Source organism: Mesoplodon densirostris, chromosome 16, assembly GCF_025265405.1.
Source record: "Mesoplodon densirostris isolate mMesDen1 chromosome 16, mMesDen1 primary haplotype, whole genome shotgun sequence".
Taxonomy (NCBI): Eukaryota; Metazoa; Chordata; class Mammalia; order Artiodactyla; family Ziphiidae; genus Mesoplodon; species Mesoplodon densirostris.
This window is the reverse complement of record NC_082676.1, coordinates 32,879,025-33,023,203: the sequence shown is the minus strand read 5'-3', so window position 1 is coordinate 33,023,203 and position 144,179 is coordinate 32,879,025. Positions and strand designations below refer to the sequence as shown.

At 43.6% G+C, this 144,179-nt stretch overlaps 3 protein-coding genes across 3 annotated transcripts; 2 read left to right on the top strand and 1 right to left on the bottom strand.

The window, feature by feature from the left end:
* Positions 1 to 30,978: 30,978 nt before the first annotated feature.
* Positions 30,979 to 85,438, bottom strand: CDS2 (CDP-diacylglycerol synthase 2). Its single transcript, XM_060077923.1, has 13 exons — positions 85,142 to 85,438; positions 46,831 to 46,967; positions 45,453 to 45,549; positions 44,599 to 44,696; positions 42,394 to 42,533; positions 40,629 to 40,687; positions 39,904 to 39,986; positions 37,842 to 37,929; positions 37,263 to 37,331; positions 36,222 to 36,374; positions 34,410 to 34,529; positions 33,865 to 33,968; positions 30,979 to 33,606 (listed from the first exon to the last, which is right to left on the bottom strand). The coding sequence occupies exons 1-13, from the start codon at positions 85,196 to 85,198 to the stop codon at positions 33,474 to 33,476; spliced, it is 1,338 nt and encodes a 445-aa protein (XP_059933906.1). The 5' UTR covers positions 85,199 to 85,438; the 3' UTR covers positions 30,979 to 33,473.
* An 8,276-nt stretch (positions 85,439 to 93,714) lies between these two features.
* Positions 93,715 to 100,046, top strand: PCNA (proliferating cell nuclear antigen). The gene is made up of 6 exons (XM_060078414.1): positions 93,715 to 94,143; positions 95,288 to 95,385; positions 95,551 to 95,618; positions 96,744 to 96,938; positions 98,528 to 98,651; positions 98,739 to 100,046. The coding sequence occupies exons 1-6, from the start codon at positions 93,923 to 93,925 to the stop codon at positions 98,816 to 98,818; spliced, it is 786 nt and encodes a 261-aa protein (XP_059934397.1). The 5' UTR covers positions 93,715 to 93,922; the 3' UTR covers positions 98,819 to 100,046.
* Positions 100,047 to 100,563: 517 nt separating this feature from the next.
* Positions 100,564 to 115,758, top strand: TMEM230 (transmembrane protein 230). The gene is made up of 4 exons (XM_060077814.1): positions 100,564 to 100,679; positions 102,841 to 102,961; positions 104,513 to 104,635; positions 114,675 to 115,758. Exons 2-4 carry the CDS (start codon positions 102,863 to 102,865, stop codon positions 114,813 to 114,815), a joined length of 363 nt encoding a protein of 120 aa, XP_059933797.1. The 5' UTR covers positions 100,564 to 100,679; positions 102,841 to 102,862; the 3' UTR covers positions 114,816 to 115,758.
* Positions 115,759 to 144,179: the final 28,421 nt, after the last annotated feature.

Genomic DNA, 144,179 nt, shown 5'->3' with positions numbered 1-144,179 from the left:
TGGACATTTAGGTTGCTTCCATGTCCTGGTTATTGTAAATAGTGCTGCAATGAACATTGTGGTACATGTACATTTTTGAATTATAATTTTCTCAGGGTGTATACCCAGTAGTGGGATTGCTGGGTCATATGGTAGTTCTACTTTTAGTTTTTAAAGGAGCCTCCATACTGTTCTCCATACTGGCTGTATCAATTTACGTTCTCACCAGCAGTGCAGGAGGGTTCCCGGAAAATACATTTTTAAACTGCTTGCAGTTTGAGCAACAGCTCAAACTCAGAAAAGTGAGCAAAATGTGCAGGGTGAGATCTATTGTTTTGTTTAGCCAAGTGTCTTGATAGGTGGGGTTCATAGAGAGGGTAAATATCCCTGAGGGCATAATTTAGGTGAGAGGGGTGAGAATAATAAGGAACAGCTAAATCATGCTGCATAATAATTTGAGAGTTGACTGCTGGGGCCTGGGGACTGTGGGAGGATGAAGATTGTGGGAGGATGCAATCAATCCCGGAGAAAGGGGGGCCATGGAGGAAATTCATATGCTACTCAGTTCCCTGGAGGTGGCATGCATAATGGGTGACTGAGCAGAAGTCAAAGAGCAGCACCTCAGGTGGGTCTTCCAGAAGCTGACCCTGAGGTAAGAATCTGAGTGCAAGCAAATAGTAAATAGAATTATCATGGTGATAATTTTGTAATGTAAAAAATAGCAAATAACTATGTTGTACACCTAAAATTAATATGTCAATTACAATTCAATTTTTTTTTTTTTTTTTTTTTTTTTTTTTGCCGTACGCGGGCCTCTCACTGTTGTGGACTCTCCCGTTGCGGAGCACAGGCTCTGGACGCGCAGGCTCAGCGGCCATGGCTCACGGGCCCAGCCGCTCCACGGCATGTGGGATCTCCCCAGACCGGGGCACGAACCCGCATCCCCTGCATCGGCAGGCGGACTCTCAACCACTGCGCCACCAGGGAAGCCCCACAATTCAATTTTTTAAAAATCGAAAGCAGATTATTAAGGAGGTGATCCTAGGAAACATTGTTAAGGGGAGTAGGGTGAGTGATGTAAGGATGGCAGAGAGTGCTAATGAGCAGAATGCCACTCTGGGCAACTGGGGCTCAATCTTGCTGGGAGACAGCACTGAACACACCTCAGAGCTACCCCACCAGAGGGGCAAAGGGGTTTGGTTATTTATCCACCAACTCTTTTTTTTTTTTTTTTTTTTTTGCGGTATGCGGGCCTCTCACTGTTGTGGCCTCCCCCGTTGCGGAGCACAGGCTCCGGACGCGCAGGCTCCGGACGCGCAGGCTCAGCGGCCATGGCTCACGGGCCCAGCCGCTCCGCGGCATATGGGATCCTCCCAGACCGGGGCATGAACCCGTATCCCCTGCATCGGCAGGCGGACTCTCAACCACTTGCACCACCAGGGAGGCCCTATCCACCAACTCTTACACATCATCAGCTGAAGGTGACTCCCAGGAACACTTACTCCCCAGAACTTCCAGTCTCCACCAATGTGGAAAGAAATCCTTCAGGCATACATATGATCCAGCAGTCCCACTCCTGGGCACATATCCAGACAAAACTATAATTCAAAAAGATACATGCACCCTTATGTTCATAGCAGCACTATTCACAATTGCCAAGATGTCCACCAACAGATGAATGGATAAACAAGATGTGGCACATACACACAATGGAATACTACTCAGCCATAAAAAGGAACAGAATAATGTCATTTGCAGCAACATGGATGGAACTAGAGATCAACATACTAAGTGAACTAAGTCAGAAAGAAAAACGAATACCACATGATATCACTTAGATGTGAAATTTAAAATATAACCCAAATGAACTTATCTACAAAACAGACCCAGACTCACAGACATAGAGAACAGATGTGTGGTTGCCAAGGGGGAGGGAGGGTGGGGGAGGAATGGAGTTGGAGTTGGGGGTTAGCAGGTGCAAACTATTACATATAGAATGGATAACAAGGTCCTACTGTATAGCACAGGAAACTATATTCAATAGCTTATAATGGAAAAGAATAATATTTAAAAAGAACAGGTATATATGTATAACTGAATCACTTTGCTGTACAGCAGGAATTAACACTACATTGTAAACCAACTATACTTAATAAATAAATAAACAAATTCTTCCAATCCATGAAAAAAGAAAGAAAGGAAGGAAGGAAGGAAGGAAGGGAAAGAAGAAAGAATGAAAGAAAGAAAGAAAGAAAGAGAAAGAAAGAAAGAAAGAAAGAAAGAAGAAGGAAAGAAAGAAGAAAGAAAGAAAGAGAAAGAAAGAAAGGAAGGAAGAAAGAAAGGAAGGAAGGAAGGAAAGAAGGAAAGAAAGAAAGAAAGAGAGAAAGAAAGAAAGAAAGAAAGAAAGAAAGAAAGAAAACCTTCAGGCATAAAGGCACAAGAACTTGCAGTAGAATACAGTCAGCATGTCCTAGAATGGTGAGTGCCAACTTGGGCTGGCCACTGATGGTGTCTGCTGCAAGCAGCTGAGCCTGGGACTCACCAAAGGAACCCAGTCATTAATTGTCTTGATAATATAGTCTCGTTGAAGATTGGCCACACAAAAGCAAAAATAGAAAAAAAAACCAAAAAATCTAAGATTTACGAGATTAAATTCAGGATTTAGGAGCCCCAGGTCATCCAGTTCAAAACCATTATTTTACAGGAAACCATAGCCCAGAGGATTTCATGACATCTTTTGTCCATACGGTCAGATTATACATACAGCAAGAGATTAGGAGGTGAGGCCAAAACATCTAACCTTCCACGCACCTGGAAATCCATGAGGGAAGTGATTTCAGTGGCCAGGAGAGATGGTTGCTGATAAATTCATAGAATGAGCCCTTCTAGGTTCCCATTCTTCACATTTAATCTGTATTTGCAGGGCTCTTACTATGGCCCAGGCACTGCTCTAATGATGAGGACACAACAGTGAGCAAAGCAGGCAAAATCCTTGCTCTCAGGAATCTTAGCCTCCAGAGGGAGAGATAGACAATAAACAAAGACATAAGTAAAATTTGTAGTGTGTTGGATAGTGACAAGAACTAAGGAAAATTTTAATGAAAAAAGGGGTGTAGGTGTGCACACAGTTGAGTGGGAAGCCTGATGAAGTCCAGTAAAAAGACATTTGAATAAAGACCTGAAGGAGGTGAGGGAGTAAGCCATGTGGACATCTGGGGTAAGGGCAATACAGGCAGAGGGAAGAGCAAACGCAGACCCTGAGGTGGGATGTGCCTGGAATAGCATGCTGTCCCAGGGGACAGCGTGGTTGTTACAGAGTGAATGAAGGGGACGTGAAAAGGAAATGGAGCCAGGTCACACAGGCATTGTGAGGACTCTGGCATTTACTGAGTGAGAAGAGAGCCTCTGTAGGGCTCTGGGCAGAAGAGAGACAGGATCTGAGTGAGCTGGGTCACTCTGGCAGCAATGTTGGTAATAGAGTGAAGATAGGGACAGAGAAGGGAGACAGGAGGGTGGCTAATCTAGATGTGAGATGAGAGTGGCATGTTCCAAAGTGATAGCAAGGGCTAAGAAGAGATCACATGAAAAGCGCATCATTTTTAAGAGAAAGTGTAAGTAAACTGTGCATTTGTGCCAGAAGTGATATTCTAGATATTCATACCATAAAAGCTTAAATGGCAATAAGAGAGCTAGCCATGGACATGGACTGTGTGAAGTGTGAGCTTGGAGAGAGGAGGCGTAGTGTCAATTCCTTCCTCCTAATTCCTTTTCTCATGACAAAGACCCTCACGCACTTTCACTGTTTTCTCCATGGAGGGTCCATTCCTATAAAGTGACCAAAGTTGGAGTTCAGATTGCAACTTTCCTATTACATTAATTCAGGCCACCAAATCACTCTTGTCACAGGATATTGAATTTCAGGGGGCTCTGAAGTCAGCATGGTCTTATTACTTCCACATACCTTCAGATGCTTCTGCTCTTATTGGTAGAATGGGGTGGCTGGTTAATTGGTACTTGCTATTACTATTGTTTTGAAGTAGAAGGTATTCTTTTTTTTTTTTTTTTTTTTTTTTTTTTTTTTTTGCTGTACGCGGGCCTCTCACTGCTGTGGCCTCTCCTGTTGCGGAGCACAGGCTCCGGACACACAGCCTCCGCGGCCATGGCTCGCGGGCCCAGCCGCTCCGCGGCATGTGGGATCTTCCGGGATCGGGGCACGAACCCGTGTCCCCTGCATCAGCAGGTGGACTCTCAACCACTGCGCCACCAGGGAAGCCCAGAAGGTATTCTTAAAGACATCTGACATGACTTTCCATTTAGTCCTTCTCAAGTTAACAGTTAAGTATCCTCAAAAGGGTCAGTGTGTATTTGGACTGATGTGGGAAGAAATATTAGCTCCCAGAACTAATTATGATTCATCTTTATGTCCACACTGAACGCCAATGCAGTGCCTTTATTATAAGTAGCCATTGCCCTAAAGACACACCATGGCTATAAGTCATTGTTTTCTAAACTCACTTTTCCAATTTGGTATTTTCCTTAACTCATATGGCAACTTTGTGTAAATTAGAAAAAGATACATCCTTCAGACTGGATGTAGACTCCTTGTGTCCAGATGTAACCAGATTGGATACAACTCCTTGCTGGATGTAGGACTAGGTGAATGTAGCTGTTCTGTGTATTGGACCCCATCGCCCTGCACAGTCGATGTGATGTTGACTGAAAACACACACACACACATACACACACACAACCTAAAAGCTGAGAATTAGGTTTTATTCGGCAGACAAAACTGAGGACTTAAGCCCAGGTCACAGCCTCTCAGATAGCTCTGAGGGACTGCTCCAGAGAGGTAAAGGGGGAGCAAGGATATATAGGTGTTTTTGCAACCAAAACCAGGTAGTCAGAACATCAAAAGATTACTGTTAATTAAAGAAAACCAGACATCTCAAGTTAAGGAATTTAACACTTTTCTATATATGGGAAGATACAAGAGTCTGGGCTCACTGAAATCACCCCTTTGATAGGCACCTTGACTATCTGGGGCCAGTATCCTGCTTTTCTCCATCCTGAATTCCCTCAGGGTGCACAGCTGGGAGTAACTGTTATAGCTGAGGGCTTGGCAGTGGGCAGCCTGTTTGTCTCCATACTGAGCTCCCTCGGGGCTCACCGTCCAGGATGGCTGCAGTGACCTGATGACTGCAACATCCTTTGTTTACTGATAACATTTTTGATTTCACAGTAATTTGAATCTGCCCCCATACCCAGCAAGTTGAGCCCAAATGAGCCAGATATTGAAACCATGCCCCATAGGATTAACAGAAGCTGGTGACTAACAGAAATCCTTGAGCTTGTCTTACAGAATAGCAGATAAGGGAACAGCTTGTTTTTAAAAAAAAAAAACAACCAAAAAACCATGCTTGTAACCTGCCTTTACTGATTAAACTCACTTTAGTTTTTTGTGTTGTGTTGTTTTGTTTTTTCCTTTAACTGCATACCCTCCAAGCTTCACGTAGTTTAAGTAATATGTCACAAGACCCCTTAGCCACCCCTATAGATAACACCTTTGATGTATGAGTCACTATAGTAACAAAGGGTTTAAGTTGTTTTCCAGGAACTTGGAATCAGTCCCTGTTCAGTTCAAGCCAGCTAAAACTGATTGGGACCACTGACCCTAAAACTGGCCCTGCACAGGTGTCCAATGAATGACCTTTTGATGTCAGAAGCCAAAACCTCCACCCTCAGATCATGCTAAGTGCCTCAATTTTTGAATACACATCCCACGAAGAAGCATGTAACTCAGATAAGCTTGTGTAGAACACAGATTACCTCACCTTTTCCCTACCTTCAACCACACTTTCCCACCCTAAGACCATATTGCTTGTCCCATAAATGCCCAACCCTCTCACTGTCAGAGAGGTGAATCTGAGACTTCTTCTCCTGGCTTGGCTGCCTTGATCTGCTGCAAAACTTGGCATCTAAGGATTTGCCTAGCTGTGCATCTGGCAAAACAACCTGGCTCAGTAACAGTATCAATAAATTAAAGTCAGCCAATTATCCTGATACCTTATGCATTGAATTCCTGGAAAATACTTGCCACCCCCAGCCCATACCTTCTGCAGGTCTTGCATGGGCTGGGTACAAGCCGACCATTTAAAAGGACAGAATAGTTGGATGAAATATTGATATCAGGAATTATTGGCCTATTTTAGAGATGGAACTATCATGGAAATTATTTTGCTACTGTTTATAAGCTGTTGTGAGAATCTCAAACCATGAAACCCCCACAGGTGACAATGGCATCTGTTGTGTCACACATGGACAAATCATCTGCATGCCCTCCCATGCCTTGGGTCCAGCAACCCACATCTTCCCTAAAAGCTATTGTAGCAGGTGATGTCAGTGCCCTACCCATCTCTCCCTGGCCCTCGCCATTCCTGTGCATACAATGGCCTCCTAGAGCAAGCACTTGTGACTCTGCCTGAGACATACCTCTGGCTGCAGGAATGTTCTCAGCCCACTGGCACAGCTGGTAGGACGTGCTGGAAGATTTGATGCCCCCAGAGGCTCTCCTCAGCCAGCGACAAAGCAGGTTGGAGGAACTTCCTCACCTCTTAGCAGTGACAGCTCTAAGGAATGTGCTCTCCATAGTCTCCCAAGTTTCTGCAGGGACATTAAACCCCAGTAGCCCCTAGCAGCAACCTGCTCATTAATACACACTTTTCTGTCTCACCTCACTGTGCCAATGCAGGTTTGTCCTTGTCTCAGGGTCTGCTTCTGGAGAAGCCCAACCTAAAGCAGCAGCTTAGTGGATTAGTTAAGTTGATTCTTCCTTTAAGTCTTCAAGTCTAGTTCTTCAGACTCTAGTGTAGACAGGAATTATTGATAATTTTCACAGAGGAATTTAACATATGCAAATGACATTCAAATCAAGCCCACACAGTTGGCAGAATAACAAGTACTATTATTTCTGCAAACCTAATAATGCTGATGCTCACCAAATGCCAGAGAAAGAGACACTGTCAAAACAAAGATAACAGAAACAAACCTGCAAAGCAATCAGCCCTGGCCAGTGTAATCACCTCCCAGGTGAATAAGAGGAGTTCTGATTTCCAAAATGGGTAGAGGGAAAGTGAGAGATGTTTCAGATGTCTCCCCTCTGAAAAACCCTCTGCCATCTTCACCAGGTTATATTCCCACTCCCTCAAATCCCTCTCCATCTCCATAACAACCTCTGTCCTATAAGTAGTGAGATTCTTACAAAGAAACAATGACACCCTGTCCACCTATTGTTGGGCAAGGCTCACATCTAAGACTCATTCCTGATTCCTCTCCCCCCCCCACCGTGCATCCAACTCACCAGCAAGCCCCACTAGTCCTACCTCTAAAATATATCCCAAGGGCCCCTTGCCTCTCACTTTCCAGCCCTACCACCCAAGTCCAAGTCGCCATCAGCACCCCCACCTAGATTACTGTACTAGCCTCTTACCTGGCCATGTCTGCTCCAGGAGTCAGTTTTGGTAGTTTGTGTCTTTCTAGGAACTTGTCTATTTCATTTATTTAATTTGCTAGCATACAGTTTTTTATAATTTTCTCTTATAGTCCTTTTTATTTCTATAAATTGGTAGTGATGCCCCCTCTTCATTCCTGATTTTAGTAATTTGGGTCTTCTTTTTCTTGGTCAGTCTAGCTAAAATTTTGTCAATTTTGTTGATTTGGGTTTGTTGATTTTCTCCATTGTTCTCCTGTTCTCTATTTCATTAATTTCCTCTCTAATCTTTGTTATTTCCTTCCTTCTATTTGTTTTAGTTTTAGTTTGCTCTCCTTTTTCTAGTATCTTAAGGTGGAATTCTATTTTAATGTAGGCATTTGCAGCTTAAAATTTCCTCCAAGCACTGCTTTAGCTTCCCTCCATACATTTTGGTGTGTTATGTTTTCATTTTCATTCATCTCAAAGTATTTTCTAATTTCCTTTGTGATTTCTTCTCTAAATAACACACTGGTTATTTAGGAGTGGTTGTTTAATTTCCACATATTTGCAAACTTCCCAAATTTCCTTCTGTTATACTGTAGTTGTGAAACTGAGCAGGACCCTATGGGGCTCCTGGGCACAAAAGCCTTTCTGTGTCCCCCCATTTCTTGTTTGCAGGAAATAGGCTTCGTTCAGCCTCCATGACCTTCCCTGAGTTCCAAGGGACAGGTTCAAACATTTGCTAATAAGGGAAGGGAGGGGATGTGAAGACAACAGAGGGGCAGTCAAGAAACAATAGTGCAGCCTTGGGGCAGGGTCCTGGTTCCCCCTCAAGGGATATACATAACAATATCTTTGAGCTGTTTTGCAGATACTGAAGCCCCTACCAGGTGGGAGAAGTTAACTGTATGCTGTCTACAAGCACTAGACCCCAGACCTGTTAGAACCAGATGGTTGATGTTGCTGACTCCCAATTACCTCACCATCAACCAATCAGAAGAATGTCCATGAGCTGATCATGCCCTCCTCTTTGAACCATTAGTATAAAACTCATCACTACCCCCTCCAGGTCAGGACACACAGTTTTGAGGGCATTAGCCCACTGAGGGCCCCTTTGCCTGGCAAAGCAATAAAGCTATTCTTTTCTACTTCACCCAAAACTGTCTCCAAGATTCAGTTCAGTACTGGTGTACAGAGGCCAAATTTCAGCTACAGTTTGAGACATACTTTATATGATTTCAATTGTTTTACTTCTACTGAGGCTTGTTTTACCCCGAGTATATGGTCTGTCCTGGAGCATGTTCCATGTGTGCTTGAAAAGAGTGTGTATTCTACTATTGCTGGGTAGATTACAGGTGTCTGTTAGGTCTAGTTGGTTTATAATGTTGCCCAAGTCTTCTATTTCTTTGTTGATCTTCTGCCTAGTTGTTATATCCATTACTGAAAGTGAAGTATTAAAGTCTCCAACTATTATTGTTCAATTGTCTATTTCTCCCTTCATTTCTGAAGGTTTTGCTTCATGTATTTTTGGGCTCTCTTGTTAGGTGAATATATATTATAATTGTTATACCTTCCTGATGCATTGACTCTTTTATCAATATAAAATGGTCCCCTTTATCTAACATTTTTTACTTTAAACTCTATTTTGAGTGGTATTAGTATCACCAATCCAACTTTCTTAGGATTGCTGTTTGCATGATATATCTTTCCCCTCCTTTTATTTTTTTATTTTTTATTTTTTTTGCAGTATGCAGGCTCCTCACTGTTGTGGCCTCTCCTGTTGCGAAGCACAGGCTCCGGACGCGCAGGCTCAGTGTCCCTGGCTCACGGGCCTAGCTGCTCCGCGGCACGTGGGATCTTCCCGGACCAGGGCATGAACCCACATCCCCTGCATCGGCAGACGGACTCTCAACCACTGCGCCACCAGAGGAGCCCCCCTCCTTTTATTTTTAACCTATTTGTATCTTTGAATCTAAAGTTTGTCTCCTATAGACAGCATATAGTAGGATCATGTTTTTTTTTAAGCCAGTCTGACAATCACTGCTTTTTTCACTCCATTTGCTATTGTATCCACATTTAGTATTATTGATATAGGTAGATTTACATTTGCCATTTTACTTTTCATTTCTGTGTCTTATATCTTTTTTGTCCTCTGTTCCTCCTTTCCTGCTTTCTTTTATATTTTGTAAATATTTTCTAATGTAACATCATAATTCCTTTATTGATTTTGTTCACTATATTTTGAGTTATTTTCTTAGCTGTTGCTCTAGGGCTTACAATATACATCTTAACTTGTCAGAGGTACTGATTCTTCTGCACACCATGCATTGGGTTTCTTTCCTTCTCTGTTGCAAATTTCCTCATCCCCTTCTAGTTTTCAAAGACCACCTCCCAAATAAACTTCAGGCACTCAAATCCCCCTAGAACCTAGGGGAAACTCAACCTAAGATGAAAGGTTCAGCTTGAACAGGGTTAATGCTCTCAACCTCCTGAGAACTAATGGGAATGAAGGAGAAAGTAAAAAAAGAAAAGAGTTTCTAATTTTCCCCCACTCCAGGCAGGACACAACACATGCTGAACACTGAGAAAGGAGGCAGAATTGTTCTGACATCCTGAACATACCCAAAGAAACTGGGTCCTTTTGAAACAGGAGGGAACGGGGCAGGGCACAACCTTTAAAAGAATGACATAGGCATAGGACATGACAAAAATTGTTTAGAACCAACTAGGCCCAAGATGGAGGAATATTCTACTTCCAGTAGACCTTGAGCTTCATTATATGCTCAATGTAATACATTAGCTGAATGACACACCCACCAGTGCCATGACAGTTCAGAGCTAACCATATAAGGCCAAAAAGTGGGCAGTGGTCCAATTCCTGGAAATCCCCACCCTTTCCCTCAAAATAGTTGGAATAATCCTCCCACTCATTAGCCTATGAGATTACCCAGCCCATAAAAACTAACCAAGCCATATTTCACAGCCTCTCACCTTCTGAGATGGCCCACACTCTTCCTGTGAGTGTATTTCTACCAAGGCCTCTCACCTTCTGAAATAGCCCACACTCTGTGGGTAGAGTGTGTTTCTCTCTAAATAAATCTACTTCTCACCTATAACTTTGTCTCTTACTGAATTCTTTCTGTGATGAGACATCATGAACCAGAGCTTCATTAAGTCCTGAGACCAGGTATGTGAGCTCAATTAAAAGACTGTGGGTTCAAGTCCCAATCTGGTTTTGGCCAGATTCGAGTCCCAGTCTGAGATGCACAGTTTCACTTCCATCATTTATCATGGGAAGACAGAACTTCAACCTGGTGTGTCTCAGCAGGTGCAACAGCTGTGGCTTAGACAGGTTTGTACACTGTGCCTTGGGCCGCTGCAAAAAGATAACCATTATGTTTTCTTTATTTGGGGTCAGCCAATTATAGCCCTAAACCCTTCTTGGAGTGGCTGGGCACCAAAGGGGTGCTGCTCTGAGGCATAGGTAGCCACCACCAATCCTTTTTAAATCTATAGCTAAAAAATGAAGCATACTCTGACTTTCAAACATGGCATCAGCACTCTGCCACCTTATAGTCAAGTGCCATTAGCCAGATTTTTCATTAAGACCTCAGGCTTCAAATAACTTGGGAGACAGTTTGATAACAAAGAAAGAGTAATTGCCAAGCAGCATCTGATTGAGGGGCCAGGAACTGTAAAGAGGATTGTCTTGAGATCCTTCACAATACACTTGACCAAGTTACTAAACCTTTATGAACCTCAACTTCATAATCTATGAAATAGGTAGAATATTACTTAGCTCATAGGGATATCATAAGGATTAAATGAAATGGTGCAAATAAAGGGTCAGCCACAATACTTGGCCTATGGAAAACTTTCATAAATGTCATTGATGATAAGCTACTGATAATCCTCCCCACAGTGTTGTAATGGTCCATTTTAAATGTCTGTCTCTCATGAATTGGGAGATTGAGATTGACGTTATATACACTACTGATATTATGCATAAAACAGATAACTAATGAGAACCTACTGTATAGCACAGGGAAATCTACTCAGTGCTCTGTGGTGACCTAAATGAGAAGGAAATCAAGAAAGAGGGGATATGTGTATACGTATAGCTGATTCACTCCAATTGAAAAAACAAAACAAAACCATGAAGTGTAATAACAATGTTGAGTAGATTAGGCACATTCATCAATACACCTCATGCTTATTAAAGATTTGTTTTCATACTAACAAGGGTAGGGAATGATTTACTTGCCCTTGCATATGTTTTTGGTGAATAAATGAAAAGATAATTCCAAGCAACTGAATTTTTTCTGACTCCTTTAAGTACTTGAGGCCCAAAGCCCACAGGATAAGGAAAGGGAAGGGAGAGGAGGGGGAAAAAAGAGAAGGAACTACCTCTGAGCCCTCTGTACAGCAACTTTTCTATTTCCCTAAATGCCTTCTGGTTATGTTCTCAGGGACTACCACACCTCCCCCCACAGTGTCTCATCAGAATCTTAATCATCACCAATTGCCAATTTCACAATCTTAACACTTTGACAACAGAAACCAGCTGTCAGTGATGCAGAGGAGACCTGTTTTCCTCTCCCACCCCATTCCTGTTCTGTAACCACCACACCACCTCTCCTAATTCAGGTGATATGGACAAGGCAAAGGAGAAATATCAGTTACTCAATGAAGAGACAGGCTTTCTGGGGACACTCAGCAAGATAACAGCAGGGTAAATGAGGGAGTTAGCCCACCACCCAGGAAGAGCCTGACAGGAAAGAAAGAGAGAGAGAGAGAGAGAGAGAGAGAGAGAAAGAAAGAAAGGAAGGAAGGAAGGAAGGAAAGGAAGAAAGAATAATAAAACCATAGATGGGCTTAATCATAAACCTCACTAGGACTAGAACCAGGTCTTGCTGTCACTGCATCCCTCAATATACCTAACACAATAGTCTTTTAGTCTAATTTTCCTTTTTTTTTCTTTTATAGTTAGCTCTTTTGTATTCTGTTCAAGAAATGTTTTCGCACTCAAAGTCATGAGGTGGTCTCCTATGTTTTCTTCAAAAGCTTTATTGTTTTACCTTTCTCATTTAGACCTAAAATCCATCTGGAACTGATTTTTTTAGTATAATGTGAGGTAATTTTTTCACATGGATGTCCAATTGATGCAGCCTATTTATTGAAAAACCACCCATTTTCCACTGTACTACCTTTGTCACAAATAAAGTGACCATATACGTGCAAGTCTGTCTCCCAGTTTTTAATTCTTTCACTTTATTTACCAATTTAAAAATTACTACCTATGTTGCTAGTTGCTTCATCTTTATGCAGCAGGTGCTTGATACCAACGGTATGCTTTATTTTTAAAAGGCAGGATAAATGCTTGATTCTTCCTCTTTGTTTACTAGTCTTAGAAATAGATTTGGCTTACTAGCATCCTCCAGTGATGATCAACTGCATTTTTTAAAGTATTGTTATGAATTCATGTATTTAAAATGTAATTGATATGTTTCAGTACACTGCAGTTATCCTCACTGATGTTCAAAATGTCCCATCTTTGGGAGCATCTTCTTGCTAGCTCTGAGGCATTTTGATATGACCCTGTTGTGGGGTTTTTTTGTTTGTTTTGTTTCCTGTTTTTTGTTTGTTTGGGCCATGCCATGCAGCTTGCAGGGATCTCAGTTCCCTGACCAGGGACTGAACCTGGGCCATGGCAGCAAAACCCCAGAATCCTAACCACTAGGCCATAAGGGAACTCCTAGCCCCGTTGTTTTTTAATAGCACCCTCGCTCTCTGGTATGTTTGCAGCAATAGATAATGGACAGGTAGAGAGCCGCTGATTGGGTGAAAAGTCCACAAGGTTGACTGGTGGCTATGGAGAGTTCAGTGTGAGCAGCAGGGAGGTCCAGACCCAAGAGTAACTCCCCCACCCACAATGGGACCATCTCCGGGGTGATATGAAAGGACCAAGCACACAGACCAGGAAGAAAAGAGGGAGAGATCACTGAAATAACAGAGAATATTTATGAATATTTACTATGTGCCAGAAGCTTATCTAAGCTCTTTACAAGTGCTAACTCATTTTATCCTCACAATACCATGGGGTGGGCACTATTATTATCCCCACTTCACAGATGAGGAAACTGAAGCACAGAAAGGTTAAATAACTTGCCCAGAGCCACCAGGTCACACAACCAGTAAATGATAAGAGTCAGGAGCTGATCTCGGTTGCTCTCCCAACCAAATTAGCAAAGAAGACAAACCACTTCTCCTTAATGGGTTTGGTAAGGATGGCTGTGGAGGGGGATTCCAGCACAGGTTGTGAGTCAGGACAATGCCACGAAATGTTCAACCAGCATTCCAGGGTGAATTTTCATTCCAACTGGCCTTGGGGTACCTGAGGTCAGTAGACTCAGATTCCCACCCCTTCCTTCCCAAGGGTGCTCCCTTCCCTGTGTCCCTGACTTCACTGGAGTGTTGGTGCCAGTTCCTTCCCCTGCATCCCCCAGAAATTCACTTCTCAGGCCGAGGTGGCAATATTACAAATAAAAGTTGCTGATGAGTGATTAGTAGGTGCTTGGTGCTGGATAAGTACTTTGCATATTTTCTCAATTACTTCCATTTTATAGAGGAGAAGGCTGAGTGGTTGAGTGTTTCGTTCAAGGTCACAAAGTCAGTGACTGCTGGGCCAGGATTCCACCCAGATATGTCTCACTCCAAAGCCTTGCACCTCGTGACCCACTGCTGCCCTCTGCTTGGTGTGGTACAGCACTGCCCTGCTGTACTGGCTACCAAGTTTTAACTACAGCACACAGGGTGCTGAGTGGTTCCATCTGATGAAGGACAGGCTGGGGGTGGGGAGCGGGGAAGCAGGTAGGGTAGTTCTGGTTCTCAGAGCCACTGCAGAGCCCATCAAATTGCATCAGCCATAACTATATGTATTATTTTGCTATGAAGAACACTATTCGGATAATTGGTGAAATCTGAATAAGGTAACATAACAGTAGAGGGGCATGATGTCTACAAATTTCAGTTTTTAAAAGCGCATGTGTGTGTGCATGGAGAGAGAGAAAGAGAGATTAATTAAATAAATGTCGTAAAATGTTAACATATGGGGAATTTGGGTGAAGTATGTAGGGAATTCCTTATACTGTCATAACTTCTCTGTAAGTCTGAAATTACTTCAAATAAAAAGGTTAATCATTGTACCTTCAGGAAGCCAACCACCATAGCTCCCCAGGTTGCTGGGACTTTCTCTGGTAACTGATAGGGTCCGTGGGAGATTGCAAATTTATTATCCACAGGGGTACCTCCCTGGCTCCTCTTCAGGTTGACGATCATGACAATCTTGGTAGGCAGGGAGTATAGGGACCCTCGAGATGACAGGAGGAAAGAAGCTACCTTTGAGCAGTAGCTCTCGGGGTCTTCAGTTCCCACAGGACCCCATGTGCACCCCCTCCAAGGCACAAACATATTCATATTCACAACTACAGGCAATGGAGAACTCCCAAAAAAGATAAGCTTGTGTGTGTCCAGACACTGGTTAGCATAGCGAAGGGGCTGGAAGGCATTTCTTGTGAGGAAGAGTGAAGAGAATAAGATGAGGAGCTTGGAAAGAGAAGGCTAGGTGGTGAGGGGAGGAGCTGGCTGGGGGGCACATGAGAAACATTCTAGACATTTGTCAAACAAACGGAAAGCAGACTCAGTCTGTGAGATGCAAGACAGAATGAACACTGTGGGGAGGTACTGGGAGGCACACACCTTTCTAAACCGTGGCTTGTGGTGTGGATCATTCCAGTGATTACACCAGAAGGCTCACCTCAGGATACCCTGAGGCTCTCCCCTGGGGACAATCGGGCACAGGGTGCCAACCATTGTGTGTACGTGGAGAGGGGTTTTCTGAGAGGGGATGGACTCACTGAAGGGAGTTTCAGCCACTGGTTCTCAAACTTGGCTGCCTGTTGGAATCTCCCCGGGAATGTATTTAAAATACCGATCCCAAAGATCCTGATACAGGCTTCCCTGGTGGCGCAGTGGTTGAGAATTTGCCTGCCAATGAAGGGGACATGGGTTCGTGCCCTGGTCTGGGAAGATCCCGCATACCGTGGGGCAACTAAGCCCGTGAGCCACAACTACTGAGCCTGCACGTCTGGAGCCTGTGCTCCGCAACGGAAGAGGCCGCGACAGTGAGAGGTCCGCACACCGCGATGAAGAGTGGCCCCCGCTCGCCGCAACTGGAGAAAGCCCTCGCACAGCAACGAAGACCCAACACAGCCAAAAATTAATGAATTAATTAATTTTTTAAAAAAGATTCTGACGTAATTGGCCTGGGGTGCTGCCTAGCCATCAACATTTCTTAAAGTTCCTCAGGTGAGTCTAATGTACACCTAAGTTTGAGAATCATTGGCTTGGGATGCTCTAAGGTTCTGTGAATCTCAGAGAAATCAGACCACGTGGACAAGACCAGAGCGCCAGTATTTGCTACAGGTGTGAGCAACTTCAATTACCCTGGTCAAACGGAGATCAGAATTTACCCTGCACATAGTCTCAGACTGATGGACGAATGTTTGACCCCAAAAGTGTGCTGAGATTTCTTGTTAAAATTGAAAAGAGACATAAAGGGAAGTGGCAGCACAGTTTTACTTCATTTTTTTTTAACATCTTTATTGGAGTATCATTGCTTAACAATGATGTGTTAGTTTCTGCTGTATAACAAAGTGAATCAGCTATATGTACACATATATCCCCATATACCCTCCCTCTTGCATCTCCCTCCCACCCTCTCTATCCCACCCCTCTAGGTGGTCACAAAACAGTGAGCTGATCTCCCTGTGCTATGCAGCTGCTTCCCACTAGCTCTCTGTTTTACATTTGGCAGTGTATATATGTCCATGCCACTCTCTCACTTCGTCCCAGGTTACCCTTCCCCCTCCCCATATCCTCAAGTCCATTCTCTACATCTGCGTCTTTATTCCTGTCCTGCACCTAGATGCATCAGAATCATGATTTGTTTTAGATTCCATATACATGTGTTAGCATATGGTATTTGTTTTTCTTTTTCTGACTCACTTCACTGTGTATGACAGATTCTAGGTCCATCCACCTCACTACAAATAGCTCAATTTCATTTCTTTTTATAGCTGAGTAATATTCTATTGTATATATGTGCCACATCTTCTTTATCTGTTCATCTCTCAATGGACACTTAGGTTGCTTCCTTGTCCTGGCTATTGTAAATAGAGGGGCAATGAACATTGTGGTACATGACTCTTTTTGAATTAAGGTTTTCTCAAGGTTTATGCCCACCAGTGGGATTTCTGGGTCGTATGGTAGTTCTATTTCTGGTTTTTTAAGGAACCTCCATACTATTCTCCATAGTGGCTGTATTAATTTACATCCCCACCAAAAGTGCAAGAGGGTTCCCTTTTCTCCACACCCTCTCCAGCATTTATTGTTTGTAGATATTTTGATGACGGTCATTCTGACCGGTGTGAGGTGTTACCTCATTGTAGTTTTGATTTGCATTTCTCTAATGATTAGTGATGTTGAGCATCCTTTCATGTGTTTGTTGGCAATCTGTATGTCTTCTTTGGAGAAATGTCTATGTAGATCTTCTGCCCATTTTTGGATTGGGTTGTTTGTTTTCTTTGATATTGAGCTGCATGAGCTGCCTGTATATATTGGAGATTAATCCTTTGTCAGTTGCTTCATTTGCAAATATTTTCTCCCATTCTGAGAGTTGTCTTTTTGTCTTCTTTATGGTTTCCTTTGCTGTGCAAAAGCTTTTAAGTGTCATTAGGTCCCATGTGTTTATTTTTGTTTTTATTTCCATTTCTCTAGGAGGTAGGTCAAGAAGGACCTTGCTGTATTTTATGTCATAGAGTGTTCTGCCTATATTTTCCTCTAAGAGTTTTATAGTGTCTGGCCTTACATTTAGGTCATTAATCCATTTTGATTTTATTTTTGTATACGGTGTTAGGGAGTATTCTAATTTCATTCTTTTACATGTAGCTGTCCAGGTTTCCCAGCATCATTTATTGAAGAGGCTGTCTTTTCTCTATTGTATATTCTTGCCTCGTTTATCAAAGATAAGGTGATCATATGTGCGTGGGTTTATCTCTGGCCTTTCTATCCTGTTCCATTGATCTATCTTTCTGTTTTTGTGCCAGTACCATATTGTCTTGATTACTGTAGTTTTGTAGTGTAGTCTGAAGTCAGGGAGCCTGATTCCTCTACCTCCATTTTTCTTTCTCAAGATTGCTTTGGCTATTCGGGGTCTTTTGTGCTTCCATACAAATTGTGAAAACATTTGTTCTAGTTCTGTGAAAAATGCCAGTGGTAGTTTGATAGGGATTGCATTGAATCAGTTGACTGCTTTGGGTAGTATAGTCATTTTCACAATGTTCATTCTTCCAATCCAAGAACATGGTATATCTCTCCATCTGTTTGTATTGTCTTTAATTTCTTTCATCACTGTCTTATAGTTTTCTGCATACAGGTCTTTTGTCTCCTTAGGTAGGTTTATTCCTAGGTATTTTATTCTTTATGTTGCAGTGGTAAATGGGAGTGTTTCCTAAATTTCTCTTCAGAATTTTCATCGTTAGTGTATAGGAATGCAAGAGATTCTGTGCATTAATTTTATATCCTGCTAATTTACCAAATTCATTGATTAGCTGTAGTAGTTTTCTGGTAGCATCCTTAGGATTCTCTATGTATAGTATCATGTCATCTGCAAACAGTGACAGTTTTACTTCTTCTTTTTTTTTTTTTAAGGGAACACAATTTATTTATTTATTTTTTTGGTTGCGTTGGGTCTTCGTTTTTGTGCGAGGGCTTTCTTTAGTTGCGGCGAGCGGGGGCCACCCTTTGTTGTGGTGCATGGGCCTCTCACTATTGCGGCCTCTCCTGTTGCAGAACACAGGCTCCAGACGCACAGGCTCAGTAGTTGTGGCTCACAGACCCAGTTGCTCCGCGGCATGTGGTATCTTCCCAGACTGGGGCTCGAACCCGTGTCCCCTGCATTGGCAGGCAGATTCTCAACCACTGTGCCACGAGGGAAGCCCAATTCTTCTTTTCTGATTTGGATTCCTTTTATTTGTTTTTCTTCTCTGATTGCAGTGGCTAAAACTTCCAAAACTATGTTGAATAATAGTGGTGAGAGTGAGGAACCTTCTCTTGTTCCTATTCTTAGATGAAATGGTTTTAGTTTTTCACCATTAAGAATGATGTTGGCTGTGGGTTTGTCATATATGGCCTTTATTATGTTGAGGTAGGTTCCCTTTATGCCTACTTTCTGGACAGTTTTTATCATAAATCAGTGTTAAATTTTGTAGAAAGCTTGTTCTGCATCTACTGAGATTATCATATGGTTTTTATCCTTCAATTTGTTAATATGGTGTATCACATTGATTGATTTGTGTATATTGAAGAATTCTTGCATTCCTGGGATAAGCCCCACTTGATCATGGTGTATGATCCTTTTAATGTGCTGTTGGATTCTGTTTGCTAGTATTCTGTTGAGGATTTTTGCATCTATGTTCATCAGTGATATAGGCCTGTAGGGTTTTTTTGTGACATCTTTGTCTCATTTTGTCTGGTTTTGGTATCAGGATAATGTTGGCCTTGTAGAATGAGTTTGGGAGTGTTTCTCCCTCTGTTATATTTTGGAAGAGTTTGAGAAGGATAGGTGTTAACTCTTCTCTAAATGTTTAATAGAATTTGCCTGTGAAGCCATCTGCTCTGGGCTTTTGTTTGTTGGAAGATTTTTAATCACAGTTTCAATTTCAGTGCTTGTGATTGTTCATATTTTCTATTTCTTCCTGTTTCAGTCTCAGAAGGTTGTGCTTTTCTAAGAATTTGTCTATTTCTTCCAGGTTGTCCATTTTATTGGCATAGAGTTGCTTGTAGTAATGTTTCATGATCCTTTGTATTTCTGCAGTGTCAGTTGTTACTTCTCCTTGATTTGAGTCTTCTCCCTTTTTTTCCAGATGAGTCTGGGTAATGGTTTATCAATTTTGTTTTTCTTCTCAAAGAACTGGCTTTTAGTTTTATTGATCTTTGCTATCATTTCCTTCATTTCTTTTTCACTGATTTCTGACCTGATCTTTATGATTTCTTTCCTTCTGCTTACTTTGGGGGGTTTTCTGTTCTTCTTTCTCTCATTGCTTTAGGTGTAAGGTTAGGTTGTTTATTTGAGATTTTTCTTGTTTTTTGAGGTAGGATTGTATTGTGATAAACTTCCCTCTTAGAAATTCTTTTGCTGCATCTCATAGGTTTTGGGTCGTCATTTTTTCATTGTCATATTTTTTCTACATATTTTTTTATTTCCTCAGTGATCTCTTGGTTATTTAGTAGTGTATTGTTTAGCCTCCATGTGTTTGTAATTTTTACAGGTTTTTCCTGTAACTGATATCTAGTCTCATAGCGTTATTGTCAGAAAAGATACTTGATATGATTTCAATTTTCTTAAATTTACCAAGGCTTGATTTGTGACCCAAGACATGATCTATCCTGGAGAATGTTCCATGAGCACTTGAGAAGAAAGTCTAATCTGTTGGCTTTGGATGGAATGTCCTATAGATATCAATTAAGTCTATCTTGTTTAATGTGTCTTTTAAAGCTTTTGTTTCCTTATTTATTTTCATTTTGGATGATCTGTCCACTCGTGAAAGTGGGGTGGTAAATTCGCCTACTATAATTATGTTACTGTCGATTTCCCCTTTTATGGCTGTTATCAGTTGCCTTATGTATTAAGGTGCTCCTGTTGGGTGAATATATATATTTATAATTGTTATATCTTCTTCTTGGATTTATCCCTTGATCTTTATGTAGTGTCCTTCTTTATCTCTTGTAATAGTCTTTATTTTAAAGTCTATTTTGTCTGATATGAGAATTGCTACTCCAGCTTTCTCTTGATTTCCATTTGCATGGAATATCTTTTTCCATCCCCTCACTTTCAGTCTATTTGTGTCCCTAGGTCTGAAGTGCATCTCTTTTAGACAGCATATATACAGATCTTGTTTTTGTATCCATTCAGTCAGTCTATGTCTTTTGATTGGAGCATTTAATCCATTTATATTAAAGGTAATTATCGATATGTATGTTCCTATTACCATTTTTTAAATTGTTTTGGGTTTGTTTTTTGTATGACTTTTCTTTCTCTTGTGTTTCCTGCCTAGAGAAGTTCCTTTAGCATTTGTTCTAAAGCTGGTTTGGTGGTGCTGAATTCTCTTAAACTTTTGCTTGTTTGTAAAGATTTTAGTTTCTCCATCGAATCTGAATGAGATCCTTGCTGGGTAATCTTGGTTGTAGGTTTTTCCCTTTCATGACTTTAAACATGTCCTGCCACTCTCTTCTGGCTTGCAGAGTTTCTGCTGAAAGATCAGCTGTTAATCTTATGGGGATTCACTTGTATGTTATTTGTTGTTTTTCCCTTGCTGCTTTTAATATTTTCTCTTGTATTTAATGTTTGATAGTTTGATTACTTTGTGTCTTGGCATGTTTCTCCTAGCTTTATCCTGTATGGGGCTCTCTGTGCTTCCTGGACTTGACTATTTCCTTTCCCATGTTAGGGACCTTTTCAACTATAATATCTTCAAATATTTTCTCAGACCCTTTCTTTTCCTCTTCTTCTTCTGGAACCCCTATAATTCAAATGTTGTTGTGTCTACTGTTGTCCCAGACATCTCTGAGGTGGTCCTCAATTCTTTTCATTCTTTTTTCTTTATTCTGCTCTGCAGTAGGTATTTCCCCTATTTTATCTTCCAGGTCACTTATCTGTTCTTCTGCCTCAGTTATTCTGCTATTGATTCCTTCTAGAGAATTTTAAATTTCATTTATTGTGTTGTTCATCATTGTTTGTTTGCTCTTTAGGTCTTCTAAGTCCTTGTTAAACATTTCTTCTGTTTTCTCTATTCTATTTCCAAGATTTTGGATCATCTTAACTATCATTACTCTGAATTCTTTTTCAGGTAGACTGCCTATTTCCTCTTCATTTGTTTGGTCTGGTTGGTTTTTACCTGATTCCTTCATCAGCTGCATATTTCTCTGTCTTCTCATTTTGTTTAACTTACTCTGTTTGGGGTCTCCTTTGTGCAGGCTGCAGGGTTATAGTTCCCATTGTTTTTGGTGGAGTTCCCTCACCCAGTGGGAGAGGTTGGTTCAATGGGCTGTGTAGGCTTCCTGGTGGAGGGGACTGGTGCCTGTGTTCTGGTGGGTGGGGCTGGATCTTGTCTTTCTGGTGGGCAGGACCATGTCTGGTGGTGTGTTTTGTGGTGTCAGTTAACTTAGTATGATTTTAGGAAGCCTCTCTGCTAATGGGTGGAGCTGTGTTCCTGTCCTGCTAATTGTTTGGCATGGGTCATCCAGCACTGGAGTTTGCTGACCATTGAATGGAGCTGGCTCTTAGCATTGAGATGGAGATCTCTGGGAGAGCTCTCGCTGACTGATATTACCTGGGGCTGGGAGGTCTCTGGTGGTCCAACGTCCTGAACTTGCCTCTCCCACCTCAGAGGTTCAGGCCTGACACCAGGCCAGAATACCAAGACCCTGTCAGCCACACAGCTGTCGAATCAACTAGCTCTGAAAATGTATGGCGCTGGAGCCTGGGGCCCACACCCACCATCGCTGGCAATAGAGAGTGCGGGAGAGAGTCAGCAGTGGTGATGCAGTGTAAGGTGTTGGGGGGGTTAGGCATCTTCGTGCATGCCCCTCGTTGTGTGCCCCTCCCACCACCCAATTTTACTTCATTTGAGGGCTCCCTGGGTTTTGGTTGATTTTGGAACTGGCAATGTCCTTTGGTAAGTATGGGGAGGTGGGCTTCCCTGGTGGCGCAGTGGTTGGGAGTCTGCCTGCCGATGCAGGGGACTTAGGTTCGTGCCCCAGTCCGGGAGGATCCCGCATGCCATGGAGGCCTGCACGTCCAGAGCCTGTGCCCCGCAATGGGAGAGGCCACGGCAGTGAGAGGCCCGCGTACCACAAAAAAAAAAAAAAAAAAAAAAAAAAAAAAAAAAATGGAGAGGTGATGGGTTTTGATTTAGTTTGTCATGGCTAGGCCATCAGTCCATTCTCTGGGGCTTTCCACACAACTGCCTGTCCCCTGAATAACCAAATATAGATGTCACTCTTGTGTCCATCTATAGGGGTGGGATAGGGAGGGTGGGAGGGAGACGCAAGAGGAAGGAGATATGGGGATGTATATATATGTATAGCTGATTCACTTTGTTATACGGCAGAAACAAACACACCATCGTAAAGCAGTTATACTCCAATAAAGATGTTAAAAAAGAAGTCACTCTTGCTTTGTTTCCCACCCCCATCTTCCCCCAAGAGACCAAAATGGTGATTGTGCATTTCCTCCTCCAGAACTGCAGCCTCCTTCCCCAGGAGGAAGCTGGTCTGCTGTCAGACAGGAGTGGGGCCACCTGAAGACAGGATCCATCCAGGCCCTTGCCCTGGCCTGAGAGCTAGATTGTCTGAAGCTCCCTGAGGAAAGAAAGTCTCCCTGAAGGGATGAAGGGAGTGGCCCTCACTGAAAAGAACTGGATCCCCAAGTCAAGAAAGAATGGCAGGGGGTGGGGGGTTCAGCTGTGGACCTCAACTCTTTTTTTTTAAATAAATGTATGTATTTATTTATTGGCTGCACTGTGTCTTCACTACTGCGCACGGGCTTTCTCTAGTTGAGGTGAGCGGGGGCTACTCTTCATTGTGGTGCGCGTGGCTTCTCTTGTTGCAGAGCACGAGCTCTAGGCGCACGGGCTTAGTTGCTCTATGGTATGTGGGATCTTTCTGGACCAGGGCTTGAACCCGTGTCCCCTGAATTGTCAGGAGGATTCTTAACCACTGCATCAAAAGGGAAGTCCCTTTTTCTTAAGATTTTTTTTTTTTGATGTGGACCTTTTTTTTTTTTAAGTCCTTATTGAATTTGTTACAATATTGCTTCTGTTTTATATTTTGTTTTCTTTGGCCGCAAGGCATGTGGGATCTTAGCTCCCCGATCAGGGATTAAACCTGCACCCCCTGCACTGGAAGGCAAAATCTTAATCACTAGACCATCAGGGAAGTCCCTAGACCTCAACACTTCATCAATGATCTCATCCAGTATCCCGGTTCTTACAGAATAATATCCACATTGTGACCACCCCCTTGGACTGGACATCCCCAAATGGATATTTCACAGGCATGTCAGACCTACTGCATCCAAATCAAAATCCTGATCTTCTCTCACTCTTCCACCTCCCACCCCAATTCTGTCTTCCCACCACAGCCTTCTTCAGGTCAGAAAAACAGCAATGCCGTTCTTGCAGTTGCCAAGGCCAACAACATCACAGCCATCCTTGACCCCTCTTCTCTCCCAGGCCCCATAGAATCCTTCAACACATCCTGATGATCTGACCATTTCTCACTGCATCAACGGAGCTCAGCCACCATCCTCTCTTGCCCAGATTGCTGCTGCACCCTCCTCCCGCCCTTGCCCCTCTGAAATCAAGTCTGAGTGCAGCAGCCAAGTGACCCTTTGAAAACAAACATCAGATCAAGTCACTCCTTGGCTCTTAACTCTCCAACAGCTTCTCATGTTGCTCATAGTAAAAGCCAGTGGCCTTGGCCCTGCTTAATTACCTAGTCTCTTTGGGACCTCATTACCTGCCACGGCTCCCTCCCAACTCATGCTGCTTCATTCATGACTGCTGTTCCTCGAAGGCACAGGTGTCTGCACCTGCCTGGAACACCCTCCCCCACCTCCCTCAGGTGTGTGTCCATTTGCCCAAACATCACTGTGGTAGCAAGCCCCTCCTTTTTTTTTTTTTTTTTTTTTTTTTGCTGTACGCGGGCCTCTCACTGCTGTGGCCTCTCCCATTGCGGAGCACAGGCTCTGGACGCGCAGGCTCAGCAAACATGGCTCACGGGTCCAGCTGCTCCGCAGCACGTGGGATCCTCCCAGACCGGGGCACGAACCTGTGTCTCCTGCATCGGCAGGCAGACTCTCAACCACTGCGCCACCAGGGAAGCCCGCAAGCCCCTCCTTGAGGGCCCTATTTACAATTGCAACCTCTCCTCACCAGCATTCCCTGTTCCCCTCTCCTGGCTACAGTTTCTCCATCTAACATGGCTTTTTCACATGTTTGCCACCCTCTCCAAAATGAGCACCTTGAGAACAGGGACTGTGTCAGCTTTATTTTTTGCTGCATCCCCAGTGTCCAGCCAGTGCCTAGCACAGGACAGGCACTCCACGAGTGTTTGTCGAATGCATGGAGAGGGTCAAGGCCTGAGTGCGGGGGCCCTGAGGTGGCAGAATGTCAGATGCAGACAGCTGCAGGGGTGCCCAGGGAGGTGGGTGCTGACACACTGACTGGGGAGTGAGTGGATGGACCTCACAGGCCTGGATGAGGAGAGCCTTCAGTAGATGGACTGAAGACCCGGGACCCCCTTGTCTCTGGCACCACACAAGCCCGTGGGAGCAAGGCAGTAAGGGAAGACAAGTAAAGCTGGGGTTCTTATCAATCGTGGAAACTGGTGGCTTGGAGTCACATTTTGTTGGATTTAGGAAAGTAAATGCAGTAGCTTTTACACCTTGAGTGTTGGGAAGCAATTCATTCCAGAAGTCCCATCATTTAGGGTCCCTATAGGTGAGAAAGGCAGAGGCTCCTATCCAAAAGGCAAGTTATCTAGAGGTCCCACTGGCCCGAGGCATTAGCCCCCGGATTTCAGAGCCAGGGCCGCCCCCACCCTCCCACCAGGGCCCACAGTCCCACCAGGAAAGCAGTCCTGGGCTGGGGAGCATATAGGTCTCCCAGGTCGGGTGCTGCTGATGGTGGGACAGTAAGATGAGCAGGAGTTAGGCAGCCGAGGTGAGCCAGGGAGGGAGAGAGGAGGAATCAGGCAGAGGAAACAGCACGTACAAAGGCTAGGAGATGAGAGCACCTGGGACAAAGAGGGGACAGCAGGAGTGTGGCTGTGAGAGGGCAGGACCTGAGCATGGGGTCAGATCTCAGCAACAAGCCTCAACTAAGGCCACAGGAAGGCGCCAGGCAGAGAAATCTCACCCCAGCTATTGTATAAGGAATGAATGAGTGGAGGCAACGAGGCTGCATGGAGCCAACTGGCAGTCAGGATGAATCTGAAGAAAATTTAGAAAGTAGAATGGGCAGGCCTTGGATACTGATGAGATCACTCCTAGTAAAGAACTGATGGTGGTGAAAGAACACCGGATTGGGGCAGGTACAGTAGGAGGGCCTGGGTCTGGCCATGCAAAGTCCACATGAAGAGGCCTCACAGGCCCACGAGGGTTAGGAATGTGGACTTGGAAATCGCAGGATTGTGGTGACTGAAGCCCTGAGAGTAGGCAAGAACACCAGGAGAGCATTCAGTGGGGAGAAGAGTCTCGAGCAGAATGCTGCCAGCTAAGGGCAGGGCCAGCAGGAGGAGAGATGCCCAGAAAGGCAACTTAGAAGGAGCAGCCAAGGCAAAATGAGGAAAGGTGGAAAGCCAGAGAGCAGGTGAAGGCCAAGGGCAGAGGATGCCTCTAGAAGCAGGGAGTGGTCGGCAGCACCCTGGGACGCTGGTTCCATACAGACAACCCCCCACGTCTCATACCAAGTCAGCACTCCCCCCATCAGATACCACAAACGATGTAGAATTTAACAGGTTTATTTGTGTAGTAGGAAGATTCAGGTATATAAATAAGATGAATACTTTCCAATGTACAGTATATCATGATCTGAAACTTCATTGAAAAAGAATCAGTTCAATACTGATCAGACAGTGCACAGAGAAAGGTCAGTTGGGGCAAAAATACATGGATTTAGTGAAATGCCAGAGGCACGGGCAGGACAAACTCGGGACCAATCTTGGTAGCACAGACACTGCAGTGGGCTACATTCGACTACCTGGCACTCCCCAGTGGGGCCAGGGAAGCCATTTCTATGTTTGGGGGAACTTTCTCACTAAACAGGTCTTCAGAGTGAACAGAACTGAGGAAGTGCCTGACTCACCCAACACCACCAGGCTTCCCAACAATCTTCAACAGAGGGGCCGCTTGTCTCTAAAACTTTGGTCTTCCCCTCCTGTTTTGGAAAGTATTAAACACCAATAAAACTTAAAAGTTGGTATCAGCATCGATTCCAGAAGAGAATCCACAGTGCATGAGCGTTGAATCTCCCTGGATGGGTTTCTGAGCCCAGTTTCTGTTCCCCCACCCACAAGACACTCAGGGCTGGCCTCCACCAGCTGCAGGACTCCTGGCCTCTCCTCTGCCTGCACTCCTCCTGCTGTTGCCCCCATGGCTTCTCAACAGTCCTCTGGCCGGACGACAATAAGCCACTGTATCCTGACACTGCCTTTTGTTCTCTTGGCTCCAAGTCCTTTGGTTATGTTGGCCCTGATGTCTGCTCAGCTCTTTCCCTTTGTAATCAGCTCCCAGACACCCAGCCAGTGTGACATAGGCAGCAACACAGTGCTGTATGTGTGAAGGATTCAAATGCAACAGAACACAAAGGACATCCTTATAAAAACACATTCTCAACCCCCTTTCTATTCTGGCATTCCCTGGCACAAAGCCAGCAAAACCAGCACATGAACCTAACAGAGGTAAGAAATGGGTGCTCCAGCAGCCGAGGACAGGGACTGCGCTATGGATGATGTCAGCAAAGAATCTCACCTGGGACAGAGTCACCAGGTGGCTAAACCCAACTAGAGACTCTGAGCGCTACATAAGGGTCTCCCAAGACCTGGGAGACCACTGCAGCATCTTCAGCCCAAGGCGCAGAGGGCCCTTGTCCCTGGTTTGGAGCCGTTTTCTCTACAGATAAAAAGCTGCCTGGTTCCATTAGATGCAACGATGAGGGAGGAAGTGCCCGGCCTGGCAAGCATGGGTCCAGAGGAGCGGGAGGCAGGCCCAGGATCAGTCCATCAGAGCAGCTGCTCACTAAACCCCCACAACTGTGCTCCTGGCTCCTGTCATAAGCAACTAACTGAAGGGGAGAGACTACCACTTAAACACGTGGGCCTTGGGTCTAGTCTTCATTCCCCTCAAACACTCAGGAAACAGCCCACCGTCAAGCCAGTGGTTCTAGGTCATTATTATTCTATTGGCTTGAGAACTTCCGGGATCCCCCGTCAACACCATTCCTTCCAAGTGAAGAATGGGCCACCTCAAACACACACTCCCCAACTCCTCCGTCTACATTTGGAAAACTAAATAGTTTTCATTTTTCATTAATCCGGTGCCTACTCTCCCTTCATTCATGAACCACTGAGATCCTCTGCTAACCTAGAATCCAAGAGAAACACCCCCTATCATCTATCCCCAAGTGGTCACCAGCGTCTACCCTGTTAACACTTTTAAGAATGCAAGAAACACAAAGCCCCTGACTTGTTATGTGTAAGGACATGAGCGAGAGCTTTAGGCCTTCCCTCTGTACTATCACCTACTACAGAGAAGCTTTCTCTCTCTCCCACTCCTCTTGGGCCCCGCGATGTCCGCTCACACGGAGGACTGCTGCAGGTCCCTGAGCTGTGTGCACAGAGCACAGTTCTTGGCAGAGGGGGACATGGGGTCCGGAGCAAGTCACAGATCAGCCCTTACTGCCCAGGAAGTGGAGGCACCACCAGGCAAGAGGAAAGGGCCTCCTTCCCCATGGCAAGTCCAGACCAGGGGCAGCAGGAGGTGAGCAAAACCTCAGGCAAACCATTCCTACCAGGAACGGAGAATTCTGGAACTTGTCCACATCCTCTTTCTGGCTTTCTAAATGAAGTGGGAAGTACCCAGTCGCTGTAGATGGGTGTTAAGGTCTGGACTGCTTCTCTCAGAAGGAGAGTGTGGTCACTTTCTAGACTTTGAACACCCAGGCTGTGTGCAGGGCAGGGGCAGTGTAGTGGCTGAGAAACAGTCTCCAGCATCACACAACCCTGGGTTCAAATTACCAGCTGGGTTCAATAAAAACAACTACCATTTATTGAGAGCTTACTATGTGCCAGGCACTGACAAATACTTACATGCATTACCTCATAAAATCCTCACAACAATCCCGAAAGGGAGCTGCTATTATCAGAGCCAGCTGGGTTGGAATTGTACCTAGTAACCTGCCCAAACCTAGGGCTATTTGAGCCCAAAGTCTATCTTAACCACTGCTCTTTGCCTGTCATGGTACCTCATTTTCCTCATGTATAAAATGGAGGCAATACCTGATCAAAGGTTGTTTTCTGGATTAAAAGGGATAATGCATCCTTAGCACTGTGCCTGGCACGTATTAAGCACTATTACTGTTATTGCAGTTATTATTAATAAACACACTGCTGGTAACTTAATGACTCGAGAATAAAAAGGAGCCTCATCAGACAGGTAGAAGAGGGGAAGGGGGGCAGCGTTTTCAAAGAGCCAATGGATTTGAAAGCCACTGGCCATAAAATCCTAGACTTCAGATATTCTGGCATTCTGTTCTCATAAATCATCTACATGTTCTAAAATCCCAACACTTCAGCACCCAAAGTATACCTCCCAAACCACCCTCCCAGCTGAGATCTGTCTTTGAAAACACGGCAAACATACGGACAGGTGAAAGCCTTACTCTATCAAGAGGCAACCCCAGCTAAGAACAGCAGCCTCTACCCACCTGAGAGACCAGGTGAATAAGGTTACTGCTGGTCAACCTGAAAGGGGGGGCGGGGGCAGTGCTGGGAAGAACAGAAAGATGGGGCCACCTTCAAATGGAAATAGGCAGTCAGCAGCCGTGACTCCATTCCTCACTGAGAATGGGCCCACCTTCTGCAGGCAATGTGGGTGAGCAGAGTTCAGGACCAAGAGGAGGTGGGCCTAGAAGAGCCCTTAAATTAGCCTCATTCATCACCACTTGGTCCAAGCCCAGCACCCTATGTAGGTCGTGCCACAAGGGCCCCCACCCAACAAGGGGAAACAAGTTAGGAAGTGGGAGCGGGTAATCTCTTTAAAAAGTGAAAGCTGGGTAACTGCGTGCATGGAAGGTGATCAAGGGAAAAGGAAGTTCGTTTTCACCAAGACAAGGACCGAATAACGAGGCTCTGCCCAAGAACCAGACCCTCTTCAGGAAGCTGATGCTTTGTTCCAGCCGCTCTTCCGGAGCCCCTGACAAGCACAGTGAGAGTCGGCCCATGGTCTGTTGTCTTGCAATGTGTGTATGACAGTCACTTGGACATCCTTCTGTGGAAGAACAGCACCCTGGGCCTAAGGGAAACTTCCCACCCTGACTGTGGAAGAACAGGAACCCTGGGCCTAAGGGAAACTGCTCCCTCCCCGCTCCACCCCTTCCTCAGCACATAATCACAACGCACAAGAAAGGTGGGCACAGACAAGAGTTACTCCCAAAGACAAAAGGCAATGGTGCCTAAGATATCAGTGACACAGGAAGTTGTTTCAGAGGTGCCACATCTAGTACAGTAATGCAAATCTACTTCCTTGGAAACTGACCTTGGGCAGGCTTCTTATGGAGCAAGGTCACTGCTGTCCAGTTTTCCAAGCAATGATGCTCTTTGCCCTGAGTCAGTCACACACACCCCTGCTCCTGGCAATGTCAGGGATGCTCCTGAGCCTGCCAGGGGCTCACTGACAGTCTGAAGATGTGAACTTAAGGATCCATTCGAATCAGCCTCCAGCTAACTCGGCAACTAGCTCATTCAAATCAAAGGGCCCGTTTAGTCTCTGTTAAAATATATTTTTGGAATCTTCTTATACAACATAAGTTACAGGATAAAAAGCCCAGTGGGGAAACAATAAATACCATAAAATGATTTCAGAGTCTACCTGTGTAAGGCTAAGTTACATTTTGCCCATTCTGAAAGAGACATTAGTTTCAAACATACATTACAGAATTGTACAACACTAGAAGGAAATACATCTTAAATACAGTTAAACTATACCTACTAAAATGCTCAGAATATGAAACAGGCAAGAAGTAATAAACATAAATAAGGCCCAGGCTGCCTTAGAGGGTTTCACTTTCAGAAGCAAAACATAGATGTGTACTTTTTCGACGCTGAGAGCAATTGAGAGGGTGGCACATGCACGCAAAGGGAAAAGGCGCGGGTGTCCTGCGAGCAGTCACGAGAACTCGCCAGGGAGGACGCCCAGGCCCAGCCCCTGCAGATGCTCCCTGGTTTCTTCTTCCATCAGCTCCTTATGTCACCAGGTAGGAGCTAACAGCAACTTAAGCTCCAAACGTGGCACACAGGTCGGGCCTCCTGAGCTTGCCGGAAGGAATACTGCGCTTTCCCAAAGGTGAGGAGGCCCGGGGATGATAAGTCCTTCTCCTGCTGGTGAGCACAACCACCACGTGACCCTGGGGAAGCGCCCCACCCCGGCCCTCGGTTTCCTCATCAGCAAAGGGCTCATGCCTCTCACCTGAGGTACCTCAGAAGGCTGCTGTGAGAATGTATAGGATTCAAATTGGAAAACAAAACAAAAATCTCTAAATCAGGACTGCACAATATGTATGAACACAAAATCAAATGGGAAACATAAAACCATGCATGGGAGTTAGAAACTGAATCCACGACAAGGGAGGGCACACAATTTGCCACATTTTATTTCTCACACACAAAAAAATGGATCTGAAGCAAGTTATGCCACTCATTAAGATCTGCACAGCTGTGTGTTACAAGTCTCTGGAAATTTGGCTGTTTGGTGAAAGATTTTCAATAAATGGGAGAAAGAAAAACAATGTGCTATATAGACACAAGGTGGCATCAGTCTCCTGGCTACTGACTACGAAATTCCCCTATTTCACCAGAAAGCAGGCAGGGAATGAAAAGAAAACAAAATCCCAGCTGACCCTCAGGCTTTCTTGATGGCAGCTCTATTGAGCTTCCAGCTGCTGTTTCCCAGGACCCCCATCAGCAGCCACGTCCACAGGAATGTGCCAGGCTCCCTGATCCCAAAGGAAGACCTATTCAAAGGTGGCTCTCTGCTGCCGGGTCCCAGCTGAGACTCCCTGCTCCCAGGGATCCACCATCTGCCCACAGCGGGGCACCACGAGACAAATGTGGCGCCATTCCATCTCTGGTTTGGGGAACCAAGTTCATTCTGCAATCAGAAAACTAGATTCGTTACTAATCACCTCCACTCTTTAAGATTTATTGCTGAGGACAAGCATTTTAAGGACAAGTATTTAGAAAAAGGCCTGTAAGTACTTGCTTTTTGGGTGCCCAGGACATGACTCAATACCTGCAGCAGCCTCTGGTACATGTACTTGTTCAGCCAGAATCATGGAATATGGGAATTAGAAGACAGCTCAGAAAATGAGGACCCACAGAGTGATGTGTCTGTCCTACCTAGCGTCACAGCCAGCACTAAAACCCCATGCAAAAACACATTTTGTTTTTAAGGGGGCCTTGGACCTGAAAAAGAAAAGCCATGTAATGAACTGGAAATAAAAGTTCAGAAGAAAAAAGCTGTTGCATGTGGAAGGTCACACAGCGACTGTGAGCTGAGACATCAAGAGGGTCTGGCCTGTGCTGGACGCTTCAGTGATCTGGGCTGGCTGTGAGCATCCACGGATGCAGTGAGGCTGAGATAAACAGAAATAAAGCAAAGCAGCACCAGCCCAAGGTGCTGAAGCAAGCTGTTGCACCCCCATTTGGCAATGAGAACCAATATGGCACAGAATAATGGAACGCACTTGGCCACCAAGCTCTCCCTCCTATACCCCCTTGCTTATTGTCCTGACAAAGCACGTATATTCCAAAAGTCAACCTCACTCCTCTAATTAAAAGGAAACAATAAATAAATCACAGTTGAAAAGAAAAAAGGTAGGTCCCCATGTAAAATATAAACTACATTTAAACTGGTCACATTATACAAGTGTGCATTTAATCTTCAGAAGCTTCAAACCTCTAATTGGGTTGGGTTATGCAGAGCTGTAAGCAGGACTTTGTGGTTTCAGTGAAGAAGTCATGGTACAACTGAAATCACTGTTAAGAAATAAGTGATTTTTAAAACACACACAGATACACACTTGCCTTAAGAGTTATACATATATATATATATATTATACATATAATATATATACACACACACACACACACACACACACACACACAAGACAGCAGCTACGTGGGTGGTCAGCAAGGCCAAGGGCATGGGCACGTGAAAGAGAAGCCCTCTGCTCCCTGTCAAATGGGGAGGCCCCCAGAAAGGATTCAGCAGCAACAAGTCTACAGCACAAACGTGAACGACACCATCCCTGAAAAGACCCAGTTAACCGACTGCCCTATAGGAGCCACTTGAGCCTAAACCCTGTGGGAAAAGGCCCAATTACAGTATATCCTACTGTATACACTTGAAATAGTACAGTGTGGCTTTTCTCCAGACTATTATAATTTTTCATGCTTTCTGAAAAAAATAAAAACTGAAACCTTCTTTCAGTCTGTGATGAAGCGAGGTGAACCCATATCATAAAGCAGAGCTCATACTCCACAGGATTTGCGAACAGAATGCCTATCTGATTAATAAGCCTTCATCCCTCCAGCCTCAGGAGGCAACACTCCCATAGCTCCAAGGCAGGGATTACTGAGAAGCCCAGGGAAAGCGCTCCAGTAGTAAAGACATCCAAGCTGTGCATCTCTTCCCTGCTGGGGGTCAGCTACAAAGAGAGCTTGGGGGGGGGGGCAGGGGCTAAACTGGACGAACACAGGTGAATGTCCACTCTGATCAAGCCCAGATATGGAAGCTCCAGCTTGGGAGCTAGAAGAACCAAGCAGGTGCTCCAGAGCTGGGCAACACTGTCTTCCAGGTTGTTAAAAACTTCGGTTTTAAAAACCCAAATGGTTTTACCCCCATGACTTCTTTCCAACTCAAAGCTGTAGGTTACTTACAACCCAAATCATAAGCACATAGACTGTACACATAGATTTTTTTTTTTAAATCCACAAATAAAAAACACTGTAAAAAAAAAAAAAAAAAAGAAGACAGTGAGTTGAAGTCTTGTCTTTGTCCAGCTGGGCTTGCCCTGGAGCCCTGCCCCTCACTCAGCCCTGTTCCTGCTCTCCTGGCCCTCGGTGGTCCCTATTCGTCCTCTGTGGCAGCTGTCAGCATCCCCTTGTCAGTCAGGTGAGACTTGAGCATGTTGAAGATGTGGAGCTGCTGATCTGGCCTCAAGGTCAGGAACTGCTGAACCAGCTTACTCGGGTTAGGGCCCCTGGAAGAGGATGAAGAAACAGCACTGAGCAAAGCAGGGGCCAAGCAACTTCAAGGGCCTGATTATTCAAGTAGCTGTTCCCTCTCTGGATTCTCTACTAATGGATGGTAGGGGTCCTCAGGGAATCCATAACTAATAGCAACTGAAAACTGCATCCACATTTGTTTTTTTTCACTCAAACTGAGAAGTAGCTAAAATTCTAGAATTTCACCACACTTAAAAATCCACTAACTTGGTTCAGATGGAAAGGTACTATACCTGATAAAACTGGCAATATACACATTGACAAAGGTGGCCATCAGATACTGGCAGTCAAAGCGATCCATGATGCCTCCATGGCCAGGAATGGTATTGGCAAAGTCCTGTTAGAGGAGGGGAAGGATTGATGAGCCTGGCCTCAGCCAAGTCAAAGCCTGGCTTATGGTCCCACCTCAATGTCCAGCTACTGTACTGAATAGCTGAGAGCAACAGAAAGTGAAAAGTAAGTATTGATTCAAATGCTGAAGCTATAATAGTACACAATCTTATTAAATTACAAAATGTTTCTTTTGAAGAAAGAATATATTAACAAATATACTGAAAATCCAACCACTGAACTTTCTTAGAAACAATGTATCTTCCTTTAACCTACTTAAATTCCATGCATGGGTGAAGAAGAGCACACAGTAATAATCAGGGTTCATAGCTTGGTATTTTGAAGGGGGTGGTGGCTGATGAGGTGGGACAGGAGGAGGAAGGCAGAAGACGGGTGAAAAGGGGCCCGGCTAGGAGACAATGAGAGGACTAGAAAAGGGTTTTCCTACTTTGATTTTAAAGGCTCGCTTGAATCCACTAGCGAAGAACCCTCCAAAGGGGCCAATGAGTGAAGCAAAAGTGGAGAGGGCAATGCTGTGAATCTGGAAGGGGTACATCCGGACTGTTTTCTGAAAAGAATAAATGAAGTCAGTCGAGATGCCTGCAAGCCCAGGCTTATTACTTGTTAACATTAAAAAACAAACAAACAACAACAAAACCACCTCTTTATGAAACTATTTCTCTCCCCCCACCCCAAAAAAATTTAGGAAGAAGACTGGTTTGGGGGTTTTTGTTTGTTTTTGGTAAATCTCTAATATATGGCTTAATAGAGGACATTGAGGTGTTACGCATTCAGTCCACAGCAATATGACGTTTTGGTTGAAGTGTATGAAGAAAATCTAGCCCTACAAGGATGCGTTGTTGAAAAAAGGAAGAGTATTTTAGCATCGTCTTTTCAGATAATTATGGATGGGTATCCTTCTCTGATACTGCACCAGAACTTGAGCGGTAGTTTTCTAAAAATTTGGTGCAATGTGGAATCTGAAAGCCTATCAATGACCATTTGAATGGATCGTTTACCCGTGCATGACTGTGTAACACCATGCACTGGCCATTTCAAAAATACTGGTTCACTGAGTTACACAAATCTTTCAAATGTAGACAAATTTTGCCATACAATGTCAAAACATCGTATGTTAAAATCACCACAGGGCCTCCCTGGTGGCGCAAGTGGTTGAGAGTCCGCCTGCCGATGCAGGGGATACGGGTTCGTGCCCCGGTCTGGGAGGATCCCATATGCCGCGGAGCGGCTGGGCCCGTGAGCCATGGCCGCTGAGCCTGCGCGTCCGGAGCCTGTGCTCCGCAACGGCAGAGGCCACAACAGTGAGAGGCCCGCATACCGCAAAAAAAAAAAAAAAAAAAAAAAAAAAAATCACCACAGATCCCTCAGAAAAGCCTTTAAGTATTAAGAAGCTGTCAAACTTACAGTGGCAGGTATACACTTTCCAAAACTCTAATTTGTACTTGAAAGCCAAATTTTATCGTTGGTAACAACTACTGTCAGTTGTTTACTTGAAGTGACAGACTCACTTTGTTCCTTTTCAAGAAAAATGTCTGCCAAAAATCCAAATCTGAAAAATTATGGTTTGTCGGCTCTTTTCAAGTAAAAATTATGTCCCCATAAAAAAGCCGCTAGTTCAGCTCACAACTCAAGCAGGTGCACACGCAGTCTTCCTTTAGGTAAGCACTGTCCTGCAGCATTTAGCAGAAGCATTTTATGTATAATTTCCATTTTGGTACCAGAGCATTAGAAAGGTGTGTATTCAAGGGTCAAGATTTAATAAAATTAATAACTTTACTATTTCATCAAAGACACTCTTTAAGTGAGCTGGCTGAGTCTTCCTGTGAGTATGTGGCATAATGAATTCAATGACAGTCCAGTTTAGTGCCACTGCCTTTACTCATGCTAAGGTGCCAGCACTGCTTTTGCACCATCATGGCAAATGTTGACAAAGTGAAAAAGTGAAACTTTCTTCATTATGTTACGAAGAAAGTACGGACGCCCTGAGAGGACCTCAGGGTGCCCCAGGATCCAAAAGCACACTTTCAGAACCCTGGTCTTAATGATTTGAAGTGGGAGGAAATGTCTCCTCCTGTCCTCACCCTGAACTGACTTGAGCAATTCTCCAACCTGGGGCTTACAAGCTTTGGGGAGGGAGGAAGCTAGTTGTTTTTGAGGGAAGGCAATGGTGGAGAGGGGGCTCTCTCTTTGTAGTCACTATCCAGCCAAGGATCATTCGCCCCATGTGAGTGGCACATACCCAGCCAATGACCGACTGGATCACCCCAGGAATGTTGTACTCCTGCAGACGAAACAGGTCCGAGGGCTCACAGTCCACAGTGAAGCTGTTGGTATCATTGTTGTACTCCACAGGGCAGACAAAGCATCTGTACCCGGACATCACATAGGACAGCTGAGGATGAGAACAGACAGACTAAGGAGACAAGTTCCAGCCATCTTGCCTGGGCAGCACGTGCCTGGTTCAGCCAAGTCCCTCACAGTGCCTAGCACCCTAAGTGCAAGCTATGCACTATATCAGAGGTTCATATTTCACAGATGTGTATTTTACCTGTATCTGGAAAAAAAAAAATGAAAAAGAGGCTGATGGCCCACTGAGGCCTCAATGTACTTGCTCCAACAACCAGGCCCTGAATAAACCCAGGAAAGGCCTGAGGGAATTTGGGCAAAGAACTACAAGAAGTTTCACCCCATTTGGAGGAGCGACGGTACATTTTCCTCAGGATCCCTTAATTCAAAATGGCAGGTGGTGAGGGGAGCGGTGTAGTGAGAGGGAGACAACCAGGAGGAGAGAAGGCTGAAGAGCAGTAAGTAGGGGGTCAGCCCTGAAGGGCAGCCGGACAACTCTGAAAAGGGGAGAGACTGGCCTGAGGGTCAGAAGCAGCGAATGGTGCTCTAGAAAGGGCTGGGAGATCATTCCTCTCCAGGCAAGACACGCACAGGAGAAAATCTGGGTTAGAATGGCATATCCCACCTCACCTCTTACTCTCAGGAAAAATATCAAATGCCTGGACAAGAATGCCATCTCCTGAGTGTTGCCAGGCCTCAGACTGAGAGGAGTACAAGGTGTGCATGGCCCCCACTCCTCTACTGCTTAAAGACTGGCAGATAAAGGACAGCTGGCACCGCCCATGCCATGTTCATGCCCCACTACAAGGCAAGGTTGCCATTCAGCAGGACAGAGTCCTTGGCCTCGGGGGACATGCTCACTAGCCGTGGATGGGCTTTGAAGGTGGGTAGGAGGCCTCTGCCCATCCCCCACCCAACTGGGAGCACCACCTACCAGAAGGCCAAATACCACAGTAGCAAAGCAGCCCCCAATGAAGCCTTCCCAGGTCTTCTTCGGGGACAGCTGTGGACAGAGAGCAAATTCTTTAAAAAAGGCATTTTGATAACTCTAGCTTTGGGAATAATGATTAACTGTTAAAAGTCTTTCTACTATTAAAAAAACTCCTCATTCAATTAAACCACCTCACCTTCTAAAATACCCCATACTTGGTTTCCTTGTTCCCTGCCTAATAGCCCTCAGTTTCCTTTGTTTCAATTGGCCAAATAATTTAATTATATTATAAAACAGCAAACTAATTAAATGCTAACACTCAAATTCAGATCAAAGCCACAAAAGTGTGCCTACACTGTCTATAAAAATATTTTCCCTATTAGCTCTTTTTTTTCCTATGAGTAGTTGTCAAGTCTTCCTCTGGCTTTTCTCTTGAAGATAATTTATTACTAGCCTTTCATCAGGATGACATAAAGATGTACACACCAGCTAGATCTCTTCTGTCTCCCAAGCTGATCTACTCATACTGAAAGCACCACCCTCCCCTCACGGTGATGGTCCATGTTAGGGTGATCCACTTACCTTGATGAGTGGGGTTCGACCAAAGAAGAAGCCAAACATATAGGCCATGATGTCATTACAGATCACACAAGAAATGGGGACAATGAACCTAGGAAATAAACCAAAGTAAGAATCAACGCTACCAAGATGATAATACCTCAAAAGTCCACAAAACAATGCCATTCGTAAATTTCAGTACCAGAATAACCCATATAGTACTTATTAACCATTAAGGAATAAGTTTAAAAGAAATAAAATGCCACATAAGCCATACCTAGTACCCGGCACATAGCAGCATTCAACTGTTTACTGAATGACTACTGAATAAATGGAGGTAGTATTCTATAAAATGTCATTTGTTCTTTTTTCATTATAAAGTAATATAAAAATTTAAAGTGTAAAGAAAAGAAAAAATAAAAAGTCACCTTGTTTCCCCTATCCCTATCTCCATTCTCCAAAATAACTACTTTTAATCATTTCTGACTTTTCTTCTTCTAGTAGTTACCTCCATAATCCTAAGTAATACATTTATTATCTATTTCATAATTTACCTTTTTTTTTTTTTTTTTTTTTTTTACTTTTTATTACTAGCTCTAGTGAGCTCAACTTTTCCCCAGGACTACACTGAGAGCAAGACCAAGTACATACAGCCAGATTTCTTCTCTGCCTCCCTCTGCTGGTCTGATCATCCCCACCATGAAAAAAAAAAGGGACAGTTTCCAAACTTGTACCATCTCCCTCTTCTCACTTTCTGCTCCCCGACAGTCACTTTTTTCAAATTTCCTCTATTACAGTTTAACACAACATACATAAATCCTAGCCCTTCAACTACAGGCAATATTTTCTGGCTTCCTGCTTGTTAAGGTAGGGATTTAGAGCACCTGTATCCACCCAACCACCCATAGTATTTACTTTGTTGAGGCTTCTAGCAACATTCTCTGCTCTACACCTATAATTAAGTCTTGAAGGTTCAGTCTAAAAACCAATAACTAGAGATTTTAATATGATTCACTCTAGAACCAAGTGGTATGTCTAGTCCTAAAGATGAGAACTTAGCATGAGCCCCTCTTTAGAATTACTTAACAACACTCTGAAAGAGAGGGAGAGTACATCTCCTCAGGCCATTATCATTATTTTAAACATAATAATGCCCTAAGGCGAACATTTAGATGAGCTAGTCTCTGTTCTAAGCACTTTACATATTTTTACTAATTTATTCCTCAGGCAGTGGGTATTAACTGTACCTTCACCCTGAGAACAGGAAACAGAGGCACAGTTTGGGATCTTAATCACAGTACTTTAGCACCTCATATACATGAGCATATGCCTTCACATTTTCACTAAAAGCATAGCTTCTTCAGTCAGCCTACTGATTTCTATCAATGATGATAGATTTCCTGCTGAAACTATTGCATTTGTGGAATAAAATCTACTAAGTATATCATTCTTTTGACACATTGCCAGATTCCATTTGCTAATAGTTTATTTAGAATAGTATATCTATAATCATAAAGGAAATCAGTTTATCATTCTTGTTTCTCCCTCCCTATGCTTTTATCAGATTTAATATTAAGGGGTGGATAAAACTCAGCTGCTATCATTGGTCATTTTTTCCAGGTGTAGATTCTTATGCAATTTTCAAAGTTCTTTTATAGTTACTTATCTATTCAAGTTTTCTTCTTTGTGATTTTTATTCGGTGACCTCTTGTCAGGAAATCATGATTTTTTCTTCCAGATTTTCAAATTTGTTGCCATATAGTTGCATTGCCTTTGATTTTTTAAATATCCCTACACCTGTTAGTCTAGAACAGTGGTTCTCAAAGTGTAGGTCCCAACCAGCAGCATCAGCATCACCTGGGAATGTACTAGAAATTCAAGTTCTTAGGCCCCACCCCATAGCTACTGAAGCAGAAACTCAGGAGTGGGGGTGCCCAGCAACCTGTGTTGCAACTAGGCCTGCAGGGGATTCTGATGTAGCTCAGGTGAGAACCTCTGGCTTAGACAGTTCATCAGGGTTTCTCAGCCCACCTATACGAAAACACCCACAAAATATAAGGAAACCCCCCCCCCCAACATCACTCACCAGATCATTCCTTCAAACAGGTTGTGGATAACAAGATGTGACTGGGTTACAACAATCAGTAATGTTACATGGGTCCAGCCAAACTGCAAAAGAAGATAAAGGATAAACTTTACCTAACAGTTTAGCTTGAAAGGAACTTCAAATAACCCTTAATACCAAATAGAAAATTGCTTAGAAACAGGTAGGAAAGATATCTGCTTCTGTACCTGTCTTACAGGAAGTGAAAAAGGTATAGAACAGGCCTCTGGGAAGAACTATGCTCCCCAGCTACAGTTGCCATCAAAAGGAGGGCCCATATGGCCCACTAGTTAGTCCTTCTATGCTCCAAAGTCTGGGTACTTCTCATTTTCTTAGTAAGTATTTATTGAGTGCTTAGGACACTCAGAGAGGGGATGTTTTTAGGTTGAGGGAGTGATATAGCAGGCAGGATATCTATGGGCAATGCCTAAAGCTTCACCTTGAGCCTTACCTGGAGGCCACCCTCAGGTCCAGAGGGCAAAGACTACTTAGGGTGTAAATCACATAACAGTGATTGGGTCTAGGTGGATAAAGAGCCACCAAACTTCACTGGGGATGCCTCCTTCATCCTCTAGGTTCCAGATGCATAAGAACAGACTGCATTCCAGGGTTATGATTTATCACAGAAAGGATGAGAGGCCTGTGGAGTTTCCACAGAATTTCACTTATGCCAAGAATTTTGACACTGACGCGCATATTTCCCTTACCATGTAGAACTGCAGTCGATAATGCTTCTTGACCAGACTCAGCACAAACATGCAGAATCCTAGTTTGAGGAAGAGGAGGAGAAAGGGCAAAATGAATCACATTCTGCATTTATCTTTGTCCTAGTCATTTCCTTTAGCTGTGTTAAGCAGTCCTTTGCTAACTTCCTGGCAGCAGTTAAACAGGGCACAAATTCATAGCCCAAGGGAATAAAACCAGATAAGCAGTCAGAAGGAAAAAATGACTCCTTCAAGACAATTAAAGGAAGGCAATATTTTAAAATCTTGCAGACTACACTCAACTTAGGACACTGTTCACCAGATAGAAATGTTTTGATCCTAGAGCAGGGGCCGACAACAGTCAGGCCAGCTGCCTGTTTTCATAAACAAACTTTTATTAGAACACAACCATACCTATTTGTTTACATACTGTCCAGGGTTCCTTTTTCGCTACAATGGCAGAACTGAGGAGCTGCAACAGAGACCCTATAGCCCCCAAAGCCTATAATATTTATTATCTGGACCTTTTAAGAAAAAGTTTGCCAACCTCTGTCCTAAAGAACAGGCAGAAGGGGGATCCATCTGGTACGGGGCCAAGGCCATCCTTGCATCTCTCTCCTACTGACCCATATGACCGAACTCTCCAGGAAGAAAAGGGATTTTACCCATAAGTATGCTGGGTCCCTCAAAAGCAGCCCTGCCCAGAAGAGAGCACATCACTATTCAAGACCCCTGGCCTCCCTTTGTGGGGCTACTCCCAGGCTCTGAGGCATGCTCTCTATCCTCAACACAGCAGACCTCTTGGAAGTGGACTTCGTATTTTAATAGCCAGGTGTCATTCACAGAGCCAAGTATTACCATCAAGCTGATGAACAACAGGTAAGACTGAAACTTATTATGTCAGAACAATTTCTCACATGCCTCAAACTGGCTTTGAGGGTAACTATGAAGAACGCATTACTAGCATTACTGTACAGTCTTAACTGAGTTTAGATTGACAGAGCACTTTACTGTTTGTCAAGTTGCAATGTATCTGATCAAATCCTCACGGTAATGCTCCTGTTTTAGCTTTAGATTACAGAAGAGCTAACTGAGATTCAAAGAGTAAGCTCCTGGCTCCTTTGAAGTCACAGGTCTTTTAAAACCCAAATCAATAAAATTTCTAATACACTGCAATGCCCCTTTTTTAAAAATTAATTTTTATTGGAGTATAGTTGATTCACAATGCGTGTTAGTTTCTGCTGTACAGCAAAGTGAATCAGTTATACGTATATATATATATATATATATATATCCACTCTTTTTTAGATGTTATTCCCATATAGGTCATTACAGAGTACTGAATAGAGTTCCCTGAGCTATACAGCAGGTTCTTGTCAGTTATCTATTTTATATATAGTAGTGTATATGTCAGTGCAATGTCCCCTTTTATATACAAGTTCCTGGGCGGTTTTTGTTTCAGTCACACTGCAGAATCTCTGCCAAGAGGGCAGTCAGGACAAGACCATGCTATGCAGTCCTCCAACAGAGGCTGGAACACAAGGACAGGTGGCACAAACTCAGCCTCCACAACCACACAAGCCCCTTGGTCTCATTTCTCTTAGTAAAGAGCTGCTACAGCTCACGTAAGGCAGAACCCTTAGCTCTGCTCCCCTAAGTGGTCAGAGTTAATGTCATCAAAACCTTACATTGACCAAGAAATGTCCCAGCTCAGCAGACATGCAAAAACAAGACATACACAACAACTGGTGAGCTGCTTGACGCATACCTGTTAGATAGAGAGTAAAGGAAATGAATCGGTGGTATTTACTGAGAATCCGCAAAGGTTCCTCTCTCTGGACCAGAGTGAAGAAGTAATCTGTCACTGTTTCGCCATAGAAGAAATAATTTACACACAGTAGAAAGTACCTGTAAAAGAATACAGGTCACTGCCAAGGGGAGCACATGTGGCCTCTCCTTTAAAGCGAGGCTGTTAGAAAGCCTCGAGGACCAGAGGTCCACCTGACCCCCAAGACCCCCGGGGGCAGCTCACACAGGGACAAGAAGACCACCATTTCCTGTTCTCTGGTGACACTGCAGGTGAGACGTTTATCTAGAAATTTGTGGCTTTCATTCACTCTCCATTTATCATAAACTTGGGACTCAAGTTTTTGCCCCTTCTGTAGCATTACCAGGCCTAACTTAACACTCAAACTGTAAGACAACCCTCTGAAAGGCACCTCATCCTGCCTCCGCAGCCTTACATCCACTCTTCCTGACACAAACCTTGCACACCTATCAAAATGGACTTCTCTGGCTTTGCCACCTGTCTGCCTGGTTCCCTTCTTTTCCCGGCCTGGAACATCCTCTTCGCTTACCCAGTTTATCACTCGTTGCTCAAATACCATTTTCTTCATAAAAACCTTGCATGACCTAACATGATATCTGCTTCCCCTGCATTTATTTCTATAGTACAAAGTATTTGCTCCTTCCACTAAGCAATTAATTATGCTTCAGACTGTCTTCCTCTCTGATGCCTGGCTTTGACACACAAACCTTTCACTAGCATTAACTCTTCATTTGTTTATAACCTCTCTCCTCTACTGGAAGGAGCTCTGAGGAGGGAGAAGACATGGCTCATATACCTTTGTGGCCTCACTGGTATTTCTCAGTATGGGAACCAGCAGCCCCACTCTAAACACTCAACAAGGATCCAGACAGAGAAGAGAGGGGAGAGCTTCTCTCTTCCATTTTTTCTTTTTTTTTTTTTAATTGTGGAAGTTCAAGAACTCCCATACTGGGTTTGTTTTCTGTTATGTGAAAAACACTTCCTTTGTACAGTGACCAGAGTCAGGGGTCAGACATCCTGAGTATGTTAACAAAATTCATAACATTGCTTTCCAGCTATAGAAGACCCACAAGAGAGACCTACATCTTAACCCAGGTGGCAAGCACAGGCCCTGTGGAGACTGCAAGGCAGCTTGTGCTGCTGGATGATGAGGAAGCATCTCTCAGAAGGATGTGTACAGGCCAAGTGCAAGCACATCAACTCCCTTGGCCATAACCAAGTTGCCGGGGCCCAAAACACTACTCTCTGGCCTGGTAAGCAATGAAATCAATGCCCGAGACCCAGCACAGCAGGGTGAGAAGAGTCTGTATTTGCCCGAAGTCTTCTCAGGACTACACAGTACTCTGCTCACATGTCACCACCTGAGAAGAGTGTGGTCAATACAGCAGCGAGTTTCAGATCAGGAAGGGGTCTCAAACATCATCTGCACTATACGTTTTGATCCTGTTTTTGCTTCAAGACAGCCAAGCCCGGAATTCCCTGGTGGTCCAGCGGTTAGGACTCTGTGCGCTCACTGCTGAGGGCCCAGGTTCAATCCCTGGTCAGGGAACTAAGATCTTGCATGCAGCGTGGCGTGGCCAAAAAAAAGAAAAAGCCAAGCCCCTTCCTAGGAGGAGAAAGCAGAGTTCCTCCAAGGAGCCCAGATCCCCTGCACTTAGTCTCATTCCTGCCCAATGGCACCCGAGGAGCCTCCGAGGAAATAGGGCTCCAAAACCACAGTTTGAAAAGCACTGACGAGGTCTCAACCATCTAAGGATGAGGAGGTCAAGTGCCAGAGACAGCAACACCAGCACTGACAACTCCCAGATGACTCTTGTGGGATGCTGAGATACTAGAGCATGACAAATGTACTGATCTAGAAAAGGGGGGCCATTGTGCAGAGTCTAAGGAATCCAAATACTGATGCAAACACGGTCACAGATGCAGCTGGTCTGGTTTCTTCTGAGGAAGAGTCCAGACTCTGGGTAACTACTCAAACGCTCCTCAAAGGCCAACCATACAGTCCGGCCTATCCAATACTTGGGTCTCAAAGGCGCTGTGAAGGTCCATGGCCATCACAGCCTCCCTCCCACCATGATTGTAAATACCTACCACAAAACACTTGTCCAAATCTGTTAAGGGTTTCTGTGGGGCTAAAGAGCTTACCAGCTGAGGGTTCTGAACCAGGGCAGGTCATAGGAGTGGTAGACATTGTAGCCAATAGTGATAATCTCATGGAAACACTTAATCTGAACACACATCACCTGCAGGACACAAAAGAATTAGAACACTTGTCAACTCCCCAATTCTTACGATCTTTGGAAACAGAAACCAACAGGTCATGGGCCTTCAAGAAAAACCACTATATTTAAGAACAATGTCAGTCCTTCAGTGATTCTGCTCTCCTCCTTTCTCTCTCACACCACCCCACAGGGTAGTGAGGCCCTTTAAGTCACACAGAGTAGATGCAATTTCTCACAATAAATATATGCTTCTGAAACTTCAATTAACTTTTTATTGTAGAACAACCCCCCACCTCGGGACTCAATATCTTCCATTCTTGACTTTGAATAGAAATACATACTTGAAAAGTCCCAACTGCTCTGCTCAGCACTCATCTGTTAGTCATTTGACCCTGCCCATGACAGTGGGAAGACTAACAGCAAAGTACTGTGGACTGGGATTTCTTAACAAAAAAGTCCTAAAACCTAGGAGGGAGACTCCAGGAAAACAAGAAACAAAACCAAGAGTCACACAGAATCATAGCCAGGGTCCCAGTTTGATCAAAGAGCTGAAGTAATAAAATCAAATTTTAAAGTGATCTTTAATTCACACACAAATGGCCCTCCAGTTGGCTGCTGGAAGGTGAGAAATCACAGCTATTCTAAGGCAGATATGGTCTGAAGAGCCTGGACCCCAAGTGATTCCCAGAACCAACCCAACACCTGGCACTTAAAATGACCAGTCCTGTAGGGAAAAGTGAAGGCAAAACTATAAAATAGCATATAAATGGCACTTACAATCATCATTAAAACCATTGGTCCCAGGTAAATGATGATGAAGAAAAATGCAATCATGGCCAAAGTCAAGATGCCTCTCACCCACCAGTTCTTCCATCTAAGTTAGAGAGGAGGGGAAGGAGAAAACATGTCAGGAGCCCAGAAAGAACTGAGGCACAAACCCAAGGGGGATGGTTCTTCCTGGGTCAAGAGGGCCCTGAGGTCAATCCTTTCCAGGAGTATGTCCTTCACCTTGACAGAGGCAGTAGCCCAGCAGCCACATGCTGGGAGGAGCAGAGCCGCCAGAGCCATCACATCATCCACACGAAACTCAGCAAGGGCTCCAAGGTCCACAGAAAAGCACACCCAGCTGGTGTCTTAACGAAGGAATCAGGCAAAAGACCCAAGGGAACAATGCCCTCTACTTCTGTATCTACTTGGACGGCTTCTATGGGCTTCTCTGAGGAAAAAACTATGAACATTTTTCCTGCAGCAGAATCCTACATTGCTCTGACCCTGCATCGCTATGGTGATAACAGTATCAAACACAGTTGTAATAATAGCTACCATACCTATGTACCTGGCACTTCTATAAGGACTTTACATGTATTAATTGATTCAACCCTCAACACTACTAGCTTTTATAACAGATGAAGAAAGGGATGCACAGTTCATACACCTGTGAAGTGTTTAAGCTGAGATTTGAATCCTGGGAGTCTGTCTGGCTCCAGAACCCATGCCCGTAAACACTGCACAATATAGCCTTTCAAAGGGACAAACGTGCGGGAGGCATGCCCAGGAACACTCTTACATAATGTTTGGGGTCTTATAGTTTGCCTTTTTAATCTGCCCACGCAGCCGGTGTCAGAAGGACCAGAATCTCAAGGGACCAAAATTTTAACCCTGAATTCACCCAAGTTGAGATGTTTCTCAATTCTTATAGGAAAATTCAAGGAATGTCCACAATGTATGTGTGTGAGAGAGGGAAAACTGAACTCTTAACTAGGAACTTGGGCTCCTCCGTGTAAAGCAACCTGCCCATTAGTCACAAACCCCAAGGATCATTCATCTTCATGTGCTGTGTCAGTGACCACCCCCATGTCCACACGTTCCTCCTCCTTAGACAGCACCTCCCAGACAGCCTAGAGCACCCTTCAAGGCCAGATCCACCCAGGCGGCGCTCGTAGTCACTGTTAAGCACTAGATGACACTCAACGGAGCCCTAGGCAAAGGCAGGGGAGACTGTGGCTAATGAAAGCGGGCAGGCCTGCACCTCACACTCTAACAGATGTGGGCTCCTGCTACAAGACTGTGGGCTCTCTAAGGGCTTCGGGTCTTCCATGGCACTTGGAGACAATGCAAGCCCCCAGCAAGCACTTGCATCATTAGGCCAAGCTACCTTGAAGACAAGTTGGAAAGGGCCCTGTTGAGGACCTCTGGGGTATCGTCTACAGAGGTTGGTAGGGTGACAGCTTCCACTCGGCTCTCACTGTCCGATGCAGTCTCTCCATCTGCTTTTGCTTCTGCCTCCGACTCCTACAGAGCAGAAAAACAGAAGAGGAAAAGGTCACAAGCGCTGAGTAGGATACTGGGTGTAGACATCCAAACAGACCCAACCACCTTTGAGAACCCCTCTCCATCAACACCTAAGTCACACAGGGAGCAGCCCCTGCTCTGCCACAAGCTATGGACGCTCAGAACCACCAAGACAGGCCGGGCTCTCTCAGGGAAAGCTGGGTGTTCAGGCTATTGCCCCCCACAACAGGGCTCCCCAAAGTCCATGGTGTTACTTCCAGACTTCACAACAACACCCCATAAGGAAGCCAGCCCCACTCAGTGTGGAAGCCCTATGGGACCACTAACTCGAGTCTCTGCTTCACCAGGACTGGTGTGCACCACTGCCTTCTCCCTGCCACCAGGCCTGGGCATCAGCAGACACTTTGATGTCACTCACAGAGTTGCCACCAGGCCCCAGCCACATAAGGAAATGCTCGCAGGAATTCACCCTGCTCCCCAGCCTGTGTGAAGGGACCAGAGCCATGCCAGCAACAGGTTCTCCATCCAGAGTACCATGGAGCAGGCTGCTCTGCATCCTAGGGACCATCCTTCCACTCAGAGCTTTTATTTCTTAGGAGAATTTAGAATAGCTGCTGTGAGAAGAGGTGCAGGAGAAATCAAATCACTTGGAATCAGAGTAACAATACTACACAGAATTTGAATAGCCCTTCACAGTTTTGAGAGCATCTCCCACACCTGTGAACATCTGAGCAGCTCTGGGAGGAAGGGAAGGAAGACAGAAAGATTCCTGTTTACAAATGAAGAAACAGGGGCTCTGAGAAATTCGATGGCTGGCCCCAAATCTCCTACTAACCAGGCCTCTGACTTCAGTGTGTTCATCCCACTAGATTTCCTTTTATTTAAGCATCTCGGAATCCATTTTATTCTTCAGTAAGAGATTCAGAATAAAGTAAACTGAAAATGGCAAAAGGAGGTTTCACCAAAGTGTCAAAGATTTCATTACATACATGTGCAAACAAAAAAACAGTTATATCTTTCTTCAAATTGGACAATTTGAATTTCCCTGATGACTAAGAAATATATGAAACTGAGGATCCTTTCACATGTTTCTTGGCCATTTGGATATCGTCTTCTGTGAAGTGTCTGTCAAGTCATTGGCCAGTTTTCTACTGAGTTTTCTTGCTTTCCTTTCTATTGATTTGTAGTAGTTTTTTTTTTTTTTTTTAATATGTTCCAGATTTAAGAACTTTGTGTCACTAACCTGTTCCTCCAGGCTTCTCTAACCCCCACGCCCCACCTCAGTCCTTCCCTTTCCTACAATCAGACCTTCTCCCTCCGGCTCAGCACTGGCCACAACGGGGACTTGGTGGGAGATTTTATAATTGTCTTCTGCCCCAACTGACCATAAGGTCCCTAAAGACAAAGATTATAACACCTTTTTCTCAGGATATCTTCATGCCTGGCACACAGATACTTACATAAAATACTTACAAATATATGGAAGGATGGTGGGAGGAAGAGAGGAATTAATTCCAGGTGTGGTAAAGCTGCCCCTGCCCTCATAGAGACAGCTGTTTCTAAATTAACTTACAACTGTGACAACACCACAAAACAGAGGCTTTAACTACTGCAGAACTGCTGATACAGGGACAGCAGGCTTTGGTAAAGAACTTATGGAGTCACTTTGCTGTACAGCAGAAATTCACACAACATTGTAAATCAACTATACTTCAATTAAAAAAAAGAAAGAACTTATGGAGGTGGCCTCATCCGTAGGATCTGAGGGGAAAGGCCACAACTTCCGATGATGGGGTCAGTGCTCCTTACTCTGCCACGCTTAGCCAGTGGCTCTGGACGAGTCACCCAAGTGTTGTACTCTGCTTCCTCACCTAATAAAAGGAGCCCAGAAAGGACCCTCCTTATCTGGTAGTGGTTCCCTAGAAAGATTTAACCAAACCCCCACCCAGAGCTATGTCCTATTCCACTGCCCCACAAGGTTCTGAAATGCATGGATAATGTGGGATTATCCCTCTCTGATGAGACTGCGTGAAGACTGAGGCATTTGGAACAGCTTTCCATTCTTCACGTTAACATTATCATCCCCTCCCCATCAGCTACCATCAGGAATATGAGGTAACGATGCTGTGGGATTATCTAGATCTGACCCCTCAACCAAGGGGCTTCAAAATGCAAGTACCAGAGCCCCACCAAGGCTTCCCACAGATGTTCTCCAGGAGTATCTAGAAGCCACAGGGACTGAGGTGAGCACAGCAGGCCAGAGGACACAGGCACGCGTGCATGCACACACACAAGCCCTAGCACAGTTTATTTTTAACTTATCCATCCTGTTGTCAAGGAAACTCACAAAGGCTGCTGGTTCCCCAGGCTAGGAAGGGCAGGAAGGAACCCAGGCAGAGCCCCTGCATGGGAGGGGCAGGGAGCTCCGGCTCGGTACTAAGTCTCTGGACTTTGCAGGCCCTTTTACGAACGTTAGCCCGGATATCGCCATATCCGACTCCTCTCCTTCCTTGCTAGGAAGAAGTGCAGTGAAGAGAGGTATCCTGAAGCAGAAAGTAGTAAAAGGACAGAGAGAAATGTTACAAAGACGCTGTGACTGTTGTTACTGTCAAGACATCAGGGGGCCTGGGATGAACAACTAAGAAATGAAGTAAATGCCCTAAAGAAACAAGCCTGAAGGAGATTAACTTTCCAGGTGTCACCTGCCTGTAAGCAAGTAACTCACTCCAGTGTCCTGAATAAGCATCCTCAGAGCCCTTACCTGGAGGTCTCCTCAGAGCAGGAGACAAACACCTACACAGACAGCCACTCTCCCACAAGCTGAAACAGAGCCAAAAAAGGCAGAAGGGCAAATTCCTGTGCGGGAGGAAAGAGCACAGCCTGGGAAGACATGGATCGGGGCGGGGCAAGTCGGCCAGCTATCCTCCAGGTGATGTCGAGAAAGCAGGGCAAGGAACAGAAACCTTGGAGAACCTGGAATCCTGCGGTGTTCTGGCTCCTCCCCATGCACGGGCAGGGCCTTCCCCTTGGGCTGCTCATGCCCGAGTGAGGAGGCGAATGCTGGCAGCAGCTTCCATAGTGGGCCCAGAAGGAGGCAGAAACCTGGAGCCCAAGTTTTCACCCAGGAGAAAGTGGCACACACAGGACCAAGAGTCAGAGACATCAAGCGCTTCACTGGTTTGCTCCTCCAGGGGATGGTGAGACAGGCAGACGCCACGGAAGACTTTCTGCAGGAGGCGGCGGCGGCAGCCAGTCAAATCCCAGCCCTGGTGCTCATGACACTCAGCACAGGCCTCCAGTCTCTGGTCTTACCACTGGGGAAAGGACCCCACACACACACACTCAGACGGTTGTTGGGATGATCAAATGCAACATCAGTGAAAGTCTATTAAAACTATAAAGGGACTGAATAGCAACAGGCACCTGCTGCACCCACACCCACACCCACTCCTCAGTAGGCTGACCACGGCACACAGGACAGGAGCCCAAGAACCCTAAACACCTACCCCAGGCAACCTGGGCACCCTTCCCAAGGAGGGTAGAGTGGTGAAAGAATGGTGGTTATCAGGCTTTGCTGGGGCCCTGGGCTAATCAATTCTGTGAGCTCAGCATCTGCCTGCCTTGCTTCCTCTTTCCTGTTTTCCATTCATCCAAGAGGCGGCCCCAACTCAAAAATGATCCACTTCTCAAAGCTCCCATGAAAGGTGGAGGTCTGAGACACAGGCAGCAGTACACGGCAGTGCTCCCTGACGTGGGATGTGTATAGCACAGTCCACTGAGGTGTGGGAGGAAACATTAGGACTTATTTCTGTTTAGCTCATGCAGCTTTCCTTTCCTGTGCATGCTTTATAAGGGCTCTATCAGCACAGGTATATAACTGAGTGAGTCTGTGCAAGCTGGGGCACATGGTAAAAGCATCACATACATGTTGGACATGGTGGTGTGTCAGTGACTGTGGTCTCCTTGATTCCCACTGCACTGAACAGTGCCTGGAACGTAGCAGGCACCCGAAGATTTGTTGGACTAATGAGCTAATTAATTCTACTTAAGCTACCATGGACCACAGTGTCTGTTTGCACTGAGCATATGACAGAACCCACTTGGATTTCCAGCTCGTGTGGCCCTTGCAACAGGGCCAGACTAGTGCCCACTCTCATCCCCTCTCCCTGCTGACTGGTGGGTCTGAGGACTCAGCTCAGTAGCTCTGGGGCCAGAACACAGTGGCGAGGAAAGGCTGCCTTGCTGCTTCAAGCTGTCTCAGCACGGCTCCCAGGCATCCCCTCCTCCTTCCTTTCTTTCTTTTCAACCCAAGGGCCCAGATCAGAGGCTGAGTAGGGCAGACCCTGTTTCTCAGATTCTCTCAGTCACCGCCCATCCTCCCACAGTCCAGCAGCCATTTCTCAAGGGGATTGTGGTGCTGGTGTAAACAGGAAACAAGAGCATTGCTTTAAAAGGAAAAAAGTTCTCTCTGAGGCCTCCTTCCTTCTGGTTCACTAAGACTCTATAGGGAAAGGCAGAAGCACTTCAGGTGAGGGACACATGGAGAGTCTTGGGTACCAAGGGCTCAGGTTAAGACCTGTCAACATTCTTAGAGAAACTCATGCATGAAAGGCTTCCCCTACCGGCCTGCCAGGGTCCCTCAACCTCCTACAGCCGCCCAGACACCAATGAACTAGGGCTCAGAACAGCACAGAAGGCTTCCTTCAATACAAGCAAGAGAAGGCAGCGAGGGAGGGCCAGAAGCAGTAATGGTGGGGAGAGGGGAGGTCCCTGTGGTCAAGGTCTGGCTTCCTGGCCTGAGAAGGGACCTGGCTTGGTCCGGAACAGCATCCGCAGGACTCATTTTCACTGTTATAATCTACTTAGAAAACCCTAGAGAGAACCCAAGCAGTTTAGAGAATACTAAGCTGCATTAAAACTCGTAAGTTTCATTTACTGAGTGACTTCACAACTTACACAAACTATTTTTTGTACTGCTGTAGATGCAAATTACAAACCTTGTCCTGGAGGAAAATCATTCAGGCTGAGCCTAACCTTTCCACTAAGTATCATGCCTGCCATCTTCTTAAACAAGCCCTGTGGCCAGTTGCCAGGAAAATCGACCCCCCCACTTGTAAGGAAAGAAATTACCAGAGACAGGTTTATCCTTAATATGAGTGTAAGGGACCTATGTGTCCTTCTTACTGAAAAAGCCAAGTAGGCTTTCATCTGAGTTCCTATTGGGGGAAAAAAAGTGTGTGTGTGTGTGTGCGTGTTTAGTGTTTGGAACAGCAAAGAAAATATTTCTAGCTTTTTCTAATGCTAACCTCATTTGACAAGTTCAATTGTCTGAACAAAGGATCAAAGGGGAAGAGCCTGGCTCTGAAAGTTTAGAATCATCCCTGGCACGGCCATATCCTGCCTTCAAAAGCCTCATATCAGTAATGTGATCCACAAAAAATGCATTCAGAACTACTCCAGATGGACTGCTTCCTTAAAGTACCTCCACACCAAAGAGCTCTCCAGAGGACACGGAAAGACACACGTGCGGGAGGTTCAGCTTTTTGAAACCTAACTGGCTCTGAACTGTTTCACCCACAGACAATACTATTTACAATGAGCCACAGGGGTCTTTGCAGAGAACACACCACTGCCAGTCTTGGGCCCAGATAGGGCTCCTGTGGGAGGACAACTGTTCCCAGGACACCAGCACTGGGAGCCTCCCACGTGCTGCCATCCCCTTTCCTCCCCCTCCTGGGAGACCTTGCTCCACTGATCTCCCCTCCCTCCCCTCTGTCCTCCCACCTCCCCCTCACCCCTGGCCCTCATTTACACCATTCAAACAGGCTCATCCAAGGAAAGCACCCTCTTCCCCACTTCACAGATGAACCTTTGGGAAGAGCTTTGAACACCCCATCCCCCTCCCTTGACTGACCTTCACCCTTGACTGGCTTTCATTCCTCCCTCAACTGACCTTCATTCCTCAAGCCACACCAAGCCACCTTCATCCCCGGGCATTCCCAGTCCTCCACCACCGGCACAGCCTTGCAGGAGCTTTTGATGCTATTATCGAGAAACACTCTTCCTTTGGCTTCCAAGCAGCACATCCTCCTGGTTTCCCACCTGCCTCTCTAGCCAGGCCTTCTTTAGCCAGCTCCTCCTTGGCAGCTTCCTCTTCTTCAGCCTGTCCCTTAATTGAGGGACTCCACGAGGTTCTGTGCTGGGCACTCCTCCTGTTCTACTGCCCACTCTCCCTGAGTAATCTCATTCACTCTGATGCCTCTAACTGCCTCTTCTTGAGCTACAGACCCACACATCCAAACATACTGGATGTCCCCACCTTGGATGTCCCAAAGACACCTAAAATTTTCTGTGTGTTCGAAACCAAATTCATTCCCTTTCCCCTGAACTGGCAAGTGAGAAAGGTGGCCATCACCCTGGGTGCTTCCTGCCTTGGCTCCTACCAACGGGTCTGGGATCACTACCTCCAAAGCAGCTTTTAGCTCCATCTATTCATTCCCCTTGCCTGTAAACCCCTCTTAACTCAAGCCAACATTGTTCCCCCTGGATAACTGTGACAGCCCAACCAGCCACCTCATCTCCGGCCTTAGTCTATTCCTACCTCCACTCTACTCTTCACACTGCACCAAGGACCTTCCAGAAAGAAAATCTGACCACGTCAACTCCCTGTGCAATACTCCTCCTGGAGCTCTCTGGGCTAAACTGAGGTGATTTTTCCACCTCTATCCTTTTAGTCTAAAGGATAGACTAAACTACAGGACAGATCTAAAGTTTTTTTTAATGGTCTACAAGCCCCTTTGGGATCATGGTCTTGTATACCCTTCCAGCCTCGTCTCTCTCAGCCATTCTGCACTACAGTCAGTTCCTAGAACAGGCTGTACTTTCTTACCTTAGGCCTTTTGCTCATTCTGTTCCTACCTAGAACAGTCTCTGTTCAGTCTCTTCAGAAACTCATCTCTCTTCTGGCCAATTATAATTTACTTCAGATCTCAGCTAAGAGATCCCTTTCTCTCCAAACCTTCTGCCATGTGTCCCAGTGGCCCCCATCCTCCCTCAAGAATGCACCCCACACTGTATGGTCTCCTCTTGTAGACCACAACCTGGGTGGGGGCAATGGGGAAATGTTGACTTCCTCACCACAGTACCCCCTACATCTGGCATGGTGCCTACAGAGAAGACAGTAAGTTTCACCACATCTGCCTAAGCAGCCACAGCCAATCATTCGGAGAGGGCCCAGGGTTTACTAGATTGGCAGATAGCCGAGCAACATACAGCAATTCAACATTTTCCACGCTCTTAAAAGCACTATATGAGGCATTACAGGGTTGCAACCCATTGTCCCACTGTTCATATCCTCTTCTTTCTTAGAACAGAAGCCCTGATTTTTAACCGAGCTTAGAACCAAGACTGCATTTTCCAGTTCTGGTCAATGAGATGTTAGCAGAAGCGCTGTGTGCAATTCTACCATTTTTCCTTCATGCTGACTGGAATGTGGAAAGGCTAGTTGGAGCTCTGGCAACCATCTTGGCCCATGATGTGAAAGCCACCTATTACCAATGACTAAGCAACAAGATAAAAGGAGGAGACCATCAAGGACAACTATGTAGCACGACAAAAGTGGTATGGGTCCTGGACTGCTTATTATATGAGAAGGAAGGGCACTTCTATCTTGGTAAGCTAGTGATGTTCTGGGTTTTCTGTCATTTGTGGCCAAATACATAAGTGATAGAGGGGACTCAAAGAAGCACAGGATTTGTGATAGAGGTATGTCTGAGAAGGAGTTCAGAAAAGGAAGATGCAGCCTGCTTAAATATAAGGTTTTCTAATTCAGACAGACACTGCTGGATTAGGTCCCAACCTCCTCAAAACTGGTCTCTCATACATTAAACCAAGAGTTTGGATGACATAGGATAATTTCTGTTTGTTCTTTCTCCCAACACTCTCCTACCTCCCCCCATTAAAGCCTCCCTCTGGAGTAAATGTATTGGTTTACTAAAAGAACAAGCATACAACTCTAACCTAGTACCAATCATCATCAAAAGACATTACTTAATTCAGGATAGAGACCACCAGCGCTGGAAAAATCACCTCTGTCTCCTGGGAGGCTCTGCCCACAGTTCTGTTCTAATGATACCACATGTTTTCCACTGTCCTCCAGAGTCAAAGCAAGACACCAAAAATTAGAAGCCCTGCTGGAGTCCAATAGGTCCTCTTATCATCAGTTACCTAGTCAGGCATATCTATTAGTATTTAAGAAAAAATGAGTCCATCCTGGGGGAGAAACTAATTTTTTTAAAGTTTCTTCTTTATTAGAAGAAGGCTCTTACAAAGAAGAAAGTTTATCAAATATTACCAAAAGATCTAATACGATGGGAAAGAAAAATATATTTGCAATCTCAAAATTGGGCTCAAGTGTACTCCCTAGACCTCAGCCAGAAAATGAAACCAGGACCAGCTACTGGATTCCACATCTGATGAACCCCTAAACTATAAACCGACATCCAGTACCCACCTCAGTGTCATGCATCTCCAACAGTTCTTACTACAAAGATTACTAGACAAGGTAAGTGGACATGAGAGCTAATGTCCCCAGTATCTCATGCCTCAAGCTCCCCTGCCCCTGTGGGTGGGCAAGCACCCTGAGCTGTTTACAGTATTGGAATAGTATAGTGTCACTTTTTTTTAGTGTCACTATTCCTGATTCATAGCCAACAGTCATAGAAATAAGTGCCAATCAAATATACTGAGGAACAAGAAATTAACAGTGTTCTCATCCCCAAATTTCCATATTAGTTGTAGAAGAAATTACGAGAGCAACAATGCAAAATAGCTTTTGATAAACCACTAAGATCCCTGGGAAAAGATGAAATAGGAAAATGAGAAAGCCTTTTAAGAAATATAATACTCCTAATGATCAAAGATGGGACAATTTGAGCATTAAAATAAATAACAAAGCAAAAGTGACTTAAACACAAAAATATGAAAATCTGAGTTCATAATGGTAACTGTGCAAAGCCACAGAGACCACCTTTGAAGGTTGCTGGGACACCAGATCATCTTTTGAAAACCGATCATTAAAAGGAAAAAAAGTGTGTTTATCGCACCCCTTCTGTACAATGGGTACAAAGAAATTGATTAAACTATTCTCTTTTGTCTTTGAAAAGCTCCTTTAATACAAAGGTTAAAAAAAAGAGTGCTTGGTCAGCTCAACTGCATATGACTTTCAGATATCCAGTACCTCAGCAGAGAAAAACCAATGTGCCCTCAAGTGTGATGGCCCAGGCTCTGGGGACTAAAATGAGTCTAAAATTTCTAACACATGAAGTAAATAAAACAACCTCAAAGATGCCAAATCGAATGGACATTCCAGTCTTCATCCTATGCAGGTCTTCTTCACCTCTTGGCAATATTAGATCTAGCTGACCACTTCAATATTCTTCTCTCAGCTTCCACGATACATACTTTCCAGGTTCTCATTCTACCTGACTGGCTGCTCTCAGTCTCCTGTGCTATTTTCCCTCTACCTGTCCTCTAAATGTTGATCTGGCCCTGGGCTCAATTCTGGACCCACTACACTCTCTCCCCTAAGTATTACCATCCAGCCCCTTGCCTTTAATTACCAATACCACGCCAACAACTCTGATGATTGTATCACCAACCCCAACCTCTCCTCCAGCGCCAGACCCAACTGCTATATTTCCAACTACTTACTGACATCTCCACTAGAAAGTTCTCACAGGCATCTCAAACATATCTGAACAGAACTGCTGACATTACCCACGAAACTGTTGATCCTCAAGTGCCTAGCTAGCCAGTTGATGGCACCACAATCTATATCCTGCCTAAGCCAGAAACCCGGGAGTCATGCTTAATTCCTCTTCTCCTCATCTTTCCCCAGGTACTGGACACTGCAGCTGACTCCCTCCTAAAATCCATTCTACTCCCCTTGCATGGTGTGTAGTAGCCTGTGCAAAATCATCATTTTAATCCCATGCTCTTTTCCACAGCGACAGGTTCATGAACAGGCATTTAACGCCAGCATAACCCAATGGGGAACATGACTGTTGTGGAGTAGGCACTTGGCCTAAGGTAGTATGATCAAATTAGAACTCTAGAATCAGTTAGATGACTGTGGGGAGAGACACTTGAGCTCTCTTTCCCCCACCAGCCTGAGGAAAAGGGGAACAGGTAGAGAGGCAGAGCCCCAGGTGCTACCGGCACTAGCCTGTATCTTCATGGGAGTCTTCAGATGATGCCAACACCTGAAAGCCACAGTGGAGTGAGGACCAAGAATGGCTTAAGCCAGTGAATTGCATGATCTGCATGATCTATTATCTGCATCTGAAAAACAATTCAAGTTCTGTTGATTCTACAGCCAAAATATATATTGAACATATCCTTTCTATCTCCTCGGTCACTAGGCTCATCCCAGCCTCCATTAGTTCTCACCTGCAACAGTCTCCTAATTGCTCCTTCCACCCTCCACTCTCCTCACAAATAGCCAATGATCATCCTAAAATACCTACCAGTGCATGCGTCTCCCCCATTTAAAACCCCTTTAATGACCTCTCACTACCTTAGCTAACTTACCAGATCCCAACCTACCTCTCCGAGCCCTTCCCTGCACCAGTGATCGCCAGGGAGGATGGACCCACAGCCACAGTAGCCTTTCTGCTGTCTCTCAATACACTGAGCTAACTCCTGACTCAGAGCCTTCACCCTGACTCTGGAATGTTCTCACTGCTCAATCAGCAACCTCACTCAGTCTCCATTCAGATAGTCCCTCCTCAAAGAGGGCTTTCCTGACCATCCTACTTACAAAAGAATGGCTCAACTCCACCTCCATCATTCACTATCTCCTTAGAATGCTTTCTTTTCTTTATAGCACTTACCAGTGCCTGAAATTTATTATCAATAAATTGGAAGGCACTAGGGAATGCATACCACTTCAACCCTTATCTGGTCTTGATAAAGATTTTTCTTAAAGTAATACATATTCCTTAAAGATAACTGGGATATGCATCTTTAGAACCTCCAAATTATCCAAAATAATTAACGTTCTGATGTATTTCATGCTAGTCTTTTTCTACGTATACATGTTTTTGGGGGGATAATAGCTGTAATCACACTGCACACCCAAGTCCTGTTTTGCTTCCTAGTCACCTCTGTCATCAATGACTTAGGTGAAACCACTGATGGCAGACTGATAAAACATGCAGGCGACACAAAGCTCAGAAAGATAAACAAACACTTAAAAATATCAATGTGCTAGAAAGACGGGCCAATTATACAAATATAAAATTAGACAGCAATTAACAGAAGACTTCAACCACCAGTTCAGAAGCACGAATTGAGGGAGATATAGCTTAACAGTAACATATACACCCGAAGACTTAAGGACTTTGGTTTGCAATTAGTTTGAATAACAAAAACAAACAAAGGGCTTCCCTGGTGGCACAGTGGTTGAGAGTCCGCCTGCCAATGCAGGGGACACGGGTTCGTCCCCCAGTCCAGGAGGATCCCACATGCCGCGGAGCGGCTGGGCCCGTGAGCCATGGCCGCTGAGCCTGCGTGTCCGGAGCTTGTGCTCCGCAACAGGAGAGGCCACAGCAGTGAGAGGCCCACGTACCACAAAAAAAAAAAAGAAAAAGAAGAAAATAAAACTGATCCAATAGGTTCAAAACAAGACAACAGGCCCAAAGTGGAGTCACTTATGTTAAGTTCCCATCACCAAACCGAGGCTTAATCTACAGCTTTGGCTCTCCTAGAAATGGAACCTTAAACCAGTCAGTCAGGAGTTACCTAATCAGCACTATTTTGGGTTATGTGCCTGATAGATCCCTGCCATCTCCTAAAGAAAAGTAACTTTGCAGTAACTAATCTACTTTTTTGCCTAGTGTTAAGTCCCTTGTTCCCACTCTCTCCTGCCTATAAAAGTCTTTCATTCTGTACTGCTCTGGGAGCTCATTTCTGTTTGCTACACTGGATGCTGCCTGATTCATGATCATTGAATAAAGCCAATAATATCTTCAAATTTTACTCAGTTGAATTAAAAAAAAAACAACCTTAGGTTGTATTAACACAGGTATGGTCCTGCTCTACTTAGCGTTGGTCAGAACTTACCTAGGGGCAAATATGTCCAGTACAGAGGTTAAAACAGTAAGGAGATACAAAAGGAACAAGACTGTAATAGAAATAGATGAAGAAACCAGAGAGGCTGAGCCTGGGGACCACTGAGAAATGAACATGGCATCACTGCATTGATAAAAAAGCAGAAACAGGTTTTATGTCCCTAACCAAGGAAAATTACTAGGTAAATTATGGTAAACCAACTTTCTGTGCAGCTATTAACAATATAACTATAAACACCATGCAGCAACACGAAAAAGGCAGAATGCAAACTTATGTCTATATGGTGTTTTAACTACATAAAGCTTGAAAACAGTTGACATATGCATCAGTTATCAATCTATTGCCTCTCGGACTGGATCTTTGGTGATACTGCTGGGCTTGGATCGATCCTGGTATACTGCGCATGTAATGTTTTAATACGCAGCTTTGGTTCTCCCTTTTGTGATAACAGTTCTTTAACTTTGTTTTGGGGTAATCCTCTCTCCACCCCCACCCAGTGTAAGCAGGTAATTTATAACTAATTAGAGCACTGTGCTCCCTAGACCACAACCACTGGGTCAGAGGTAAACACATGACCCAATCATAGCAATTCCTTGTACTTCTTCTGGAGCCCCGAAGAAGGCATAACCTTGTCAATGGGACCTTCCACCTGCTGGAAAATCCTGTAACCATGTGAAACCTAGAAATGAAGCCAACGTGAAGGAGAGCCAAGAGATGGAGGGAGACCGGGGCTTGATGACATTGAGGCACTAGATTAAACTAGGCCTGAAGCTAGAGCCTCCTTGGTCTTTAAATTACATGAGCTAATAGAGCCCTTTTCCCCTTTTAATCAAGTTTGAGAAGCTTCTTGCATTTATAACTGAAACAGTCTTATTTTCTTCCTCTCCTCACACTTCTGTTCTTCTTCCCCACACTTCCTAAATGCCAGTGTTCCCCAAGCTTGTGTTTCTGTAGTGCAGTGTACTGCACCCTTAGTACCATCAGTCTCTCTTCTATGGACCTACCTTCCGTAACACTAGATATATCCTCTCTCCCAAGCTACAGCACTACATTTCAACCCGTCAACAAGACACCTCTGTGTCCAACCAGCACCTCAAAACTCAACAGGTCCAAAACGAACCACCTCCTTTACCACCCACACTAGCTCTTCCTCCTGTTTCTATCAGAACCTAATCTACCTGAGATGTGCTCCATAGGGAACAGTGACCTCATCACCACCTCCAAATCCCCCTCCCTACACCTCATCTGTCCTCAAACTGTGTGATCCTAACACTCCGGGGTTTCTCTTTATTCCCACTCTCACCCCTAGTATGCTTGCTAAAGTTTGCATGTCAACCCTTCTCTACTACACTGGCCTCCCAATTGATTTCTCCACTAATTCCTCCCTTCTCTAACTTATTCCCCACACACTCCCAAATTAATCTTCATAAAGCACAGCTCTGGTTACACCCCTCCCTCCACTCATTTTTGCCTAGTGAATTAATGACAAATGGTCTCTCACCTTAGGTCCTCCAAGATCCGTCCACTACACCCAGCACGAACCACATGCTCCAACCAAGCACAGCTACTCGTTGGCCCTGATAACCTCCCACCCTGCTCTCTTCTCCAGCTTTGTTCCCAGCCTTTTTTCCTCCTTGCTCATCCTTCAGGTCCCATCTTAGGAGCACTAAGACTCCTCAAAGAACATCTTCCCTGATTTCCACCTACAGTAAACAGGAGAAAAAAAAAAAAAACCTCCCCAAAATAAACTGACTTCCTAGAAATCTGTGAATACTACATTACATGGGCAAAAGAGTAAATATTACCTTATATGGCAAAAGGTGTGTTAATTAAGTTAAGGACCTTGAACAGAGGTGTTTATCCTGATTATCCAGTTGGGCCCTAAATGGAATCATATGTATCCTTAAAAGAGAGAGGCAGAGGGAGATCTGATGCAGAAACAAAGGAGAAGACAACGTGAAGAAAGACCAGAAAGAGAGAGAGAGAGAGAGAGAGAGAGATGTGGCCACAAGCCAAGGGATGCCAAGATGTCACCAGAAGCTGGAACAGGGCCTGGCATGGATTCGCCCCTAGAGCCTCTGAAAGGAGTATGGTCCTGCCAACACTTTAATTTCAGGCTTCCAGCCTCCAAAAATTGTGAGAGAATAATTTCCTGTTGTTTTAAGCCACCGGGTTTGTGGCAATTTGTTAGAACAGCTCCGGGAAACTAATACCCCACCCTGCTCACCAGTTTCCTCTTCCAATAAAGTTCCCACAGCATATTATGTGTCCTTCCTCCCACTAATTTTTGCACTTTGTAGTCATGTTCAGAGGGCATAATCTTAACATAATCTAATTTAGATTTCAAGCTCCTCAAAAGTAAGGACTGCCCTATTCATCTTTTTCTACCTTGAGTGCTCCTTGCCTAGAAGTTGGTAAAAGCTCAATGAGTGTTTTTTTAAACTCACTGAATTTTAATCAAATTCATCAACCTTTATCTACAAAACCTAGAATAATGGCTGCCACCATTTGGGTAGGAAAGACAACTTTAGAGCTACAGTTACACAATTACAAATAATGACTAAAAGGACTAAATTTTCAGCCCTTCCCAAAGATTAAAATTATTTGGGGAGGGACACCCATAAAACCCAGGTGATAATGAGCTGTATTTCTGGACAGAAACTAATGTGTTGTCAGGAACAAAGAATAAGTTGGCAGAGTGAAACCTTTTAAGCCCAAAATGGTTCAATGCTGCAAGAACGTATAGGTACACTCGTTTCCCTTGAATAATACTCCAGGCAGAATCAGAACACATCTGTCCTTTAAGCCAACTGGACTGAATGCTGGAAGGTCCCTTCCAATGCTCACACTTTGAAATGCTACCTTCATATTAAGAAACACCTGCTTTATTCTTCTTTGTAAGATCATTACTACCTGAAAGTATTACACATATTTCTGTCTCCTCCACTAGAACATAAGCTCCATGTGGAAGAGACTTTTATTTACTGCTATATCCCCATGGCCTACGACACTGCCTGGTACATAGAAGGTCCTCAATAAATGTCTCTGTACAAAGGGAGGAAGGGAAGAAAGAAGACAGCTTAAGGAATGACTAAGAAGTTATCCACTTCTGAGACTGTAGGTTAAAATGGCAGGCATAAATATCACACCACAATAGCCAACCACTTTGCACAAAATGTCCTCATCTCATGTCTGCAGGTTCTATGTGGAAGGAATGTGAAAGTCTTAAGAATGTCATAAGGATGAGCCATTAAACAGGAGAACAGAGGTGGGTAGCAGAACTGAGAAGACAATCTCAAGCAGCTGCTGACTGCCTTCCCCTCCATGCATTCGTGCAAAAAAGAAATACCTGCCTCCTGCAGCTTGGGCTTCCAGAAGCTGAGCTCTCCACCAAGCTAGTTTCTGCTCCAAGCACAGACAGACAGATGCATCAACCAAAAAAGAAATTGCTCGTCACCTTAATAACATAGGCAACAGTGACTGGCGGCCACTCATTCTTCACACTGAACAGGCAGGCTGTCACCTCTACCCAACTCCATCTCAGCTGAGGGTTGAAGGTTTGATGAACAGAATAAACTCTAACATCTCTGTTATCTAGTATTAAGGAAAAACCTGCTAATCCATAGTGAAATTTCTAGGTAACCAAAACGTACCTGCTTCATCAATAAAAAATGGTTTTCTTTTAAAGCTATTTAAAAGCAAATCTTCTACCCAAAAATGATTATGCACCTCTGCAACAAGGATGTTTAACCTATTATTCTACGTTTCCTTTGTTAAAAAATAAAATTCAACAAAGTATATTTTAAAGATCTTTTTGGTTGTATTCAATCATGATCAGGCAGCATCCAACCCAGCAGAAAAAAATAAGCTCCCAGGAGCTGCACAAAATGAAAGGCTTTTATAGGAAGAAGGGAGTGGGAACAAGGAAACTATACTAGCAAAAAAGTAGATTGGGGGAATTCTCTGGCAGTCCAGTGGTTAGGACTCTGCGCTTCCACTGCAGGGGGAGGGGTTCAATCCCTGGTCAGGGAAATAAGACCCCGAATGCTGTGCGCAGTGAGGCCAAAAAAAAAAAGGTAGATTGGTTATTGCAATACTACTTTCCTTCAGGGAATGGCAGGGGTCTATCAGGAGATTACCCTAAATAGTGCTGATGAGGTAACTCCTGAGTGACTGGTCTAAGATTCCATTTCTGGGAGATCCAAAACAGTAACTAGGTCTCGTTTGGTGATGTGGAGCTTAGCATAAGTGACTCCATTTGGGGCCTACTGTCTTGTTTGTAACACCTTGAATTCCCATTGCTCTTCCACCTGTGCAGATCTCAGGAGCTAATGAATGAAGAGGCTGTCTTCCCCAATAATATAGACCCTGTGCTTTAGTGCTCAGGTTTGAATCCTAGAGTTTATCCTCCCTCACTATCAGGCTATTGACATACTTGCCTTGAGAGCATTTCCAAGCTGCCTCTCTCCCAGAGAACTCTACCAGGGGTAGAGCCTCTATCCAAGGCTCTGAGAACTAGGCCTGAGCTAAGAATGGACAGAGCCAGTGAACTGTTCACAGCCTGAGAGAGTGCTCAGGCTCAGTGCCCAGTCAAGGACTTCTGGGCATAGACTGTGGATATCAGCCCCAGCTGTTCTCAGAGCATTTACTCTGAGAGGTCCTGGCTGGGAGCAACAATCTTTTAACCAGAAAGGCTTGAGGACAGCTCAGTACTTAGGCCTTACAGGTAGGTGAACCTGAGAAAGACACAGGGCAGGAAGAAATCTACCCATAGGCTTCCACAGGCAGGGAGGGAAATCCAAGTCACCACAGTGCTCTGTTGCACGGTGAGAGTGGAAGCTGTGTTCATGCAGCCCAAGTTGCTTGTCACACCTGCATGCCATCACTGAGACTCAGGGCAGACCACCCCAAAATATGCCACAATGGTATATTGATTATTTTGAATTAGTTATTTAAGAAACAGCCAAGGCAAGAAGGACACTCAGACCCTCCTTGCTGTCCCCTGAAAGCAGGAAATAAATCTCTCATGTGTAAGGTGCACTCCCTGCATCTGGAGCTTTAGGAGGACACCCTTATAGCCAAGTAATAGGGAATTCAGCCAAGAAGCCTATATAAACAAACCTCGTTAACTTCTTTAATTTTCTGCCCCAAGCCCAAACACTGTTTACATTCTTCACTAATTGGGCACTGAAAACCTAAGCTTCTTCATCCTGTCAATTCTTCACAAACTGTCTAAAAAGTATAAAAGCTGCCTGCTGTGGCCACTTCTTAGGTCCCATTCCTATGGGACCTCCATGCGCATGAATTAAAATTTCTTTTTCTCCTGTTAATCTGTCTTGTGTCAATTTTATTATTAGTCCAGCCACAGAACTTAAGAGGGGTGAGGGGGAAATTTCCTCCTCCCCGACGACAGTAATTTTTAGTTTAGCCTTTTTATGCATTTAAATTTTTACTTGATATTCTGTAGCATGTCCAAATTTTGTGCATCTGGACCATTTAGTTTTACTGTCTTTTTATTTTCATAAATTCTAAACACTTTTCAACAAATGTTGGGATTGATACTAAGCACATCATGTATTAATGCAGCATGGTACTTCAATACTAAAAATAAACACTGACCTGCCAATGTTTTCTTTTTGCTCCACTACTCTAGTCACTAAGCTCAACAAATTCCTCCTGAAACCAGAGGCCTGGTTCAGACCGCCCAGACAGTTGCTAATCTTCACAGCTGACTTAACACCACTCAACCTCCCGACCACTTTACGTCTAGGAACAGCCAAGTCTGACAGCAACTGGGAGTTTATGACCAAGTAGTCATAAAGGAAAGCTGTGCCTTTGGGCTCTGCTTGCTTTGTTACCCCAGTTTTGCCGGCCTGCCAGGAACCCCCATGACGGATCAACCTGCCTTTACTGCAGCTCATGGGAACTACAGAAATTCAAGACAAGGAGCCCAACTCCAGGGACTTCATCTGCTGAGGAGATAGCACTTAGTCAGGATTTAAACAGTCAATTTCCACAGAAGCATGGAGAAGGGAGGAGGATGAAGAAATGGGGTGCAGGAGTCAAGAGGGCTCCACAGAGGAGGCTGGGGCTGAGCCGGGCCTCAGGGGACAAGGGATCCATGCCACACAGGCCTCATACCAGTGTAGCTTCCAGCCTGCTTGCAGCCTGCAGGGCCTGCGCTGGCTGAGATGTCCGGGCTTCCAGTTTGCAGGCCCCCAAGGAACTCGGTGGCCACTGTCACCAGCTCCTTTCTCACAGACTGGTGCAGAGTGAGGTAAAGGCTTCCCCACTGCCCTCCCAACAGCCCTGTTGGCAAACCCTGAGACATTCATAGATCCTCCTGTGTTAGGGACTCCCTGGCCACACCATGGAAGAAAAATGACTGAGGAAACGAGGAGGCCAAGGAGGCAGAAGGCTAAGGCAAAGAGCATGGAACTCAGATTCAGCCCACCTGGGTTCAGATTATAGCTTGAATTTCAAGCCTTTTTGCTCATCCCTATAAAATAGGAGCCAAAGCTTCTGGTAATTCAGCAAGCCCACTTCTAGACATGTATACAAATGGCCGGCTGGTCACTGCATGGTCAGGCCTTGTAATAATATCATAGGCCTACTGAGCACCCCACTGCCCAAATTCCTGCTAGGCTGTCACAGTGGCATGTCTGTGAAAAATGGATAATCATTTCCAAAAATCCTTTAAGAACAATACCCGTTTGGATCTTTCAAGTTCTTTACTCAAAAAAAAAAAAAAACAAAACTTGTAATTAGTAAGAAAAATGTGAACATACCAATAGAAAATTAAGCAAAAGAGAAGGACAATTTGCCAAATACAAATAAATATTTACAAATATTTGTAAATGATGTAAAAAAATGGCCACAAGAAACCATTTTCCTCACATCAGATTGAAAGACTAGATAAAAAGCATATTCACTGTGAACCAGGGTGGGCAAAAACCAGTGCACTGGGCTTCCCTGGTGGCGCAGTGGTTGAGAGTCCACCTGCCGATGCAAGGGACATGGGTTCATGCCCCGGTCCGGGAAGATCCCACATGCCACGGAGTGGCTGGGCCCGTGAGCCATGGTCACTGAGCCTGCGCGTCTGGAGCCTGTGCTCCGCAACGGGAGAGGCCACAGCAGTGACAGGCCCGTGTACCACACACACAAAAAAAAGTGCACTCGTGCAGTACTCATGGAAATGTAAATTAGGACCACCTCTCTGAAAGGCAATGTGGAAATAGGTACAAAGAGCCTTTAAATGGTTCACACCTTCTCTGATCTAGTCATTCCATACTGAGACTGCCCTAAGTGAATGTCTAGAGAAACACAATTTATGAGGATGTTCATCACAGCATTATTTATAGGAAGAAACAAGCTATATGTCCAACAATAGAAGATTTTGCCATGATCAACTCAACAAACATAGGAAGGAATGCCAAACAGCCATTTTAAAACCACAGGAAAAAGATGAGCAGGACATGATGAAAATGTTAACAGCAGTTATATTCTGGGTAGTGAAATTAACGTGGTTTACATTCATTTATACTTTCCTGTCACCTCCACATTTTCCACAAAACAAGTATTGCTTCCATAATTTAAAAAGTACAAAATGGATATATCTAAGCCTCTCACTCCTCTGTGCTGACACCTTTACTGGCTTCTCCTAAACTCTGTGGCAGGGCACTCAAGGCTTCCCCTATTGTACTTTGGGACCCTTGACTCATTCTCTGTCCATCCTTCCCAGCAGATTCCTGCTCCTGCAACTCAAATGTCACCACCCCTGCACCAAGCCCTTTCCTCTCCCCCTGCCCAGGTGGTGTTAAACACCTCAGAATGATGAGTGAGTGAGCCCTGGAGTCACATACAGATGAACACACGAGGCAATATGAGATTCTTCGAAGCAACCATAAAAACCAGCCCTAAGATCAGCTTCCACAACCACATTACCTGTGCTGAACTCAACAAAGCCAAGAGAGATTAGTGGACAACAAAGTCTGGAAATCCAGAGCCAGTTTCCCTGAAAAGGAAGGACCCTGAAAAATCCCAAACCATCCAATCTCAAACCATTCTATCCCCTTTTTGATCCCCAGGACACTAAAAATCTTTGTTTCTTCAATTTCAAATGATGGTTCATTCTAGTGTTTTGGATATCTTAAGACCAATGAGAAATGTAAGAGTCATGATAGAACACCAAACTGAATAATCAGAATAACTCTTCCCTGAGATCTAGGAAACAAGATGTCTAACCAAATCTCCCAGGACTCAGCAGGACCCTACAGAATGATGAGATGTCACTTGTCTGATGGAAAGTCCCTAGGAGAGGCTATATCTACAGAAGAAATGGTTTCTTTGTCAGAAGTTCTCAAAAAAACTACTCCCCAGGGGCACCTTTTCGATAGACCACTATGTGCGAAGTGAAAAGTGTCTGTACAGACAATTCTGTGGAACAGACAGGAGATAGAAATGGTAACTGTTCAAGAGAAGACTGGGTGTTTGGCTGACATCCCTGTAAGAAAACAAAGCTCGTGTGGCCCTTGGTCTCCCAAAACTACAGGAGGGGAAAGACATCAGCCCAAACATACCACAGACAGGAACCTAGTGGGAGATTCTATTCAAAGTAGCCAAAGATCAACAATGAAGGGGCTTCTACAAACACCTTCACACTCAGCGCAGGATGAGACACTATAAACCACAATGGAAGGGAACAGAGAAGACTTATACCTTTGGAGTTAAACCCATGGCAGAAAAAAATGGCCAGAGGCAATGAGAACTCCAGCCAGCCAGTCTCCACGTGTAACATAATGAGACTATTTCTCAATCTTATCCTTTACTTATTTTTCCACCAAGGACCACTTATTTTGAAGACTGCATTTATTAATAACTGATTTGTTTCTCCAAAGATAGCTGCTGCATTGCACATCCTCACTAGGCTCTTTCAGGTTTCAATGCCAGCCCTGCCACCTCCAGCAAGTTACTGCTCCAACACACAGGAAACATACATTTCTGCTGCAATAGCGGGAAGGGGGTGCATGTGCAATGATAACTTTTATCCAAAGGCATCTTGCTAAAGCCACACCATTTCTGGCTATTCCCACACAATTTTGTAAGAATTCAAGATCATCTTTTTTTTTTTTTTTTTTTTTTTTCTTTTTGCGGTATGTGGGCCTCTCACTGTTGTGGCCTCTCCCGTTGCGGAGCACAGGCTCCGGACGCGCAGGCCCAGCGGCCATGGCTCACGGGCCCAGCCGCTCCGCGGCATATGGGATCCTCCCAGACCGGGGCACGAACCCGTATCCCCTGCATCGGCAGGCGGACTCTTAACCACTTGCGCCACCAGGGAGGCCCTCAAGATCATCATTTTAAACAACAATTACTGCTCCATCCTACAGAGAGATCAAAACATACAAATTAGATGATGATAGACAGGAAGCCGAGGGCCTGGTTCTTCCTCTAGTTTTAGTAAAGTGGTGCTGGACATCCATCTTGGGAGATACTAGTATGCAGTGACTTTTCTACATATTACTCCTTTGTTTACCAAACATTTATGTACTACACCGTCCAAAAGATGCCTATGCCTCGAGGGTTCTCCCTCTGAGGAGCAGGCAGCTGCCTGCGCTTGACCCTCAGCCCCTTCCTTCCTATCCCCAAACCTGCAAAACAGTCCCCCTTTTCTTGTTTCCTCACTTCCCATGAATCAGCTGCCTGCCACCACTGGAGGAGACCCTCAGCCACCACTGTTCTCCCTACTCTCTGCCCTCATTTTCCCCCAGCTTTTCTTTTTCATTGCTTAGCAGATCTGCTGCCAATTTTTGATAGGCATCTTCAGGCCTTTGGAAGTGCTCAGAGGTCACTGGTTGCCCCAACATCCATTCTCCCTTTTTTCCCATTGTAATAGAACCCCAATGCTTAGCCAAGTACATGACCATTTCCCAGTTTCCCTTGCAACCAGGCAAGGACAAGTGACAGAGTGTGGCCAATAAGCTGTAAGCAGAAACAGTGAGTGCATTTTCTAGGAAATATCCTTACAGGAAAGGAGCAGGCCTCTTCTCCTGCCCTTCTTCCTGCTTTCTGAAACATGGATGTGATGGTTAGAACTGCAGCAGCCTTACTGTACTAGAGGCAAAAGTCACATACTCAGGGTGGTGGAACAGCAAAAGAAGAAACCTGAATCTTTGACACTATGAAGCTGCTGGAATGCTGACCTCTAGACTTCTTTTTTTTGTGAGAGAAATACACTTCCATCTTGTTTAATCCTCGATCATTTTTGGTTTTCAGTCACTTGGAGTTAAACAGGGCAAGAAGCCTGAGATTTTGCTAGAATGTTTAAAGAAATAGGTTATAAACACACAGTGCTAGTCATTTCGAAAAACTAGAGACTAAAAAAATATCATAAAAAAGAGCTTAGCAAAATCCATAAAATGGCAAATGTATGTATAAAGATTTACTGTTCAAAAAACTTAGGTCCCATCACCTTGTGAGATACCATCTTCCATAAAATGATTTTTGGGTCACTGAGAGAAAATATAGAGGCAGAGGATAAACCACATTTACTCCTTATTCTACTTGACATCTCCATGGCACTTGTTCTCTCAGACTTTGGTAGCACACCACACTCTCCTTCATTGGCCTCCTACCCTGTCTCCTCTCCTCCATCAGACAACTCCAACCAAACACAGGCACTTCCCAGGGTCAGTCATCAGCTCTTTGCCTTTCTTGCTTGTCAGAAGCAGAAGCCCAGAATTCAGTGTTCGCCAATCAAGGGGAACCAATTTTATTTTCTCCACACACATAAAACAACAACAAAAACAGTGTTGCAACTACCTGCTTCTAATGTTGTAAGATGAACTTGGACTCTCAAAACTCAAAACTCCCTGTTGAAGGGGGCAGACAGAGCCCATGCCCTTTGACCTCAATATCCCACTGAAATCAATGTCAATGGGTACAGTACGTAATAAAACCATGGCCTTAGACGGACTATTAGGGGACAGAGATCATCAGTGGATGAGATTTCAACAAATTTCTGGATGACAAAGTAGACTGAAGAGCTAAGATGGATGGAATAAAACAGAAAAAAAAAATGCAGCTAAGAGATTATACAGAAGAAAGGCTCCAGGCAAAGTAGGAGCCCTCTGCCCTCTAAAACCCTGGAGGAGCTCTGGACTGAGGTCTGACATATAAGATGGTGGATGAGATTTAGGGAGCTCTGCTCCCCACCCACTCAACCTAAAATGAAGCCTATCAGGCAACAGACCCCATCTAAGCACACAGAGGTCAGGCCAATTCCCATTCAGGACACAGGTGAGCCAAGACTGCTGTGTGTCTCTCCCATTCTCTCCATGTCTGAATGGGGTTGTCCTGCCCACCTTCATCCTGTCCCTCTTCCACAACTGTACTTGAAGGGGCAAGAGATGACAGATAGATAATAACCCTTTTATGTATAGTCGCCAGACCCAATGAGGAGACTACTGGCTATCAAACTGCACGCGAACTATGAGCCACACACAATGACTAGTGACTTAACAGAGCTTTGTGCTGCCTGCTTTGGGAGGAAATGATTGAGTTCTGCAAGCCAGAAGAGAAGACTGGATCAAGCAAGCACACCCTACAAACCCTCCCCAGCTAATGTTTTCCTGGGAAGACATACATGGATTAATATACACTTCATAGACTGCACATGATCCTCAACATGATGTTTACAGTCAGTGTTTATAGAGGGGAAAAAAAGTGTATTAACCTCCCGAAGAATGCGTTGGGGAAATTTTTTAGTTACATTTAGTTACATTTCAAACACTGGAAGAACATCAGAATCATTACACATTTTGAATAGTATATTAAATTTCAAAAGAGATGTGTGATCTCCAAAGGTACTGATATTTTGAGAGTCATATTGGCAACACATGCCTTGTGAAGATCCGATGAGAAGCTTCCTTTTATTTTACTTTTTCTGGCCATGCTGCACAGCTTGGGGGATCTTGGTTCCCTGACCAGGGATTGAACCTCGGTCCTCAGCAGTGAGAACGTGAAGTCCTAACCACTGGACTGCCAGGGAATTCCTGAGAAGCTTCATTTTGAAAAAAGGTCCTGACATATATAGCACCATACAAAGAAAAATTTAATGTAACCACCAAGAGTATAACAAAGCTTCATTCTGCAGTTTTTCCATCCTAAAGCATGGTCCACCATGGTCCACAGGAAGATGAAAGCCTGCCAGCTCAGGAAGATCTACAGCAGCACCAAAACAAAGATAACTTGATTGCCGAGTCTGACAATTCACCTCATGTGAACCATCATTAGGGTGACCTATAACGTATCCTCCAAACTGAGACACTTGAGGGCAAAAGGGCATCTCTTTTTCCCTCAAGTGTGTCACCCTATTCGTTGCCCAACTCATCCACACCCATCAACAATGACTGTTTCAACCCTTCCCTTCCTAGGTGAGTAATACAGTTCATTAAAGCAACAGTTCTTGAATTTTTTTCATCTTAGGACTTCTTCACACTCTTAATTATTGATAAATTCAATAGCTGTTTATGTAGTTTATATCTATCAATACTTGCCAATATTAGAAATTAAAACTGAGGTTTCTAAAATACAAGAATACAAAAATATGGCAGTTTCTCAAAAAATTAAACATTGAAGTACTTATGACACAGCAATTCCACTTCAGGATATATTGCCCAAGAATTGAAAGCAGAGACTCCAACAGATATTTGCAGACCCATGTTTATAGCAGCATATTCACAATTTGGGTTGTTTGCAGTTTGGGGCTACTATAAAGAACACTGCTTTTAATCTTCTAGAACTTGTCTTTTAGTGAACATATGTACAGATTTCTACTGGGTAATCACCTGGGAGATGAACTACCAGATTGTAAGGTTTCTATGTATTTAGCTTTAGAAAATATTGCTGGGACTCCCTGGTGGCGCAGTGGTTAAGAATTTGCCTGCCGGGCTTCCCTGGTGGCGCAGTGGTTGAGAGTCCGCCTGCCGATGCAGGGGACACGGGTTCGTGCCCCGGTCCGGGAGGGTCCCACGTGCCGCGGAGCGGCTGGGCCCGTGGGCCATGGCCGCTGGGCCTGCACATCTGGAGCCTAAAAAAAAAAAAAAAAAAAAAAGAATTCGCCTGCCAATGCAGGGGACACAGGTTTCAGCCCTGGTCTGGGAAGATCCCACATGCCGTGTAGCAACTAAGCCCGTGCGCCACAACTACTGAGCCCACGTGCCACAACTACTGAAGCCTGTGTGCCTAGAGCCTGTGCTCTGCAGCAAGAGAAGCCACCGCGATGAGAAGTCCATGCACCGCAATGAAGAGTAGCCCCCACTCGCCACAACTAGAGAAAGCCCGCACGCAGCAATGAAGACCCAATGCAGCCAAAACTTAATTAATTTTAAAAAGTAGTTTTAAAAAAAAGAAAGTAAAGAAAATATTGCCAATTTTCCAGAGTGATTGTACCAATTTATACTCCCACAAACAGTATATAAAAGTTCCATTTGCCCCACACACTTGTCAAATCTTAGTATTTTCAGTCTTTTTAATTTTAGCCATTCTGGTGGCTGTGTAGTGGTATCTTATTGTAAGTTTTGCTTTGATTTTCCTGATGACTAATGACATTGGATATATTTAATGACCATTTGAAGTACCCATTTTTCTACTGAGTTTCCTTTTTTAAATTCATTTTGTAGGAATTATTTATAGATTCTGGATATGAGTCCTGTGTCAGATATATTTTTTATAAATATCTTCTCATTGTCTGTGGCCTTCCTTTTCACTCTCTTAATAGCACAGTAAATAGAATTTCTTAATTTTAATGTAGCTCGAATTGTCAATTGTTTCCTTTATAGTTAGTGCTTTTTCATAGGGACTTAACATCACTATACCATTATATCACATCTGAAAAGTTAACAATTCCTTTATATTAAATATCCAATATTTGAATTTACCCAACAATTTCATTTTTTCTCTTTATAGCAGTTTGATTGAATCAGGATCCAAATAAGGTCCAGAAATCATTAATCCGTCTTGTCTTCTAATTTGTAGGCTCTACCCTCCATATATCTATATCTATTGCTTCTCCCCTTCTTTTTTTTTTTTTTTTTTTTTTTTAAGCTGGGGAGGTGGGTCTCCTTGCCATTTATTTTCTACAGCTACCAGGTCATTTGTCCAGTGCTGTTTCTCATTGTTCCTTGAATTTCCTGTAAACTAGCAGTTAGAACTAGAGTCTTGAAGAGTTTGGGGTATGATTTTTTTGACAAGATTCCTCCATCAGTAGTATTGTACGTATACTTCCATCAGGAAATACACAATAACTGGTTGTCTGTGATAGTAGTGGCATTGATGGTTATTGCCTCATTTCAATTAACACAATAGGGTGTGGAAATATTAATATTCTATCACTCCTTTTCCAATTATTCTATAAAGAGAAACTTCTAATCAACTATTTGGTTACTCGAAGGTACAGTTCATACAAGAAAGGCATAATGCCTCAGAACAACCCCACTCTAAGCCCTACTGTTCAGATGAGAAAACTTAAGCACATTAGTGGTAGAGTCAAGTTATAAACCAAGCAGTCCAACTTGAGGATTTGTGCTTGTAACCACTAGGCCAAAATGCCTCTCCCAAAATCAAGAAACGAGTGAATACTCAGTATTCCTTTCTGGGGAGAGTACAAGGTCAAATACTCTCATGCAGTTATGGTGACTACAAATTACTGCAGAAGAAAATATATTATTTGTAACAAAAGCTTAAATAATGTACATCCTTTTTGAGTTGGTAGTTCTAAACATAGAACTTATCTAAGGATATGCATGTGCAGAAAGTTGTGCGTGTGTGTTAAATCGAGGGTATTTCCTACACCTTGCTTAAAACAGCAAAAAACTTTAAACAACTTAAATGCCTGATTGGTTCAATAAGTTAAGGTACAGCCTCAACAAAATGACACAAAACCACTAAAAATGATAGCGGGTCAAAATGTTTAAAGACCTGAACTATATTTAGGGCATATTCTTCTGTTAAAAGTGAGTTACAATAGTACACATAGTGCAAGAATGTGCAGTGTGTATAAAAAGAAATATTAACAGTGGTTATCTCTGAGTGGCAGGATTACGGTGACTTCTTTTTAGTGCTTTTACAATGATTATCTTTTATTTTCACCTATGCCTTTCATAATTAAAAAAAAAAAGTTTGAAATACTGTTTGAAAAGAACCTTTATGAACCTTAACAATGTGGGAAAAAGTTCCTGACAGCATAAAAAGGCAAGCTATCATCTACGAGCTCTAAGATGTCAATATCTTATACTTAAGTCTTTTTTCCCCCAACAGATTTTTTAAATTATTATTTATTTATTTATTTCTTGGCTGCGTTGGGTCTTCGTTGCTGTGCGCAGACTTTCTCTAGTTGCGGCAAGTGGGGGCTACTCTTTGTTGCGGTGCACGGGCTTCTCACTGTGATGGCTTCTTTTGTTGTGGAGCATGGGCTCTAGGCACACGGGCTTCAGTAGCTGTGGCATACAGGCTCAGCAGTTGTGGCTCACGGGCTTAGGTGCTCCACAGCATGTGGGATCTTCCCGGACCAGGGCTCAAACCCACATCCCCTGCATTGGAAGGCAGATTCCTAACCACTGCGCCACCAGGGAAGTCCCTATATTTAAGTCTTTAAGCCATTTTGAGTTTATTCGTGTGTATAGTGTGAGGGAGTATTCTAATTTCACTGATTTACATGTAGCTGTCCAGGTTTCCCAACACTACTTCAAGAGACTGTCTTTTCTCCATTGTATATACTTGCCTCTTTTGTTGAAGATTAATTGACTGTAGGTGTGTGGGTTTATTTCTGGGCTCTCTATTCTGTTCCACTGATCTATATATCTGTTTTGTGCCAATACCACACTGTTTTGGTTACGGTAGCTTTCTAGTATTGTCTGAAGTCTGGGAGGGTTATGTCTCCAACTTTGTTCTTTTTCTCCAGGATTGCTTTGGCAATTCTGGGTCCTGTTCGGTTCCATACAAATTTTAGGATTATTCTGTTCTAGTTCTGTAAAAACGTCATGGGATCACTCCCTCTTGAGAGAGCACCGGAATCACAACTAACTGCTGAACAATCAATGACAAGAAGACATTGGAACACACCAAAAAAGATAACCCACATCCAAAGACAAAGGAGAAGCCACAATGAGATGGTAGGAGGGGTGCAATCACAATAAAATCAAATCCTATAACTGCTGGGTGGGTGACTCACAAACTGGAGAACACTTATACCACAGAAGTCCACCCACTGGAGTGAAGGTTCTGAACCCCCCATCAGGCTACCCAACCTGGGGGTCCAGCAATGGGAGGAGGCATTCCTAGAGACTCAGACTTTGAAAGCTAGCGAGATTTGACTGCAGGACATTGACAGGACTGGGGTAAACAGAGACTCCACTCTTGGAGGGCACACACAAAGCAGTGTGTGCATTGGGACCCAGGAGAAGGAGCAGTGACCCCATAGGAGACAGAACTAGACCCACCTGCTAGTACTGGAGGGTCTCCTGCAGAGGCAGGGGGTGGCTGTGGCTCACCACGGGGATAAGGACACTGGAAGCAGAAGTTCTGGGAAGTACTCCTTCACGTGAGCCCTCCCAGTAGCCCCACCAAAGAGCCAGGTAGGCTCCAGTGTTGGGTCACCTCAGGCCAAACAACCATGAGCACAGAAGCAGATTAAAGTTTTACTGAGCTCTGCCAACCAACCACCCAGCTCTACTCACCACCAGTCCCTCCCATCAGGAAGCCTGCGCAAGCCTCTTAGTTAGCCTCATCCACCAGAGAGCAGACAACAGAAGCAAGAAGAACTACAATTCTGCAGCCTGTGGAAGGAAAACCATATTCACAGAAAGACAGACGAAATGAAAATGCAGAGGACTTTGTACCAGATGAAGGAACAAGATAATCCCCCCAAAAAACAACTAAATGAAGTGGAAATAGGCAACCTTCCAGAAAAAGAATTCAGAATAATGACAGTGAAGATGATCCAGGACCTTGGGAAAAGAATGGAGGCAAAGATCAAGAAGATACAAGAGGGCTTCCCTGGTGGCGCAGTGCTTGAGAGTCCGCCTGCCGATGCCGGGGACATGAGTTCGTGCCCTGGTCCAGGAAGATCCCACATGCCATGGAGCGGCTGGGCCCATGAGCCATGGCCGCTGAGCCTGCGCGTCTGGAGCCTGTGCTCCACAATGGGAGAGGCCACAACAGTGAGAGGCCCGCGTACAGCAAAAAAAAAAACCAAAAAACAAAAAAAGAAGATGCAAGAAATGTTTAACAAAGACCTAGAAGAATTAAAGAACAAACACAGAGACGGCAGAAGCAAGAAGAACTACAATCCTGCAGCCTGTGAAACAAAAACCACATTCACAGAAAGACAGACAAGATGAAAAGGCAGAGGGCTGTGAACCAGATGAAGGAACAAGATAAAACCCCAGAAAAACCACTAAATGAAGTGCAGATAGGCAACCTTCTAGAAAAAGAATTCAGAATAATGATAGGGAAGATGATCCAGGACCTCGGAAAAAGAATGGAGGAAAAGATCGAGAAGATGCAAGAAATGTTTAATAAGGACCTAGAAGAATTAAAGAACAACCAGACAGAGATGAGCAATACAATAACTGAAATGAAAACTATACTAGAAGGAATAAATAGCAGAATAACTGAGGCAGAAGAAAGATAAGTGACCTGGAAGACAGAATGGTGTAATTCACTGCTGCGGAACAGAATAAAGAAAAAAGAATGAAAAGAAATGAAGACAGCCTAAGAGACCTCTGGGACAACATTAAACGCAACAACATTTGCATTATAGGGGTCCCAGAAGGAGAAGAGAGAGAGAAAGGACCAGAGAAAATATTTGAACAGATTATACTCGAAACAGCCACCCAAATCCAGGAAGCGTAGAGAGTCCCATACAGGATAAACCCAAGGAGAAACACTCCAAAACACATGGTAATCACATTGGCAAAAATTAAAGACAAAAAAAAATTATTAAAAGCAGCAAGGGAAAACCGACAAATAACATACAAGGGAACTCCCATAAAATTACCTGATTTCTCAACAGAAACTCTACAAGCCAGAAGAGAGTGGCATGATATACTTAAAGTGATGAAAGAGAAGAACCTACAACCAAGATTACTCTACCCAGCAAGGATCTCATTCAGATTCGATGGAGAAATCAAAAGCTTTACAGAGAAGCAAAAGCTAAGAGAAATCAGCACCACCAAACCAGCTCTACAACAAATGCTAAAGGAACTTCTCTAAGTGGGAAACACAAGAGAAGAAAAGGACCTACAAAAACAAACTCAAAACAATTAGGAAAATGGTCACAGGAAAATACATATCAATAATTACCTTTAACGTGAATGGATTAAATGCTCCAACCAAAAGACACAGGATTGCTGAATGGATACAAAAACAAGACCCATATATATGCTGTCTACAAGAGACCCACTTCAGACCTTAGCGACACATAAGGACTGAAAGCGAAGGAATGGAAGAAGATATTCCATGCAATTGGAAATCAAAAGGAAGCTAGAGTAGCAATACTCATATGAGATAAAATAGACTTTAAAATAAAGAATGTTACAAGAGACAAGGAAGCACACTACATAATGATCAAGGGATCAATCCAAGAAGGAGATATAACAATTATAAATATATATGCACCCAACATAGAAGTAACTCACTAAATAAGGCAACTGCTAACAGCTATAAAAGAGGAAATCAACAGTAACACAGTAGTAGTGGGGGACTTTAACACCTCAATTACACCAATGGACAGGTCATACACACAGAAAAATAATAAGGAAACACAAGCTTTAAATGACACAATAGGGCTTCCCTGGTGGTGCAGTGGTTAAGAATCCACCTGCCAATGCAGGGAACACGGGGTGGAGGCCTGGTCCAGGAAGATCCCACATGCCACGGAGCAACTAAGTTCGTGTGCCACAAATACTGAGCCTGTGCTCTAGAGCCTGAGAGCCACAACTACTAAGTCACATGCCACAACTACTGAAGCCCGCGTGCCTAGAGCCCATGATCTGCAACAAGAGAAGCCACCGCAATGAGAAGCCCACGCGCCACAACGAAGAGTAGCCCCCCTCGCCACAACTAGAGAAAGCTCGCACGCAGCAACAAAGACCCAATGCAGCCAAAAATAAATAAATAAAATAAAATAAAAATAAATAAAATTAATTACACGATAGACCAGATAAATTTATTTGATATTTATAGGACATTCCATCCAAAAATAGCAGATTACACTTTCTTCTCAAGTGCACACAGAACATTCTGCAGGATAGATCACATCTAGGGTCACAAATCAAGCCTCGGTACATTTAAGAAAATTGAAATCATATCGAGCATCTTTTCCGACCACAACGCTATGAGATTAGAAATCAATTACAGGGGAAAAAACGTAAAAAACACAAACACATGGAGGCTAAACAATACGTTATTAAATAACCAAGAAATCACCGAAGAAATCAAAGAGCAAATCAAAAAATACCTAGAGACAAATTACAATGACACCACGACAATCCATAACCTATGGGATGCAGCAAAAGCAGTTCTAAGAGGGAAGTTTATAGCAAAACAAGCCTACCTCAAGAAACAAGAAAAATCTCAAATAAACAATCTAACCTTATACCAAAAGGAACTAGAGAAAGAAGAACAAACAAAACCCAATGTTAGTAGAAAGAAAGAAATCATAAAGATCAAAGCAGAAATAAATGAAATAGAAACAGAGAAAACAACAGGAAAGATCAATAAAACTAAAAGCTGGTTCTTTGAGTAGATAAAATTGATAAACCTTTAGCCAAACTCATCAAGAAAAAGAGGGAGAGGACTCAAATCAATAAAATTAGAAATGAAAAAGGAGAAGTTACAACAGACACCGCAGAAATACAAAGCATCCTAAGAGACGACTACAACCAACTCTATGCCAATAAAATGGACAACCTGGAAGAAATGGACAAATTCTTAGAAAGGTATAACCTGCCAAGACTGAACCAGGAAGAAATAGAAAATGTGAACAGACCAATTACAAGTAATGAAATTGAAACTGTGATTAAAAATCTTCCAACAAAAGTCCAGGACCAGATGGCTTCACAGGTGAATTCTATCACACATTCAGAGAAGAGATAACACCCATCCTTCTCAAACTCTTCAGTCTCTCAAGGCAAGAAATAAAAGCAAAAATAAACAAATGGAACCTAGTCAAAGGTATAAGCTTTTGCACAGCAAAGGAAACCATAAACAGAATGAAAAGACAACCTACAGAATGAGAGAAAATATTTGCAAATATTTGCAAACGATGCAACTGACAAGGGCTTAATTTCCAAAATATACAAACAGCTCATACAGCTCAATATCAAAAAAACAACCCAATCAAAAAATGGGCAGAAGACCTAAACAGACATTTCTCCAAAGAACACATACAGATGGCCAACAGGCACATGAAAAGATGCTCAACATCGCTAATTATTAGAGAAATGCAAATCAAAACTACAATGAGGTATCATCTCACACCAGTTAGAATGGGCATCATCAGAAAATCTACAAGCAACAAATGCTGGAGAGGGTGTGGATTAAAGGGAACCCTCTTGTATTGTTGGTGGGAATGTAAATCGATACAGCCACTTTGGAGAACAGTACAGAGGTTCCTTAAAAAACTAAAAACAGAGTTACCATATTATCCAGCAATCCCACTCCTGGGCATATATCTGGAAAAGACAAAAACTCTAACTCGAAAAGATACATGCACCCCAATGTTCACTGCAGCACTATTTACAATAGCCAAGACATGGAAGCAACCTAAATGTCCATTGAGAGATGAATGGATAAAGAAGATGTGGTATGTATATACAATGGAATATTAATCAGCCATAAAAAAGAATGAAATAATGCCATTTTCAACAACATGGATGGACCGAAAGATTATCATACTAAGTGAATAAGTCAAAAAAAGAAAAACAAATTTCGTATGGTATCACTTATATGTGAAATCTAAAAAAATAATATAAATAATATAAATGAACTTATTTACAAAGCAGAAACTGACTCACAGACACAGAAAACAAACTTATGGTTACCAAAGGGGAAGAGAGGAGAGGAAGGCTAAATTAGGAGTTTGGGATTAACAGATATACACTACCATATATAAAATAAACAACAAGGACCTACTGTATAGCACAGGGAACTCTATTTCATATTTTCTAATAACCTATAATGGAAAAGAATGTAAAAAATACATAGGGACTTCCCTGGTGGTGCAGTGGCTAAGAATCTGCCTGCCAATGCAGGGGACACGGGTTCGAGCCCTGGTCCGGAAAGATCCCACATGCGGCAGAGCAACTAAGCCCGTGTGCCACAACTATTGAGCCTGCGCTCTAGAGCCCACAAGCCACAACTACTGAGCCCGTGCGCTACAGCTACTGAAGCCCGTGTACCTAGAGCCCGTGCTCCACAACGAGAAGCCACTGCAATTGGAAGCCCACGCACCACAACAAAGAGTAGCCCCCGCTCATCACAGCTAGTAGAAAGCCCGCATGCAGCAACAAAGACCCAACACAGCCAAATAATAAAAATAAATTAATTTAAAAAAAAGATAACAGTATAGATATATGAATCACTTTGCTGTATACCTGAAACTAACAGAACATTGTAAATCAACTATATTTCAATTAAAAAAAAAAAGGCAAGCTATCAGACCATGCATGGTAGCATTACAGCCATGTAGCAATCTACACAGGAGGGATATGCATTTGAACAATGGTTGTTTCTCTGAATGATGGGATTGTAGGTGGTTTTCATTCTCATTTGCACACATTCTTGTGATTTCTACAATACATACATGCCTGATGAAGTATTGAAATGGGGAAGATCTAAAATGGACTTTGAGAAAATAGGACTTAAATAGGTAGAGGTGGAAAGAGGGGTGACAGAAAATGAGCACACTTCCTAGGGTTGGAAATAGCAAGAGCCAAGATCCACGTCACAGAGGCTCCAAGCAGGAAAAGGGGCTGGTTAAGAAACAAGGCCATAAAGGACCAAATTTAAGAGATCTGAAACAGGGGCTAAAAATGTTTTTCCCTTCTGTAACTCATAGGGTATAGTTTCAGAACTGTACAAAGAAAGATCAGGTAGACTAGAAGGGGCTGAGAACAAATCCTGAAGGGAGGGAGCTCAATTAGGATTTATAACAGTTCAGGCATCAAGTCCTGAACTATCTGAAATACGCCAAAGCAACAGATAAGGAATCCAGGTGTTATCTGATGAGAACCTGTGACCTGGACTGGATGAGGGAGCAGAGGCACAGGGACTAATGGATTTCAAGCTGGAGCAGAGCAGACGGGAGGAGGAAGGTCAACGTCTAAAACGAGAAAAGTCCAATTTGAGACAAACTAAGTCTGTGTTGACTGAGGGACGTATACCTAGGAATTTCCTGCAGATCACCAAAACCACAGGACTAGCAGGACACAGACTGTGGGGACAAGGCTCCGAGAGTCGTCCACTGAGGGATCCAGGTCAGTGACAGATATCCTCTCAACATCTCACCCAAGAGCAGAGAATGTTGCCAGTAAATCCCAGGTCTCAAGGGCTCTTTCAAAAACGCAGCAAAGTCTTCCCAGAGAAGCCCCAGGCTGGCCCTGTGGTGACTCTAATATAAAAGAGCTGCTGCCAAAGGGCAACAAATCCAAAGGACAGTTCAGGTCCTTTCGCACCAGCAGCAGGTGCTCGTGAGCACCCTGGCAGGGGTGTGCTGCTGCTGGGGAGGAGAACCAGGGAGGCAGCAAGGAGGCGTTCACAGTGTACACTCTGCACCTTTCAAATTCTGAACCACGTAACCACTGTCTAGTCAAAATAACATAAAGTTTAACTTTCTTTAAAAGGTCACTCAACTGAGTGGGCCCTATGCCATCCCCACTGATGAGGCAAACAGCACAAGAACAAAGATCATGGACTGGCAGGGCAAGCTGCCTAATGGGGACCAGGTCTGCCCTGGTTGGCGCCACACCACTGCCCCAACAAAGCAACCACTGCGTGGCAAGGCCTGGAAGGCAGGAACTCAGCCCAACCCCAGGAACAAATCAGTATTCTTCCAAGGAAAGCCTGGCAAAATTAACAGTCAAGAGTCTCTTTTCCAAACCAGAGGCAGTCTGTAAGTGAAAGGCTGTGCTCTGTCACCCCCAGCAGCCTCCAGCACCAGTCAGGAAGGCTGGGGAGGCTGTCACAGCACAGGGAGCAGGTTAAGAAGCTGTGTGCAGGAGAGTTACTCAGCAAGCTCTCTGCTAAACTAACGAATTCAATACACTTCACCTGTGTGGATCCCAGGAAAGAGCAGAGTGCACAAATCAGAAATAGTGATGCACATTTTTTTCAAATAGTTTAAAGGGTGATTATTTGCACTGTGAAATTAGTTAGGAGAGTCATTTCAAAAGTTTCCTAGATGCATTCAAAGTCTCCTGAAATGCCAACCCAATCATAAATTTTAAGATGCCAATCTTTTGGCCCACATTTCATTCTTGTCTTTCCTAAGCACCACTGGAAAAACATGGATCGTTGGGAGGAAGACCACTTCCAAAGCTTAAATTCCAAGTTTCTTAGTTTGGCAACAATACTGTGCTTTGGGAATTTAAAATTATAAGCACGGTTCCCAGAGGAAAACGTTTCCTTTATTAGCAATTGGCTTTGACAATTCCATTCCAGGATGCTAAATATAACAAAATACCTTCTGACTTTTAAAATAAACACATTCCCCAGATTATTTTGTCTGCTTATTTATAAGACACTTTGCCACAACAGTTAAGCAACTGAAACATTTTTTTAAATCTTTCAAATTTGTTCCAGTTCTTTTAATGAATTGACCTAATACTGTTTTCTGAATTCTTCTACTATGAAATAAGAAAGTTCCCATTTCACCATTTATTTCCCTAAAAAGATATCCTTGTTTTATTATTTCTAATTTTCCTAAATTTTAACCCAAGAATATCAGCAAAGCCAGAATCATGGAAGTTTGAAATCCCATGCATGATAATCAGAAATATTGAGCAATGGAGCAACTGTCTTGTTCTGGGCTAATGGACTACATTAGGCTTTTAACAGAAGGCAAGTAGGTGCTGTGTTTGTGGAGCAACAAGCACTTAGTGAACCTCTAAGCCCCAGGCATTCTGTCATCATAGAAGCAGTTTAAGTGCAATTGTAAAAAATTAAGGTACCTTTAGCTGGATAGTTCCTCATATCCTCCCTACCTGCACCAGGGGATGGGAAAGTACTTAAGAATCAACTGGCGCTTTTGTCTGGGAGATGGATCCACGTAGTTAGGTGGGGAGGGTAGAAACTTTGTTTCACCTCATAACGTCATGGTTTCTGGGTCTGTGGCTTTGCTTGTCTTTACCACTGAGTAAGTCTAATTATTACAAATAGCTTTTCAAAAATACAACCCATTAGGTATCATGCCTTCTTTTTTTCTACCTCTTCTCACACCTTCTAAAACCACAAAGTCCCATTAACATCAAGTCTGATCTCTCACCCTTAAACAGGGCTACACGGCCTCCAAATATCTGTAAACTCCCCAAAAGGCATATGCAGTGTGGCCACAAAGCTCTTCCAGGCCCAGCTAGAGTATTTAATGGGAAGATTAGAAACTTCAAAGTAACTTGTCTCTGTAAGCGACTCCTCAACTTGCACCCAAGCCCTAAATTTTCTCCAAAACGTATTGTAAAAATCAGTATGGAGAGTTCTCCTTGGGTGATCCACTGTCATAACCAAAAAAATTGTTTAAAATCCCATTCTCTTTCACCCGAAACATTCCTTCCAGTATAACTGCTGTTGACACCCTGACACCTAATCTTGTGCCTTCTTCCTTCCTGATACCTCCCTAATGTTCCTTTCCTCCAGTTACCAAAAACGGAAAGCTACATAAATGGGTGCTGTGGGCCTGGTGTAGAGCAACAGGGATTGGTGGGAACAGCTGTTCCTCAGTTCCAGCCAAACGTTAATCAGGTGGGAATGTGATGGCAGATCTTCCAATGATCCAAAACAGGCAATAAATTCAGATTGTTGGGAGAAATATTCTGGTTTTTAAAGCAACACAGGGACCAAAGAAAACAACTGCAGGTCACCTGTTGGCAACCCGCGAGTCAGCCAGTCTGCTTCATTCTGGTCCATGCTCCCTCAGTCCAGTCTACACATCACTGTCAGATCAGTTTACCAAATAACACTGCTCCTGACCACTGCTAACTCCAGGCTCGAAATACTACCACTAAGTTTATGCTGTCATTCAACGCCCACAGTAACATAATGACTCCTCACCTTCCTCAACTCCCTTACACAAACCTTTCACTTCAACCAATTAAGTCTACTCCCCTCATCTCTCAACCCCAACCAACTACGTCCCTGCCAAGATGGCCTCTGTTCTACCCTCCTTCTCTACCCCATCAACGCCCACATCTGAAGCAGGAAACAAGCCCATCTTTGGGGAATATACCTTCCAACACCTGCTGACTACATGAATTAAGAGACTACTCTGCTTAAAGCCAACAGATTTAACTTTCGAAAAGGGGTTTAAATCTCCTAACAGGCAAATCACATGGCCTTGTCTTGTTACACCTCCAGCCCCCAAATAACATTTTAAAGATCAGAGAGGCTAAGTCACGCTCAGAGGAGTCTTTCCGGGGTCTCGACGTCTTCACACCCAGGAAGGCCTCGGGGAGGGGGATTGGCGTAGGTCCCCGCAACCAGCCCTGCGAGGGCTGCGGACATGCGCAACCCCCGCGCTCTCCTTCCTGCGCCCCGGAGATACCACACCCAACTGGACCCCAGAGCCATGTCCCCGGGACCCCGACCTGCTGAACCCTGCCGCGAGCTCCGCGGGGCCCAGCACCCGAGGACCCTTCCCGCCGACCAGGCCCGGGGCCGCCGACGGCTGCGCAGAAGAGTCAGATGGCAAGACGACCCCTCTGCGCGCACCCCCGCACGAACCTCCGGGGGACTCCGCTGCCCCGGCCGCGCCCACCCGATGCTGCCGCTACCTTGTCCTCAGGCGGTGCGTCCGGCTCGCGGGCCATCCTCTGCCTTAGCTCCGTCATGCTGGAAACACCAGCGCTTCGTCGCTGCGGCCGAGTGGCGCAGCCGCCGGGGCCGGCAGCTCAGCGCGGGCACGCGCGTACTCTGCTCGGCCGGCCCCGCGTCGCCTAAGCAGCGCGCAGCTTCGCAGCGGCTCCTGGCGCCACCGCAGCCCGGCCGCCAGCCCTGAAACTTGGCCCCGCCCGGTGCAGCCACCGCCCTTTCACCCGGGCAGAGCACGACCAGCCTCCTCCAGCCCAGGCCTACCAACTCCTTTTCTCGGGAGGGCCCCGAACGAGCGCGCACGCGCACCGCTGCCATCACAGCCCCGGAGATACACCAATGGCGCGAACCCGTCAAGGAGGCGGGGCGGAGGCGGGGCGAGCGGAGAGGAGCGGAGAGGCGTGCATTGGATAGCTGCATGAGAGGGCTGGAAAAGGCGTGTGTTTCTGAGGGAGACTAGTCAATGGGAGCTCGGGAGCTGGAGCCCGGGGTCTTAGAGATAACAGGTTGCTGGGGGCCATGGGCTGCAGCCCCGAGGCTCTAGCCGGCCTAGTGCTCGCTGCCTTCGGCTTCTTGTCTTCAATAGCCAGGGCTCTTCCCTCTCACTGATAAGTAGACGCTTGTTAGGCCCTGAGCGGAAAGGCCTGGAGAACGCACCTGTGTAAAAGGAGGAGATTACGTGATAAGGAAGTGAAAGCCAAACTTAAGTCTGCGTTGCTTTGCCAAGTTATCTTCTATTTAGTGAGCGTTAATTATGTGCTGGGTACTGAACTATGTAATCTCTTTAATGTATCTCATTTAATCTGTACAACGCTTGGAAGTGGATGTGATTTTCATTTTGCAGCTAGGGTCTTCCACGATTATTCAGCTTTCTTTTCTCTCTTCTGGACTATTGAAGGATATTTTTGGACAGGAATGCTGCCTGCTTTGTTCACAGCCCAATCTCCTATGTACCTGACGCATCCCAAGTACCCATTTAATAGATTTAAAGTTTCTCCTGAAAGAAAATGATTTAACCAAGTTCTCACGGCTAGAAAGTGCCCACTAAGAATACGAACACAGATCTGTTACCAACGTCCTCTTTAACATACTCCTGGTCTTCCTAAATTCATTGTTAATGTCTGTGTTGCTCAGCATTGCCTTCAGCAGTTCCTGTTGGCTGCCTTTAAGTGATGTAAAACAAGTATAAAATGGGGCCCCTTCCCTTAAGCATATTGTAGTTTAACAAGGAGAGAAATTTGCACACATAGGAGTTGCAATTTTGTGTTAGTAATTTTGACCTGAACTGTGAAGTTTGGGGAAAGTAGTGAGAATTCTGAAAAGGGTGTTATATTTTCTTGATTTCTATAAAAGTATATTCCCAAGTGCCTATAACACTGCTTCAAAGTGACAGTAAAATAGGTATAGAGGAACACTGAACTCAGGGTATGCTTTGTTCCCTATTAACGCACAAATACTTGGTTTTTTTAGAGAAACAGACCACTCCCTTCAGGCCATAATTTATTTAGAGAAAGCTGTGCTCTTTTGTTTTATTTTGTCTTTTGTTTTAATCTTATTTATAAAAGTAAATAACATGGGACTTCCCTGGTGGTCCAGTGGGTAAGACTCCAGCTCCCAATGCAGGGAACCCGGGTTCCATCCCTGGTGGGGAACTAGATACTGCATGCATGCCGCAACTAAGAAGTCTGCACGCCGCAACTATGAGCCTGCATGCCGCAATGAAGATCCCGCATGCCGCAATGAAGATCCCGCGTGCTGCAACTAAGACCGGCCCAGCCAAAATAAATAAATAAATATTTTTTAAAAGTAAAAAATAAATTATTTTTAAAAAGTAAATAACATGCTGATGGTAATTTTAAAACTATTTTAATCTGTTGGAGACTGTGTGACCACCATTTTGACTAATGTCAGTGATCAATTCTTGAACTAAAGACCAGACACTTCTTGGGTAAATTAAGCAAGGTTTATTATCTAAAGGATCTAGAAGGATGTCAACACAAAGACAGTCACATGTCATCCTTTAAGACAGGTGGAAGTGTTAGTAACCAGATTCTCACCTTTATGGAACATAATTGTGAAAGGTCACATCCGAGTAAGCATCACATCAGTCCTCCTGGAACCTCAGCTGTTTGCTTTGAAACAGCCTAACTGGAGAACCAGTGCACGTAGATCAGAGTTTCAGAACGCACAGTATAATTACTAGGGTAGATAACTCCCTACAGTTTGGCCCGAACAAACTTCTTATCTGTCATACTCAGCCCTCCCAAGCTAATGGAGCTCAGACCAGGTACAATTCTGAAGTCAGTACTGTGGTAAACAGGGATCAGATATTTAGACCTCTGGAAGTCATGTTAACAGGTATTTAGGCAAGCTTTAGAGCCTCTCCCTCAACTGTAGGAAGAAATTAAAAGTAAAAAATTTCTCTCACCTCCAGCCCAAAGAAGAATTTTGTTCTTTTACATTACGTTACACCTCCTCCTCTACCCCTGATTTTTCCCTTCAATAGAAATACCTCATAATAATAGAATACTTCATAATAGCTCTTTCCTCTAGGGCCCTTTCTTCCAGGCTTGTGACATATCTTGTATATGGTGATTCTTTTCATTGCACTCTTTCTATTGCACTCCTATACCTATACTTTAGATTAGTATAGGTAACTAGCATGAGATTTTTAGTCCCCCAGAGTGTGCAGGCTGACTGCAAGCTCAGCATAAGTGGGCAGGTATTGCTATAATTATTATCATTCTATAAGAAAAACACCTCCCACCTTCTTGATGATTTGAAAACTGCATTGGTACAAGTGACAAGAAAATTCTTCAGTTCCCCGAATAGTGTTTTTCCTCTCTTAGAGGGGAAGAACTGTCAATAAATGAATTATTTAAACAATACATTTTTTAAAAAATTGTCCATAAACAAAAACAGACTTGATCTAGTCTTTTTCTTGTCCTTCATATTGCCTTTCTAGATCTTATCTTGACAAGTGTTCTCAGAAAGCTAAAACTTCTTATTCAGTTTAATGAGATGACATGCAAAATGGAATTGAGAATGGGCTAGGCAGAACTGTCTAACATCTTAAAGTTTCAAAAATGCAAATCCTGCATTCCCACAAACTTGTAGACCTATTAGATTATTAGACAGCCCATCTAAACTATAATTTCAGTCTTCTCTCTGACAAAGCATAGGTCTTACTTTTTCAAACCAATAGTCTATATGGAGGTGCAGGTGGCTTTAAGCATAAATATTCATCAATTGATCACACATGCTGAAACAGTACTTTTCAGTCCTAATTATTTATTAGAATTACCTGGGGAGCTTCTAAAAATGCCAATGGAGGGCCCATCCTAGACCAACTAAATAAGAATCTCTAGAGATGGAACCTAGAGGAAATAGGCTTATTTCTTTCGGTTTGTTAAGCTCTCCAGATGAGTCTAATGTACAGCCAGGAATGAGACTCAGTTTAATATGTGATATCACCTTGTAAAGAAATTTGCCAGAGGGCTTCCCTGGTGGCGCAGTGGTTGAGAGTCCACCTGCCGATGCAGGGGACACGGGTTCGTGCCCCGATCCCGGAAGATCCCACATGCCGCGGAGCGGCTGGGCCTGCGAGCCATGGCCGCGGAGCCTGTGCGTCCGGAGCCTGTGCTCCGCAACGGGAGAGGCAGGCTCCGCAACGGGAGAGGCCACAGCAGTGAGAGGCCCGCGTACAGCAAAAAAAAAAAAAGAAATTTGCCAGAAATATATTAAATAGTTCACAGCATTTTTTCTCTCCCACCATGCATTAACATTTTCTGACCAACAATACATGTTTGATGAAGAAATTGTGGGAAATGCAGAAAAGCATAATGAAAAATATTAAGATCATTTGTGGTAGCATCAGCCATAGATAATTACTGTTAATATCCATATTATTGCCTTTTTATTCTATTTTATGTGCACTTACACTCAGATATAATAATTTTAGAAAGTTGGGATACTATTGTTTATACTGTTTCATAACCCGATTTTTTAACATCAAATGCCCTTTGAGAATGGTACTTGAAAGGCTTTATAGTATTCCATCTTACAGATTTACCATAATTTACCTAACAGAGACCATATTGTTAGACCTGAAGATTATTTCCAATTTCAGGGGAATTGTTAATAATTCTATAAGAAACATTCTTAAATATGCCTCATCTTGGTAAGTAACTCTGATTACTTCTTTGGGAAAAAAAATCCTATAGATTGAATTTCTGTGTCAAAGACTAAATAAAAGATTCCAAGGATTTTCATACACATTTCCAAATTCCCACTGGAAAAATTATATCAATTTATACTCTCATCTTCAAGTCATGAAAGTGCCCACTTCCTTATATCCTTCCTAAGAAATGGGTATTAACACAATTTTTATTAATTTGGTAGATTAAAATTTTATCTCCCTTTAATTTATGTTTCTTTGCTTATTAATATGCTAACCATTTTTCATACATTTACTAAGACTGGACCTTAGGCACTAGAAGCCAGGGACCTCTGGATTTTGTTTAGATACATAAAGTGCCCTTTTATTCAGCTTGAATTGGGTTCTCTGTTGTGGAAACAAAGTATATTAACCAACACAAGTTTTTAGGCACACTGAAGTTTTAAAACTTATGTAGTCATTCCTGATGTTTTATGGGTTTTTTTCCTTTTATGTTTAGAAGCCCACAGCAAGATCTCTTAAATATTTACCAAAATATTTTTCCATTTCTTATTGGGTTTACATTTATTTGAATTTTAATTATTTAATCTATCTGGAAATTATTTCAGTAAACAGTTATTAGGAAGAGTCTATAGCTTTACTTTTTCCTAGAAGTTTAACGAATTGTTTGGTCATAATTTAATTCATTCTTTCTCTCACTGATTGAAATAGCACCTTTACTAGTTGTTAAAGTAATCCCCTTAAAACAGAAATTGGGAACTTCCCTGGTGGCGCAGCGAATAAGAATACACCTGCCAATGCAGGGGACACAGGTTCGATCCCTGGCCCGGGAAGATCCCACATGCCGCAGAGCAACTAAGCCCGCGTGCCACAACTACTGAGCCTGCATGCCACAACTACTGAAGCCTGCTCGCCTAGAGCCCGTGCTCCGCAACAAGAGAAACCACTGCAATGAGACACCTGCGCACGGCAATGAAGAGTAGCCCCCACTCTCCGCAACTAGAGAAAGTCCGTGAGCAGCAACAAAGACCCAACACAGCCATAAATAAATTAATTAATTAAAAAAAAACAGAAATTGTCTCACGCCAAAGACCTTTTGATAACTTTCCTTTTCACTTATAGAGGGCTTGTAAAGGGCTATAAGATCTCAGCCCTGCCTCTCTTTGCAACCTCACCTTGCACCACTCTCCCCATTGTTCAGTGTGTTCCGGACACATCAATCTTTGAGTCCTATTGTATGTCAATTACATCTCAATAAAACAGGGGAAAAATACTTATAAAAAAAGCTTTGAATTTTAAAACAAACTACTACCTGAACACTTTCTAAGCATGCTGTCCTTTTTAAACATGTTATTCTTTCAGCCTAGAATACTTTCTCCCACTCTCCAAACAGCTAGTTTCTCTGGTAAACTGCTACCTCTGCAGAAGGCCTTCCCTGACCACAGGTCATACCCATTCTTAAGTCATGGGTGGAGTTTAATTGCCATTTAAAATACCTTCAAATCAACACTTCGATTTGGCATTAAACCAAAATGTTATTACGTAAGCAGAAAGCACAGAAACAGAGTAGTAGAGTATACATTCGTTATCAGTGAAGCAAATGTTTCTCACTGTTGGAATGAATACATTCCACATTTTGCAAAGGAACTGAGACACTAAAAGGACCTGGAGGGACTTCCCTGGTGGTGCAGTGGTTAAGAATCTGACTGCCAATGCAGGGGACATGGGTTCAAGCCCTGGTCTGGGATGATCCCACATGCCACAGAGCAACTAAGCCCGTGTGCCACACTACTGAGCCTGTGCGTCACAACTACTGAAGCCCACACGCCTAGAGCCCATGCTCTGCAACAAGAGAAGCCACTGTAATGAGAAGCCTGAGCACCACAATGAAGAGTAGCCCCCACTCTCCGCAACTAGAGAAAGCCTGTGCACGGCAACAAAGACCCAACGCAGCCATAAATAAATGAATAAATAAATAAATATTTTTAAAAAATAAATAAATAAAAATAAAAGGACCTGGAAAGGAAAATACCTACAAATAGATGAAACCGTTGTGTTTTGATATAAAGATGTATGCAAAAGGATAGTTGATTATACATAAAGGAAGTTAGTGCTAGTATCAAAATTTACGAATGGGTGGCAGAGACTTGGAAGAAATTCCAGAGACAATAGAGGAGCACTCTTGAGAATTCTGCATCATCCACACCCTTGACGACAGAGTATGATATATGGAAAAACAGCAGTATCAGTAACTGAGTAAGAAACTGAATGTGAAGATATATTAAAAGTGCTTTAACCAATATATATATAGTGTGTACATATTATGCACATGAGTGACATATACAAATGTTTTTAAAAGTCTAAAAGTCCTGGGACTTCCCTGGTGGCGCAGTGGTTAAGAATCCGCCTGCCAATGCAGGGGACACAGGTTCAATCCCTCGTCTGGGAAGATCCCACATGCCACAGAGCAACTGAGCCCATGTACCACAACTACTGAGCCTGCGCTCCAGGGCTCGCGTGCCGCAACTACTGAGCTTGTGCTCTAGGGCCCGTATGCTGCAACTACTGAAGCCTGCATGCCTGGAGACCATGCTCCACAAGAGAGAAGCCACCGCGATCAGAAGCCCACACACTGCAACCAAGAGTAGCCCCCACTCACCACAGCTATAGAAAGCCCGCGCATAGCAATGAAGACCCAGCGCAGCCAAAAAAAAAAAAAAAAAAAAAAAAAAAGTCTAAAAGTCCTTTTGATAATTACAAAATAGACATTCCAAATGATAAATCATATGATAGTTTTATATTTTATTTTCTTGTGCTACATAAAATAATGGGGCATCTTACAATTGAAGGTACCTTAAATTCAGTGAACTAGATACACCTAATAAAAATGCTAGAGGGGGGCTTCCCTGGTGGCTCAGTGGTTCGGAGTCCGCCTGCCGATGCAGGGGACGCGGGTTCGTGCCCCGGTCTGGGAGGATCCCACATGCTGCGGAGCAGCTGGGCCCATGAGCCATGGCCGCTGGGCCTGTGCGTCTGGAGCCTGTGCTCCGCGGCGGTGAGAGGCCCACGTACCGCAAAAAAAAAAAAAAAAATGCTAAAAAAAAATGCTAGAGGGAGAGAACAGAATAGGGAAAGGCAATTTTTGAAGGCATAATGGTTGACAATATTCTAGACTTGATGAAATACATGAATCTTCTGATTGAGGAATACAAAATTCCCTGAACAGGAAAAATAAAACTAAATCCACACCAAGATACACGGTAGAAAAATTAAGAATTCTACAGACCAAGGTAAAATATTAGAAGCAACTAAAGAGAAATGCTGTAAACAAAGCAAAAAAGAAACAAAGCAAAAAAGAAACAATGGGGGGATATTTATAAGAAGAAGATTATTAATATATGAAGTTCTTTTAATCAATAAGACAGCGGTCAAGAACTATATGAACGATATCCAACTTGCACCAATCTTTTAATACACAAACTGAAATTTCCACACGAGCACAGATTTTAAAACGAGATTGCTAATATTTATAGAAAGAAAAATTAGGTGAAATGAGCATGCTCGTAGTTTTGGCTGAAATGTAAATTGCAATCTTTTAGAAATCAATTAGTAACATTTATCAAAATTTTAATGTGTATGCTCTTCGATCCAGCAATACTTCAAGGAGTTGCCCAAATTACAAGCACTCTGTAAATTGGTTACATACGTAGGATATTATGCCATCTTTTTAAGAGGTGCTAATATAGAAAACATGTACCTGGCATAAAATTACACATTCTTTATTAAGTACTTTGCAGAAGTGTCTACGGTATAAATTCATTCGTTTTTTAAAAAAATATATTTGTAGAGAAAATAAAAAAGCTTATAAAGTTGCATACAGTAAGTGATACGAGTTTGGTGTGTATGTGGCGGAGGAGGTTTAAGAGCTGGTGGTCAAGACAACTTTTTTTTTCATCATAATTTTACACCTCTTAAAGCAGCTCTCTTTAGGCTACAAGGTGGCTCTTCCTCCTAGCAGGCTGGATTTGCGTTTCACTTTCGAGGCCGGAAATTCCCTACCCCTCGAGAGGCAGATGAAGCACCACGAAGACGCAGCTCAACGACCCCCACCCCAAGTCTAGGCCTGACCTTCACACTCGCCCGGACTTTTCTAACGTCCGGTTCCGGAACGTGACAAAAAGGCGGGGATTCCCGCCGGTCGCCTATCAGCCGGCCCTCAGAAGGCGCAGCGCTCATGCCCCGCCCCCACGTCCGCACCCTCCAGTAGATGTTAGGGGTGGGGCGGGCTTCGTGTGGAGCAGGGGCACGATTGGCTCTTCAGTCTCTCCGCCCAGGCAGCAGGAGGGGCAGCGTGGTGACGTCTCCGCGAGGGGCGCGGGGTCGTAGCGCGCGCTCGCAGACGCGGCAGTATTAAACTGCTGCAGACGCGACGGGTTGGTTGTGGGCTTCCTCCGTCTCAAGCGTTCCTGAGTTAGTTCGCCCGCTCGCTCTCACCTCCTGAAGCCTAAGCCGGCTACACCTTCCTCCTTCCTTCCGCCAGCAGCCGTGTCGTTGCGACTCCGCCACCATGTTCGAGGCGCGCCTGGTCCAGGGCTCCATCTTGAAGAAGGTGCTTGAGGCGCTTAAGGACCTCATCAACGAGGCCTGCTGGGACATCAGCTCGAGCGGCGTGAACCTGCAGAGCATGGACTCGTCCCATGTCTCTTTGGTGCAGCTCACCCTACGCTCCGAGGGCTTCGACACGTACCGCTGCGACCGCAACTTGGCCATGGGCGTGAACCTCACCAGGTGAGCCCCTAAGCAGCGGATAGCCGGGCCCTGATCCACCCCCTCTGGCTCTTGGCGGGAGCTCCTCCGGGCCGGGCCCTCATTGGCTGGAGTGGGCCATCTGCGCCTTCTCATTGGCCTGCGGCGCCAGTGGGGCGGGACCCAGCAGAACGCGCGGTTCGGAAAGCCCGCGCTGGCTGCAGCGCGAACCGGCTCTTTCCGCGCCAAAGTCACAAAGCGGGTGGTGGCGGGAAAATGACGGACTCCTTTGCGGTGCCAGGGAAAGACTGTTGCAGAGCTCTTTGGTCATTAAGTGCAGGCGGCCTCGGATGAGAAACCTTGGTCCTGGTTGACTTTAACTGCTTTATAATGTGTTCTAATTCTTTCGCCCTAACGAGGGACAAGAGTATTTCTTTTACTACAGAGTTGCGCTGAGCACCCCAAGATCCCGGTTTGAGGAAAATTTTCTCCAGGGCAGTGCTTTCAACTTTTGACCACTACCTGTCTAGTACATACACATGTTTAAATCTTAAAGCTTGTGAGAAATGTTTACCCGTACTACATGCAGTGTGTTTTAACAGGTTTATTAAATCGTTTTTAAAGATCGTTGGCCCAGTAATTTACTTCACCCACCAAAGGGATTTGCAGTTCATAAAATACTGCTGTTTTACTTATATCCATAAGTGAAATTGCTCTTGGTGGGGGGGCTGTTTAGTTTAAGTATAAATACTACCAGATTGCATTCCAAATGGCTGGACCGGCTTACACAAACCCCTTACGTTTCTCTAACTCACCAATTCGGTAGATGGTCTAATGGTTAAAAGTGGTACCTCCTGGGCTTCCCTGGTGGCGCAGTGGTTTAGAATCTGCCTGCCAATGCAGGGGGACGCGGGTTCAAGCCCTGGTCCGGGAGGATCCCGCATGCTGTGGAGCAGCTAGGCCCATGCACCACAGCTACTGAGCCTGCGTGTCGCAACTGCTGAAGCCCGCGCGCCTAGAGCCCATGCTCTGCAACAAGAAAAGCTACTGCACTGAGAAGCCCGTGCAGCAATGAAGACCCAAAGCAGCCATAAATAAATAAAATAATTAAATAATTTTTTAAAAAAAGTGGTACCTTCTGGTTTTAATTTGTTGATTTTAAACCCTTTGTTGTTCTGTGTTCTAGCATGTCCAAAATACTGAAATGTGCTGGCAATGAAGACATCATTACACTAAGGGCTGAAGATAATGCGGACACCTTGGCACTAGTATTTGAAGCTCCAAGTAAGTCGCACCCTTCTACTGACTTATGCTAGAAGAAGTTAAAATGTAGTGTCATTATTTCCGAAGGCTGAGAGAAATTTAAGATAATGTTTGTGATGGCTGTAAAATATACCTGATAGTTGTAAACTTACATGTTCTTCTTCAACATTTGGTTTCTTTTGGTAGATCAAGAAAAGGTTTCAGACTATGAAATGAAGTTAATGGATTTAGATGTTGAACAACTTGGAATTCCAGTGAGTATCAGAGTTTCTGATTGAGCATACTGTACAGTCTTGATAGTTACATAAGATATATTAATATAATAATTTAAAGCGTATTTCCTAACAGAACTTTTTCTGTATATATGCTCATGCATGTTCCAGAGTGGGGTATTTAAGATTGACGTATTTGTCATTTTATTAAGTTATGGTGTTCTACAGTGGCTCTTGGTTTGAATTTATTTCTGCCGAGTGAATATTTCCATTAACCTCTGCGTCTCTTTTTAAATTATTATTCCTAGAATGCTTGATTTTTTTTGTTTTTTTGTAGATCTTTTTTTTTTAAATTTATTTTTGGCTGTGTTGGGTCTTCATTGTGCGTGTGGGCTTTTCTCTAGCTGGGGAGAGGGGGTGCTACTCTTCGTTGCGGTGCGCAGGCTTCTCATTGAGGCGGCTTCTCGTTGTGGAGCATGGGCTCTAGGTGTGCAGGCTTCAGTAGTTGTGGTACTCGGGTTCAGTAGTTGTGGCTCATGGGCTCTAGAGTGCAGGCTCAGTAGTTGTGGCATATGGGCTTAGTTGCTCCACAGCATGTGGGATCTTCCCGGACCAGGGCTTGAACCTGTGTCCCCTGCATTGGCAGGCAGATTCTTAACCACTGTGCCACCAGGGAAACCCGAGTGCTTGATTTTTATTGAGAGATCTTAAAGCTATTTTAGCAGAAATTCATTATGGTTAGGTTTATCAACATCAAAAGTGAGAAGAGGTGTTTGGATGTTTAAAATGCCTAACATCATATTCTCTTGTTTTGGAAAGCAGACCTGTTTGCGCCATCATCACTGTATGCCATACCCTAATGGCTTCTTGATTTAGCCCTACTGTAGGGTGATTAGGTGGAGGCTCTTGTTCCTGGGATAGTGCATTTACTGTTAAAAGTTTAAGCTCTAATTTGTTTTCTTAGTATGGTTATTCTTACAGCATACTTGTTTTATATCTGCATTTATTTTATGAGTGGTTAGAGTGTTAAGAAATTACACAATGAGTGATATTTCAAAGTAATCAGAAAATCTTGAATTCTGAGTTCTTGTTTAGATGCTGAGTCTTCAGAAAGTGAGGGTGCCAAATCTTTCATTTCCATGACATTTAAATTTCTTTGTTTTATAGGAACAAGAGTACAGCTGTGTAGTAAAGATGCCTTCTGGTGAATTTGCACGTATATGCCGAGATCTCAGTCATATTGGAGATGCTGTTGTAATTTCCTGTGCAAAAGATGGAGTGAAATTTTCTGCAAGTGGAGAACTTGGAAATGGAAATATTAAGTTGTCACAAACGAGTAATGTTGATAAAGAAGAGGAGGCTGTAAGTAGTTTTTAAGTAAACAAAATACTTTGAAGAAGAATATTAGGTTATATCTTAGTCTGCTAAGGCTTCTATAACAAAATACCATAGACTGAGTGGCTTATAAACAACGAAAGTTTATTATTCACAGTTTTGGAGGCTCGGAAGCTGGCAGATTTGGTGTCTGACGAGGGCCTGCTTCTTGGTTCACAGACAGCAGCCTTCTTACATGGTGGAGGGGGCAAGGGAGTTCTCTGGGGTCTCTTTTATAAGGGCATTAATCTCATTCATGAGGGCTCTGCCTTCCTAACGCTAAGCACCTCCCAAAGGCCCCACCTCCAATACCACCATATTGTGAATTTGGTTTTAACGTGAATTGGGGGGGGGGGCACAAACATTCAGTCTTTTTTTTTTTTTTTTTTTTTTGGTGGTACGCGGGCCTCTCACTGTTGTGGCCTCTCCCGTTGCGGAGCACAGGCTCCGGACGTGCAGGCTCAGCGGCCATGGCTCACGGGCCCAGCCGCTCCGCGGCATGTGGGATCTTCCCGGACCGGGGCACGAGCCCATGTCCCCTGCATCGGCAGGCAGACTCTGAACCACTGCGCCACCAGGGAAGCCCAAACATTCAGTCTTTAGCAAGGTAATTGCTAAAATTAAAGAAAGCTCTAAAGAAAAACAGACAGAATTTGCATTTCCAAGTAACTAATATGTGAGAATGTGAGAATTGAAACTTTTGAAACCTGCAAGTGATCTTATAGATGCCATCTAACTTAAATTTGTGAGAAGGGAATGCAAATTTAGTGCAACCTTTATAAACTGTAGAACAATGGGTTTGTGTATCAAACCCACACATACTCTTAAGGATAGGCTTGGGAGGCTAGCTTTAGCTTTCTGTAGGTACTTACTGTGTTTTTACCAAATAATTGAGCAACCCAGTAGGATCTAGTTGGGGGGAAAATCTAGCTGTTGTGAGCTCTTATGTAATCCTTATATTAGCTTTTAAATAAAGAGTTTAAAAATACATATATTAGTAACAAGTATATATTAGTAACAAAACTCCAGGGGCTGATTCTTTTCTCCTAAATTACATTTCACTCCCCTGCCAATCTTGATTTTTGTTCTTCTCTCAAATGTTACTTAACCCATAGGGAATTCTCTGGCGGTCCAGTGCTTAGGACTCCGCACTTTCACTGACGAGGGCGTGGGTTCTATCCCTCGTCAGGGAACTAACATCCCTAAAGCCGTGCAGCTAGAAATTTTTAAAAAAAGAAAAAATTCACTCATCAATGTTTTAATTTATTCGTAGTGTAAACATTTTATGACATCTAAGAAAATTGTATTAAGGAATTTTTCAGTGTTGCTACCTCCTTGGTTATTTCAGTTTGTTTGAATCAAGATTTTAATAAGGTCCGTACATTACAGTTCATTGAGATACACTCCTTAAATTTCTTTTATTTAGTCCATTGGTTTTCTCTTCAATTTCATTTTCCCTCTATTACAATTTTATTTGTTGAAGAAACCTAGTCATTTGTCAATGTATATTAGAAATGAATGGGTTGCAGCTTTCTTGATGTTTTTCAGTATGATGAATCTTTTGTATTCTCCCTAAGGTTACCATAGAGATGAATGAACCAGTTCAGCTAACTTTTGCACTGAGGTACCTGAACTTCTTTACAAAAGCCACTCCACTCTCTCCTACAGTAACACTCAGTATGTCTGCAGATGTACCCCTTGGTAAGATAATAAACTTGTTGAATCTTGTTTTGTAGGTAGTGTATGTGGTACTTCTCAGTAATTAATTATATTCCTGTTTTCTTTCAGTCGTAGAGTATAAAATTGCTGATATGGGACATTTAAAGTACTATTTGGCTCCCAAGATCGAGGATGAAGAAGGATCTTAGACATTCTTAAAATTCAAGGAAATAAAACTAAGCTCTTTGAGAACTGCTTCTGAGATGCTAGCACATACTTAAGTCTCTTTTGTCTTTGTACCTCTGAGTACATATGTAGATACTGTTTTCTGTAAATAACTTTTTTTTTCCCCATTCTCTACAGTTTGTTCAAAGAGTAAAGTCCAAAGTCAAATCTGGTCTTGTTAACCTAGTAATAACTTTGCCTTACCTAGGAATACTCCTTATACTTTTTATAAACAAGGGTTTTGACTCTAAATGCAGTTTTAAGTATTGTTTTCAATTTAAATAAAAGTCATTTGAATTTCAAGCATCACAGGACAGTGCCTTCATTTGGACCACGATGGTTGCAAGTATCCTAACGAATTCACAATTCAAGCAGCTCATGTAAATGAGCTTATTTTTTCAGTCTAGAGCAGGTTGATATAACATTAGATACAGTGATAAAAAGTATTCCAGATACAGCAGGTGACAAAGTATTTTGGGGGATTCATTTGCCAAACTTATTTTGGTATTCTGACTTGAGCTCAAGAAATGAAAAGGGGAGAGTAGAACAAATACATAATATTTTGTCTTTTTTGCTAGCAGAAACTAACACTTTACAGAAGCTTAATGTACCCAAAGTTCTGTCAGCTTTATAAGACTAGCATTGTTACAGGGCAGTGTTTCATTAGCCCAGGGAGCCTTGTACAGGAAGTTTCTTGGAAGTTTTAGTAGATCTGATAGGTCCCAAGGAGTATGTTTGTGCAAAAATAATTTCTCTAGCATAAGTAGCCTTTTGTGGGGACTTATTCCCTTAAAGGATGAAGGTGGCTTAATTCCATGGATGTTGGATTCAACCAAGAAAGTGAAAAAGGCCCAGCAGTAATTGTGCTACAAGGTCACAAGTTGACATGCTGCATATTGAGAATTCCTTTATTGTAGTCCTTTTTTCCGGTGTATTTTGTGTTTGGTGGATTAAATGACAGATTTCTATCGTACTTGGAGTGACGGTAGAACTCACTGTATCCAGTAGGTAACTATTCATTACCTTTCTGTGTTCCTGGGGTTGGGGAAGGATATTGGCTGCAAAGGAGCCTGATGGAAATTTTTGGAGTGATGAAAATATTTTATCTACGTTGTGATGATGGCTACAAGACTATATGCATCTGTCAAAACCAATCCAATTGTACTTTATCATATGTAAATTATACTTTAATAAAGCTCGACATTTTAAAAAGTTTCACGTGTTGCAAAATGTTCCTTGTGGCCAGACCTCTTACCGGGGTAAGGCCTGAAGACGAGGAGCGGGGAAACTGAAGCGCAAGAATGTGGGGCTACTCGAGAGCAGCGGGTGGGGTATAGGGCCGCAGAGACTGCGGCGCGGCCCTGGGCATAGGGAGACCTGCCAGCCCCGGCCTTCAGGAAGCTTCGCCGGCTCGGCTTCCGCCTCTCGAGGAGCCACTGAGCTCCCTACACTACCCTAGGAGCCGGAAAGAAACACGTAGCCGGCTAGCCCTGGACCTGTGACCCAGGCGGCCCGGTTACCTAGGCACTCGCCCGCCGCGAGGTGGTCGGCAGCCAGCCCAACCCACGGCGCCTCCCGAAACCCCACGGGGCGTGCTCCCTCTGCGGAGCCCTAGCACCCCGAGTACACGCCCGAAACCGGACGGAGAGTGGAACGAGGAGGTGTCGCTCCCGGTGACGCCACGTCCGGCGCGATGCCTTCCGACACGCCATTTCCGGCTCCCAGCTGGTCTGGGGCGGGTAGGCAGTTGGTGGGGGCAGGGGGGGCGTACCGTGAGGTCTCCGGCTTTCCTGCTGCGAACCGTGAGCTAGCTGTCTGCGCGCGGGCTGCCTGGCCCGGGCTCCGGTAAGGCGTGTGTACAGCGGGGCGGGAGCGGAAGAGCTCGACTCAGGTTCGCGGCGCGGCCCAGACTGCGCTCCCTGCCGAAATCAATCCCCGAGTCCTCGGTGTGGAGCGTTCGCCCTCCCAGGGCACGGCTGGCCTTTTTCCTGAAACTGGATTTTATTTTCCTTCTAAAATCATGTTGGTCCTTATTTCTCTTGTTGGCTCAGTCTGGAGGCGGGCAAGGAAATAGTGTGTAGAGGCGCGTAGTGCAAGGCACTGTGCTAAGTGCTTTGCTGATGCTTTCAAAATTCTTGTAACATTCAAGTGCTGAGGAAATTTTGGGGTTGCGGTGAGGCTGGTAAAAAAGCCTGTTGGGAACTTGGGCTGGTACCCGGAAAACATTGATTTACGTTTTTCCTTTCCCCTCTTTTAGAATTATTACCCTTTGCTACCAGTAAGCATTCGTCTCCCCTCTCCTTCACGCCCTGCGCTTTTTTATGTTTTGATGCGGTGTGTGACGTTAATGTCAGAGTATGTAAACTATTTTTTTCTTTTTTTGGCGGTACGCGGGCCTCTCACTGTTGTGGCCTCTCCCGTTGCGGAGCACAGGCTCCGGACGCGCAGGCTCAGCGGCCATGGCTCACGGGCCCAGCCGCTCCGCGGCATGTGGGATCTTCCCGGACCGGGGCACGAGCCCGTGTCCCCTGCATCGGCAGGCGGACTCTCAACCACTGCGCCACCAGGGAAGCCCTAAACTATTTTTTTAAGACTAATACAAATCAGAGGTGATTAAATGCTCTCAAACCCCCCCACTTATTGGTAGTTTGGACTTAAAGTTTTATAGAATTAAATTTAGATTATCGTGTAGTCGGGATCGCAACACCTAAAAACATAGTATTTGACGGAATTTGATCTAACCCTTTTAGAAAAGCATGTAAGTAAGCATACTCTTATTTTTTCAATACTTGATTTCTGCTCCAGTATATAATTACTAAAAAAGGGCATGAGCATTTAGCACCAATTCCTTTATAATGCTAGTTAGTTTAGTTTGACTGCGGGCCACTTAAAACAGTGCATTAATATTCAGTATTAAGTATATATAAAGCACTTAAAACAGTACCCGTCACTTAATACTAGGTAATTGTTAACTGCCATTATAATGATGATGATTATTTGCAAATGTCGTACCAGAGGAAGTCTGGTCTTTATGTTTTATGTTTTTTTTTTTTATGTTGCCCTTATTGAAATACTTAATCTTCTTTTTTTAAAGATATGTTTCACTTTTAGAAATCAAATAGCTTCATGATCAAAATAGATTTACTTGTTTAATTCACATAACTTTGTGATTTTATGGAGAAAAAGTACACAAATTACAAATGTTTTTCAATTTAAGTGTCATTGTTTTTTAATCTTATCTACTGTGTTTAAACTAGTGACATAATAACCGTGATTTCATTACTGTAGTCGCTTTGACTATTTTGAACAAAAACCAGGTATTTATTCGGGGTTTTTTGTTTGTTTGTTTTTAATGTAGCTGTAGGAGTAACCTGGAAAGTGCAATCGCTGCTTTCAGTGTTTGGGGTGGAGCAGAGAGGCAGGCAAATCAGAGGACACTGGTACAACACTGGTAGCCAGTAGCTTATCCAAATTTACAACAAGAAGTTTTACAGATCCTTTGTGTTAAAAGGATGATATCTATCAGAGGGAAATAGGCAAAATGCTGATGTGAATGTATTCCATTTCCCACCCTTTTTCCTCTCTCCCTGACAAATAAGAGAATCACTTGAGTATATGCTCCTCTTGCTTTTTCTGGAAGCAGGGACGGGGGACAGGCAATACTATACTATAGCAGAATGGTTGAAATGTCAGATGGACTTGGATTTAAGTCACCACCCTTTCACCTACTCACCGTGTGACTTTGGAAAAATTAGGAGGCAGAGAAACATTGGTGGCAACATAAACGTGAGGTCTGGTTCTTGGCAAATGTCTTGATTCTTATTCTACCAGGACAAACCAGAGTAGATGCATAATGACAATGTCCTTGTCAAAGGAATATCAGGTTCTAAGAGCAATGGAGCCTAAATTGCCTGTTGCTAGTATGACATTGCAGCCCAGAACTCCAATACGTATAACAAACACATTGTTGTAGCCTGCAGACAGTAATACTTTTCTTTGTTTTCAGACTGTAGCTGTGTCAGCGTGTTATGATGCCGTCTCGTACCAACCTGGCTACTGGAATCCCCAGTAGTAAAGTGAAATACTCAAGGCTCTCCAGTACAGACGATGGCTACATTGACCTTCAGGTAAATGCAGAAGGGACCTGTTGAGAGTGGCTGGCTCTGTTTCTGCTGAGTTAGCAGGGAAACCTTCCAGGTAGAGGTTTTGCTCACTGTCCCTAGATATTAGAGGGAGCAGCAGGAAAGAAACTCTGCTCTGAGATTTTCAGCCATAGCCTGCAGAAGGAAGGACCTTGGCAGAGCAGTTTCGAACCAATATAAATATTGTCTAAGAAATTTTAGTTGTAATGCCAGGGTTCAGTAGTTGCAAATTCTATTTAGTTTATCTGGAAATAATCAGATTGTCTTTTGTTACGTAGAATTTTTAAAAGACAGTGTCATCAGTTTGTTTACACTTCAGTCAAACCCAGTTCATCTCCTTTAAAGGAGAAACTAACTGCTAAAGCCAGCAGGTTGTGGGAATCTTCCTTCTTTCCTGATGTCATGAGATCCAATTTATTAAAGGTATTCTTTGTGGCAAACAATAAGTAAAACAGAATATTTATTAAGTTTGTGTCCTACCCTGATCATTGTTTATAAAATAGTTAATGGTGTAGCATCTCCTTTTGCCCACTTCCCTTTAGAATAGAATATTTTAGGTGGAACCAGGACTGAAGAGGAAGTGGCAGGAACCCATCCTTTTAAATATAAACAAATCACTTATTCTTTGTACTTTTTGGACCCACACTTGAAGAAGAGAGTTTGGGGGTTTGTTTTTTTTTTTTTTGCAGTACGTGGGCGTCTCATTGTTGTGGCCTCTCCCGTTGCGGAGCACAGGCTCCGGACGCGCAGGCTCAGCGGCCATGGCTCACAGGCCCAGCCGCTCCACAGCATGTGGGATCTTCCCGGACAGGGGCACGAACCCGTGCCCCTGCATCGGCAGGCAGACTCTCAACCACTGCACCACCAGGGAAGCCCTTGGGGGGTTTTTTGTTTTGTTTTGTTTTGTTTTTTAAGTGCGTCTGGAAAGCTTCCAGTCAGTTAGGTCAGACACAACCATGAGCCAAACCTTAGGAATTTGTCTCTGAATCTTAACCTTGAATTGAACTTGTTAATAAGGCAGGTTATTTGCCTTGTGGGACAGGCAACTAATGCTTTAGAAAAAGTTTTTTTTTTAAACCTTTGACTATATGCCAGCTTAACTTTGAATGCCAGAAATCACTTATTTTCTTTCTTATTTTCCAGAGCATGATGTACACTCTTAATCCCTGTAGATTAGTACAGCCTTCCATGTGCCAAGACATGTTTATTAAAAACATGTCTAATCAGTGAATGACCATGAAGTGTCTTTTGTTTTTGTAAGAAAATGATTTTTTTACGGTACAATGAATGGTCTGTGGAATGAGACTAAAACAAGAAAGAATAACATTCTGGGACTCCCTCCCTCAAGTTATTGTTAGAGCAATAACTAGAGCTTCATCTCCTGCCAGTCCTTTTCCTTTCTCTCCCAGAGCTGCATTGGGTAGTAGGACTTCAAGACACACCAAGATTGGTTCCTCTTATCCTCTCTGCTTTAAAGTGTCTGAGCCCTGGTGTATTCATAATGCTCTTCCTTGTCTTTTTTTGTTTCTCTTTCAGTTTAAGAAAAGCCCTCCTAAGATTCCATATAAGGCCATTGCGCTTGCTATGGTGCTGTTTTTGATTGGCGCCTTCCTCATTATCATAGGCTCCCTCCTGCTGGCAGGCTATATCAGCAAAGGGGTAAGCTGAGGGGCTTGTGGGATTGCCATGGGATGTTTAAAATGTGAGCCAGGACTCACATTTTTATATTCAGTATATTCCAGCAGAAAGGAGAAAAGGGTTTCTTTTTTTAGATTTTGTTCTCAGATAACAAGACATATTTCTTCCGTTGAGCTTCAGGAAACTTCTCCCACAGTTCCTATGAGGTGGGTGTGGCAGGTAGGCAAATTTTCCCTCTGAGATGTTGGGCAGTTTTCCCACCATCTTAGTTTGGAACAGCAAAACTGAGCCTAGCGTTGAGGATTTCTGACTGATAAAGGCTATAACTGGAGTAGAATGCTGTTATTATAACTTTGCAGTTATACTGCTGTACTTAGTGTTTGAAGAGAAGCAGTGAGGCTTCTGGCGCCACTGACCAAGCCAGGACTTTTGGCTCATGGATCAGATCTTTCTTAAATTGGATTTGGTTGGAGTTCCTATTGAGCTTCAGTATGATACCTTAGTAACCTAAAGTAGTTTTTGCTAAAGTAGTTTTTGGTGGTTCTTTCTTTTGGATTGTATACAGATGCTTATACACAGCGTCTAAATTGTTCTAAAGTAATACTGACCATAGTTCACATCTGTTCTTCAACACACACCAGGCCAGGGGATGATGGTCACATTGGTCTGCAGAAGGAACAAAGCCAAGAGCTAAAACTGTGGGCATTATCCTTGGAACTGGGAATATTAAACACTGTCACAATAAAATGGCCACGTTTGGCTTTTGAGACCTGTATCCAATTTGCCTCAGGTCCTAAACTATTTTGTGGCCACGAGAGGCATACTTGGTGCCATCTAAATTTGAACATCTAACTTCAGGACTGTGCCTTCAGTTAACTTTCATTGCAGCATGGATTGTTAATCCCAGGGGTATAGTCAAAATTCTATTAATGATGTGAAAATTGAGAGTGGAGGTGAGATCCACATGCAACAAATATCACTTCACCTTGTGTGGTTTATAAAAGACTACTTTATAAATAAGGACAAAGGTGTTAATAAGAAAATCACCTAATAGATTGTTTTGGTTTCTAGTTTGGGGTTTTTTCCACTATTATTGCAGACATTTCAAACAAAACAGAAGTAGATGGAATAATATGAACCCCCACCGTGTATCCACAACTAGGCATCAACAATTATGAATGTTTTGTTTCATCTATCCCCAAGTTTTTTTCCTGTATACTAAAGCAAATACCAGATTTACATTTGCTGGTAAATCTGTAAGTGTGCATCTCTAACAGTTTTTACATTAATCTAGGGGTGTTGTCTTGATAACATTTACTTGTTTTTCTATTCCTCATATTTCTTGCATACTGTTAGATTTAGGGACTTGTTTAGATTTAGTTCTACTTTAGCCTAGCTTTATTTTATTTATTTATTTTTTTATTAGTTTCTGCTTTATAACAAAGTGAATCAGTCATACATATACATCTGTTCCCACATCCCTTCCCTCATGCATCTCCCTCCCTCGCACCCTCCCCATCCCACCCCTCCAGGCAGTCACAAAGCACCGAGCTGATGTCCCTGTGCTCTGTGGCTGCTTCCCACTATCTATCTACCTTACGTTTGGTAGTGTATATATATCGATGCCTCTCTTTCGCTTTGTCACAGCTTACCCTTCCCCCTCCTCATATCCTCAGGTCCATTCTCAATTAGGTCTGTGTCTTTATTCCCCTTTTACCCCTAGGTTCTTCATGACATTTTTTTTTTTTTTTTTCTTTTTGCGGTATGCGGGCCTCTCACTGTTGTGGCCTCTCCCGTTGCGGAGCACAGGCTCCGGACGCGCAGGCCCAGCGGCCATGGCTCACGGGCCCAGCTGCTCCGCGGCATATGGGATCCTCCCAGACCGGGGCACGAACCCACATCCCCTGCATCGGCAGGCGGACTCCTAACCACTGCGCCACCAGGGAGGCCCATGACATTTTTTTTTTTAATTCCATATATATGTGTTAGCATACGGTATTTGTCTTTCTCTTTCTGACTTACTTCACTCTGTATGACAGACTCTAGGTCTATCCACCTCATTACAAATAGCTCAGTTTCATTTCTTTTTATGGCTGAGTAATATTCCATTGTATATATGTGCCACATCTTCTTTATCCATTCATCCGATGATGGACACTTAGGTTGTTTCCAGCTCCGGACTATTGTGAATAGAGCTGCAATGAACATTTTGGTACATGTCTCTTTTTGAATTATGGTTTTCTCAGGGTATATGCCTAGTAGTGGGATTGCTGGATCATATGGTAGTTCTATTTTTAGTTTTTTAAGGAACCTCCATACTGTTCTCCATAGTGGCTGTACCAATTCACATTCCCACCAGCAGTGCAAGAGTGTTCCCTTTTCTCCACACCCTCTCCAGCATTTATTGTTTCTAGATTTCTTGATGATGGCCATTCTGACTGGTGTGAGATGATATCTTACTGTAGTTTTGATTTGCATTTCTCTAATGATTAATGATGTTGAGCATTCTTTCATGTGTTTGTTGGCAGTCTGTATATCTTCTTTGGAGAAATGCCTATTTAAGTCTTATGCCCATTTTTGGATTGGGTTGTTTCTTTTTTTGCTATTGAGCTGCATGAGCTGCTTATAAATTTTGGAAATTAATCCTTTGTCCGTTGCTTCATTTGCAAATATTTTTTCCCATTCTGAGGGTTGTCTTTTGGTCTTCTTTATGGTTTCCTTTGCTGTGCAAAAGCTTTGAAGTTTCATTAGGTCCCATTTGTTTATCTTTGTTTTTATTTCCATTTCTCTAGGAGGTGGGTCAAAAAGGATCTTGCTGTGATTTATGGCATAGAGTGTTCTGCCTATGTTTTCCTCTAAGAGTTTGATAGTTTCTGGCCTTACATTTAGGTCTTTAATCCATTTTGAGCTTATTTTTGTGTATGGTGTTAGGGAGTGATCTAATCTCATACTTTTACATGTCCCTGTCCAATTTTCCCAGCACCACTTATTGAAGAGGCTGTCCTTTCTCCACTGTACATTCCTGCTTCCTTTATCAAAGATAAGTTGACCATATGTGCATGGGTTTATCTCTGGGTTTTCTATCCTGTTCCATTGATCTATCTTTCTGTTTTTGTGCCAGTACCACACTGTCTTGATTACTGTAGTTTTGTAGTATAGTCTGAAGTCAGGGAGCCTGATTCCTCCAGCTCCGTTTTTCGTTCTCAAGATTGCTTTGGCTATTCGGGGTCTTTTGTTTTTCCAAACAAATTTTGAAATTTTTTGTTCTAGTTCTGTGAAAAATGCCAGTGGTAGTTTGATAGGGATTGCATTGAATCTGTAGATTGCTTTGGGTAGTAGAGTCATTTTCACAATATTGATTCTTCCAATCCAGGAGCATAGTATATCTCTCCATCTATTTGTATCATCTTTAATTTCTTTCATCAGTGTCTTATAATTTTCTGCATACAGGTCTTTTGTCTCCTTAGGTAGGTTTATTCCTAGATAGTTTATTCTTTTTGTTGCAGTGGTAAATGGGAGTGTTTTCTTGATTTCATTTTCAGATTTTTCATCATTAGTGTACAGGAATGCCAGAGATTTCTGTGCATTAATTTGGTATCCTGCTACTTTACCAAATTCATTGATTAGCCATTGTGAAGCCATCTGGTCCTGGGCTTTTGTTTGTTGGAAGATTTTTAATCACAGTTTCAATTTCAGTGCTTGTGATTAGTCTATTCATATTTTCTATTTCTTCCTGATTCAGTCTTGGCAGGTTGTGCATTTCTAAGAATTTGTCCATTTCTTCCAGGTTGTCCATTTTATTGGCATAGAGTTGCTTGTAGTAATCTCTCATGATCTTTTGTATTTCTGCAGTGTCAGTTGTTACTTCCCCTTTTTCATTTCTAATTCTATTGATTTGAGCCTTCTCCCTTTTTTTCTTGATGAGTCTGGCTAATGGTTTGTCTATTTTGTTTATCTTCTCAAAGAACCAGCTTTTAGTTTTATTGATCTTTGCTATCGTTTCCTTCATTTCTTTTTCATTTATTTCTGATCTGATCTTTATGATTTCTTTCCTTCTGGTAGCTTTGGGGGTTTTTTTGTTCTTCTTTCTCTAATTGCTTTAGGTGCAGGGTCAGGTTGTTTGCTCGAGATGTTTCCTGTTTCTTAAGGTGGGATTGTATTGCTATAAACTGCCCCCTTTGAACTGCTTTTGCTGCGTCCCATAGGTTTTGGGTCGTCGTGTCTCCATTGTCATTTGTTTCTAGGTATTTTTTAATTTCCTCTTTGATTTCTTCAGTGATCACTTCGTTATTGAGTAGTGTATTGTTTAGCCTCCATGTGTTTGTATTTTTTACAGATCTTTTCCTGTAATTGATGTCTAGTCTCATAGCATTGTGGTCGGAAAAGATACTTGATACAATTTCAATTTTCTTAAATTTACCAAGGCTTGATTTGTGACCCAAGATATGATCTATCCTGGAGAATGTTCCATGAGCACTTGAGAAAAATGTGTATTCTGTTGTTTTTGGCTGGAATGTCCTATAAATATCAATTAAGTCCATCTTGTTGAATGTATCATTTAAAGCTTGTGTTTCCTTATTTATTTTCATTTCGGATGATCTGTCCATTGGTGAAAGTGGGGTGTTAAAGTCCCCTGCTATGATTGTGTTACTGTCGATTTCCCCTTTTATGGCTGTTAGTATTTGCCTTATGTATTGAGGTGCTCCTATGTTGGGTGCATAAATATTTACAATTGTTATATCTTCTTCTTGGATCAATCCCTTTATCATTATGTAGTGTCCTTCTTTGTCTCTTCTAATAGTCTTTATTTTAAAGTCTCTTTTGTCTGATATAAGAATTGCTACTCCAGCTTTCTTTTGATTTCCATTTGCATGGAATATCTTTTTCCATCCCCTTACTTTCAATCTGTATGTGTCTCTAGGTCTGAAGTGGGTCTCTTGTAGACAGCATATATATGGGTCTTGTTTTTGTATCCATTCAGCCAATCTGTGTCTTTTGGTGGGAGCATTTAGTCCATTTACATTTAAGGTAATTATTGATATGTATGTTCCTATTCCCATTTCCTTAATTGCTTTGGGTTCGTTATTGTAGGTATATTCCTTCTGTTGTGTTTCTTGCCTAGAGAAGTTCCTTTAGCATTTGTTGTAAAGCTGGTTTGGTGGTGCTGAACTCTCTCAGCTTTTGCTTGTCTGTAAAGGCTTTAATTTCTCCATCAAATCTGAATGAGATCCTTGCTGGGTAGAGTAATCTTGGTTCCAGGTTTCTCTCCTTCATCACTTTAATTATGTCCTGACACTCCCTTCTGGCTTGTAGAGTTTCTGCTGAGAGATCAGCTGTTAACCTGATGGGGATTCCCTTGTGTGTTATTTTTTTTCCCCTTGCTGCTTTTAATATGATTTCTTTGTGTTTAATTTTTGACAGTTTGATTACTATGTGTCTTGGTGTATTTCTCCTTGGATTTATTCTGTATGGGACTCTCTGTGCCTCCTGGACTTGGTTAACTATTTCCTTTCCCATATTAGGGAAGTTTTCAACTATAATCTCTTCAAATATTTTCTCAGTCCCTTTCTTTTTCTCTTCTTCTTCTGGAACCCCTATAATTCGAATGTTGGTGCGTTTAATGTTGTCCCAGAGGTCTCTGAGACTGTCCTCTGTTCTTTTCATTCTTTTTTCTTTATTTTGCTCTGCATCAGTTATTTCCACTATTTTATCTTCCACCTCACTTATCCGTTCTTCTGCCTCAGTTATTCTGCTATTGATCCCATCTAGAGTATTTTTCATTTCATTTGTTGTGTTTTTAATCGATGCTTGATTCATCTTTAGTTCTTCTAGGTCCTTGTTAACTGTTTCTTGCATTTTGTCTATTCTATTTCCAAGATTTTGGATCTTGGAAATAGAATCTTGGATCATCTTTACTATCATTATTCTGAATTCTTTTTCAGGTAGACTGCCTATTACCTCTTCATTTGTTAGGTCTGGTAGGTTTTTATCTTGCTCCTTCACCTGCTGTGTGTTTTTCTGTCTTCTCATTTTGCTTATGTTACTGTGTTTGGGGTCTCCTTTTTGCAGGCTGCAGGTTCGTAGTTCCCGTTGTTTTTGGTGTCTGTCCCCAGTGGCTAAGGTTGTTTCAGTAGGTTGTGTAGGCTTCCTGGTGGGGGGGACTAGTGCCTGTGTTCTGGTGGTTGAGGCTCGATCTTGTCTTTCTGGTGGTCAGGTCCACGTCTGGTGGTGTGTTTTGGGGTGCCTGTGGCCTTATTATGTTTTTAGGCAGCCTCTCTGCTAATGGGTGGGGTTGTGTTCCTGCCTTGCTAGTTGCTTGGCATAGGGTGACCAGCACTGTAGCTTGCTGGTCGTTGACTGAAGCTGGGTGTTGGTGTTGAGATGGAGATCTCTGGGAGATTTTCGCTGCTTGATATTATGTGGAGCTGGGAGGTCTCTTGTGGACCCGTGTCCTGAAGTTGGCTCTCCCACTTCAGAGGCACAGCACTGACTCCTGGCTGCAGCACCAAGACCCTTTCATCTACCCGGCTCAGAATAAAAGGGAGAATAAGTAGAAAGAAAGAATTAGTAGAAGAAAAAAAGAGAGAGAGAAAGAAAGGAAGAAGGAAAGAAAGGAAGGAAGGAAGGAAGAAAGGAAGAAAGGAGGGAGGGAGGGAGGAAGGAAAGAAAAAGGAAGAGTGAATGGAAGAAGGGAGGGAGGGAGGGAGGAAGGAAAGAAAGAAAGAAAGAGAGGAGGGAGGGAGGGAGGAAGGAAAGAAAAAGAAAGTGAAAGGAAGAGGGATGGGAGGGAGGAAGGAAAGAAAGACAGGAGGGAGGGAGGAAGGAAAGAAAAAGAAAGTGAAAGAGGGGAGGGAGGGAGGAAGGAAAGAGACAGGAGGGAGGGAGGGAGGAAGGAAAGAAAGAGAGAAAGAAGGAAAGGAGGGGCGGGGGGAGGGAGGGAGGGAGGAAGGGAAGGTAGGAAAAAAAGAAGGAGCAGGTAAAGTAAAATAGAATAAAGTATGAAATATAGTAGCGTTATTAAAATTTAAAAGTAATTATTGAAAAAAAAAAACGGACCGATAGAACCCTGGGACATATGGTGGAAGCAAAGCTATACAGAGAGAATCTTACACAGAAGAATACACATACACATTCACAAAAAGAGAGCAGGGGGAAAAATCAGAAATCTTGCTCTCCAAGTCCACCTCCTCAATTTGGGTTACTTCGTTGTAAAAAGAGGAAAAGGGCGAGAAGTCTGAAATCTTGCTCTCTAAGTCCACCTCCTTGATTTGGGATAATTCGTTGTAAAAAGAGGAAAAGGGGGGAAAGTCTTAAATCTTGTCCTCAAAGTCCACTTCCTCAATTTGGGATGATTCGCTGTCCATTCATGCACTCCACAGACGCAGGGCACATCAAGTGGACCGTGGAGCTTTAATCCGCTGCCTCCGAGGCTGCACAGAGAGATTTCCCTGTCTCTTCTCTGCTCTCACAGCTCCCGGGTGTCAGCCTTGGACCGGCCCCGCCTCTGCGCGTAGGTCGCCGGAGGGCGTCCGTTCTTCGCTCAGACAGGACGGGTTTAAAGGAGCCGCTGATGTGGGGGCTCTGGCTCACTCAGGCAGAGGGGAGGGAGGGGCGCGCAGAGTGGGGCGGGCCTGCGGCGGCAGAGGCCGGCGTGACGTTGCACCAGACCGAGGCGCTCCGTGCGCTTTCCCGGGAAAGCCGTCCCTGGGTTCCGGGACCCCGGCAGTGGCGGGGTGCACAGGCCCCCCGAAGGCGGGGCGGACAGTGACCCGCGCTCGCACACAGGCCCCGCGGCGGCGGCAGAAGCAGCAGCCCCAGCGTCCCACGCCCGTCTCAGGGGTCTGCGCCTTTAGCCGCGGCTCGCGCCCGTCTCCGGCGCTTCCCAAAGCAGCCCTCTTAATGCCCTCTCCTCGTGCACCAGGAAACAAAAGGGAAGAAAAAGCCTCACCAGGAAGCAAAAGGGAAGAAAAAGCCTCTTGCCTCTTCGGCAGCTCCAGACCCTTTTCCGGACTCCCTCCGGGCTAGCCGTGGTGCACTAACCCCCTCAGGCTCTCTTCCTCAGCCAGCCCCAGTCCTCTCCCTGCGCTCAGACTGAAACCGGATACCCGAGCCTCAGCTCCCAGCCCCGCCCGCCCTGGCGGCCGAGCAGACAAGCCTCTCGGGCTGGTGTGTGCCTGAGGGCACCAATCCTCTGTGCCGGAATCTCTCCGCTGTGCCCTCCACACCCCTGTTGCTGTGCTCTCCTCCGCTACTCCGAAGCTTTCCCCCTCCGCCACCTGCAGTCTCCGCCCGCGAAGGGGCTTGTAGTGTGTGGAAACCTTTCCTCCTTCACGGCTCCCTCCCACTGGTGCAGGTCCCCTCCCTATCCCCTTGTCTCTGTTTTTTCTTTTTTCTTTTGCCCTATCCAGGTATGTGGGGAGTTTCTTGCCTTTTGGGGGGTCTGAGGTCTTCTGTCAGCGTTCAGTAGGTGTTCTGTAGGAGTTGTTCCACGTGTAGATGAATTTCTGATGTATCTGTGGGGAGGAAGGTGATCTCCGCGTCTTACTCTTCCGCCATCTTCCCAGGGTCCCCTAGTCTAGCTTTAGAAAGAATATTTCATACGGGTGCTGTGTATTTGCTATTGCACATGCGTTCTCAAACTTCAGCATCTGTCAGAATCACTTGGCCGTCTTGTTAACACACAGGTTACTTGACCCTGCTCCCAGAGATTCCATTTTTATTTATTTATTTATTTATTTATTTTTGGCGGTACGCGGGCCTCTCACTGTTGTGGCCTCTCCCGTTGCGGAGCACAGGCTCCAGACGCGCCGGCTCAGCGGCCATGGCTCACGGGCCCAGCCGCTCCGCGGCATGTGGGATCTTCCCAGACCGGGGCACGAACCCATGTCCCCTGCATCGGCAGGTGGACTCTCAACCACTGCGCCACCAGGGAAGCCCGAGATTCCAGTTTTGTAGGTCTAGGGTGAGGCGTGATAATTTGCATTTCTAACAAGGGATGCTGCTGTTCCATGGACCACATTTTGAGAACCATTGCTATAGCATTACATTAGGAGGCACAAAATGGTTGTCCTAATTTTTAGTTGATATTAAGATTGATTACTGGGTTCAAGTGTCTTCAGCCTAATTCATTTATTATAAAATGAATTACCCTTTTCACTAATGAATCCAGTTCTATCATTTTCCACGTTTATCAGTGAAAATTCTTCTGGAACTTTCTCAAAACCATTATTTGGTTACCCTGAAATATAATGTGTATAGTGAAGGTAGGCAAAATGTTTGATTATTTCTCTTTATCAAATTTTTATAAAAATACACCTAGCAACCTCAAAAGGTAACCAAAGAATTGTTAGTATCACTGTAAGGTCATCATCTTTTTACATATTTGTGCTTCAGTCAACTGTAGTCTATATTCTTTTTAACATATAAATTGTCCCATATTGGGTCAGTAGGAGCCTCTTCAGGTTACTCATGTCTCTTTTTCTTTTCTTTTTTTTTAAAAATATTTCTTTATTTGGTTGTGCCGGGTCTTAGTTGTGGCAGGTGGGCTCCTTAGTTGTGGCAGTTCATTGCATCATGCATGTGGGATCTAGTTCCCTGACCAGGGATCAAACCCAGGCCCCCTGCATTGGGAGCGTGGAGTGTTAACCACTCTGCCACCAGGGAAGTCCCCTACTCCTGTCTTTTAAAGCTGACCCAGTTTAGCCTTTGATAGCTTTCTTGTTTTCTGGCTCAGCAAGTTATCCCAGGCCCATCTGTACATTCCCTGCCCCCTCAACTCGTAAACAGCCATTTCTCTAAGGAGCTCTGGTTTCTTTATGGGAAGTAGATATCTATGGTTGAACATGGATAATTTCTTTATAATTTTTAGTACTTTGTAGTTTTTCTGAAATTGATAAGGAGGCAAAGAGATGTAAATCTTTTGCCTTGGTAGTGTATTACCAAAAGAAAGTGCTCTGAAAGGTATATGATAACTGATCCATGGATTGGACCCATGGCTTTATTTTATTTTAAAATTTATAACTTGCATGGTACTGATATGTTTGCATCCTTCTGCCACCAGGGGGCAGACCGGGCCGTTCCCGTCCTGATCATTGGCATCCTGGTGTTCCTGCCAGGATTTTACCACCTGCGCATCGCCTACTATGCATCCAAAGGCTACCGGGGATACTCCTACGATGACATTCCAGACTTTGATGACTAGCACACCTCAGCCCTGAAGAAAAGAATCACAGATGGGACTGAGCCCAGCTTTAAGACATTGAGCAGATACTATGGCTAAGGGCTAAGGAGTTCTGTGATTTGCAGATGTTTAACAAAACAGTGGCCAGATTTTATGGATCCATCATGTTACCTGAGCTTACAACTATCCATGTCATCAGGACAGTCTCTATGTTTCATCTCCTGGCCCTGGCAAAAGCTCCTGACAAGTTTTTCCACATGAATATGTATCATAAAAAGTAGCAGTGTTAATTGTATGGGAAAGTGGGAGGTTATTCTGTAGTGGAATGTGTTGCTGCCACCACCCTTTTTAGAGTTGAGCATTTTTTAAAACAGTCCTCATTGTCAATATGTTCTTGTGGCAAATGGAAGAACGCAGTATGTCAGATTTCTTATTACTAAGTAATTTATTTTGAAAATATGTAAGTGTCTTATCCCCATACTCTAACTTTGTGTTCTAGTGGAAAACCGTGGCAAAATCAAATATCAGTGTGGTGCATCTATAATATTTTTTACTTGCTTTCTTATTAACAGCAACTAGGAATTTTTTAAACCTCAGAGCAAATATTCAAACCGTAAACACATTTTCTGTTCACCAGTCCTTGGCCAGCTCTGATCTGGTTCACTGACAGGTTGGCCAGCATATAATTTGGATCATTCTGTCCTTTGTAAATCTAGATGTTCTGTATATCATACCTTTAAGGACGAGACTTTTGGCTGTTTCCTAAGGAAGAAATGTAGATAAGTGGTTATTATTTATAGTTTTTAACCCTGTTGTTAGCACCTCGTATTATGATATCATTCTGCTGAAGACTGTAAGAACTGGCCTGGATCTCTAGAGGACAAGACTGCCTTAGTTTGATTCTGTTTCCTAGCTTGCAAAAAGTGGCTTGTATTCAAAAGAAATTAAAATGTCAAAATCTAAATCCTAGACTTAAAAGATAACTTTAAACCTATTTTAGAAAACATTTTAGTGATTATATGATATCTTTGATCCCAATACCTAGGTCTACCTTCATTTTTAGATAACTGGCATTGTGCATTAGACTGTTTTCCAGTCATTCTTTTACTCTGAAGTTATGAACTTGGATGATTAGAAGCCTGCAAGTGCCATTAGCTGAGATTTGGAGGGCCGTGGGTAGAGCAAGGTGATTGGGGAAGATGACTTCAACTTTGGATGTATTAAATTTAGATGTCTACTTGACATCCAAGTGGAGATGTTGAGTAGGCAATTGCAATGTGCAGTTTGGAGTTCAGGAAGGGAGTCTATGCTACAGTTAGAAATTTGGGAGTCCGTGTTGGGGCAATATCTAAGGGCCATGGGACTGGATGAGATTACCCATGGAGTGAGTACAAATGGGAAAAAAAGCTAGGCTAGGACTCAGGAAGTGAGAGACAAAGAGAAGGTGATCGGAAGCAGCCTTCAAGGATAGGTGCATTTGGTAATGGGAGGGTTGGCTGGGGAGTCCGGTAGTCTAATTAAAGTTCTTGGGCCTTGACAGTGAAGATGTGAGGAAATATATAAAGCTTTATCCTGGGCAGTGTTTGCAAAGCAAAGCTAAGACCAGAAGGTTTTGGCCAAACTAAATTATTTGGTCCTTTTTTTTTTTTTTTTTTTTTTTTTTTTTTTTTAATTGTGGTACGTGGGCCTCTCACTGTTGTGGCCTCTCCCGTTGCGGAGCACAGGCTCCGGATGCGCAGGCTCAGCGGCCATGGCTCATGGGCCCAGCCGCTCCGCGGCATGTGGGATCTTCCCAGACCGGGGCACGAACTCGTGTCCCCTGCATCAGCAGGCGGACTCAACCACTGCGCCACCAGGGAAGCCCCTATTTGGTCCTTTATAAGGGTAATGATGCTGCTAGTAAGGGGGAAAAAAAATCAAAATGGAACGGTGGGGGGAGTAAACAGTCCATTCCCAAGGTTGTCTAATTAAGTTTCTTGTATACCCTTCTAGAAATGTTCTAAGCACATATCTATCCTTTTTTCATAAAAACGAAAACTCGGACTCCCATTGTATAGCTCCATAATTGTTTCCCACTTACTCTATTTTGTGTATCTTGCCATATCCACAGAGATGAGCCACATCCTTTTTTTGTGTGTGTGTGTGGCTGCATCATGTGGCTTGTGGGATCTTAGTTCCCCGACCAGGGATTGAACCCGGGCCCCCTGCCTTGGGAATGCAGAGTCTTACCCACTGGACCACCAGGGATGTCCCTCTATTTCATTTTAATACTTGGAAAAACCCTGAGTTGGGTAAGATTCTTAGGTAATAAGTTGATATTTGGGACTCACATTTAAGCAAAGCCTGAATTTCCCTTACCAAGTTTGAAAGCCAAATGCCTTTAGGGGCTGGACAAGTAAAGGAATGGAGGGCAGAGGGATGGGTAGGATTAACGGGAACCAAGGTCAATTGTCAAATGTATATTTTATCCAAAAGCAGCCTCCCTGCTCCCTCTAAAGCATTGGCCAAACCATGTGCCCCAGCTTTATAAAGATTTTCTATATATTTATTTATTTATTGGCTGCACTGGGTCTTCGTTGCTGTGCGCGGGCTTTCTTTAGTTATGTCGAGCAGGGGCTACTCTTCATTGCAGTGCATGGGCTTCTCATTGCGGCGGCCTCTCTTCATTGCAGAGCACGGGCTCTAGGCACACGGGCTTCAGTAGCTGTGGCACAGGGGCTCAGCAGTTGTGGCTCGCGGGCTCTAGAGCACAGACTCAGTAGTTGTGGCGTACGGATTCAGTTGCTCTGCAGCATGTGGGATCTTCCTGGACCAAGGCTCAAACCCGTGTCCCCTGCGTTGATTCTTAACCACTGTGCCACCAGGGAAGTCCAATATAAGGATTTTCTTATTTGCAACAATAATTATGTCTCTCATTAGTCATTTCCAAAGCTAAATCCTCCCCAGTTGCATCAGGTATTCTACATATGATGGCAGTTTCAAACCCATTTCTTCTGGATAAGCTTCGCCCGGTCAGTGTGCCAGAAGCATATTGATTTCTTCCTTTCTGCCCAGAATTTTAGGTGCTGAGGGTACAATAGGAAAGGATAAGACTTGGTCGGTGAGGAGAAGAGGTTGCAAACTAGTGGCCACAGATGTTGGCCAGAATTGTTTTTAAAATGGTAAAGTTCACCTGATCTTGATTTGGGGCTTTTCCTGGAAAATCAATGATTTTTCTTGCTGAGAGGCAACCAACTGGAGCAAAGAAGTAGTGAAGCAGCTTTGATCAGAGTTCTCTAGTTCACTGCAGGCCCCACCACTGCTTGATTACTTTTGTACCAAACCTTCTAGTTTTCTTCATTAAGGGCAAAGAATGTGTCTTACAGTCCCACAAAGTCTAGCACAGTGCTTGTGGGGATTTAGGTTTATTGAATGAAGAATCAAAGTCAAGAGTGTGTTTGTGTCCCAGGACACAGTGTTCCTTTGAGGTACAGACAAACGGGCTGGTGCCATTTGATTCAGACTTTCCTAAATGACACTCTGTCAGCTGCCTGGGAGGGCAACTACTCTGTAGACAGATTTGGTGCTGCCTGGTGAGACAACTCTCTTCGTGGCACCCTCTGCTCAGGCCATTGAGCCCAGTTCACAACCACCTGCAAGTCCCCTCCTCCAGGGTCATGCAGTGTCCCTGCTGGCTGGCACAGAGGAGCGTCCATTACTGGTGCAGTAAGGGAAGCTGGTAAAGGGACAAGAACAGCCTTGATTTTCTGCTGAGCTTCAAAGGGCCATAAGCCAAATCAACAAACCTTATTTGCCTTGCTCTGTCATCTAATTTCCCATCCCGAGGCTCCTGGCCTCACATGTGTGGTCAGTTATGGCTTAGTGCCAGGGTGGGAAGGGCATAGACTGAGTCTTATTTGCCACAAGGTATTGCACAAATTACTTCTGGAGCCTCAGTTACCTTGTAATGGGATAAACCAGTTCCTACCCCGTAGGGTAATTGTGAGGAGTAAATAAAACAACGTGGGGGGCTTCCCTGGTGGCGCAGTGGTTGAGAGTCCGCCTGCAGATGCAGGGGACGTGGGTTTGTGCCCCGGACCGGGAAGATCCCACATGCCGTGGAGCGGCTGGGCCCGTGAGCCATGGCCGCTGAGCCTGCGCGTCCGGAGCCTGTGCTCCCGCAACGGGAGAGGCCACAACAGTAAGAGGCCCGTGTACCACACACACACAAAAAAAACCCCACAACGTGGGAAGGTGCTTCGCACAGAGCCTAGCACTCAGTAAGTGGAAGCTGCTGTTTGAGAGTGAAGAAGTTCACTCCTCTGGCTTCAGGGAGTAGTGCCTGGGGTGAAGCTGAGGAGGAGAGGAGGGAGCCCATCTGTTATCCCTGATGCCAACCTGAAGAACCTGCTGTTCCATGGCGGAGCGACCCCGGAGCCAGGGGCCAGAGCCAGCACAGCAGTCAGCCCCGCCAAGGCAGGGCTCCCTTCCCTGACAGCTGCCTGTGGGAGGGGGAGAGGAGGTCTCCAGACCCTGCCCTTCTCCAGCATGCAGCTGCTCCAGTCGTTCTCTGGTTGAACAAGAGATGAAGGGGAGGACCAAAGCATCCCACTGTAGCCAACACGTGGGCCACCGGAGGCCCTGCAGGGAAGGCTGTGCAGATGAGACGACGTAGCTGGAGTATGGTCAGACCACCTCTCCCTGGAGCTCGTTCTTCCCTCCCCTTTCTCCCACGGACCCTATTTGCACCTCTTCTCTTCCTGCACTTCCCCTTCTCAGTCTTGCCCCTTGCTATTCAAAGTGTGGTCTGCAGACCAGCAGCATCAACAGCATCCTGCAGCTCGTTGGGTAGGCAGAATCTTGGGCCTGCCCCAGACTGCTAAACCAGAACCTGCATTCCAAGAAGACCACTGGGGGACCATTGCCTGTCAGTGTCTGAGAAGCACTGATCTGGGGTATCCCGTGCCTCAGTCCATTCCCTCCCTTTAGGACTGGACCTCCTCTGGTAGCACCAATGGCTAGGAGTAGGGGCACCCAGAAAGTTAGGCCCTCCTCCTCCATCCACCATTATTCTCCAGCTAAAACAGTAACCCCCAGTGTCTTGGGGAAGCTTCATAGACATGGCACAGAAACAATGCAGGAAAGCTTTGTGAAGATCCATTTTTGTGAGCAGTGAGAAATCAAAAGAGAAGTCCCACAGATGGGGAAGGTCTGTGGCAGGAGTGGAAGCACGCTTTGGTGCTCTGAAGGCCAGGGGAAGGGACAAAGTGTACTTTATGACCCAATGAGAGACAGGATGTTTTGTCTCGGTTTCTGAGGGAGGCAGACCTGGTGGCTCAGGAATTTACCCTGAACACTGAGGTGCTGGCTTTCCTCCCTGTCTCCATGGCTCTCTAATGCCTCCAGTATTTCATTCCTCTCACTAACTTGGGAAGAGCCAACTAGAAAATGCTCCAGTCTGGGAGATAAAGGTTCTTGGCCAAGGTGCTAATCCTTTGAAAGGGTTTTCTCTCGGATTGATGGCCGCCGAGTTTGCTCTGAGATCACCACCCACAGGACCACTACCCCCTACAACTGAAAAGATGGCAGCAGCAGAATCACCAACACAGCCTCGGAGGGTTTGTGGCCTGGCAGAGTTGAGAAGATGACTCGTCGCAGGTGGGAGGAATGACCTTGCGGAGCTGGGGCAAGTCAGATCTCTGTGGACATAGCTCCCAGCTCCTGGCCCTGGACTGTGATCTGAACATTTTAACTTAAGAGGTTACTGACAGGAGACTTGTGAGAGCTCTAAGTTTCTGCATCTTGGGGATGTCAGAAATTACCAAGTATTTTCCCCATTTAATGGAGTCTGAAACCACAGTGAGACCAAAGGAGCCATGGAATGATGCTGGCCCCAGATCAAGGACTCCTGCTCATTCTGAGCATTGACTCAAGGTGGTATTCCATTGTGTTGCTCTCTCATGTGTTTGCATCCTGCCTCCAGCAAGGAGCCAGGGAATCTTCTCTCTCCTCCAGTCTCATCTCATATTAATGGCAGTAAAAGAAGTTAACTTCTCAAGTTGCAGAGATTCAGATTTTGCAGTCTAGAAAAGCAAGGTGGGCACAAAGTCTATGAAGTCGCATGCAGTGTTGGCGGAGTGGATCCACATTTACTTACCAAGCCTCAGGTCACCAAAACTTGAAACTTGAGAGGACTTTGGGGGCAAAATATCTCTTTATTAAAACATCTCAAACATTAACCAAAAAAGTAAGACCACAAACTTTGAAAACAAGTCTATCTTTTTGTTTGTTTGTTTGTTTTGGCTGTGCCATGCGGCTTGTAGGATCTTAGTTCCCCAACCAGGGATTGCACCTGGGCCACAGCAGTGAAAGTACTGAGTCCTAACCACTGGACCGCCAGGGTATTCCCAAGTCTATCTTGATACAGTTAGATCTTCCATGTGTCTTATTGGTCGCAGCTTTAACCTTTGTTTTATCTGCAGACTTTGATTTAAATCTGCCTATTAATTCACCTTGAATTCTACTTTTAAGTTTATCCATGAAATATTTGGGGGCACCCACTATGAACATTTGCTAGGCCTCAAAAGGGAATGTCCACTTCCTCCAGAAGTTTGCAACATACTTAGAGAGAAAGAGATCCATACCTGACCTAGCTAAACAAATGCAATAAGTAATATTAATAAATGAGTAATTTAGAAAGTTTTTGCTCTGCTAAGTGGATTGGAGAGGAAAGGAGGCTTAGCAGGCTCTGAAAAGCTTCTGGCTGAGACAAGACTCAAGCTAGACCATAGGCAGGTGGGAGGGAAACTTGGGCTGGTCCCAAACTGGTAATGGGTACTGTGGTCTGGGTGCCCAGGCTGGGCATTGAGAGAGCTGGGGATTAAGGTTGCCAGAGTGACACAGAACTAGGTTGTGACCAGCTAAGGAATGAGGAACTTTGATAGCTTTCTTTTTAAATTTCGTTTTATTTTTCTCAAAATTATCAATTCACATACCTTAAAAAGTCAAATGGTTCCACCAAGCTTGTTATGAAAATCAGTAGTCCTCTGCAACCCCTCTTCCCTTGCTCCCCAAGAAACAATCACCTTCAATTCTTCCAGCTGAAACTTTTTGTATTGACTTCACTATCTCCACATGAAATATATTACCACTTAACAATATTTCAGTATTAGGCCTAATCAATTGATTTTATCCAGTGGGAGGTGGAGATTTTGCTCTGTTCCCTCATCATCTCCCATGATACTCACATACTTCCAGGCCCTCCATTTTCTCCATATAATTGTGTCATTTTGGTTGGATCAATATTAAATGTTGACATTACCAAGAGTATATAGACCTTATTTGCAGCTAAGCCAGGACAGATACTTATGACTTACTTCTCCTTTCTGACACAACTTTAGTTTTTCCTGGAATTAACAATCTTGCTCTGTTTGTTTGTTTGCATAATTTTCTGTGTATCTATCACTAATTCAAATTGTTGCCATTTGTATGTATCTCCTAGTATTTCATCCATTTTGTCTTGAAGAGCTCTGTCCAGAGCCTGCTGCCCTGTTCTCCACCTGCTCATGCTACTTCACAGGTGAGGATGTGACTGCAGTTCCTTTGGGCATCCTGTGTGACATATGTGGAGATGTCTGGTGCCACTCTGATTCTAGGTTCTTTATTTTGCTATTATTTTTCTTTCTAGATGCTTGTAGGATTGTTTTCACTGTACTGAAATCTCACGATGATGTGTCTTATTGTTGGTCCATTTTTATCCAGCACCCATTATCCATTACACCAGGTGTTCCAGATCCTTTCAGTCTAGGAACTCCTGTCTTTCAGTGTAAAGGAATTTTCTGAAATCAATTCATCCTATAATTTCATTCACTCATATGTCTCTGTTTCCTATTTCTGGAATTGTTTCCTTAAATGTTAGTCTTTATTTTTTCTCTCCTATTTTCCATATTTTTGTCTTTTCTCCATATTTTATCTTTTTGATCTCCTTTATGGAAGATGTCCTCAGCTTTGTGTTCCAGCTCTTCTGCTATACTTTTTGTTTTTTTTGCTATCATGGTTTTGAGGTCTAAGGACTCTGTTTTACATTCTGGGTGTTATTTTTGTAGCAAGCAATTTTTATTTTGTGGCTGTAACATCTTTTCTTATCTCAATATGTTCTCCTATCAACATAAAATCTTCACTTATCAGCACAGTAGTCAGAGTGACCCTTTTAAAATATGTCACATCATGTCATTTCTCTTAAAATCCCACAGCAGCTCCACATCTGACTCACAGGAAAAGCCTGCATCCCTGCAATGCGATGGGGCCCAACATGGTCTCCCCCTCACCTCCCTGTCATCGGCTGCTCTACCTCTTGTTCACTCTGCTTCAGCCACACCAGCCTTCTCAGTGCTCCTTGACTTCTCTGAGCCTGCTCCCAACTTAGAGCCTTGGCTTTAGCTGTTCCTTCTGCCTAGAATGCAGAAAAAAGTAACAGTGAGTTAGAAAGTGACAATTGCTATGGAAGAAGGGTTGAGCAGAAAGGAGATGAGGAAAGCTGATGCTAGGGATGGATGTGATGAAAATGTGAGTAGGCTGCAGTATTAAACAGAGAGGCCAGGGAAGGTCTTACTGAGAATATGCAATTTGAGCAAAACCTTGAAGGAACCAGCTCCATGTTAAAATCTCTCTGGACACAGCCAAGACTGTGGTAGTATCTCTGGTCACCAGGGTTCAGCCCAGGGTTTTCCTACTACTTGGCCAATTTTCAGGCTTTGAAAATTAATAATTTAATTTATTTAAATGTGGAATTATATTAAATAAAAGAGTAAAGACCTCCTTCATAAACAGTATGCCCTTGTATTCTTCAACAAAAAGTTCAAATATAAAAATATATACAGATACTTTTTAAACTCTTTTCATTGTGAAATATAATACATATACAGAAAAGTGGGGTGGGAGGGAGATGCAAGAGGGAGGCCATATGGAGATATATGTATATGTATAGCTGATTAACTTTGTTATACAGCAGAAACTTAACACACTATTGTAAAGCAATTATACTCCAATAAAGATGTTAAAAAATAATAATAATTTAATTTAATTTAAAAAAAGAAAAGTGCACAAAACATAAATGTATGGCTTAAATTTTTATAATAAAAGTGAAAACTCGAGGAAGTACCTCCCAGGTCAAGAAGCACGACATGGGCATCCCAGACAGATGGAGCAGCACAGGCAGCATGGTAAGAAGCAACAAAGCAGTCGTGGGCTGAGAACTGCCAGGCTCCTTTATGGCTGGTAGGTTGTAATAGGAGAGGCCTTGGGAGAGGATGCAGGCAGGTGAGATCTTGGAGAGCTCTCTGTGCCATGGGAGAGAGTCTAGCCTACTCTCCCCTATCCCAGCTGGGGGTCCAGCCCCTCTCTTCACTCTCAGGTCATCCTCTAAATCTGGTAAATAAACCTAGAGAAAGTATGACTTTTCTTCTGTGTCTGAGACTAGAAGATTAGAACAGAAAACCTCATTTTTTTTTTTTTTTTTCCGCGGTATGCGGGCCTCTCACTGTTGTGGCCTCTCCCGTTGCAGAGCACAGGCTCCGGACGTGCAGGCTCAGCAGCCATGGCTCACGGGCCTAAACGCTCCATGGCATGTGGGATCTTCCCGGACCAGGGCACGAACCCGTGTCCCCTGCATCGGCAGGCGGACTCTCAACCACTGCGCCACCAGGGAAGCCCGGAAACCTCATTTTTGATCAAGCTCATCAAACTCCTCTGACACTGGGCAAAAACAGACTCCTTTGGGTAAAAGATGAGAAGAGGTACTTGGCTCATGAAAAAATTCAGGAACACAAAAGAAAATGGATCAGAAGTGGGGGAGAAAGGTTTCTAGTAACAGGGGAAACTTGTACAAAAGGAAGATTCATAATTGTACTTTCAGGTGAAACTCAGGATTCAGAGGTAGACACTCAGAGAAGAGAATATTAGGTACGATTTTATGTGAGAGTTTATAAATGGAAATGAAATGTATTATTAAAAATATAAATTACTAAAATTGACTCAGGAAGAAATAGAAAATCTGAATAGACCCACTAACTCTAGAGGATAGGAAAAGGGTCCTCAAAGGTTTTAGTTGCCCAAATTTTCAGGTTGGACAGTAGTGTGGAAAATTTTGGGCAAAATCTTCAAAAAAGGTAATTAAAATTTTTTTCCTTATTTTATTATTTTTTCCCTTTTAGTTACAATTTTTGTCATGAAAGTGATTTCTTGTTCTTTCTTTTTCTTTTGGGCACCCCATGTGGCATGAGGGATCTTAGTTTCCCAACCAGGGATTGAACACATGGCCCCTGCAGTGGAAGTGCAGAGTCCTAATCACTGGACCACCAGGGATGTCCCCCTCATTCTTTTTTTAAAATTTATTTTATTGAAATATAGTTGATTTACAATGTTGTGTTAATTTCTGCTGTACAGCAAAGTGATTCAGTTATATACATATATACATTCTTTCATATTCTTTTTCATTATGGTTTATCACAGGATACTGAATATAGTTCCCTGTGCCAATCAGTAGGACCTTATTGTTTATTCATTCTATATATACTAGTTTGCATCGGCAAACCCCAAACTCCCACTCCATCCCTTCCCCCACCCCACTCCTCCTTGGCAACCACAAGTCTGTTCTCTATGTCTATGAGTCTGTTTCTGTTTCATGGATAGGTTCACTTGTGTCATATTTTAAATTCCACATATAAGTGATATCATATGGTATTTGTCTCTCTTTCTGACTTACTTCACTTAATATGATAATCTCTATGTCCACCCACGTTGCTACAAATGGCGTTATTTCATTCTTTTTTATGGCTGAGTAGTATTCCATTGTATATATGTACTGCATCTTCTCTATCCACTCAAGAAAGATAAATTTTACGTTCTAGAATCTACAGCATGAGAAAAATTTAGAAGCATCACTATTCATTTTATAAGCCTAGTATAACCCCAATATCAAAGCTTGTCCAAATGAATATTTTTAAAAAGTACACATCAATCTCACTTATGAATATTGATTTTTAAATTGTAAATAAATTATAAGATCAAATCCAGCTGTGGATTAACAAATAAGCAAAGTCAAATTTATATTAAGAAAATCTGAGGGGCAGCTTCAAGATGGCGGAAGAGTAAGACGCGGAGATCACCTTCCTCCCCACAGATACATCAGAAATACATCTACATGTGGAACTGCTCCTATAGAACACCCACTGAACGCTGGCAGAAGACCTCAGACCTCCCGAAAGGCAAGAAACTCCCCACGTACCTGGGTAGGGCAAAAGAAAAAAGAAAAAAGAGAGAAAGAATAGGGACGGGACCTGCACCAGTGGGAGGGAGCTGTGAAGGAAGAAAGGTTTCCACACACTAGGAAGCCCCTTCACAGGCAGAGACTGCAGGTAGCGGCGGGGGGGGGGGAGCTGCAGAGCCGGGGAGGAGAGCACAGCAACAGGGGTGCGGAGGGAAAAGCGGAGAGATTCCCGCACAGAGGACCGGTGCCGACCAGCACTCACCAGCCCGGGAGGCTTGTCTGCTCACCCGCCGGGGCGGGCAAGGGCTGGCAGCTGAGTCTCGGGCTTCGGAGGTCGGATCCCAGGCAGAGGACTGGGGTTGGCAGTGTGAACACAGCCTGAAGGGGGCTAGTGCGCCAGAGCTAGCCGGGAGGGAGTCCGGGAAAAGGTCTGGCGCTGCCGAAGAGGCAAGGGACTTTTTCTTGCCTCTTTGTTTCCTGGTGCCCGAGGAGAGGGGATTAAGAGCGCTGCTTAAAGGAGCTCCAGAGACGGGCGCGGGCCGCGGCTATCAGCCCGGACCCCAGAGACAGGCATGAGACGCTAAGGCTGCTGCTGCAGCCACCAAGAAGCCTGTGTGCAAGCACAGGTCACTATCCACATCTCCTCTCCCGGGAGCCTGTGCAGCTCACCACTGCCAGGGTCCCGTGATCCAGGGACAAGTTTCCCAGGAGAACGCATGGCGCGCCTCACACTGGTGCAACGTCATGCTGGCTTCTGCCGCCACAGGCTCGCCCTGCATTCGTACCCCTCCCTCCCACCTGCCTGAGTGAGCCAGAGCCCCCAAATCACCTGCTCCTTTAACCCCATCCTGTCTGAGTGAAGAACAGACGCCCTCAGGCGACCTACATGCAGAGGCGGGTCCAAATCCAAAGCTGAACCCCGGAAGCTGTGAGAATAAAGAAGAGAAAGGGACATTTCATTTCTCCCAGCAGCCTCAGGAGCAGCAGATTAAATCTCCACAATCAACTTGATGTACCCTGCATCTTTGGAATACCTGAATAGACAACGTGTCATCCCAAATTGAGGAGGTGGACTTTGGGAGCAAAGATATATAATTTTTTCCCTTTTTCTCTTTTTGTGAGTGTGTATGTGTATGCTTCTGTGTGTGATTTTGTCTGTATAACTTTGCTTTTACCATTTGTCCTAGGGTTCTATCTGTTCGTTGGTTTTTTTTTTTTAACTTAAAAATTTTTTTTTCTTACTAATTATTTTTAAATTTTATTTTAATAACTTCATTTTATTTTATTTTACTTTATATTATTTTATTTTATCTTCTTTCTTTCTTTCTTTCTTTCTTTTCTCCCTTTTATTCTGAGCCATGTGGAGGACAGGCTCTTGGTGCTCCAGACAGGCATCAGGGCTGTGCCGCTGAGGTGGGAGAGCCAAGTTCAAGACATTGGCCCACAAGAGACCTCCCAACACCACGTAATATCAAATGGCGAAAATCGCCCAGAGATCTCCATATCAATGCCCAGACCCAGCTACACTCAACGACCAGCGAGCGACAGTGCAGGACACCCTATGCCAAACAACTAGCAAGACAGGAACATAACCACATCCATTAGCACAGAGGCTGTCTAAAATAATAATAAGGCCACAGACACTGCAAAACACACCACCAGGCATGGACCTGCCCACCAGAAGGACAAGATCCAGAGTCATCCACCAGAACACAGACATTAGTCCCTTCCACAAGGAAGCCTACACAACACACTGAACCAACCTTAGCCACTGGTGACAGACACCAAAAACAACGGGCACTACGAACCTGCAGCTTGTGAAAAGGAGACCCCAAACACAGTGAGTTAAGCAAAATGAGAAGACAGAAAAAAACACAGCAGATGAAGGAGCAAGGTAAAAACCCACCAGACCTAATAAATGAAGAGTAAATATCAGTCTGCCTGAAAAAGAATTCAGAATAATGATAGTAAAGATGATCCAAAATCTTGGAAATAGAATAGAGAAAATACAGGAAACGTTTAACAAGGACCTGGAAGAACTAAAGAGCAAACAAACAATGATGAACAACACAATAAATGAAATGAAAAATTCTCTAGAAGGGATCAATATCCGAATAACTGAGACAGAAGAACGGATAAGTGACCTGGAAGATAAAATAGTGGAAATAACTGCTGCAGAGAAGAATAAAGAAAAAAGAATGAAAAGAACTGAGGACAGTCTCAGAGAACTCTGGGACAACATTAAATGCACCAACATTCCAATTATAGGGGTACCAGAAGAAGAAGAGAAAAAGAAAGGGATTGAGAAAATATTTGAAGAGATTATAGTTGAAAACTTCCCTAATATGGGAAAGGAAGTAGTTAATCAAGTCCAGGAAGCACGGACAGTCCCATACAGGGTAAATCCAAGGAGAAACACGCCAAGACACATATTAATCAAACTATCAAAAATTAAATGCAAAGAAAACATATTAAAAGCAGCAAGGGAAAAACAACAAATAACACACAAGGGAATCCCCATAAGGTTAACAGCTGATCTCTCAGCAGAAACTCTGCAAGCCAGAAGGGAGTGTCAGGACATATTTAAAGTGATGAAGGAGAAAAACCTACAACCAAGTTTACTCTACCCAGCAAGGATCTCATTCAGATTTGATGGAGAAATTAAAGCCTTTACAGACAAGCAAAAGCTGAGAGAGTTCAGCACCACCAAACCAGCTTTACAACAAATGCTAAAGGAACTTCTCTAGGCAGGAAACACAAGAAGGAAAAGACCTACAACCCAGAACAATTAAGAAAATGGGAATAGGAACATACATATCGATAATTACCTTTAATATAAATTGATTAAATGCTCCCACCAAAGGACACAGACTCACTGAATGGATACAAAAACAAGACCTGTATATATGCTGTCTACAAGAGACCCACTTCAGACCTAGGGACACGTACAAACTGAAAGTGAAGGGATGGAAATAGGTATTCCATGCAAATGGAAATCAAAAGAAAGCTGGAGTAGCAATTCTCATATCAGACAAAAATAGACTTTAAAATAAAGACTATTACAAAAGACAAAGAAGGACACTACATAATGATCAAGGGATCGATCCAAGAAGAAGATATAACAATTGTAAATATTTATGCACCCAACATAGGAGCACCTCAATACATAAGGCAAATACTAACAGCCATAAAAGGGGAAATCGACAGTAACACAATTATAGTATAGGGGACTTTAACACCCCACTTTCACCAATGGACAGATCATCCACAATGAAAATAAATAAGGAAACATATGCTTTAAATGATACATTCAACAAGATGGACTTAATTGATACTTATAGGACATTCCATCCAAAAACAACAGAATACACATTCTTCTCAAGTACTCATGCAACATTCTCCAGGATAAATCATATCTTAGGTCACAAATCAAGCCTTGGTAAATTTAAGAAAATTGAAATCATATGAAGTATCTTTTCTGGCCACAATGCTATGAGACTAGATATCAATTACAGGAAAAGATCTGTAAAAAACACAAACACATGGAGGCTAAACAATACACTACTTAATAACCAAGCGATCACTGAAGAAATCAAAGAGGAAATCAAAAGATACCTAGAAACAAATGACAATGGAGACACGACGACCCAAAACCTTTGGGATACAACAAAAGCAGTTCTAAAAGGGAAGTTTATAGCAATACAATCCTACCTTAAGAAACAGGAAACATCTCAAATAAACAACCTAACCTTGCACCTAAAGCAATTAGAGAAAGAAGAACAAAAAAAACACAAACTTAGCAGAAGGAAAGAAATCATAAAAATCAGATCAGAAATAAATGAAAAAGAAATGAAGGAAACGATAGCAAAGACCAAAAAAACTAAAAGCTCATTCTTTGAGAAGATAAACAAAATTGATAAACCATTAGGCAGACTCATCAGGAAAAAAGGGAGACGACTCAAATCAATAGAGTTAGAAATGAAAATGGAGAAGTAACAACTGACACTGCAGAAATACAAAAGACCATGAGAGATTACTACAAGCAACTCTATGCCAATAAAATGGACAACCTGGAAGAAATGGACAAATTCTTAGAAATGCATAACTTGCCAAGACTGAACCATGAAGAAATAGAAAATATGAACAGACTGATGACAAGCAATGAAATTGAAACTATGATTTAAAATCTTCCAACACACAAAAGCCCAGGACCAGATGGCTTCACAGGCGAATTCTACCAAACATTTAGAGAAGAGCTAACACCTATCCTTCTCAAACTCTTCCAAAATATAGCAGAGGGAGGAACACTCCCTAACTCATTCTATGAGGCCACCATAGATACCCAAACCAGACAAAAATGTCACAAAGAAAGAAAACTACAGGCCTATATCACTGATGAACATAGATGCAAAAATCCTCAGCAAAATACTAGCAAACAGAATCCAACAGCACATTAAAAGGATCATAGACCATGATCAAGTGGGGTTTATTCCAGAAATGCAAGGATTCTTCAATATATGCAAATCAAAGTGATACACCATATAAAAAAATTGAAAGAAAAAAACCATATGATCATCTCAATCGATGCAGAGAAAGCTTTCAACAAAATTCAACACTCATTTATAAAATGAGAAAGTAGGCATAGAGGGAACTTTCCTCAACATAATAAAGGCCATATATGACAAACCCACAGCCCACATCATCCTCAATGGTGAAAAAAAAACATTTCCACTAAGATCAGGAACAAGACAAGGTTGCCCACTCTCACCACTCTTATTCAACATAGTTTTGCAAGTTTTAGCCACAGCAATCAGAGAAGAAAAGGAAATAAAAGGCATCCAAATTGGAAAAGAAGAAGTAAAGCTGTCACTGTTTGCAGATGACATGATACTATACATTGAGAATCCTAAAGATGATACCAGAAAACTACTATAGCTTATCAATGAATTTGGTAAAGTAGCAGGATACAAAATTAAAGCAAAGAAATCTCTGGCATTCCTATATACTAATGATGAAAAATCTGAAAGTGAAATCAAGAAAACACTCCCATTTACCATTGCAACAGAAAGAATAAACTACCTAGGAATAAACCTACCGAAGGAGACAAAAGACCTGTATGCAGAAAATTATAAAACACTGATGAAAGAAATTAAAGATGATACAAATAGATGGAGAGATATACCATGTTCTTGGATTGGAAGAATCAACATTGTGAAAATGACTCTACTCCCCAAAGCAATCTACAGATATAATGCAAACCCTATCAAACTACCACTGGCATTTTTCACAGAACTAGAACAAAAAATTTCACAATTTGTATGGAAACACAAAAGACCCCGAATAGCCAAAGCAATCTTGAGAACGAAAAATGGAGCTGGAAGAATCAGACTCCCTGACTTCAGACTATACTACAAAGCTACAGTAATCAAGACAGTATGGTACTGGCACAAAAACAGAAAGATAGATCAATGGAACAGGATAGAAATCCCAGAGATAAACCCACACACATATGGTCACCTTATCTTTGATAAAGGAGGCAAGAATATACAGTGGAGAAAAGACAGCCTCTTTAATAAGTGGTGCTGGGAAAACTGGACAGGTACATGTAAAAGTATGAAATTAGAACACTCCCTAACACCATACACAAAAATAAAGTCAAAATGGATTAAAGGCCTAAATGTAAGGCCCGACACTATAAAACTCTTAGAGGAAAACATAGGGAGAACACTCTATGACATAAATCACAGCAGGATCCTTTTTGACCCACCTCCTAGAGAAATGGAAATAAAAACAAAAATAAACAAATGGGACCTAATGAAATTTCAAAGCTTTTGCACAGCAAAGGAAACCATAAACAAGACCAAAAGACAACCCTCAGAATGGGAGAAAATATTTGCTAATGAAACAACTGACAAAGATTAATCTCCAAAATATACAAGCAGCTCATGCAGTTCAATATCAAAAAAACAAACAACTCAATCCAAACATGGGCAGAAGACCTAAGTAGACATTTCTCCAAAGAAGATATACAGATTGCCAACAAACACATGAAAGAATGCTCAACATCATTAATCATTAGAGAAATGTAAATCAGAACTACAATGAGATATCATCTCACACCGGTCAGAATGGCCATCATCAAAAAATCTAGAAACAATAAATGCTGGAGAGGTTGTGGAGAAAAGGGAACACTCTTGCACTGTTGGTGGGAATGTAAATTGATACAGCCCCTATGGAGAACAGTATGGAGGTTCCTTAAAAACTAAAAATAGAACTACCATATGACCCAGCAATCCCACTACTGGGCATATACCCTGAGAAAACCCTAATCCAAAAAGAGTCATGTTCCAAAATGTTCATTGCAGCTCTATTTACAATAGCCAGTACATGGAAGCAACCTAAGTGTCCATCGACAGATGAATGGATAAAGAAGATGTGGCGCATATATACAATGGAATATTACTCAGCCATAAAAAGAAACAAAATTGAGTTTTTTGTAGTGAGGTGGATGGACCTAGAGTCTGTCATACAGAGTGAAGTAAGTCAGAAAGAGAAAAACAAATACCATATGCTAACACATATATATGGAATCTAAGGGAAAAAAAGGTCATGAATAACCTAGGGGCAAGCCAGGAATAAAGACACAGACCTACTAGGGAATGGACTTGATATGGGTAGGGGGAAGGGTAAGCTGTGACAAAGTGAGAGAGTGGCATGGACATATGTACACTACCAAATGTAAAATAGATAGCTAGTGGGAAGCAGCCGCATAGCACAGGGTAATCTGCTCTGTGCTTTGTGACCACCTAGAGGGTTGGGATAGGGAGGGTGGGGGGGAGGGAGACCCAAGAGGGAAGAGATATGGGAATATATGTATATGTATAACTGATTCACTTTGTTATAAAGCAGAAACTAACACACCATTGTCAAGCAATTATACTCTAATAAAGATGTTAAAAAAAAAAGAAAATCTATGATGTACTTCATTACGTTAAAGGAGAAAAATCATATGACCCTGTTGATAGATGCCAAAACGGCATTAGATAAAATTCAACATGTTTTCCTGATTTAATAACAAAAGAAACTAAAACTCTCTGGTCAGCTTCAAATAGATAGACCTTAGCATCATAAAGAATATGAAGAATCAACAGCAAATGCTATAGAGTAAAATACCAGATGCATTCTAATTAAAATCAGAAATAAGGTCAAGGTGCTCACTGACACCTGTTATTCTGGTTAAAGCCAAAGGAGTCATGAATCTCAGCTCATAGACTCAAGTTTGCAAGAAGTTAGGTGTTCCAGTTTTTTTTTCTGCTTTTTAAATAATTTCATTGAGTTTCAATCATGAGTCACTGTTATATATACCAGATGATCGAGATTTGCTCTTGGTCATTATGAGCGTTCCCCTTCCTGCCAGATTTGCCATCTCAGCTGGAGTGGGGAGGTACCCAATACCGGGGAAGGGAAGCATCTGGCCCATGTGTATCCACAGTGGCATTTGCTGTGATGTGATGTACTTTGTCTTGTCTAAACGTCAGATGTTGGTCCATACATGTAGCTGTGGCGTTGTTGCTTGTTCTCAGATGCACAGTTTCTTAAGTTCTGTCTCTCAGCTCCTTCTGCACCCCATTTGGGCACCTGAGAACGTTAGGTGACCCTTATGCCTACATGGTGGGAGTGTCCCAGGTTCGGCACTGCCTTTGGGATCCTTCTGGACACACGTCAAATTATTCTGCTGCTCTTACCCCCATGCTGGGGTGCATGGGAATTGTGTGGGCTTTCTCCAGTCTAGCTGTCCAGCTCTGCCCATAGCCTTTTCATTTGTCAAAGAAATGATACAGATATGCTGCTTCCCAGGCTCTACTTAGAGAAAGGGCATGGATCCTTCTGATTCCAATTTCCCAGTCTATCAAGGATACCTCTTGTTCTCCTCCTGGCAGCTCTCCCCTTCCACCACCACCCCACCCTCCATTTATGTCAGTGCTTGGGCTTCTGGGGGAGGGGGACAGGATGGATGCAGGGACACATTGAAGTTTTGAACCCAGTTGCTTCCCTCTAACTCTTCTCTTTTCTCTGAATCCAGAGCCTTTTATTTAATCTAAAGAAACATTAAACTAAAGCACATTAATCTAAACATCAAATAATTTGTAGTGAATAACCTTTAGTTTAACTTCCAATTGTCATGAGTTAATAATTTTGGTTTATACCATTGTTCAATGAGATGAGTCTGCCAATCATGCATTTGGATGTTGTGGCAACAACAAATTGCTGTAAAGGGTTATAAATGCTTGCTCTCGATATCTGTACGTAACTCATCATGGGCCAGTGACAAACAACTCATGAACCAGCCATGGTCCAGAGGCCACATTGAGAAACTTGATACAAAGGCTTGGTCACCTCCACATATGCTTTTCTAAATCTGGTAGACATTTGAAATTAAAAATTCCAAGGACTTGGGGACTTCCTTGGTGACACAATGGTTAAGAATCCGCCTGCCAATGCAGGGGACACAGGTTTGATCCCTGGTCCGGGAAGATCCAACATGCTGTGGAGCAACTAAGCCTGTGCACCACAACTACTGAGCCTGTGCTCTAGAGCCCGTGAGCCACAACTACTGAGCCCACGTGCCACAACTACTGAAGCTCGTGTGCCTAGAGCCCATGCTCTGCAACAAGAGAAGCCACTGCAATGAGAAGCCCACGCACTGCAACGAAGAGCAGCCCCTGCTCACCTCAACTAGAGAAAGCCCGCGCAGCAAGGAAGACCCAACTCAGCCAAAAATAAATAAATAAATTAAAAAAAAAAAGAATGTAGTTGTGGAATGGAGAAGAGCTAAATGTGGTGTTGAGAGGGACAGTCAAGAGTCAGGGGGGGGCCTCCCTGGTGGCGCAGTGGTTGAGAGTCCGCCTGCCGATGCAGGGGACACGGGTTCGTGCCCCGATCCCGGAGGATCCCACATGCCGCGGAGCGGCTGGACCCGCGAGCCATGGCCGCGGAGCCTGTGTGTCCGGAGCCTGTGCTCCGCAACGGGAGAGGCCACAGCAGTGAGAGGCCCGCGTACAGCAAAAAAAAAAAAAAAAAAAAAAAAAAAAAGAGTCAGGGGGTTGAGGGAGCCCTTTTCCAGTTTCCCTCACCTTGACGCATCAACCCCACAAGGAGGCTGGAACCATGCAACTCAGATTGGGGCTTGAACCCATGGTCTTTTTTTTTTTTTTTTTTTTTTTGCGGTACGCGGGCCTCTCACTGTTGTGGCCTCTCCCGCTGCGGAGCACAGGCTCCGGACGCGCAGGCTCAGCGGCCATGGCTCAAGGGCCCAGCCGCTCCGCGGCATATGGGATCCTCCCAGACCGGGGCACGAACCCGTATCCCCTGCATCGGCAGGCGGACTCTCAACCACTTGCGCCACCAGGGAGGCCCAACCCATGGTCTTTTGATTGAGATCACACACCTGGTCTCAGACTTAATGAAGCTCATGTTCTTGATGTCTCATTGCAGAAAGAATTCAGTGAGAGACAAAATGATAGTTAAGAAGTGGATTTATTTAGAGAGAAACACACTCCATAGAGTGTGGGCCATCTCAGAAAGCAAGAGAGGCACTAGGGTATGGGGTTGTCAGTTTTTATAGGGGTGGGTAATTTCATAGGCTAATGAGTGGGAGGAGTATTCCAGCTATTTTGGGGAAGGGATGGGGATTTCCAGAAATTGGGCCACCACGCATTTGTTGACATTTTTTATGGTCGGCCTTGGAACAGTCATGGCACCTGTGGGTGTGTCATCTAGCATGCTGATGTGTTACAAGGAGTGTTTACTGAGGCTTAAGGTCTAGTGGAAGCCTCGTCCACCATCTTGGACCTAGTTGGTTCTAACCATTTATGTCATGTCCCAAGGCTATGTCATTCTTTTAAAGGTTGTGCCCTGCCCTCTTCGCTCCTGTTTCAGAACTAGATCTTTAGGAAGCTCCAGCTCATGCTCTTACAGCCTCATGACCAGCAAAGAAAAAGGCTCTTCCCTGCCAGCTTCAGGTAGAAAAATCCCAGAGAGTGTTCTGCTTGGCCAGTGTGGATTATGTCTCCATCCCTGCAACCATCACCAGGTGGACAGGAAAATGGGGTTTTGCAAACTCCCCAAGAACTACATGGTTAGAAAGTAGGGAAACATTTCCTAAATGATAGTGGTGCTGTTCTGGCTAGACAAAACAATAAATGGTAACTGCGCTTGTGAGAATATAGGCTTGGCTGCAAGTGACAGAGACCAAAAATAATACCACCTTAAACAGATAGAAATAGTTTTTTTCTCTCATAAAAAGTTCCAAGATGCTATAACATCTCAGCTCTATCATGTTGCCAGAAGCTCTGGCTCCTTCTCACTTCTTGCTCTGCCCTTCCTGCTCTGTGTTGCTTTTGACCACATGATTCAATATGGCTCCCCAGCCCTCTGCATTCCATCACTGTAGTGGAGGAAGGGGGAAAGAAGAGGGGGAGAGTATACTCCTTCTCTTTATGAGCACAATCCAGCACTGAGTCCCATGGCCACATCTAGCTGCAAAGGAAGCTGGGCAGAGCTGACTTTATTCTTGGCAGCCATGTGCCCAACTAAAAATTGTTATTCTGGAAGAAAGAGAGAAGAAATATTGGGAGACAACTCGTCTCCAAGACTCTTTCTAAATATTATGTTTATGGGCATTTAGGAAGAAGACTACTGGGATTCAAAAAAATTGGTTGACAGGCCACAGTGAAAAAGGACCAACTTGAAGTAATATTTCTCAGTCACATTTTACAAAATGCTTCTTCTAAGGCATGCTAATAGGTGTGACAGGGAATCAGAGTTCCATGATCAAATTCATTTGGGAAATGCTGGGCTAAATGCTAGGGGTTTTTGTTGTTGTAGGTGTTCTTGTTTTAATCACATGACTTCTGTGATGCCCTCATGGACACTATGACACACCCGGGATGACACAGATTGCATTCACACTTACTGACATCTCCAGGAGGAGTGTTTTCAGGAAACCAGTTGGAAAATATTATCTTCAAAAAAGCTTATCTTTTTCTCCAGCTCTCTAATTGGCATTTTTCCATTGTAACTCCTACATTAACAAAGATAACTACTATACGTATGGTCATTTTTCAGTTTGTTTCTACTAAAACTTTTGCGTAGGCCCCAAACTGGGTCAGCTTTGGAGAGGTAGAGAGACCTGTGCACACAGTCCCAAAAGTAGGGAGGAAAGAGCATCTACCTTAATGGGGTGCTGACTAGATTGATTTAACTGAAATCAAGTACATGCAGAGTTGGTTAGTGTCAGATGATGACAGACTAGGAAAATAATTTGACTATCCAGCAGGCACTGAGGAGTCCTTGAAGGTTTTTGATCAGGGAAGTGGTATAAGTATGTTTGTATTTTAGCAAGATTATTTCATGGTAGTACGTGTGACAAACTGGAGATGGGAAGAGGATGTACAAAGTAAATGAAAGTCACTTTTGTAGCCAACCAAGTTCACATGGTACCAGGCCCAAATGTTTCTCTGTACCCTCTAGCAGATTTGGCAGGTTAGGAGGGACTTTGAAGACAGGGCAGTGCAGTTCAGCGGGTAGAGCCACAGCCCCTTAAGAATGTCCTCAGACGATAAGCTTCTATCTTCTGGAATTAAGGTGACCCCAGGTCTGCAGTTCGGCACGTCTTGGTACTGTTTCTCCCACTGTTTCTTAGCCTCAGCTCCATTCACAGCTCTGTCTCTGTGGGCATCCCTATTATTGACATCCCTGACCCTGATTCCTGGACCTTGGGAGAGGTTAAGCTGCCCTTGACAGTATCACAAAGGTCCACAAGGATGGGGGGTCCAAGGGCTATTCTGGGCATATAGATGGTCCCAACACAGACCACAGAAGGCCAAGGTCTGCTGGCTTTGTGCAGCCCAAATGTAGGCCTGTCAAACCCCCTAAAATGGGGGAACAAGAACATGAATGAGTCAAAGCTTTCTTGTGTTTACTTTTTGGCATGGTTTCCTACAGAAGGACTCAGAAAACCTCCATGCAGCCAGAGTCTGCCCATCACCATGCTAAAGTTGCTCCAGTGAACTTAGAGGCCAAACTTAGTGAATCCTGGGTCTTGAGACACATAAGAGGCAGCATTAAGGCAGGTTACTGCTCCTGCTTCGGTGAGCCAGATTTTTAAATTTCAATGTTTAATTTTCTTTCTTCTTTTTCCCTTTTGCTTTTAAATTGTTATTGAAGAATAATGCAACATTAAAAAATTATGCATAAAAGTAATTACCCTCAGGGAATTCCCTGGCAGTCCAATGATTAGGACTCAGTGCTTTCACCCCTGAGGGCCCAGGTTCAATCCCTGGTTGGGGAACTAAGATTCCACAAGCCACGCAGTGCAGCCGAAAAAAAAGAAAAAAGAAAAATTACCCTCAGCCCTTTCCCTTAACATAATCCCACATGTTTAGTATTTGATTCCAGTTTTTGTCACTGGAACATATTTTTGTACATAATTGTATTCGAAGCACACATGCTATTCTGTATCATTTTTTAAACTTGGCATTAATTTCCAGGTTGCTTGAAAAGACAACCTAACAACAGTAAAAAAAAAAAAACTTTTAGAAATACTTTTAAAATTACCAGCCCTCTTAACCTTCTATCCCAGTCTTGTTTCATCAGGGTCAAAATTTATGTTCTGGAGTCCATTAATTTGAAGCTCAACTTCTGGGTCTGCCGCTGAACGTTTTGTGTGAAATTGTAGAAATTACTTGACATCAGATGTAAAATTGGCATAAAATTATGGTTGTAGGGAAGAGTAAGTAAGCTAATGTACATGGAATATCTGGCACATGCTTGGTCATGGTAAGCTTTCAACAAATCTGAGTTCCTTTTCTTTGTCTTTCCTCTACACATGCCTTTCTTTTTTTTTTAAATTTATTTTTTCAACTTATTTATTTTTGGCTGCATTGGGTCTTCATTGCTGCGCATGGGCTTTCCCTAGCTGTGACGAGTGGGGGCTACTCTTTATTGTGGTGTGCGGGCTTCTTATTTTGGTGACCCCTCTTGTTACGGAGCACGGGCTCTAGGCCACAGCCTTCAGTAGTTGTGGCACATGGGCTCAGTAGTTGTGGCTTGCAGGCTCTAGAGCACAGCCTCAATAGTGTGGTGCACGGGCTTAGACCATGGCATGTGGGATCTTCCTGACCAGGGCTCAAATCTATGTCTCCTGCATTGGCAGGTGGATTCTTAACCACTGCGCTACCAGGGAAGTCCAATTTTGCAATTATTAATTAAAGTTCCCAATCTAGAGAACCGTTAAAATACAGAGGTTATCTGGGTAGGCCTGATCAAATCCCACAGGCCCTTTAAAAAGCAGCAGAAGAAGGCAGAAGAGAAAAAGATTCTTCACATAGAATGACTTTACATGTCATTCCTGGTTTGAAGACTGTGGGACCACATGAGAAAAATGTGAGTGGCATTAAAGAACTGAGAGTCAGCGGCCAGTGGGGAACAAGCCCTCAGCCCTCTAACAACAAGAAACTGAATTCTGCCCACACCCGAAGGAGTTTGGAAGTACATTCTGCCCCAGTAGAACCTCCAGAGAGGAATGTAGACCTGCCCACACTTCAATTTCAACCTTGTGAGACCCTGAGCGGAAGAACCAGCCAAATCTGCCCAGATGCCTGATCTATAGAGAAGTGTAAGATAATAAAGAGGTGTGGTTTTAAGCTGTTAAGTTTATGGTAATTTTTACGCAGCCACAGGCAACTAATACAATGCCTCTTCTCAACCATCTTAGTTCTCATATATGGTTAATAATAACTTTTGATGCTCCATATTTCAAATCCTTCTACAAAGGATGAGAGTTGTTTACAATAAGGTGAATCCATTTTATTATGGACCTATTTGTGTGTTATCATTAATTAAAGGATGTGCCACAGATTCTGAAAGCAATGTGCATGTAAAAAAAGCCTTTTTGGATCAGGAATACCCACAAAGAATCACTACTATACTCCTGAAACAGCTTGGTTGAAAACTGGATATTTATCATGGACAGTCATTGTTCAGTAGAAAAAATTCATAGAAATTTCACAGAAATAAAACATAACTAGGTACATTATTAGCTGTATGGGGCCATGGACATAGCTTTAAAAATTTCCCCTTTTTCCTGATGCTGGAAACCCTCTATTTGCCTCGACACCCTAACTAGATGGGAGATAACTAAATGTGTCTGCTAGTCGGAAGCCTTTCCTACAAAGTGTTCTATACTTTTTCTGTATCTTTAGTCTTTTCTTAAATAAAGAACAACTTTATTTTTGGATAAATGATGCAAGTTCATTTTACAAAAAGCAGAATATATTAGATGAGCAAAAGGGAAAAACATTTACCTGCAATTTCACCATATGTAGGGAAATAAACTCTCATATATATAACACTTCTTAATACTTTTCTGTGTATCTCTCAATCTACATGCACATATTGGTATCTATATTCATCTTGATATAGATATATATATATATAATTGCTATAATTATGAATCTATACATTCTTATATGTATATTCAGGTCCCAGTCTTTCTCCGGCTCCCCATCTCTACACCCGTTTCTGCATCTGTGTGTGTACTTGGGTGTTCTTGACTTGCTCCTGCCCTGCATTAAGCCACACATAGTCTAGTGATCCATACTTCCTGAGCTGAGATATTCCCTAATGACTAGAGTCAAATATATTCCCACTTCCAAATTTTACCATCCAAGTCTTACCGGGCATCTAAGGATGTGATCTTCTGATTTTTGAGTACCTCCTGACAACCACTCCATTGCCATTCACCTGGAAACAAGACATTGTCAGCTCCTAACAAATAAGAAAGAACAAAAAAACAAACAAAAAATCCCATACATCTTCTGAGAAGTCTATTTCTTTTCCTCTGCCACACTTGCTCCAGAGCAACCAACAACAACAGTAAAAAACAAACAAAACCTGCCAGCTATTTGCCCAAGAGGAGCAAAATCCTTTCATGCAAATATTTGTTAAGTCTTCTCCCACTCAATAATTAAATACTGCTTTCCACTTCTACTTGGATGAATGGAGCCAATGTGGTGGAAGAGTACCACCTGTCACCTGCCACAGACCTTAGCGCTAGTGCACCTGGAACAGGGATGGCAGAGTAGTTGCTGGGCTGTGCTTTCTCGCCAGTGAGATGCCTAGGTAATCAAGACAACTTCTTCAGGGTTCTCTTCCTTAGATTTCCTTCTTTCCTTGTATTACTTCCCCCACTTCTTCCTGGAATCACTTCCAGACAAACTACACATACCCAGAACCTACTTTTGTAGGAACGCAAACTAAGACTGGCTAGAGGTCAATGGGAGCACCTAGAAGCTTTAAACAGGGGCTCAGATGTGTGAGTTGGCAGCTGGGGACCCTAGTGGTCAGGAGATGGTAAACAAAGAGGTCAGTCAGGAGATGAAGACACTCATGTCCAAGAGGGGTGACGAAAGCCAACCCAAGTCAGTGATGTTCTGTCTGATCCCAGAAACATTCAAGGTGTAAATTTCATGAATCACAGGTGTGTGTAACTCTGGAAGGAGGTTCTTTGGTTATGTTTGGGGTTTTGACATATTTGTTTTTAAACACATGCTCTTTTCCTCTGCTTCCCAGTCTTGCCTTTTCTGGAAAGCTCCAGAACTCTAGGAGGACAGAGCAGCATTTCTCATCCTCCATCAGGGAAGGCAGTATCCTCCAAGGAAGAATGACTCCACCCTGACTGGCCAGCATAGTGACCCAAGGGCAGTCCCAGCCCAGTCCATAAGGAGGCCTGCCGCGTTGGCAATGATGTGTCACCTACTTGGTTTACTGGCCATAACTAGCCTGACCATGACTTAGCAAAGCTGTGAAGTTTCGCAGTCTGGGTCAGTGTGGGTGTGTGGGCAGAATAGAGCAGGGGGTGAGGGCAGAGGCCTGGGCAGAATGCCAAACCTGGGAAAGCCTGTGGGCTACAACATGGCGGCCTCTTTCTACCCTTACTCAGTTCGGCTCTTGCTTCTCTGATCCTCACAGGGATGGGGTTTCCAGTGCAGCCCAGCCCCCATCATGGTACTGCCTATTCCCAGTGAAACTCCAAGCTGACCTACAGTTGTAGTGTCGGCACGACAGGGGCATGACCTGCACCCGAACAACCAGTGAGTCACAGCCTATGTGGTCTAGTCTGTGGGCTGGTCACTTCCTGTCCTTCATTCTGGAGCCCTGCCCCAGAAATCAGTCATTAGGCCCTGGTTTTAACCCAGTTATTCCAAAAGTATCCCCGTGTGAGTCCAAGGAGACTAAGAAGCTGGTGGCAGTAAGGGGTCTCTGCTCTGGCCGCCTGGCCTCCTCTAGGTCCAGGCAAACAGGCCATACCAACTTCCTGTCCCCAGCCTGCTAGTCTCTAGGAGATCATCAGAGCAACTTTGCTGCCCGTTACAATAAGGGCTGTTGGTAAAAACAACGCAATGCTAAGGGAGGTGGATCAGGGACATCAAAGAAACAGAGAATTCTCTCTTCCAGTCCCACCAACACAAAGCATCAGCCTCATTGCTCCTTATCAAGAGCAATGTCTGGTCCACCTCTCAGACAACATGTCTGGTCCACCTCGCAGGCATCTGAGCCTGAGATGTTCCCTTCTTTAGCAACATAGGTCATGGCATTCATGAATCATTCCACTTTGTTAGGAAGTTATTCCTTGCAATGAAACCAAACCTGCTTTCCTATATTTTCCATCATTTCATATGTTTATTGTATATTTGTATTTCATTCACAAAATATCATAACTTTTGTTCAAATTTTTAAAGTTATTGCTATAAAGTTGTGCCAATTTTTTTTTAATCTATTCATCCCCGACCAGGGATTGAACCCACGCCCCCTGCAGAGGGAGCACAGTGCAAATTCTTAACCACTGGACTGCCAGGAAAGTCCCAATAATTTGTTCTTAGTTAACATTTTTCAAATGTTATTTTTGTTTTTTCCTTTTTTTCTTTGATAATACTTTTCAAACATGTCTATTTTATTGTTTTTCCTCCAAATAATTAGTATTTAGTTTTATTTAGGGGTTTTATTTGTCTTCATTGTATTCATTTCTGCTTTTTATAAATATCTTTTTTTTTCCCTGTTGTGTTTACTGTTCTTTTTATTTTCATTTTTTATTTTTGGCTGTGTTGGGTCTTTGTTGATGTGTGTGGGATTTCTCTAGTTGCAGTGAATGGGGGCTACTCTTCGTTGTGATGCTCAGGCATCTCATTGTGGTGGCTTCTCTTGTTGTGGAGCACAGGCTCTAGGCGTGCTGGCTTCAGTAGTTGTGGCGTGTGGGCTCAGTAGTTGTGGCTCATGGGCTCTAGAGTGCAGGCTCAGTAGTTGTGGTGCATGGGCTTAGCTGCTCCATGGCATGTGGGATCTTCCCGGACCAGGGATTGAACCCATGTACCCTGCATTGACAGGCGGATTCTTAACCACTGCACCACCAGTGAAGCCCCATCTCTGCTTTTATCTTTAGTGATTTCTGCTTATACTTCTTTTGGATTTATTTCACTATTCACTTGCTAACTTCTTAGGTTGAAAACGTAATTCATGGACTTCCCTGGTGGCGCAGTGGTTAAGAATCCGCCTGCCAATGCAGGAGACACAGGTTCGAGCCCTGGTCCAGGAAGATCCCACATGCTGTGGAGCAACTAAGCCCGTGCGCCACAGCTACTGAGCCTGCGCTCTAGAGCCCGCGAGCCACAACTACTGAGCCCACGTGCCACAACTACTGAAGCCCACGCACCTTAGAGCCCCTCTGCAACAAGAGAAGCCACGGCAATGAGAAGCCTGTGCACCACAACTAAGAGTAACCCCCATTTGCCGCAATTAGAGGAAGCCCGCAGGTAGCAACAAAGACCCAACGTAGCCAAAAATAAATAAATAAATAAATTTATATTAAAAAAAGAAAACGTAATTCATCTAATGCCAGTCTTTCTTGTTTTGTCAGCAATGCACCCGTGGGTATGCATTTTCCTGACTACTGCTTTGACTGCACTCCAAGATGCTGACATGTAGCTCTTTAATTATTGTTTATTTCTGAATAGTTTATAAATTTAAAAAAATCCCTTTTGGAAACAAGAATCATTTAGAAAACTTTTCCAAAAATTTCCAAG

Bases quoted from the DNA above. Each gene is read 5' to 3' on its own strand.
- CDS2 (XM_060077923.1), bottom strand. From the start codon at position 85,198: ATGACGGAGCTAAGGCAGAGGATGGCCCGCGAGCCGGACGCACCGCCT. The intron at 46,968-85,141 runs GTAGCGGCAGCA...TCTGCTCTGTAG, and splicing joins ACGCACCGCCTGAGGACAAG to GAGTCGGAGGCAGAAGCAAA. The intron at 36,375-37,262 runs GTAGGTGGTGCT...TCTCATCCTCAG, and splicing joins CTGTGGTATTTGGCCTTCTG to CTGTCCTATGTGATGTCCGG.
- TMEM230 (XM_060077814.1), top strand. From the start codon at position 102,863: ATGATGCCGTCTCGTACCAACCTGGCTACTGGAATCCCCAGTAGTAAA. The intron at 102,962-104,512 runs GTAAATGCAGAA...TTTCTCTTTCAG, and splicing joins ATGGCTACATTGACCTTCAG to TTTAAGAAAAGCCCTCCTAA. The intron at 104,636-114,674 runs GTAAGCTGAGGG...TTCTGCCACCAG, and splicing joins CAGGCTATATCAGCAAAGGG to GGGGCAGACCGGGCCGTTCC.
- PCNA (XM_060078414.1), top strand. From the start codon at position 93,923: ATGTTCGAGGCGCGCCTGGTCCAGGGCTCCATCTTGAAGAAGGTGCTT. The intron at 95,386-95,550 runs GTAAGTCGCACC...TTCTTTTGGTAG, and splicing joins ACTAGTATTTGAAGCTCCAA to ATCAAGAAAAGGTTTCAGAC. The intron at 98,652-98,738 runs GTAAGATAATAA...GTTTTCTTTCAG, and splicing joins GTCTGCAGATGTACCCCTTG to TCGTAGAGTATAAAATTGCT.